The sequence below is a fragment of the Balaenoptera acutorostrata genome, chromosome 12 (assembly GCF_949987535.1).
Source record: "Balaenoptera acutorostrata chromosome 12, mBalAcu1.1, whole genome shotgun sequence".
In the NCBI taxonomy this organism is placed as follows: domain Eukaryota; kingdom Metazoa; phylum Chordata; class Mammalia; order Artiodactyla; family Balaenopteridae; genus Balaenoptera; species Balaenoptera acutorostrata.
This window is the reverse complement of record NC_080075.1, coordinates 14,719,895-14,841,790: the sequence shown is the minus strand read 5'-3', so window position 1 is coordinate 14,841,790 and position 121,896 is coordinate 14,719,895. Positions and strand designations below refer to the sequence as shown.

The 121,896-nt window shown below is 46.4% G+C and overlaps 1 protein-coding gene across 5 annotated transcripts; it reads right to left on the bottom strand.

The window, feature by feature from the left end:
- Positions 1-384: 384 nt before the first annotated feature.
- On the bottom strand, positions 385-111,896 carry REEP1 (receptor accessory protein 1). Of its 5 annotated transcripts, XM_057558434.1 has the most exons (10): positions 111,775-111,896; positions 58,503-58,575; positions 46,494-46,570; positions 36,290-36,410; positions 33,668-33,781; positions 22,858-22,908; positions 16,454-16,631; positions 11,817-11,852; positions 5,493-5,644; positions 385-3,474 (listed from the first exon to the last, which is right to left on the bottom strand). In XM_057558434.1, exons 1-10 carry the CDS (start codon positions 111,804-111,806, stop codon positions 3,403-3,405), a joined length of 906 nt encoding a protein of 301 aa, XP_057414417.1. In that variant the 5' UTR covers positions 111,807-111,896; the 3' UTR covers positions 385-3,402. The 5 variants fall into 5 exon arrangements, with proteins under 5 accessions (XP_057414417.1, XP_057414418.1, XP_057414419.1 ...); XM_057558435.1 differs by lacking the exon at positions 11,817-11,852; XM_057558436.1 differs by lacking the exon at positions 22,858-22,908.
- Between the last annotated feature and the right edge of the window lie 10,000 nt (positions 111,897-121,896).

The following is a 121,896-nucleotide window of genomic DNA, read 5'->3' as shown; positions in this document are numbered from 1 at the left end:
CTGCATCCCTTCCCCCACATTTGCAGATGAGGACACAGGTTCCTAGAAGAAAAGCGACAGACCAAAGGTCTGTTTGCAGAATTAAAACTGCCTTGCAGATGAACTACCCTGTTTTCACAGCTACCTAGTTTCCACTGGTGACCTTTAAAAATGTAAAACAAACATAGTACCAGATTTATATTTATGTGATCAACTGGTTTTCAAAGCACAGAGATCAGTTAATTTTTTTCTCTTTGCGACAATTCTATGCAGTAGGCACGGAGCCAAGTCACCAGGCACCAGGCCAGTTAGTGGCTGAGTACTCAGCTTCTAATCCTTGCTGACGAATACATTTTTTTTTTTAAGTATTTTCTCTTTCCTCATAAGCCCAACATTACAAAGATGTCTTTTAAAAGAAAAATGTTAAGACTTTATTCAAGATATATATCAGGCATTATAACAAAACAGCAGAACTTCAACCTTTGGAATACTGTAATTTTACATCCCTTTGATGCACAGTTCAGTATACTATTTGATTACAGATCGTTCTATGGGGATTACAGCAATAAACTAAGGGCAAGTGTACACGGTCACAGTCCAGAATGCCAGCTCTCAGTGTGTGCCGTTTGTGAATGAAGCACACATCCTTTACCATTTCCAATACTGTGCAAGGTGAACAACTAGGAAGGTACTCGGTGGTGGTCGTGGTTGATAAGCACTATTATCACAGACACATGGACAGTATACTACAGAGAACACACACTTCAGAGGCCAGCGAAGTGAGCAAGCTATTCACACAAAGCCAGGAGGGATTATGCCTAACTCTCCAGTTTATAAATACAATACCACGTCTCATCTTCTCAGAAACAGAACAGGTGCTCAATAGCAAAGAACCGAAAATTACTACATGAAAAGTACAGACTTTCCAGCTAGCATTTTGTAAACAGCCTGCGTCTGTAAATCAGCCAATGAAAAACATTCAGTTTTATCCTCTAGACAGAACTCCACATCACTACGTGTACACTTTGAGGCATTCACATTTTACGTCAGTCCACACAAATATACAGCTTGTTGGATAAGTAAACATGTTTTGCCAGAAATATGACAGCTGCTCTCAGTTGTACAGTGAGTGTTTTTAAGAGAGAATCCAACTCCCTAAACAACACTTGAAGGAAAAATAGTTACATTAAGACAGCAGTTTGGATACCTTTATATTTTTCAAATCTTAAATGAGAAATAATACAGCATGTCTGAGAGTAGAGTGATTCAAACTTGTTTTTGGCATAGTTGAGTGCAAACTTCAAAGCCCATACTTGTTAAAACTCTCCATTGTAAAATGGTGAAAATATAGTTTGTTCACAATAGGATTTTAATCTCTGCTGCTAAAGGCATTTATTATTTTGGCAAAAAAAAAATTGCTAAAAAGCTGCTTAATAAGTTAAGCTTTTTTTGCTTTTGTTTCTGATAATTCTGGGTACTCCCAATGACAGGTAAATACATTTTAAAGCATATATTTTCCCTCTGTCTGAAACTATTCAGTGAGCTTGAAGAAAACAGGTTTTCTGTCTTCCCTAAGGGGTTTAGGTATTGGTGGGTATGGGGCACAGACAATGAACAGACAGCCTCTGTTTGCCCTCTGAACCACAAATTTGCTTTTAGGTTTATTTTCCTAAATCCTTTTGTAAATTACAAAGTCACCTTCAGAGGCATTGTGGGGAAAAGGGATTTAAATATGCACATCTGGTAACAATCAACTTCAAGTAAAACCCTCTCCGTGGTGGCTAAGATCCAACCAATGTGTCACCAGCAAAGACTGATGTATGTTTGCGTAGCTCAGTCTTTAACTGGGCCTGTTTATAGCTGATTGACAGTAGGTTCTATGCGGTACCTAACACTCTCTAGTGTTCAGGGCCTATCTATGAACAAACACAATCCAAGTATTATAAGTAACTGGGTTGTGACCACTGCATGCATCACACTGAAAGGAAACACCAACTCTAAGCGTAAGTATATGAGTCCTACATTTAGGCTCAGCTCTACCAGGGGAGAGCAGCTGCCTCAGACCAAAATGCTATTTAAACCAGATTCTTCTTTTCAGATAAAATTCTCAATCTAAGCAGGGAGTCCCCTCAGACAGTGATTTGTTCTCTTCCTAAGCGATGCGGGCTTGTACGAAGTGTGAGTGCCCACGAGCGTGCGACATCTCTCTCGTTCACATTCTGCACAGGCCAGGAAGGGAACAGAGGGCATGAGCCAGAGCTGCCCCTGAGCTGAGGAGCAAGTCACATCCATGAAGATCTCAACCTCTGAAACCTTTCTAGAACCCGGCGTTTGGATTGTTACCCAGGTGTCTCAGGTGTACTTCACCGCGTATCTGAAGCAAAGCATGATTCTAGGGTTGCTTTTGTTTGGGTGGATGGGTTGGTTTTCGCTTAGTGTTTCCTAAAACAAGGCGCTCCCATTGTAGGCTCCTCTACCTGGGGAGATCAGTCACAGCACTGGGTACTATTGTGGAGACACAGTCATCGTCAAGCACTTTTGAACCACTCAAAATGATTCCTTACAACAGCTCTGCAAGTCTACATGCCCGAGAGAAGTTTTACCAAGGGCGAGGCTCCTGCCTAAGACAATGATAAACCCCCTGTCAGGATTCAGAAGCTCCTAATCCTGGATCCATGGGACAGACAAGCTTCCTGTGACTTTTCTCTTATTCTAGGCTGTTCCCCTGACTTCGTTACACTCACACCTGTCACTAAAATGTTGCCTCTCTCCATTCTAAACTTCTCTGGTCTGTTGACTAACTGTCTGAAGAATATGGACCATCGCCCTGCAGGAAAAGGGATGTTGTACTCGAGTTGTATTTGGAAGCTTCATAAGCACATCTGAGACATTCTCTAGAATCAAAATAATTTTTTACACTTCTGCTGTTGCAGTTTTCTTACACATCAGAACCTCTGGCAGCCCTTGCAAGTCCACTACATTAAGCCAAAAGCCGTAAATATGTACATCGTAGTCCAAAGTACTAGTACCAAGAACAAAAAAAAGTTAAAAAGAAAACTGCTTTCTTTGCATATACAGGACTAAAAACGAAGTATGCAACCAAGAAATTACAAATGTGCATCCCAGCAGTGGGGGTGATTCTCTCCTATTTCTAAAACACTGCTGTCTGTACGCCGGTCCAGTTGTGGAAAACTGCTGACCCCCGGCACACTACCTTTCCCTTTAGCCTCTCCCCAGCAAAAGAAAGAAAAGGAGGGGGGAAGAGAAACTCTTAAAAGTGGAACAGGGGAGAGAGGGAAGGCCACGTCCGAGGCTGCACGCTCAGTACACCAGCTTGCGGGTTTCTGTGTTATTAGTGAATAAATAGCTCTTTAAGGCAGAGAAGAAACATTCTGTGGATCCAGCGCTGTTGGCTCATCTCACTCACGTGGTTTCAGTGGCCGAGGATGAGGTACTTTTCTTCCTGAAGCGAGATCGAAGGATTCTAGGCGGTGCCTGGTAGAGGAAACAGAAAAAGGACCCCTCAGTTTGGCATAGCATGGAAGCTTTCGAGGACAGCACCCGGCTGGGTTTGTGTTGAGACTCCAGCTCCTCTGGTCAAACGCACGCGTGTGTGAAGAGGCTAGTGCGGCTGGGGGCCCACTCGGAGTGTCCACAGTAGGAATCGGGGTCACAGCCCAAGCATCCCCGTGAAGCTGAGCCATGAGGAGCCCGGCGCCTCCCTCTTCATGTTCTCCTACGTCCCTGGATCTCCCAAGCGAATGGCTACACAGAAGGATGACGCATCTTGTTCGTGCCTTGAGAGCAAAGTGATCTTACCAAGTGACTCAGCAGAAAGACCGCCCCATCTCTCCCCTTGGGAACCAGCCTCGTGTTCCTTGGTACCCGCTTAAAATTTCCATCACCAAATTTCCAGTCCTCTTTCTGGAGGTGAAATCCCTTCATGCACAGCAGACCATACAACAGAGGAAACACTGCTTTTAAGTATGAAGGGTTCCACCTCATCTTCCCTACAGATGACTATCAAGGGACCCCTCCTTCCATGGGACACACAAATCACAGGGGAAGTTACTATCACAATAAAAGAAAAGGGAAATATCTTCTAGCGTAGCACTCAAGGGGGTTCACAACTGGCCCCAACTCTCTGTACTCAGCTTCTTTTTCTACACTGCCCTTTCATACCTCCATCCCTTCTGACCAGAGGTCCTTCCTCCCTTCTCTGTCCAAAGTCACTCCTGAGCCCCACCCACATGGCCCACTCACAGCCAGGATCAGCTCCTTGGTTCTCACATTGTTTAGCACGTGACAGGGCATCAGAGGACTCTGCGCCCACGGGGGGAGCGTGCCTGCTCTGTGCACTGTGTCCCCTGCCACACTGTGACTTCCTGGGAGCAGGGCCGAGTTCACCACCGTTTCCCAGCAAGGAGCTTGGTGCCCAGCGGGCACACGGAAGGGAGGCGGAAGAGACAGAAGCAGGAACGGAAGGCTCTGGCCTTCCACATCCTGAGTCCTCACGCTACACCTTTGCGACTAGGAAATGTTTACCAGCCACCTCTGGACACAGTAAGAAGAGAATCGGTGAAACCTCTGTTTTAGGGATCTGCCTCAAGCAGTTTAACCATAAACAGTAAAGCAGCTTGCGCAGCTGTACAAAAACAAACGCAAAAAGGCACAAAGCCTCAGGACCTAGAATGGTTCTGGCACCTTCTCTGCCCTCCGGGAAGGAGGTCAGCCTTTCCATGTACTGCCTCACCTGAGTCTCACAAGGGTCTCTGCTCTGTGGGCAGGGGGACTCCCAACTTGCCTCAGATGGACTCTCAGGCCGCAGTGTTCAGCAGAAGGGGAAGGAGGGGAGATGTGATGGGACAGAGAGGAAGACTCTGGGGTCCCCCGATTCTGCGGGCCCTGCACCCGAGCCCAAGGCTGGTGACCCTGCACAGAGCAAGGCCCTGAGGCTCTAGGCTTGGCCCTCCTGCTGCCAAAACTCCATCTGCATCTACAACTGGCAAGAGTACACAGATCAAGTGTATTGTTTTGGTCATTTTGAAGGGCTGTGCCCCTTCTGTAACATTTTATGAACATCTGTGTTGTACCAGGCACTACGCTGTGTCATGGAGATACAGGGATGAACACGCTTTATTTATAAAGACTTGTCATATAACACATTCTGAGTTTTTCTTCCTCCAAAACGCTCATTTGGTTGCTTTTCATTCACACATCACCTTAGGTTGGTAGTTGGGTTTTTATGTTTGTTTTTTTTTTAATCTCTAGGCACTATCTCACCTCTCCTATTTCCAAATAAAAGTAGTAGGGTCTTTTTTACCCCTTGGCAAGTAGCTGGACGCTACCTAGTGGCTTGTCCTGCCTGTTTGATGGAGGGAGGTCTCCCCACCCCAGGCACTCAGGAGATGTTGGGTGCCCCAAGAGATGCTGCTCCCAGGAGCCCCAGTTCTCCAGGGCAGAGCCCTTTGTGCAAACACACGCTCCACCCCGCAGCCCCCAACACCGTGTACCTCCACGGGGAACTCCGTCCTTCGAGGTGCTTTATACTTGTATATGAAATCCAGCAGGTCTTCCTCCTCCTCATCGGAAAACGCCAATGGGTTTTGGACCTGGTGAGGCTCCCACGCCTTCACACCACCCTCATTCACATCCCCCTCAACCACTGAATGTCCATTTACAATCTATGCAGAGGAGACAAAGTACAGCGAGGTGGGATCAGTGTAGAAAGGAGCGAAGAAGGGCACGCAAGGTCAAAGTTAGGCACACAGCACGGCAAGCCAGGCCGGTTAGGAGAGCCGAGGCCCCGGTATCCTCCAGCGGTACTGCAGAGGATCCAGGATCATTGCAACTGTGAGACTGGTCAGGCGCTGTGCATGGGAAGGAGCACAGGCTTCAGAATCTACTGATAAGCTACCAGGGGAGGTGCGGACAGCACTGCCTTAACTGAGACATGTTTAACCCTGCAGCTTAGAGCTGTGAGGCCATACCAGAAGAATGCTCCAGGGAAGAATCTCTAGAAAAGATGGTGGCAGTGACCTCTGGAGAGGAATAGCACAGTTTTCTATAATACAAACCAGCAATGCTGACAGTGCCTTAAGTACACTTGCACATTCAGCTCCAAGGATTCTTTAAGAGACAGGATGTAAAATGCCAGGAAGCCTTCAAAGAGAACCTTAAGCAAAGCTATGTAGATTTTTCATTTCAAAGGCCAAGTCCTAGAGAAGCAAAGGAGCCTAGTGGAAGGAGAATCTAGCAGCAGTCTTCCCCTCAGAAACGACAGCAGGATTCCTGTTTTGGTCTGCCGTGACTAATCCACAGGGAAAGCACCAGAATGGATTCGTGTCACTGCACGGTATTTCTGCAATGTTCAATGCTGAGCATATTCCATGTCATCTGGCCATGTGGTCCTATCTCAGTCGAGATATAAAATGCTTCCTGCCCATACCCAGTTTATCTGACACCCAGAGACACATCTTTCTAGGCTTCGTATATTGTTTTTACCTAGAATCACAGAATGCACAGCCAGGGGACCCTCAGATCACCTGGTCCAACCACCCCGAGGCCTGCAGATAAAAACCAGAGCTCTTTCTGGGACACCCTGCTACTTCTCCCAAAAACATTTTCAGCCACCAAACGTGTTCTCTCTATCAAAAGGGGAATAACGGCACCCGGTGTGGGCTTAGTAAAACTAACAGCAGAAGCCTCATCTTGAGCCGCTTTCCCGGTCATTGCTGCTATACTCCCAACAGCCGGCAGGAGGCAGCACGAGAGCAGGGCTGTCTTAACCACGGATTTCAAAGCTGAATTGTAGGCTGGGAGCAACCTGCTCAGACAGCACCTGAGTAAGAGCCAAGCCCGAGATCATTAAACTTCCTTTGCGTTTTTTGCTCCAGTGCATCCCCCAGCCTGTCTCCTCCGGGTTTAGGTTCCCTCTGGTCCCTTCCCCTGGCCAAATCAGCTGCATCCTTAGGACCGAGGAACATGAAGGCTGGCAACTCCAGGGAGCCCTCCCTGAATGCTCCGGTCCTGCCTGCCTCTCTACTCCCAGCGGGGCTTGGAATGTGTACCACATGGCTTGTGCCTCGCACCCTGGTTCTCCTGTCCGTCAGTCTCACTGCCTCAGCCCCACAGAAAGCATCCTGAGCTATGGCTGATCCTCCTCGGCTCCTCTGAGCACCTGACCCCGGGGTTGCACCCACAGTGGCTGCTCGCCCACTAACCGAGGTGGAGACCTGACATCATCTCAGAGGGCTTGGCTCTTGTCCCAGATCAGAACTCGACACCTATCACAAGGACATTCCTTCTGGACACCTGACAGGAGGAAAAAGAGACAGGCCAGCCCAGGCCTGAAAGCTCTCAGACGAGGCCAGAAACTGCAGAAACAGCCTGGCCAGCTCCGTCCGCCCCAGCACAGAACCCCACATCCTGAGAACGAGCTAGGGGACTGGTGTGAGTCTGTGCCTCTGCACACGTGGTTCCCTCTAAATCCAGGGCCAGGGCTTTCTCTGTACCGATCACTCTGGGGTTCGGAGGGCAGCTCAGAGTCACCAAAAAATCCTCAGGCATCGAACAATTCAGCCTGCTCACAGGGTCTGGAGTCACTGAGACTGAGCAATGAACTCACACATTACCGTAATAATAACAGTAATAATAATAACAACAACAACGACTATCTCAGGACTGAAACAAAAATGGCTTTGAGTTTGTTCTCCACTGCATCCTTGAGCATGGACTAAGGGGTAGAAAAGAAGCGACCCTCTGGCCCACTAGGAGTGATGGATCAAGGGGAACCCAGATATCCAGGCAGGAATAGAAAACAATCATTCAACCTCAGCAGAGGTAGGGAGCAAAGGAAGTTAGTGTGGGCAGCTTGGGGGCTGGAAGTAGCTTCGGATGGAAGCCACAGAGAGAACCTGCCAAAAAGAGAAGAATCCTACTGGTCACTGTGTTCAGGGAGGGGTTTTGCCAAGAATGTTGTTTGTAATGTTCTGCCTGACTCTCGGGACCCGTGAGAATAACCACTGTGGACAAGCTGAGCCTCTGAGCCTCTGGTTGGCTACCGTGTTGTGACGCTGAATCTCTTAACTGCGTTTCCCTCTTTGCACTGGCTGCCAGGAAGCCCAGCATCTTGGACAGTCTGTGACTTTGTGACATGCACTTAAACTTTTCTTCTCACTCCGACTCCATCCTACCTGCCTATTCCCTTTCTCTCAAGCTTCATTTTTCTTAGTTGGTTCAATGTATCATCTGTATTTCCACAACCAGACTTAAATCCTTTGTGGAACAGGGAGGAGTATAAATGAAGATATAAACCCCACAGAACCTGGTCCCACCAAGATGGGCACCAGGACGAAGATGAGTGGCTGGGCAGAAAATTCGATGGTGGGCCTCCTCAGCACTCCTCTCCCTGTAGATCCAAATAGAATTGGTGACTGAATAGGTTCTCACCCAAAAGGGTACTGCTGCCCACATCTTAATACTCGGATGGCTCCTGAAGACAACCTGTATGAGGAGCATCTCATGCAAGGTCATGGCCACAACCACCTCCAAATCTCAAGGAACGGCAGCCAAGGCCTTGAGCCCGCAGAGCTGACCATGGTGCCCGAGGCTGCGCGGCCTCTAGGAAAGGACAGGGGTCAGCAGGGGAGTGAGTGTGTGGCCTTGACTGACGTTCTGTATTAGCAAACGTGTCTACAGCAGGCTAGGAAGCAGCTGCACCTCTTCCCTCCGTGGAGAGGCCAGGGAGGGAGAAACTCCCAGCCCTCCAAGGCCGAGCTGATCCTTCTGCAGGAGCCCCGGGCCTCCCCGTCCCACCAGTGCAGCAAACACCCCGGGTTAGCAAACACTCCCCCGCGGCACACGTTAGTGGGAGCCATTAATGAAAGTCAGCAAAGGCATCTGGAGGAGGGCACGCCCATCTGGAACACTCACATCAGCGTCCCCGACAGCCACCGAGGAGAGAGAAGAGAATATTCTGTTAGGGAAGGACCTCTGGGGATGAGACTCACACACACGTGTGAGCGTTCGTGCACACACACAGGTATACACACACGGACACACGCTCACTCTCTGCCCGCGCTCCAAACCTCTGACGACTCCGGCTGCTGAGGAAAGAAACTGCCCCGGGGCCACCCTCAAGAAAGATGCAGTTCTCTCTTTCTTTTAATAGAGAGGATAAAAAGAGATGACTCTGCTTTTTATATGTCCCATGCACTTGATTTTTTTTTTAAAAAGGAAAAAAAACCCCACCTCTATGACTAATTTCAAGCAGTAATAGAATTCAGTTTTCAGCTCTATAGAACATCAAGGCAGGTAGAGAGAAAAGAGGGGAGAAAGGGCGGTAGGTAAGAGCGGGAGAGAGAGAGAATAACAGAAGCACAAAAAGAGAGACAGATGTGCAGGAGACAACAGGAAACGATTAACAGATGGGCAGGAATGGAGCAGAACGCTCTCCTGGGGCGTGAGACGCACAGATGGAAATCATTTCGGGGGACCAGGAGGGCCCCTCTGACCAAAGCGTCTGTGACCCCCTGAAATCCTCTCTCCCAGCATCACTGCCCCAGCCCCGGCTGTGAGACCAACCTCCCCCGACAGCATCTGCTGACACTTCACACTCAGCACCCTTCACCCGCAGAAAACGGGTCAGAGCTGGAAGGGCCCCAGGGGCATCGAGCTCAAACCGCCCCCCCACCCCTTTACAGAGTAGGAGACTGAGGCCTGGAGAGCCAAGGGGTTTTCCCACCATCACAGAGGGAAATGGTGTGGACAAATCACTAACTGCTTCCTCACAAGAAGACCTTAGGGAGACGGGGAAGAACTCCAGGGCCCTGGGTGTCAAGAGGGCCCAGAAAGGCAGGGCTGGGGCAAAGGCTCCCAGATCACAACTCTGAGCAGGGCCACCCCAGCCGGAGGCCTCCACCGAGCCCCACCTGCTGTCCGGTCCCCAAGAAGCCCCCATCCCCGCAGCTCCCAGGAAGACCGAACTCTACTCAGTTCCCACAATCAGCTGTAATTCTATTTAAACGTACTGGAAAGGCAGCCTCTGATTATGAAACCACCAGGTGTCATGGGGAGGGCGAGGGCTTCCCCAAGCAGAGGGCAGCACAGAGCAGGCCCACGAGGCAAGAACGGCGGAGAAGGCAGCTCTCCTCTCCCTGGTCCCCCAAGTGACAAGGTCCCGGAAGGAGAGGCTTTCTGAATGGCTCATGGAATTTACAAACTCAAAATTGTAAAGGGTGACTAGATAGAAATAACCATAATTGCCTGGGACACTGTGGTTGTTTCCCACGAACTAGTACGTCCAGCAGGCCCGAGTCTTGGCCGCTAGTGCTGGAAACAGCTGCGTGCAGCCCCTCCGTTTCTTTTATCCTTGCTGAGCATATATACACTCCTGTGTTCCAGCACGATGCTGGTCTCCGCAGCCCTGCTCAGGACTCCTTGGACCATCTGTCCTCATTAGGTTTATGGCCTCCAAAACCCCCATGTCTTCTACAGACCTTTGAAAACCTTAGCATTGAGAAGTCTTAAAACTGAAGAAATAAAGGGAAAACAGGACCCTTCTCAGAACGCAGCTCCACGTCCTCCTGCCCTCCACCGATATGGGAGGCACGAGCCACGTCTCAGTGGCACCGGGGCTGGGGGCACAGGCAACAAGGGTGCCAGGCGTGCTTCTCTCCTCCCCTCACACCAGCCAACAGCTGCAGGCCAGGGGCGGCCCCTCTCGCCTTCTAAGCCAAAGGCAGCTCCTTCATCGGGCGGGGGGGGAGCAAAGGGGGCTGGGTTAGCCCAGCACCGTCTCTGGTCCCTCGCGTGTCTAGTTAAGGTCAGGGAAAGCGCAGGAGCAGGTCGGGAGAGAACAATGCGGCTAAGCCATCACCCACACCCAGGGAGGGTGGCAGCGGGGGCCTGCCCGGGGTGGGGAGAGCCCAGGCCCCTCCCCTCCCTGAGGTCTCCTGGCTGTTAACAGTAATCATCATCACCATCCTTCAAAAAGTCCTTTCACAGACATTTTCACAGCAGCACAGTGAACTGGGAAAGCGGGGATCTTTATCTCTATTTGAAGCAAATCAAGGCTTTGAGTGGTTAGGTGATTGGCACATAGTTACACAGCTGGTAAGTGGCAAAGCAGGACCAGGGCTCCCTTGGCTGCACAAGGACCGAAACCCGTACGGCTGCATCACTTCAGAGGAGCTGGGTAAGTGCCTGTGTCATCATCACCCAGAGCACAAGGAACTATGACCCTGGGATGGTTTTCAAATAGCTCCACACATTCTTTGACGCTCCTCCCTTCAAGAGGTGGAGATGAATTCCCCTCCCCTTGAGTGTGGGCTGGACTTAATGACTCACTTCCAGCCAGCAGAATAAGGCAGAAGTGGTGGTGTGTGACTTCTGGCCAGGTCCTGAAAGGTACTGTGGCTTCCTGCTTGCCCTCTCTCTCCTGCATCACTCACTCTGGGTGAAGCCAGCTGCCATGTTGTAAGGATGCTCAAGCAGCCCCAGAGAGGCCCATGTGGTGAGGATCTGAGGCCTCCAGGCAACAGTCACAGGACAGCCATCTTCAGTCAAGCCTTCACATGGCTGCAGCCCTGGCCGACATCCTGACCAGAACTCTTGAGAGTCCCTGAGCCAGACCACCCAGTGAAGCCACTCCCAAACGTCTAGCCTGGCTTCGCTGTAAATTAATCCATGTTTGCTGTTTTAAGGAGTTAACCTCCTGACTCCACCCCCAGACCCTGCAGCTGAAAGGGAGCCCCCAGGTCTGACACCAGCTCATGGTTAGAGCCTCCTCCCGAGGCGAGTCCCTCACGCTGCAGAGATGCTGGCTGTCTACTCACCTTTCCGGGTCCTGCAGGTGAAGCAGCAGGTACACACTGTGGGGATGGGGCACCATCAGTGATAGCCCCCAGTTGACAGGAACCAGCCCCAGGCAAACCGGGAGGTCCCAGGGAGGTGTGGGGATCCCAGTGTGTTCAATACAGGGGTCCCAGGAATGTGGGTCTCTGTAGAGACACCGAGGTGGGGGAGGGGATCATTCCGGATCCAGCTTCCTCTCGGGTGCTAGAAAATGACCTTGCCTGGCCCACAGAGGTCAGTCCTTGTGTCCCGCAGCCCAAGGGAAGGCAGGGGACGACGTCCAAGTTTCCTCTGAGAAATAACTCCAACTGTGCCTGCCCAGACGCCCCTCCCCTCTCTGTCTCCCAGTTCAGAATGACCTGCAGGAAACTGACCGCTGAACCCTCAAAGTGCTCCAACGGCTAACTGGCTGCTACCTTACACAGTCTATTGGTTTTGGTGCACATCTGGGCCTTGGTATACAGTAGGTGCTCACTAAATACAAGCTGTCTCCAAGTTCATGGAAGGCAAGGATCATTTTTTCAACTCCCTTGTACCCTTCCCGGGGTTCCGTGCCAGACTTTCCATAAATGGCGTCTGACAAAATGCCTCCCAGTCCATTCTGCAGGGTGGGCGATGCAAACCGCATAGTGTTATTTTACACCAGTGGGCCTATATTTTTATTTTACATAAATTGTTATATAATATCTTATTCCGTTTTGTACTTTTTTCACTAGGCCTCGTGTTTTCAAACTCTCCCTGTATGTACATTGAAACTGTTGCTTCCAACGCAGCACACAACTCCACCGGGTGCAGCTACCGCGTCTTGCCCATCCTCTCCCAGCCTGCCTGCAACAGGTGCCACCCGCCAGGACTTGCAAATAACCTTGACAGCTCTCCTCACAAGCCTAAGATGTAGGCTGGATAGGGATTCTTGTGCCTTTTCTCCAGAGGAAACCTGAAGCGAATTGAGCTCGTTTTCTGTGCCAAGGTCAAATCCTCTGATAGCAGCCGCCTGGGGTATCATTCTGAGGAAGGTTCTGAGGCTGAACCTAGGCCCAGAGGGAACAAGTGTGGTGACTGCTTGGTGACGTCTGCCTCGCTGTGTTGCATTTACCGTCTCTGCACAGGCCCAGGGTCACTCAGCCAGGATGGAAGCCCAGACTGGGGCCGTTTCCCCGACCCAACCATGCCTGGCATCCGAGGCTGGGCGCTGGGAGGGCACACAAAGCTGGGCCTCCTTTGGCTGACTTCCTCCCAGACACCCGGACCCTCCACTCTGGGGTTACGACAGCCCCAGAGCCTCTGATCTGGGTGCTTTTGCCCCACGCCCAGACCCTGGGCCATCTTTCAGTGGTCTTTCTTTCTGAGATGACTTTTATTTTAGGCCCAGAACAGCCAGGGCGAGGGCCAATGGTCCCTACCCTCCCTGCTAGGTCAGCACCTCCCTTGCCGGCCCCCTGAAATCACAGGCGCCACGGCCAAGGGCAGGCAGTGAGGAGAGCAGGTCGTGTGGCAGCACAGCAGGCTCTCTGGTTCTCTGCAAACTCCACCTGCTTGGCCTGCACACCTGCAACCAGAGCACTGCCCCTGCCCCCCGGGGCATGGCAGAGGACGGAGGGCGGCAGGGTCAGAACCAAACAAATCAGCCCAAATCCACTTCCATCTAGTGATTGTCTGGGAAGATGTTCAAAGCCCAGGGGATGCCTCCCATCGCCTTTTTTTTTTTTCCATATTGAAGTATAGTTGACTGACAATATTATATTAGTTTCAGGTGTACAGGTGCAGTAATTCAATATTTTTATAGATCATACTCTGTATACAGATACTATAAATAATAATGGCTATACTCCTGTGCTGTGCATTGCATCCTTGTAGCCTATCTATTTGATATCTGGTAGTTTGTAGCTCTTAATCCTCTCCACCCATTTTACCCCTCCCCGACACCACTCTCCCCTCTGGCAACCACCGGTCTGTTCTCAGTATCTCTGAGTCTGTTTCTGTTTTGTTATATTCATTTGTTTGTTTCATTTTTTAGATTCCACATATAAATGAAAACATATAGTATTTGTCTTTCTCTGTCTGACTTATTTCACTAAGCATAATTACCCTCAGGTCCATCCATGCTGTCACAAATGGCAAAATTTCATTCCTTTTTATGGCTGAGTAATATCCATCACCTTTTCGATCCTACCAAACCTCTCTCTTTCCTAGTTCTGAAGCTGCCACGAATAATCCACCAAGGGGAGGTGTAGGCAGGAGGCCTGGATTCCAGTCCTGTGTGGCCTTGGCACAGTGTGTGACCTCTCTTGAGCCTACTTCCTCTGCTTCGTTCACCTCTATAATGACAATATAGACTCTAAGAGGGAAAGGGACTGTAGGGCCAGCTAGGCCCACTTCCTAGCCAAAGCAGGAATCCCTCCCTAGAGCTTTGGTGTATGACTATTTGACTTTGGTTTGGGCCCTTCCAATGTCAGGAATCTCACTACCTCACAAGGCAGCCCATTTCTGTCCTGGATACTTTCATATTATAAAGTGCTTTCGTAGGTGAGTTAGATATCAACAAGAAGAACAATAATAGCAGCAGCTACTACCTAGAGTGCCAGGCATGACCCTAAGCACCTTTACATGGATTATTTTGGTTGAATCCTCACAACAACCCTACAAATGGGGCTTGTCATTCCCTGTGTTCAGATAAAGAATCTGCGGTGCAGACAGGATAAACAGCTTGCCCAGGCCACAAAGCTAGTAAGTGGCTACCCCCTTGGAACTTTACCCCACTGGTTCTAGCTCTGCCCACTGAGCCTCACGGAACTGGGGCCCTTTTTCTTCCAATGACAGCTTTCACTTGAGGCTTTGTAGCCGGTAAGCTGACCGAGGGTGGAGGCGATATCTAATTGCATTTCACGTCCCTATTTCTGCGACAGTGCCCAGGAGGTCAGAAGCTGTAGATGCTCAAGGAAACCTGATGGCCAGCAGGTGAGTGGAGAGAAGGCACTGGCCTAGGAGTCAGGGGGCCACAGGAGAATGCCACCAGCGGGCGACCCTGGTGACAGCTCCCTTCCCTGGGCCTTTGTCTCTTCATTGGTAAAATCAGAGGATCAAACTGAGTGATCCCCAAGGTCCCCTCCTGTCTGGCCTTTTGGGATTCCACACTAAATTCCCCTGGCACAGGGACAGGGTCCCCCTACCTGAGGTGGACCTCACCCCCATGGCCAAGCCTCCACCTCCCCAACCCTGCTAGGGTTAAAATCTCTCCCTTCCAACAGAAGAGCCACATTCTTCAATCCTGGGGCCGGGGGTAGAGAGGCCCCTCCTGAGAGGGTTGGAATCTGGCAGACGCTGGGCCGGGCCCTGAGCCGTTCTCCTTCCCCTGGAGGGGAGCATGGGTTGTCATTCCCAGGGCAGCGGTGAGGCGCCCTCTTTCCCATCCATGTCTTAGACCCTCAAGTCAGGTGGGGCCTGGAAGCACCCCAGGCGCAGGACTGAGGTGGCCCTGTAGGCTGCACCTCACAGCACACAGCGTAGGTCTAGGTGGCCTGGATGTCCCTGTTTATACATTTACGGGCAGGCTAGCCACCTGCACAGGTCACAGCCAGAGATTCCAACAGTGGCCCAGTTTCAGCCCCCAGGCTCAGTTTCCCACCAAGGTGGAGGGGCGGAGGGGATGATCCAGAACGATCCCCTGCAGCTCTCCCCATCACCCTTCTGCTGGCAGCAGCAGTGCTCAGCTCCTGAGAGCCAAGGCCCCGTAACCTCCCCAGGGAACAGTCTGGGAAACCCTGAGTCCTGGTCCAACTCCCCAGCCCTCTAATCCCTGCCCCTACCTTCCACAAGCCCAAAACCCACTGAGGGATCAGACGTCAGTGGGTCCCAAATGTGGCTGCAACCTCGACAGCATCACGTACCAGGGTCTCACCCTAGACCTACTGACTCCCCTGGCGAGGGCAGGGGGTGGGCACCAGGACTCTGCACTTTTAAACAAAGTTCCAGGTCAATCCTGGCCCAGGTACCCCTCTACCAGGGGTAGACATCGAGGTAGAGGTGTGGTTTCCGTAAAGCCCTGGTCTCCACAGGAATTAGACCCCAGAGCTAGTGCGGCCTTTGCATGTGGTGGCCGAGGTTATGCATGGGGCATGGGGGCTCAGGGAGGGGAGGAGGTGGTAGAGTGAGAGAGAGGACAGGAAATACCACGCAGGGAAAAGGGATACCGTGCCGTAAGCCCTGGCTGGGTGGGAGGAGACGCTCAGGGGCTCACGGACAGGTAAGCCCTCCTGGGAGTGCGGGGTCAGAGAAGAAGAACACAGAGAAAGCTGCCTTGGCCCAGGTCCAGCTGGGCCTGTCGCCTCTAGGCTTGGTGCAGGTACTACTACGCAACCCCCCCCAAACCCCCCAGATAATCAGATGGAGGAGATGGGGCCCTTTGGTGCACCTAACCCTGCCCCCCATCAGAGTCCCCGAGGCCAGCCCTCTGTCCTGGCCCAAGCGGTGCTCTGCCCCTTGGCTGGCCTGGCACGGTCTGATGGACGTCTGTATGGGTGGCGAGTCCTTGGGGCAAGGGCCCTAGGGGGGCCTGGGTCTCTCTCCACGAAAGCAAGGCCTACGAGGTGGAGAAGAGGGGAAGGGAAGTGACACCTACCTGAGCTGCCAGCGCTCTCAGAAGCACTCCTGGACATCTTAGGCTGGCCATGCTTGCTGCTGGCCCGCCCGGGCCCCGGTGGCGGGGAGCCTGAGGGAGCAGGGGCGCTGTCTCCCCTGATGGTGGAGAGGTCCTGCATGCTGAAGCTCCGGAGTCTCTCTGATAAGGCACCCTGTCCCTGGACACAACACAGGACGGGGCACACGTCAGAGGCCTGCCCCACAGACCAGGGCAGCCGTGGCGGACGAACGCAACCGAGGCCAAGAGGGGGCTCCGACAGTCAGCAAGGTGGAGGCCAGTCCTCTGGAATACTCTGCAGAGGGCCAGCTACCTGGTGTACTTGCAGGGAACACTGAGGGGGTCCAGGCCCAGAATGTTCTAGGGCCTCCTGTGGGCTCAGGAATTGTTCTTCTGTCTCCAGTCTCCTTCCTCTCCTTCAGACGCCCCCCACGATAAGCCAGAACCTCAGCCAGACTCAGGGCCAAGGAAACGACTGCTGCCTTCGGTTCCTACTCTCCAGGGCTTGTCTGCGGCTTCTCAGGCTTTACATAAATAAAAATCCTTATAGAGCTACATTTTGCTCAGTTCCCAGGACACAAGAATCTGGCTGGAATATCAGAACTTAATAAGCTATGTGCTCAGTCCTTACTCTTTTCAAAGGAAATAAAATGCAGACAGTATTTTTTAAATGTATGACAACAGCCATTTCTTTTATCTGTTCACATGACTGACTGTTCATCAGTCACACTGACTGCCACTGTCACATTTGAGCTTCATAAAATACCCAAAGGTAATGAATCAGGAAGGAAAAAGATGATATTAAAAAAAACCACACACGCGACCAAACTCTGTTGACTGTAACCATTTCTTATTCTGAAGGAGCCACAGAAGCTGTCTCAGGGGGAAACTATTCTTTTGTTTAGGAAAGCAAGATCAATCCATTATACTTATGCAAGGGAAGGGCCTCGCTGTCTGGATGAGAGAATCTGTCAAAGTGAAAGGATTATCAGGAAGGCACAGGGATGAGAGCATTGCTTTAGGTGTGCCTCAGGGGCTGGAGGGGGAGACTCGTGTTTGGGGGAGAAGGAAACCTGAGGGCAGAGGGGCTGGTAAGGAGACACTGAGCTGGGATTTGGAGCAAGAGGTGACAGACAAGTAACCACTAGGCAAATTGATAAACTGGGGTATCTTCAGAAACACTCGTGGGCATGCAGACTTCCCATAGGTACATGGGATGCATGGATGGGGGGGTGGAGGTATTTTATTTGAATAATGAAGGAAAGAGTAGTCCTAGAGGGCTAGAGGACGTGGGGACCACAGGCACCGCAGATAGAAAAGAACCAACAAATCAGCACAAAATCAGCAAGAGCAGCTAACAAGGGCTCTGGGCTGGGGGGTGGGATTGATGAAACCAACAAGGGTCATGACAGCATTAGTAAGAGGCTTTCAGAGATGGCAGAAGGGTTTGGAGATTTTTTTTCACTTTACTTAAATAGTAATGAAAATGAGCCAACAAAGCACAGTAATTCACTGAAGTAACTTTAGCAAAAGAGTCAGTTAGCTAAAGGAGCAAACGCAGAATGAGTTCATTAGAGGCAATGGGGAAAACAAAGGAGCTTGCAGACAGTTTTAGAAAAAATGTCAGAATGAAACAAAGATGCATTAAAATATGAAAATGATAAGCTCTCAACCTACCAAAGATACTTAAAAAACCATGTCTCCAGGAAACTAACAACAGCAGAAAGAAAACTATTTAAATAATCAAATATATATACAGAACTTCCCTGGTGGCACAGTGGTTAAGAATCCACCTGCCAATACAGGGGACATGGGTTCGACTCCTGGTCCAGGAAGATCCCACATGTCGCGGAGCAACTAAGCCTGTGAGCCACAACTACTGAGCCCACACGCCACAACTACTGAAGCCTGTGCACCCTAGAGCCCACGTGCCGCAACTACTGAGCCTGCATGCTGCAACAACTGAAGCCCGTGTGCCTAGAGCCCGTGCTCAGCAACAAACAAGGGGAGCTGCCGCAATGAGAAGCCCGTGTACCGCAACTAAGAGTAGCCCCTGCTCACTGCAACTAGAGAAAGCCCACGTGCAGCAACGAAGACCCAACGCAGCCAAAAATAAAAATAAATTTAAAAATAAATAAATAAAATAAAATAAAATATATGTATATACAACTAGAATCCTAAATCCAGGCAAAGGGGTGTTTGGAGGGCATTATGTGAGAAAGGCAGAAATCTCCCTGGTTGCCTCAGATACAGCTTCTGAACAACGGTGGGCAAGGGGTTTGAGGCTTCACCTTCTAGACATAACCGCTGGATGGTCTTTGCCAAGAAAATGAGGGGGGAGACCAGCTCCCCAGTATAATCGCCTCCAAATCCATCAGCCAATGACCCATGATTATTCTACTCAGAAACATTCAAGATGACATCTAGGAACTTCCCTAGTGGTCCAGTGATTAAGACTCCGTGCTTCCACTACAGGGGGCATGGGTTCAATCCCTGGTCGGGGAACTAAGATCCCACATGCTGTGTGGGGCAGCCAAAAAAAAAAAAAAAAAAAAGATCACTTCTGGGCAAAAAAACTAGGAGGGCCTTCATGATTCTAAGTCCAAATAAATGGTGGCAGACTAACTCCTTCCCTGGGTCTGCCAGCTCTTACAAAGGCTCAGCAATGTATCTGAGGAAAAGAGGCAGCAGGCATCACACAGGTCCGTGACCATTTCAGCAAAGCACTCAATTCCAGTCCCAGAAGCCAGCCGGCCTGTTTCAGTATCACTGGTATCATGAAGACTGGAAGTGGCAGAGGTTAGGAAAGAAAAGGAGATAATAATAGCTCAGTATCGACTGAGTCCTGTCTCAGAAGAAACCACGGCAGCATGGATACAGGCTCTTGAAAACAAATTAGCCCGTACCCATCAAAACAATCTGAGATGGTTCAGATCAATACAGCCCTTTCATCTGTGAACCTCTCAGCCCTGCTCAGTCTCTACAGCAAACCTCATCTCCATTCACTTTCCACAAACCTTATTCCACCGGCCAATTCAGCTCTGCTCTGAGAATCTTCATTTTGTTATTCTGGGAACAGCCAAGAGTGGTTCTCTGGTATTCTGCAAAATTGGGTTCCTTATTTTTTGGAAAATAAATTTGGACTCCCTAAATTTGGAAAAGCTTAAAAACATATTCTATAACTCAATGAGCCACATATTAAAAGCTTTGAGAAGTCGTAGTGTTTTGGGTTGTTTGACTCAGCATATCCCAAATGTATTTGACCACAGTGGGATAGACTGTTAGTTGACCATCCAAAAGTCATTCCCAATTCCATTCTCGAAATGGTGAGAAAAAAAACAGATTTCCCAAACTCCCTCCTAGCTATTATGCACGGCCATGTGATGCAGTTCTGGCCAATGGGAGGTAAGGGGAAACCTGCTAAGGGATTTCTGGGAAAGATATTTTCTCTCTCTCACATGCAGAAGGAGAAAGGCCTGACCCTGCTCCCTGCTTTCTGCCTTTGAGTGTGGGAACTGCCACCTTGTGACAAGGAGACTCACAGAGACATCCACCCGGAGCCTTGGCATCACTAAGTCACTGGAATACTGACAGTGCCCATTTACTCCTAGACTTCTTGTGAATAATTCTCATCAATTACAAGACATACATTTTTTCACCTCTGAAAACTAGGGAGGGTCTTACAATTGCTGTTGCCTTGTCCTTGTTGGCACTGCCTACACATGAATGCACTTGGTTGTTATTCCCAAAGGCATGACCAGACGATGGAAACTCCTGACTGTTCACTGTTAACAAACCATTTAAGACCCCACTGGGACTTCCCTGGTGGCGCAGTGGTTAAGACTCCGCCCTTCCAATGCAGGGGGCTCGGGTTCAATCCCTGGTCAGGGAACTAAGATCCCACATGCCGTGCGGTGCAGCCAAAAGATAAAAAAAAAAAAAGACCCACTTGAAGAAGGAATCTGAGTCTAGGTTGCCTAAAACACCTTCCACTGACACCTTCAAGTAAGATGAAGAAAGTGGCAACATCAGAACTGGCAGAATGGGTATCAGCAGCATGGATGAAAATCTCAGAGACAAAAGCTCTGCATCACCAACGCTCTAGAAAGCACAGAGAGCAATGTGGTCTCCTCATAAACGGATACTGATGAACGGAGTTGAAAAGTGATTCAGAAGAATCAGATTCTGAAAGTGAAGGTTAGAAAGACTTCAATCAATTTATGGTGCCTATATCCTTTATTGCATGTACAAAAGTGACACACAGAAAAATCTATGTCTAAAGACTCCAAAAGAGTCTTCTTAATAAGTAGAAGTAGATGGGACTTCCCTGGTGGTCCAGTGGTTAAGAATCTACCTTCCAATGCAGGGGATACGAATTTGATCCCTGGTTGGGGAACTAAGATCCCACATGCCACGGGGCAACTGAGCCCATGGGCACTCTAGAGCCCAGCCTCATGGGACCAGAAAGGAACACATCCACAGCCTTCCATGAAAACTAATCTCCTACTTGTATTGTCATACTTTGACCTCTTTATTCCCCACAGTATTATGAGCATGGTCTACCCAGTTTTGTTGTGGCTGCTTGTTTACATGTTGTTTGTTTTAAAAGACTCACCTTGCTTTTTTCTGGGCACGTCAACAACATATGGCCCAGGGGCTCTCTCAGCTGGGCTCCTAGAGCCCCAGAAATCCCACAGAAGTATCTTGGGGGCAAGGGAGGGGAATCTATTCCTGATTACTTTAATCTTTTCTTTTTCCTGGCTAAAACTCTTAGAAAATTGGACTTTAAGAAGTAAACTGTGGGAACTTCCCTGGTGGCACAGTGGTTAAGAATCCACCTGCCAATGCAGGGGACACGGGTTTGAGCCCTGGTCCGGGAAGATCCCACATGCCACAGAGCAACTAAGCCCATGCACCACTACTGAGCCTGCGCTCCAGTGCCTGCATGCCGCAACTACTGAGCCCACGTGCTGCAACTACTGAAGCCCATGCACTTAGAGCCCGTGCTCCGCAACAAGAGAAGCCACCACAATGAGAAGCCCGCGCACCGCAACGAAGAGTAGCCCCCGCTCACCGCAACCAGCGAAAGCTTGCGTGCAGGAACAAAGACCCAACACAGCCAAAAATAAATAAATAAAAGTAAATTAAAAAAAAAAGTAAACTGTGTCACTGAATTTTCTATTAATCTGAGATCTTTTCTGTATTTCAATTTTAATTTTATTGATGTAGTCTTTCATTTGTATTTAATTACTACACTTTTCTAATTTTATAGATGGATCCAAGATATAAACCTTAGGGACTCATATGTACTTTTTTTTTTTCATATGTACTTTTATGTACATATTTATATGTATATGTACTGTAAATATTTTTTTTTATTTTCACAATTAATTTTTATTGGAGTACAGTTGATTTGCAACGCTGTGAATCTGAGAACTTTTAACTCCTAATCCTTCCCCCAATTTGTAAGGAATAAGAAATCCATGTAGCTAACACACAGCAACTTTTCTACATTTTGATGCTTTTCTTAGTCAGAGGAGGGAGTGTATTCCTGGGAAAACCCAGACCTTTAAAAAGCTGATATTCTAAGTAAGACAATTTACCACCAACAGAATACCTGCCATTAGGGCCCACAGAACCCCGATTCAACAGTTACTAAGTTTGGTTGCAAGCCCTTGACGAGGTCCTCTTTTCCAGAGGGACACACAGGGGAAGGGACACCAGTGACAGGGACACAAGTGACAGGAGGGAGCTCCAGCAGAGCACAAAGTTTAGCCCACCTCACATGGTCTCTGCTGCCTTCAACTGATAACAATGAGAATGAAGACAAAAGTGTGAGTCAGGCAATTGATAACAAAGCCGCCAGCATAACCACATTTCCCACTGGCGATTCAAATATTTGAAAAAAAAAAAGTACTTCCTTCTAAATTCCCACCGGGTTCCCACCTCGCTAACACAGTTAACCTCTACAGCTATACATGCTCCACATCAAGGCCAAGCAGGCTCCTTCTCAACATGCTGGAGGAAGGCAAGGGCCTCGTTTGTGACACAGAATTGGATTAACAAACAAAAGAGAGAGAAAGGATCCTTCCCACCATAGCATCAATCGTCAAATTCAATTCATTCTCCAGGCATGAAACAAACACACCAAAAAACCAAATAAGTTAATTGCATGTTAGATGCCACCAAATCAACACAATAAGAGGCTCTGGGAGGAGGCTGGCTGGGCCTCGGCTCTGGGATTAACGCACATGTACACACACGGCTGTCGGGAGGAGAGACACCTGGCTCCGATCCAGACCATGGGCTGGTGGGCACAGGTGGCTGCTGGCCTCCCTCCCCGAAGGGATCAGTTTGGAGTTAGTCACATCTCTCAGCAGGGTTACCTGCCCTTCTCTGAGGTCCAAAGAGGAGACAAAAGGAAAGAATCCAACCACCTGATAAAGGGGAAAAGAAAAAAAAAAAAAAGCCATGGGCACCAAACCGACAAAATGGGTTGAAGGGCGCCATGATGCCCTGGCCTCCTACAAGTCACTCATTCGCTCACTCACTTCTTCACTCCTTCATTCGCAGCCAACGCTGATGGAGTGTTCCTGAAGCTCTGAGTGAAGCCCCGCAGGGGAAACAAACATGAATAGGAAACATGACACGGTTCCTGCTCCCAAGGTTCTCACAGTCTGGCTGAGGCATCGAGACACAAACGCGTACAAGACAGCAAATGACAGGCGACAAAACACGCGACAGAAGTTCAGGCAACAGAGACAGAGCACTGTTGGCTAGAATACCCGGGGAGGCCTCGTCCAAGAGCTCAGACTTGAGCGAGGCAAGGGCTGCACCATCAGAAAGAGAGGGAAGGACATTGTGGCCAGAGAGTGGTTGGAGCCAAGGTGTGAGAGTGGAAAACCTGGGTGCAATTGGGAAACTGAGATTGAACCAGTCTGAGGAGAAGAGGCTCGGGTGCTGGTGAGGAGTGGGAGATCAGTCTGGAAAAACTATTTTGCCTCAACTTGGACTTCGATGAGAGCTCCACTGAAGGTTTCTGAGTAGTGAGCAAAGTGAAGACAGTGGGATTTTAGAGTCATGAGAACATTCTGGACACACTGCGTGGCACACATGGAGAACGGCCCCTGGTATCTGCTCTGCCTTCCTTCCTCAGGTTGGAGCTGGGCACGTGGATGTCTGCAATAAAGACTGGAAGTGCCCTTAATGGGAGATGAAGTGCAAAAATGAACATTAACTGGTGAGGGAAGGCCGGGTGGGAACACTGGCCAACACCTGAGGCCAGGCTGGATCTGAGGTGCTGACAGCAGCTGCCGAGGACATGAGGACCTGGATCTGGGAAGTGACACAGGGCTGTGCAGCACAATGACAGCACACAGATGAGCAGAGTCCCTGTAAAGCAGAGCAGGGCCTGGTCATCTGAGTCAGGCCAGCACCCAGGTGATGGGGTTCGGGGGTCACTGGGAAGGACTCCACACGCAGCAGCTGTCCAGCCCTCATGTGTAGAAGGCCGCCAGTGAGACGCAGCTGGAAGCTCTGCTTGGTCCACGCTTCCTCCTTGGAGAGGCCAGGCCCTGAGGGGAGGTTAAAGTGGTGGCAGATCTCTCTTCAAGGAGCAGGAGTGGGGTAGGGGACCCAAAGGTGGGGCATCCACAAGACAAATTTGCTCAGTGAAAAGTGGAGCTACATTTACAACTTCCCACTTTATCACAGTGATGACGCTTTGTGTGTTTATTTGTTTTGCTTTTCAATATCCTAATTTCTTTTTTCTTTTTATTGAAGTACAGTTGATTTACAATGTTATATTAGGACACAGTGATAAAGCTTTAAAGAAACTATCTTTAGTCTCTTAAGGTAACTTGCGACCCACCACCTGCATTTAAGCGTGGCCCCAGCCTTGCCTCAAGGCAAAGTGGGAGCCTGCCTTGGGGGCAGTTGCTGGCTGTCTTTTGCATATGAATGTACCTTCTTAACTCCTAGAGGTGTCCCAGATAAAACGGTCAGAAGAGCAGGCAGACCACCTTAAAAGCACCCTGGGCTGTGACTGGCTCTAGAATTCTCAGTGGCAGACAGGCATCCCTCAGGCTCTCAGCCGTGGGGCCTCAGGGCCTGGGGGTGTGATCCAAGCAGAATGTGGTCAGGAATTGTCAGTTCAGTGTGTGTGGAGGGGAGGGGGCCATGGGGGTGTCTGGAGTGATGCAGGAACACAGGACTGGGAACTGGAGTATCCCTCTCAGCCCAGCTCAGCATCTAACAGCAGCACGACCTTGGGCAGCATCTAACAGCAGCATGACCTTGGGCAGCATCTAACAGCAGCACGACCTTGGGCAGCATCTAACAGCAGCATGACCTTGGGCAGCATCTAACAGCAGCATGACCTTGGGCAGCATCTAACAGCAGCATGACCTTGGGCAGCCGCTCAGCACTGGGGTCTCAGTGTCCTCCCCTGTGAAGTAAGTGCACCTAAGGCTCCTTCCTGTTTGTTCTCTCTCTCTCTCTCTCTCTCTCTCTCTCTCTCTCTCTCTCTCTCTCTCTCTCGGTGGGGACTGGGGCAGGGGCTCACGTGTTATATAGACGCTGCCACTCAGACACTGCTCACCTCAAGGCGTTACAGGAGGCGGAAGTCGGGCCCAAGCCCAGGGTGGGAGAGTGGCTTGCCCAGGGCCACACAGCACAGGCAAGGTGGACAGGGACGGACAAGGGCACAGGCAACACCCCAACTGTGCCCAAGCTACCGCACCACAGAGAAAAGACGGGAAGAGATCCACAAGCAGGAGACAGCCTCGTCTCCACAAGAGTCTGGATTGTAAACAACTTCCCAATGCCAGCATCGGACTTGTTTCTCTTATTCGTTCAACAGTGAGTGAAGATCATGATCAACCTTAGAGAGCAAACTGACACAGGAGAAGTGACTAACAGGTAGCCTCAGCATGAGCTCTGCCTCCTGGGAAGTCTCTATGGACATCGACTCATGACTATTTTGTGGCAAAAACCATTATCGTGCCCATTTTGCAGGTGAAGAGACTGAGGCTCATAGAGGTGCAACAGCAAGTGGGGGAGCTGGATTTTTTTTTTTTTTTTTTTTGGCCAGGCCGCGTGGCATGTGGGATCTTAATTCCCTGACCAGGGATCGAACCTGCACCCCCTTCATTGGAAGCACAGAATCTTAACCACTGGACCGCCAGGGAAGTCCTGGAGCTGGGATTTTTTTAACCTGGGTCTGCATATTTCCAAAGCTCATACTTGTTGCTAAGCATTGCTCTCCTGGCTGTGACAGCTAAAAATATGAACAGCCATCCTTCATTCCTTTACCATTTACTGTGCACCTAGTAGGGGTGCAGATAAGACATGGCTATAAATGACTACAAGAGGGCCACTGGGGTGAGAGACCAGTTCCACCAGGAATCTAAGGAGGCTGCTGTGACGGAGGTGGCTCTTGACCTTGAAGGGCGGACAGGATTTCAAACAGGTGGGAACAGGGGCAGATGAACTAGCATCAGTAGAGGCAGGAAAGAGAAAATTCTAGAAACAGCAGAGTTGCTATTTCTAGAACAGCACTGAAGGTGGCGCTGTAAGTACAGTATACAAGAACCAGAAAGGTCAGGAGAGACTAGACAGGAAGGCTGGGATCAGGGCCAAATGCACAGGCCTCAAACAGGAAGGGAGAGTGGCAGTGACCCCTTGAGTGGCTACTGCAATAGTCCAAGCTAGAAGGGAGGGTGCCTGGAAGAGGGCCTGGAAGGAAGGAAGGAAGGGGTATCAAACGGGCAGGACTTGAAGAGTCAATCGGAGGAAGGAGGAGCATCAAAGATGACTGAGATTTGGAGCTTGGGGTCCAGAGAGGATGGTGATTTTGTCATCATCAGAAATTTGGGACACAAGAGGAGGGACAGATTTGGAGTTAGAGAGATGCTGACTGAAGGTACCAGAAGACAGGGAGATGTTCAGAGAGCCAGAAATGCTGGACTTGAGACCTGGGAGAGGAGAAGATCTGGGAACCAGGAGCATCAGGTGCTGACAGCTGAAGGTGAGGGAAAGGATGAGGTGGCTCTGGGATGGAGAGGAGAGCAAGGCGTGGCCCTGGAGAATTCTCCCCAACACTGAGGGAGTGAGGGGAGGAGGGAGGGAGAGACAGGAGACAGGATTCAGGGAGGAGGAGGTGACCGAGAAGGAAGGTGCATCGCCACAGCCAAGAAATAGCTCTTCCCACTCATGTTGATCCTAAAAGTGCTTTCTCAGACCTCCTAGGTTCAACCAGCCTCTTCTCAGAGGTCAGGCAGGCAGGTGGGCTTCCCTCTTTCCACTGGGACCCTCGATGCATCCAGTTACATATGATCTCCACAGGCAAACTTGGAACAGAGATTGGGCAAGTAATATCAGACCAGCAACTCCACGTGAGTGCCAGCCCTTCTGCTGACTTGTGAGACTGAGTCTCTTGCTTGTTTTAATCCACCTCACCATCTATGGAGTGGAGTAAGGTGAGGTAACATTCCAAGTAGAAACATCGGGACGAAGACAGGGTGTTGAGTAGCAAAGGCAAGAGTGGCAGAACCACAGTGGACAAGGCTTGCTTGGTGCTGCTTCAGGTTGTTTCGGAAATAAGCTCCAGTGCAAGCTGATTTGTCTGGGAGGGAAGTATTCCCTACCCTCTACCTAAATTTTTTCAGCAGGTTGTCCATAACAGTGTATGTAATCTTGGTGCTTAAATGGTTGCCATGGTGAACTCCAAATATTAATTTTATGTCACACAGTTCTTGGCTAAAACAGAAGAAAGAGGGTTAACTTGACATAAGCTAGCGCAGAGGCTGGGAAATGTTCCTCTGAGGGGTGAAGGGACAAGCATGAAACTTCCTGGAGTCCTCAGCCACTTAGATTCAGTAGACACAAGTGTGCGAAGCCAGACAAGGGAGACGCAGGGACCCAGAAGGGACAGCAGTCTTCTCTTCTGCCTTGGAAATACATTCAAAGCATGAGTGGATACAGGGAGGTTTTATAAAAAGAAAATTAACACCTGCCCTCTGATTAATCGTAAACAGGTAGTTTTTGCTTTTGTCTTTTGTGGGGTTTTTTTGGCAAGAAAAAAAATAAAGGCAAAGGCAAACAACTCCAGTCTGTTCAGAAGCCCCAAATCACGAGGCTTATGAACTTTCCAGAATGAGCTTCTGGTTCCAAGAATAAAGTTCCATGTCGTTTGAAAGCAGTATTTTTATTCAAGCAAGAAGTTTAGATAAAGCAGTGATGGATAAAAAATAAGGATCAGAGGGAGAGGACATTTTTAAAAACTATTTATGCTGAACTGTTTAAAGAGTTTGTTTTTAAAGCAAAATTGAGTGGGAATTTTTTTTTTTTTAATGAGTGGGTAAACACTATAATTTATCTCTCTGTGATTGTGCCTAGATGTTCAGATGCTAGGGCTATAACCAAGGCTTGGCTATACCCTGGTGGCCACTGACCATAACTGCAGGCAAAGTACCTGAGCTTTGGCTGGCAAGTCAGCAAAGTGGAGGTCATGGTGTGAAAGCAGAGCTGGACCAGGAGAGAAGACAAAGAAACGAAAGATCCACCATGGGCAATGCTGTAGGCTGAGTCTCCATCTCCCTGTTTACCTCGTGAACCTCATATACAGAGGCCCCAAAGGGCTGAGTGGGTAAGGGAGGGGCCCTTGTCAAAGCAGAGCACTGCAGGCAAGAAGATGGAAATAAGGCAAAGGAGAACCCAAGAGGCTAAACAGAGGGCTTGGGACAGTGTTGCCCAAGGGAACTTTCTGCAATGGTGGGAACGTTCTATCCCTGTGTCAGCCACAAGCCACACTGGCTGCTGAGGACTTGAAAGGGGGTGAGTAAAGACTGAGGAATTGAATATTAAAATTTACTTAATTTCAATTAATGTAAATTTAAATAGCCACACATGGCAAGTGGCTATCATTTTGGGCAGAGCAGGATTGGAGGCATCAAAAAGTTTATTCTTCAGATCAACCAACGAGGTTTAATGAGTGCAAAACACCAGACAAGTTAGCAAAGTTTGGTTTTTGGTTTTGGTTTTTTTCTAAGCAAGAGACAAAGGAAAAGAATCCAAAGTCACTCATGGCCAGAAGCTCACAATCTAACAGGAAATACTAGATTCTAGGGGGGAAAAAACCCACACGCAATCTGGGGAAGAAGCATCCCTAATTCACAGAATGCCAGCTTTACTTAGACCAGCTGTCTTAAACAGGTGACTTTAATAACACTATTGGCAGCAGTGGAACTGTTCTAGGGATAGGATCTCCAGAGAAAGTAAAAGGGCATTATTTTTCAAGTTATGAGACAGGTAAAAAGCAAGATTGGTTTACCAGGCCTGAGAAGTGGGCAGGTGGAAGAGACCTAGGATATGGTTCAAATGTCAAGGGGAATAAGGTGGCCTGGATACCTCACAGTTTTTTGGGGTTTTTTTGAAGATTATTTTGATGTGGACCATTTTGCAAGTCTTTATTGAATTTATTACAATATTGCTTCTGTTTCTTTCTTTTTTTTTATGTTTTGATTTTTTTTGGCCACGAGGCATATGGGATCTTAGTTCCCCGACCAGGGATCGAACCCACACCCCCTGCGTTGGAAGGCGTAGTCTTAACCACTTGACCGCCAGGGAAGTCAGTTTTAAAACTACCTGACAGTTTTAAAACTCCTGATCAATTGGTTTTTCTCACTATTGTTTCTCTTCCCGTGAGAATGTGTTTTGCTTAACTAATGAGTTTCTAGAGCATTATTTTTAAAAAGAGAGAGATTTCCAATTCTAGTCTTAAAAAGACATGGGCTCAATTTTCCCTCTGGGTGGAATTACTGGCTGGGAAACAGCTAATATCTAAGCTCAGAGCCAGCCAAGAGACTAGGGACACTTAGAAAGAAGGTACTAGCGAAGTGTGTCCCTAGGAAGGAGAGCTTTTGCTGAAAGAAAAAATGCATTACTACTTCCCGGGGACAAGAATTAGACCTCGGGGAAAACTGGGGGGGTGGGCTGGGGGTTAATAGGCCTGGGGAGAAATTTCCAACGTGTAATTTTGTTTGTTTGTTTTAGCTTTTCTATTCTAAGATAAAACATTAGCATTAATAACAACTTATATCTGTACAGTGATTTGGTTTACAAAGCTTCTTCACACTTCATGATGATCCAAAAACCCTGCAAACATTCATTTTTTTAGAGAAAGGGCTCAGGGCTGAAAGTTATAAGGAAAAAAAGAATTAACTAAAAGTGTAGGCAGAAGATCTCTCATTCTTCTGGTTAAGTTCTGCAGTTTCCTCCTGGGGAGCCATCAAAGGATGGAAAGTAGAGCAGATGAGGAAGGAGTGACCCCCCTCATCCGGTCACCTGGTCCCAGCCTCCCTTCAATCTGTCTGAACTCAGAGAGAGGCTCTCAGTCGCCTCACCCTCTCTCCTGCAACTGTTTGGCTAAATGCAGGGGATATTTACAGTGAGAACAGATTTGTAGGTTGAGGGTGTTTTCTGGGAGGAGACAGGCAGGGTCCAAGAGATGTAAAATGGAACCATGAGTAGGGCGACCATAAATCCCAGTTTGCTTGGAACAGACCTAGTTTCTACCTGTTGTCCCAGCATAATAATTACAGCACCGTTTCACTCTCAGATGTGTCCTGTTTGAACATTATATGGTCACCCTAGCCACTGTGACCGGGCAGAGTGTCTTTTTTTCACAAAACTGCTTTGATTGTTCCCCTGGGGTAATCGACAAGGTTGTTCTGGACTCAGCTTTCTCATTCTCAAGGTTAATGCTTCTAAGGAGCTAAATCTGCATCCCAGGAATTTTAAAGAAGTTAACTGTTTTAACCCTAATCGTCTGTGGTGTATGGTTCTGGATGGGCCCTCAGGCAGTGACCTGTAAAGAGTTGGCTGTTTATTTTATTTATTTATTTTTAAAAATATATTTATTTATTTTGTTTATTTATTTTTGGCTGTGTTGGGTCTTTGTTGCTGCACACAGGCTTTCTCTAGTTGCGGTGAGCGGGGACTTCTCTTCGTTGCGGTGCAAGGGCTTCTCATCGAGCTGGCTTCTCTTTGTTGGGGAGCAAGGGCTCTAGGCGCAGGAGCTTCAGTAGTTGTGGCACACAGGCTCAGTACTTGTGGCTTGCTGGCTCTAGAGCGCAGGCTCAGTAGTTGTGGCGCACAGGCTTAGTTGCTCCGCGGCATGTGGGATCTTCCTGGACCAGGGCTCGAACCTGTGTCCCCTGCATTGGCAGGGGGATTCTTAACCACTGAGCCACCAGGGAAGTCTGAGTTGGCTGTTTAAAAATCATCTGGGGAACTTGTTAAAAATAGAGATTCAAGGGCTCACTGCCTGAGATTCTGATTCAGTATATCTGAGAATCTGTTTAAAAATGAAAAACAAAGCTTCCCAGGTGGTTTGGATACTAAAGCCAGATTTGAACCCAGTGATGACTTATCATCCTTTGGCCGCGGCCTGGAGTGGTCCATTGTTACTATAGAAACCACTGATCTATCCCTCAGCCAGGTTGAATTTTACTTCTTTTTCTTTTCTTTTTTTTTTTTTAAAGTACACATCTGTTTCAAAAACAGAGGGTGTCGGGAACCAGTTGCAAGCTAACACAGTTCTTGCAGCTTAAAGCATGGCAAAGTCCTGCTTAATTCTTGACAGGACCCGAAAGAGTTATTAGAGAAGATATGAGTCTTGGCCCGTGAGGTTGCTTGCGGTTTCTCTAACTATAGTTTGTCCTTGGCATGTTTCGGTAATCACAGTCTGTTCTCACGCATGTTTATATTCTGGTTCGCAGAATGTTTTGTACTATAACTTCAACATTAAGGAAATACTGTCCGATGATTCTGTCTTGTGATTTTACCAAAAACATGTATTGCCTACTGCAATCTATAAAAAGAGTTTTGATGGGAAATAAAGTGTGTGTGTGCTTGTACACCACCCTCCTGACCCCGTCTCTTCTTAATCCCCTCACCTGCTCTCAGGACTTGTTCCTCAGTCTAACAGCGACTGACAAGAGGGCATTATTTTGGGGAAAGAAGAGTGTTTTCTCTCTCAAGATATTTAGAGAGGAAATGCAAATTCCCCACAAGGCAGAAAATTTTCTTGTCTGAAACCAAATTCAGCAGGAAGCAGGCGTTCCTCACTACTTTAGCCCAACTAGAAAGAACTAATGAGCAGTTATTTTCTGAGGCAAGTTTCAGACTAGAGCTTCCTTCAGGTTAGTTGTAAGGTGCCCGGCTGGAGGCCTAGGCTCACGGGCTTCCCTGGTGGTCAGAGGGACTGGCAGTGACTGGCCAAGACGGTATCGAGACTCAGGAGGCTCCAGCTTGAGGCAGACCTGGAAAAGGACGGCCCTACAGAATTACCATAAGAATATAATTTACACACACGGCTGAGTGGCCTGGTGACCCGTACTGAGCCACCCTGATAAATATACCACATTGATGTTCCACAACTGAGCTGAGAAAAGAGCAGTAACCTATCTTCCTTCAGTTGCAGAAGCAAAGAAGATGGGGTGGAGAGAGGGCCTGGGAGGCTTCTGTAGCTTTATGTGGCAAAGTTAGCCTGATGAATACAGAATTTAGCAATTCTGAGTTCTCTTTTCTTTCAGCTTAAACACAAAAGCCTAAAACAATTGCATCTCAAACAGAAGGATCTTGGAATTCACTGCTCTTTGTAAATCCTGATACATCTCCTCCAGATACCAAAGCGGAATTTCCCCTCCAATGATACTCATTGGGATTCATTGCTTTGCCAGCTACTGTTGTACCTAAGGTGGACAGGGACCCTCCAGGTACAGCGGAACACTTCACTATGGTTCTGTGTTACAGAAGCACCTGATCCTTCTCTGAAATAGGAATCACTCCCCTTTGGTTCTCCTGTCTCCCCGCCAGCCTTTGTCTGCAGAACTCCTTGACTTTATGTGGAAGGTGCTTTTCAAACTCCCAGCCCTGTGTGCTAAGTTTTTCTCCCAGAAATGCTCCTAAAGTGCCTCTCCCTGGTTCAGGACCCAGAAAACCCAGCTCAGTCCCCTGACCCAACTGGCTATCAACACCCTCCATCCGGGTGGGAGGGAAGGAGATGCAAGAGGGAAGAGATATGGGAACATATGTATATGTATAACTGATTCACTTTGTTATAAAGCAGAAACTAACACACCACTGTAAAGCAATTATACTCCAATAAAGATGTTAAAAAAAACCCAAAAAAACCAAACAAACAAAAAAAACACCCTCCATCCCACCATCCACCGGGAGCCCATGGATCATGAAAATCTGTATTAATCGTCCTCTTCCAAACCCTTTCACAGCTCTACCCTCTCTTTCCCCCAAACCCTCACATCGCCACCCAGGACTCATAGCTTCCCTTTGCTAATACAGCTCACCTCCCAACCATCGTATCTCTCCAGACATAAGCATAACTGCCTTTCCTCCACCGTCAGCCAACTGTAGACCCCTACTCTACCTTTGGATTTGGAGGAAAGTGTTGTCACCAGGAAACACTAGGGCAACCTGCTGAATTTGCTCTGAGAGTAAACATCTACCAATTTAATTTTTCAGGGCTGAGCACATAACGAGAAGCTGACAAAACGACAAGGAGAATGTGATGGGAGAGGAAGCTGGGAAGGAACATGGAGGGCCTTTGAACAGGGCTGGGTGGAAAAAAGAAGGAAGTAATTGCTTATATCACAATATCCCACAAGACCAGTATTTATTTCAAACCTCCTCTACCTCTAGTCACTGCTGCTACACATATCATTGTCCTCCACGTTTGAACCACTCAATTTATTCTAGGACCCTGGGTTCCTTCCCCTGGATCTGTGGGGCCACGTGAGCATGGAGTGCACCCACTCACTCAGGTAATAAGTCTCTGCACCTGTCTATTTAGGTGACTCTCCCAGTGCACCCTAGGAAATTGCAGAGAAGAGCTCCCTCCCCTCCCCTTCTCTCTTCTCTGCATCCAAGGATTACACTCCAAGTACTTTAGAGGTTCTTAACATGAGACCCACAGATGAGCTTCAGGGGCTCTGGGAACCTCTCAATATTGCATAAATCATTTGTGTGTGTGGGTGTGCAGTTTTCTGGGGGCAAGATTCACCCTTTTTCTCCTCAGATTTTCAATGGGACCCCAAAAAGGATGAGGAACCTGATTGGTCCTTAGCCTGTCTCTGGGCAAGTTACAGCCATGGTGGTCAAGTCCCAGCATGGTACCTTGGAAGCAGCCATCACCGCCGCCGTGGCCGCCACGTTCAAGCCTCGCTTCCCAAAGTGCACAAGGGCGTCATAACTTCGGTCTTTTGCTTGGACCAGGCAATCATCGATTTCCTGTCAAAGGAAAACAGAGGCACACTGAGTTGGAAAGCTCAAATAAATCTCTGTTCTTTCTCCCTTCTCCTGAGCGCTGAGCTTGGGGTCTTGCCCTATCACTGATTCTCTCTGGTATTGCCATTAACTGGCTGTCAGACCCGGGCAAGTACTTAGCCTCTATTCACGGTTCTGTCTTCTGAAAAATGAGGACCCTGGCGGCACCTGACTTGTGGAGCAAGGTGAGGATTACATGCGATCATTCCAGGAAAGCACCTGATACGGTGGCTGGTTTCAGTAACCAAGAACCATTGTCATCTTCCTTATCTCAAGGAGGTCAGGCCCCGGCAGCTCTGAAATTCTATTATTCCATAGCTATTTCATACAATATCCAAATCCCTCCCCATGTATATATCGATGGGAGGGATTAGGACGTAGAAAGAAATAGGTGTTATTTTTGTTGATAGAGAAGATCATTTTACAGATAACAAAATAAAAGCAGAAATTAGAAGTCATCTAGCATCATACCACAAGGTAAAGGTGAGGTGGGAAAGAGGATTGACATCTACTTCAGGGACCAAGACCAAGTAAGATATTGGTTTAGTTCAAATTTGAATCAACGCTGGCTCATTCTTTTTGTTTGTTTGGTTTGGGTTGGGTTGTTGTTGTCACTGTTTTAAGAAAACAGCTGTTGTGTAATCACAGGAGCTCATTGCAGAGTTCAGTCAATGACACTTGGCCTCCATTTCATTTGAAGTTCAGCACATCGGTGCACTTCCTTCGCTTTGAGGTATGCAGGTGGGCAGTCAACCCCCTGCCTTGTCCTTGTTTAAGCTTCTTCAGGAAGTCACAACACTAAGTTTCCATTGTGACCCCTGGCTGACTCCAGAAGTGATTCTTGGCAGCTCTTAAGGGTCAGTCACCTTCACTTCAATGGAAATTACATTGGCAGCTTCAGGGTAAGTCCAGTGTTTGGAGAAAGGGAAGTAGGAAGAATAGAGATTTGATAACCAGGTCAAGACAGGGATTACCATTCCTCAAAATCCACCCTCTGAGACAGGAAGTGTGTCCTAGTTCCTAAACGGATTCTCAGAAACGTCTACAGTAGGCTGCTCATCCTACCAATATACTCAAAGGCTTCCCCTGGAAGTCCAAAGTATCCAACTTTCAGAAGCAATAGAAATGAATATATCAAGCTACCAACAGTGCTCCTAATTCACACTGTAGAATCCTACCACACAATCAGTTTAGAAAGTCATATACTATCATTAATGAATTATACAATGTTGGACCCAGTAATCCCACTCCTGAGAATTTATTCTAAGATAAGAAGTCAACAGAAGGAACTATATACTATGTGTGGTGACTGTCGTGGGTCATTAGGAAGACCAAGTGAAAAAGGATGATATGCCATGGTGTCTAAGATCTCAGAAGATAAATATTGCATCTGCTCAGCTTTTTTGTTGTTGCTTTTTGATTTGGAGTGGTTTTTTGTTTTTTTTTTTTAATGTACGCTTAAAATTTTATTTTAAAGAAACGTTTCACAGACTGGATTGAACTGAAAAAAGGAGCTACCAAACAAATTAATAAGACAGAGGTCATGTTTATTTTAGTGGTCTCGGCATCTACTATTGTATGAAATCTTAAGAAAACAATGGAACAATCCATTGAAAGCAAATCCGGCAAATTAGGTTCAGTGGAGATGTTAAACAAAAAATAATTTTATAGACAGTGACATTATCTTATAAGTAGCTTAAATTTCTTTTCAAGAGGTGTAAGTTGTAATTCCTCCTTGAATCCTTAGTTATTGTTGACCCCTTCCTGCAGTTTCTCCCTATCTTATTTTTTCCATCTCTGACAATAGACAAACCTACATTTTCATTTCAAGGATGTATGTGAAGTACTTTGAAGCGAAGCAAACACAAAAGATAAACAGCATGAAACAAATTATTATGACTATTCTCATTAATACTTATTGACTGATAATTACTAAAGTAGCAGGTATTTCATTGGTAGCATACATTTTATCATTGAACAATAAAGCAAACGTACTAGAAATTTATTATATTCCAGTCTCTGTTAGCAGCTATCTGGGTACAAGTTCAAATCATTTAATCTCTCTAGGCTTCAACTTTCCTGTTTATGTTAAGTTTTTGAAGTATTTTAATAGTCTATGTAAAAATCCTATCTGCAAAAGGATAGGGGCTGAGCCTGATAAAAGGAAGGAAATTCAGTTTGGGGAGTTGAATTATGAGTGAACCTTTTCTGTTTTTTATTTCAATGTATGGAAATGTTTTACAATAAATAATGATGAATAATATCCTTTTGAGAATTTCACCACTATTTCTAAACAGGTCATAAAAATAGACTTAAAAAAGAAAGATTAGAAGGAACAAATGTTGGAGGGGGAAAATAAGAGTCAATTGAGAGTCTCCTGCAATAAAACAATCTGCCTTTTTTTTTTTTTAATCACTTTTTAAAATTTTTTCACTCGCTGGAAGGAGGGCAAGGCAGAGCAACATAAATTACCTTTTCTTTTGAAGACAGCGTGGGATGTACAAACTTCCTATAGAGGAGGCTGGAGCCTTTTGTGTAGGGAGACAGCAGCCAGGCTACAAATGCTATTTTCAGTTCATAATAGAATGGAAACCTGGAGAGAGATGAGAAAATACACATTCCATTAGGTTCTCGGCAACTCCGCCCTGAGCCTTTGAAACATGAGATCTGGGGGCATAGACACCTCTCCTGCCTGCACACGGCCGCCTGGCCCCCAGATTCCCATGAAGGTGTATGCACACACAAGCACATCCAAGGCACAAGCCCAAGGCCTCTTGAAAGCCAGTTCATTTTTTTCTTTTTTTTTTTTCTCTTTGTCCATACGGCTCAGCTTGTGGGATCTTAGTTCCCCAACTAAGGGATTGAACCTGGACCCTCAACAGTGAAAGCACTGAGTCCTAACCACTGGACAGCCAGGGAATTCCCAAAGCCGGTTCGTGTTTTCTTTTGCTGTCAAGCAAGCCAGGGACCTGGGGTCTCTCCAGCAATCACCCTATGACCGTGCTTGATAGCAGCTGCAGCTTCCTTCCGAGCTCTGCTCATTTCAGTTGGAGCCAGGGCTCCTGCAGGCCCAGATGCCACAACCAGCCGTGCCCAGTTTCCCTGTCGTTCACTCTTCACTGGAGGCCAAGAAGGATTTTCAGTAGGGCGGAGCTGACAAAGAATCGCCAGACTAAGAATGAAAGCCTCCCCTCCTTGGCTATCTTCTTAGTCCCCAAAGAGGCAGGGATGGGAGCCCAACTCTTGCCAGGAAAGAGGACGTCACTCACCCTGCTCAAATCAACAGCAGGCTGGAGGGGAGGAGGGGAGGGATCAATTAGGAGTTTGGGGTTAATATATACACACTACTATATATAAAATAGATACCAACAATGACCTACTGTATAACACAGGGAACTATACTTAACATTTTGTAATAACCCGTAAGAGAAAAGAATCTGAAAAAATATATATATATATAACTGAATCACTTTGCTTACACCTGAAACAAACACATCATTGTAAATCAACTATACTTCAATTTAAAAAATTAAATTTAATTAAAAAAACCAACAGCAGGCAAAAAGGTCTTGATCTTTTTGGTGCGAAAAGAAAGAAGAGTTCAGGGGCTTCCCTGGTGGCGCGGTGGTTGAGAGTCTGCCTGCCAATGCAGGGGACATGGGTTCGAGCCCTGGTCTGGGAGGATCCCACATGCCGCGGAGCAACTAGGCCCGTGAGCCACAACTACTGAGCCTGTGCATCTGGAGCCTGTGCTCCGCAACAAGAGAGGCCGCGACAATGAGAGGCCCGCGCACCGCGATGAAGAGTGGCCCCCACTCGCCGCAACTGGAGAAAGCCCTCGCACAGAAACGAAGACCCAACACAGCCAAAAATAAATAATAAATAAATAAAAATTAAAAACAAAAAAAGAAAGAAGAGTTCAGGGTACAGATAACATACGATTCTGAAGTTTAAAGTCCTGCATGCCATTCGTTTATGCATCCCATAAACACCCGGCACCCATACGTGGCAGCTGGTGCTGAGCACCAAGGAGACAATGGGGAGCAAAGAAGGCCTGACCCCTGCTCTCTTGGAGCTTCCAGTCTAGCGGGAAACATAGACAAGCTTCTGGCGTCCTTGGAACTGGTAGTCCAGTCAAGGAAACAGAGATTGCTCAAAGTATCACAATTAATATAGGATAGCAACCTGAGACAAGTGCCATCACGGGCCTCTGCTAACCCATGTGGTGCCTCTGCACGTGTGAGGAAAAGCCAAGTCCTTCAGCTGGATGCAGTCCTGAGAGCACATGGCTTGCAAACAGGGCTTCATCCGAATTTCAGCTCCACTCGCCTCCTTGGCCAGATATCTTGTGCTATGAACAACCTGTGCAACCATACTTGGCAGGCCGGATGTGTATTAACCATATTTTTAAACTTTCTGTACTCTGATGCTTTGACATCTTGGGACCTTGCTGACTCTGGAGAGACTGCCTCTCCCATGGAAACCACAATACAGTCTCTTGCCCACACTTCCTGCCTCTGCTTCCTGATCAGCCCCGTGCTTCCCCATGTGGCTCTGCGCAGCGGGCTGTACCTCTAGGGATCTGTGAATATAACGAACTTATTCCTTCATGATAGTCCTGTGCCTGCATGTCTTACCAGACCTGAAAACAAAGTCTGGGTACCATCAAAACAGATGCGATGAGGGAAAGTGACACCTGGGCTAGTCTGAGGAATCAGAAAAGTAAACCCCTCTCAGGCATCCTTCCTGATAAGAGAGCCAAAACAAAGAGCAATTTCTAGCAAGTCACTTCAGAGCCCTTTAACTCTCATGTCACTCCAATCAGCGGCTCCACCCCCTCCTCCTTTCCTCATCCTAGTTCACTGCCCTCTGCTTCTGGCAGGCCCTTCCTGAACATTCCCTTAGCAACTAAAGGACACTTTCATGTCAAGATTGTTTAATGTTTCACAGCCAGAAAAGGGAAGGAGCTGAAGGAAGAGAGGTGTGATTCTCCCATAATTGAACACTCTGGTGATGAACAATGAAGGAAGTTTTGTCTGGAAAACAAGTATCTGTCAGCCCCGAGGGACAAATGAACCTGCAAAGCTCAGGCATCAACCCAAGATTCACGGATAATCCCAGGGGGTTCTGTCGCACTGCTGCTCTTTTGTTTATTATGTAAAAGATGGGTTTTTAAAAAAAATAGGTCATGCGTGCACATAGTTTAAAAAATTCTAGAAGTCCCAAAGCGTATATAGCAGAGTCTCCTTCCCATCCTGGATGCTTTTCCAAAAGCATTAACATCACCGGTTTCTTGTGCATCCTTCCAGAAGTGGACCAGGGCTAAGACATACAATTGTGTGGGTATATATGACTCCCGTAATGTCCCCCATGCTCACCTAGTGGCATTCTCTGCACCCCTCCTACACCTTGCTTCCCCCGACCGCACACACGCGATTAACAGTACACTTTGGGGATTTTTTTTTTTTTTGGCTGCGCCGCGTGGCTTGCGGGATCTTAGTTCCCCAACTGGGGATCGAACCCGGGCCCTGGCAGTGAAAGCGCGGAGTCCTAACCACTGGACCGCCAGGGAATTCCCCAGGCCTCACCCTTCTTTTTTTTTTTTTTTTGAATTTTTGAATTTTATTTCATTTATTTTTTTATACAGCAGGTTCTTATTAGTCACTCTTCTTAATGGCTGTGTATGGGGGCATGAGCATCTACCCAGACCCCCATGAATGGATATTTACAAAGGTTACACTCTTTGGCTACTACAACAGAGCTGCAGTGACTCTCCTGGAGCATGCTTCTTTACGTACCTCTGCTAACGTGCCTTTAGGAAAATGCCCAGAGGTGGAATTTCTGCGGGCATCTGATTTGCAGATAGAGGTTGTACTTCTGTGCAAACATAGGTACAAGAGTCTGATTCCCCACAGTCACACCCCCACAGTGTAGGACCAACCATAAGAGCCTGCCCCAGGCTGGGCGGGGGTGTGGTGGGGGGTGAACATCAGATCCTGAGCAATCCTTCTGGGCTGCCAGAGACCCTTTATTCTCTGGCCAGCCTGCTACTGAAACTCCTGTTCTTCAGGATCTTTCCCAGGTGCCCCATCCATGCTGACGCAGCCTTTGAAAACCTTCCTGCCTCCTAACCTTCTGGCTTCACCTCCCAAACCTTCTCTTGTCAGGCTGGCAAAGCATCTCCAATGACCAATTGGGGTAGCAGACTTCACTTGGTGGTCCCCTGGCATCTCTAGACCAGGACACAGAGGGCTCCTCTGTCTTCCCCTGTCCACTTTGAGTGATGGAGCTTCCTTTGAAGTGAAATCAACCAGTTGTAGAAGAATCACAATGGAATGGGTTTGTTCCTTGGGCAGAAAGCTGACATGAATATCCAGAGAAGAAAAAAGGAAGAGGTTACAGCCTGCTAATTCTCAACCTTTCCAGGGCTTTGGTTAAAAGTAGGCTCCTTTAGAGTCTTTTCTTAGTAGCAAAACTCGAATCTCAAGACTGCCTCCTACTGTTAGCAATCACTACGTTTTCTTTCAATTTCTCTCCTCAAGCTTTTTTTCTGCCCCGGTTTCTACTCAAAGATAACCACTAGCTTATTGATTGATTCATTCAATTGAATGAATTGGGAAAATTCTATTGAAAAGCTGTGAGGTGAAAGGTCTGTGCTGAGCAGTTCAGGGAAGCCAAAGGGAAAGGTCTGTGCTAAGCAGTTCAGGGAAACCAAAGCTAGGTTAGGCATGTCCTCGCCCTTAGGGGTTTATCACCTAGCAGGAGAGCGGAAACCAACAGGTGACCCCATAATGTGCAATGTGATACGGAACAATGTCTTAGTGAGGATCAAGAGCCTTGCTTCTCTCCAAATCTCCATCCGCCGCTCACAAACATCCACTTCATAATTCTTACTGTGTACCTGGCATCAGCTCAACCTTGGTAGGCCCAAAGCAAATCTCTCAGAAGTCTCTACACATTACCCTCTGGTGGGTGAGGGCCCTCTCCCCTTTGCAGATTCAAGTGAGGAAATGACCTTAGGGCTGAGTGGGCCTCAAGTTTTAGTCTAAGTTGCCAGTGACTGTCGGTAAGGCATGCGGGCCACCTGAGAAGGTCCCTGGGGATGCCAGCTGCCCTGTGGTATCAAAAGAAGCTGAGAGCTCCTGCTGAAATCTAAAGCCTCACGCCACAGAACATAAGTGGGAAAACTCCCTACCTCTCTAGTGTGGAACGAGATATCCTGGGTAGGAGTAAAGGCTGTGTATCTTAGCCAGGACAGGAAAGGAAGGGAAGAGCGTGGACGGAGGGAGGCTAGACAGACAGACAGACAGACACACACACACACACACACACTACAGCGGAAAAAAGAATCCTGCCCCTAAGTCACCAACATAGAAGAATAGAAGACAAGAAGAGGCACCTACTTCACAGCAGAAGAAAAGTACGAGATGGGAGGAGAGAGAGATGTACTCCACACCTGTGCCTCACTGGGACTGGCAACGCCCCAAGGTGAGCTTCCTTCCCAGAAGGCTGCTTAGAGGTGCTGACTCTGACTAAACCACCTAGCACCCACACGAAATTGCACACAGTAGGTTCTACAAATATATAGAGATGGTGGAGACACCTCCTCGACCAGCCTCCCTGGGAGCTGCCTCCCCTCCCCCGGTCCTAGACATAGTCAAGCAGGTCCCCAGTGGCCTTGTTTGTACTAAGTGACCTCTAGGTCACAGCTGACCTAAGCTGGGCCAATCAGATTGTCCACCCTTGGAGAGTGACATTTGGAACTGGGAGGCCCTCAGCATGGGCATAACCAGTGCTGAGGGGAGTGACGGGCAGCTGAGGGACAGAAGGAAAGTCCCTGAGCTTCAGAGCTCCCCGAGGTGGCCGGCTTCTCTCCTTCCAGTTCTTAGTTGTTCAGCTTTCCTTCCATTCCATGATTTACTCCAGGATCTACCAACAAAGTCTCACTGTTTTCTCTTCTTTTCCTTAAGTTAATTAGAGGTGGTCTCTGTTGCTTGCTAGAATGGATCCGGGGCCTCAATAACCCGTGGCCCATGGGCCAAATCCATGGTGACAACCTATGTTAGTAAATGAAGTTTTACTGGAATACAGCCATGCCCACTCATTTACATACTGTCTACGGCTGCTTTCGTGCTACAATGGTAGAGTTGAGCACTTGTGAGAAAGATCGTATGGCTCTCAAAACCTAAACTATTTCCTATCTGGACCTCTACAGAAAGAGTTTGCTGATGCCTGGGTTAAAAGTCTCAGCCTCCCACCTCAAGACCCAGTGTTTCGAACGCTGAAGTGCACGTTATGTCTACTGCCTCTGGAATCATCACACCAGGACCAGGCTCTTGCCATGCATCACAAGAGCCTCCAGGTTGGGCTACTCAGATTCTGTGTTTCCCAGAGGTCTTGGGGTATCTTGACTCTAGCAACACAATCACCACCAACCAAGTCAACTCCCAGCCATTGTAACGCCATCCCAGCCTTCATTCAAGAAGTGAAGGACCCTGCACATTCCGTAAGGATAAGCCCTTGAACTGCCCTGACCTTGAGGACGTGTTTGAGAAGAAAAGGCCAGATGCAACCATCACATCCAAGGCATACGCAGAGCACTGGGGTGCATGGGGCAGGTGTAGTCTCTCTATCCTCCCAATGTAACACCTTCACACTTGAAGGGGTAAGGGTTTTCGAAGAGGGTTGGGCAAGTGACAAAACTGTCAAAAACACATACAATTAATGTGTATAGGAAATTTCTGGAAGAAAACACAACTAACTTTTTTTTTTTGGCCTTGCAGCTTGCGAGATCTTAGTTCCCCGACCAGGGATTGAACCCACACCCTCAGCAGTGAGAGCGCAGAGCCCAAACTACTGGAGCACCAGGGAATTCCCAAAACACAACTAACTTTTTAAAATGTATTTATTTTTGGCTGCATTGGGTCATCGTCACTGCGTACAGGCTTTCTCTAGCTGTGGCGAGCGGGGGCTACTCTTTGTTGTGGTGCACGGGCTTCTCATTGCGGTGGCTTCTCTTGTTGCGAAGCACGGGCTCTAGGCATGCGGGCTCAGTAGTTGTGGTTCGCAGGCTCTAGAGCACAGGCTCAGAAGTTGTAGTGCACAAGCTTAGTTGCTCCACGGCATGTGGGATCTTCCCAGACCAGGGATCGAACCCCTGTCCCCTCCAGTGGCAGGTGGATTCTTAACCACTGCGCCACCCAGGAAGTCCCGAAAACACAACTAACTTTTAACAGTGGTACTTCTGGGGAGGGAGCTGAGGGCCTGTGGGAGGAGGGACTTACTTTTTAGTGTATTGTTTCAACTTTATTTTGTCATGTGTATGTAGTATTTTATAGTTTTTAAAAAATTAAATGAAATCACTTACACAAATTGTGAAAAAAGCCACCATCTTATCTCTTCTGTGACCATACACAATTGCTGTCTTCATCTACATAGAAAGTTTTTAAAAGTTACCAATGAAGAGGGAACTGCCCTGGTGGAGGGGTGGAGAGAGCAGGATGGGGATGAGTGAAGAGTGAGGGGAAGAGTATACACGTGAGGGGTGATCTCCAGTCCTGGAAGTAAACAAAAGTTAAAGATGCTTCTAGGAAGCCAGAAGGTGCAGGACTACCCAGCCCCCCTTTCAATTATAAACAGAGCTTAGAGCAGCTGAGTTGGTGTCCATTCCCTGAAAGGGAAAGAGGGCCCTGTGTCTGATGGGTCTATCCCGTGTCCATTCCCAGGGCGAGAGGGAGGATGGAGAGGAAGGACTCTCCTAGAAGGAGACCATGATCTGTAATACCTGGAGGCTGGCAGGAAAAGAGAAAGCAGGCTGAGGGCGTGTCCAGGCTGTGAGCTGAGGCAGGCAGGAAAGGGCCCCAACGAACCATTCCCTGCAGAAGCAGAGCCCACGGTGCCAGGAGAGAGGCAAGGGACCCTCACTTTCCACCCACAAACTGCCTGGACAGCGCCAGTTCAGAGGGACCAATGAGGGACCAGATGAGGCCTCCACATGGGTCAGGAAGAGAGGGGGATTCTACCCATACCTGTACACATGCTCCAAATACCCTAGTTATCAGATGCCTTCCTGTGGCATGCAGCACATGACCTTGATCCTATGGTCTTCCTCCCCATGTTACCCACAAATATGTTACCTTATGTAGCAAAGGGATTCTACGGATGTAATTAGGGTAATTAATCAGCTGATTTTAAGATAGGGAGATTATACTTGATTACTGAGGTGGGTCTAATCTAATTACCTGAGACTTTAAAAGCAAATGCAGAGATCTTTCTCGGGCTGGTAACAGAAGAAGATGGAGATGACACGCCACTGTTGGCTTGAAGATGACAGGGTGGCACACATCAAGGAAATGGGGACCTCAGTCCTACAGCCACAAGGAACTGAATTCTGCCAACTACCTGAATGAGCCTGGAAGTGGAATCTCCCCAGAGCCTCCAGATAAGAGCCTAGGCTGACCCACACCCTGGTTTTGGCCTTGTGGGCTCCTCAGCAGAGTTCTCAGTTGACTCCACCTGGACTTCTAACTCACAGAAACTGTGAAATAATAAATTTGTATTGTTTTAAGCTGCTAAATTTGTGGTAATCTGTTACTGCAGCAACAGAAAAGTAATACACTGGGACCTCCCTGGTGGTCCAGTGGTTAAGAATCTACCTTCCAATGCAGGGGACGTGGGTTCGATCCCTGGTCGGGGAATTAAGATTCCACATGCCGAGGGGCAACTAAGCCCGCACACCACAACTGCTGAGCCCACGCGTCACAAACTACAGAGACCACACACCACAACTAGAGAGAAGCCCACACACCGCAGCGAAAGATCCCACATGCCACAGTGAAGATCCCGCAACCAAGACCCGACGCAGCCAAAAATAAATAAATAAATAAACAAAAATTTAATTAAAAAAAAAGAAAAGTCATACATCTCCCAAAATCAAAATCAAATCAATCCCAGAGACAGTTGTTGAGCACTTATTAGGCACGAGACTAAAATTCCAGGGCCATGGGTAAAACATATTCCAGCTACCAGGGAACAGCATATCCATCATCAGGCAGGATTTCCACTCAGGAAAGAGCAGCAAGGCTGAAATGCCAGAACCCCCCCGGGAAAGAGCTCATGAGACTAATGCTCTCTCCGCTGTGTTCATGATAAGGGACAGGAGGACAGCAGGAGGCCACCTGGCACCAGACAGAAGGAGGGCATCATTAAGAAGGCTGCACGACATGAAGTGCTGGCCACGCTCTTTAATCGACTATACAATCCTCACTGGGTCTGGCCTGTTCTCCTCATCTCTGCGGGACAGACAGGAACCTCCCCACTGCAGCTCTGCACAAAATGAGGTCCACCTCCTAGTGCCAGCCTCTGAGGTCCGGGGAAGACAAAAAAATGGCTCAGCAGAGTTCCGTCTCCAGTCCTGGAGACTCAGCCCCGTCTTCAGTCTGTTGTTTATCTGGGCACAGGACAGGGCAGAATGGCACAAGCATATTGAATTAGGTACTCCAGTTTCCTTCCTTCCAGCTTAAGGCCATAATAGCTGAGACATCTATCTCTCCCAGTAGAGATGAAAGCCAGGCTCCTTCGGGGGAAAAACTACACACTGAGGTCATTAAGGCCACTGACCCAAGACAGGATTCAGTGAAGTAGTGTTCAGAGAAGTGGAGGTCTTTGATCTAGGACATCCCAGAGGGTAAGTCCAGGCTAATCCTTTTTGGGGTAAGAACTTTTTTTTTTCCCAAAATGGAAATATCTTTATTATTTTCCCTGATGAAACCTGATCATGGTAAAACATTCATACAACACAGCAAATGTGAAACTGACCCCATGATCCCAAGTTGCAGAAATAACCTTTGCTAACCGACAAGTATTTTCCACACTATTTTTAGTACACATTCACATGTGCACAAACTCAGACCCTTTAGATACAAACAGGATACTGTATATTATTCACAGCCTCTTTCAGCTAAGACACAATATATGAATACAAACACCTAGCTTATGACTTTCACTTGGTCCATTGATGTAATAGCTGCATTGTTCATGAGAGAGAAAAAGCTGTCCATCGAAAGGGGACTGATTAAATAAATTATGATCCATCTATACCATGAAATTCCATGTGGCCTTTAAAAAAGTAGGTAGATCTATTTATGCTTACTTCAAAGTATTTCAAAAATAAATTTAAGAAACAAAGAGAGAACTGTTAGGTATACTACAGTACTATTGTTTTTAAAAAAAGGAAAGTATGTGTATATATGTGTATGTACACACACGCATACATTTTTTACAAGTATATACAATTGTGAAAAGCAGTAATGGTGAGAGTGCATGGTGTAGGGGAGAAACTTAGTTTTATTGCACACATTTGTGTACTGTTTTTCTCCTTTTTATTTTTTTTAACATATGAATGCTTCTTTACCAACTCCATTAATTGAGGAATTGTGTTTATCTTGCCCATCATTATATCATTGTAAGAACAATACCTGCTCTTATATGGTCATTCAATAAATATTTACTTGAAGAACAATTTTACAGACTAATTGATTTGAAATGTTCCAGTTAGCATTCCTGCACCTGCTTCTCTGTGCTGATAAGGTTTGAGACTGCTTTCAGACCTTCCCACCTCTCTCCTGACACTTGGCAACATCTTTCCTGGAAAAGTCCCAATTCCTGGAGTACTTACCAACAAAGGAAGATGTCGGTGAAAGTCTCTGCTGTGGTGAAAAGTGCAAATATAATCCAGTACATCATCCATTTGACCTGTTGAAAGAGAAAGCAACAAAGCTAGCAGAAAAGGTCAAGGATGAATGGCTGCCAACTTGAAGAGAACAGGCCCCGACAGTGGATGCTGAGATGTGTCCAGGCAGAGGAGCCTGCATTGGTAATCCCTTTTCCTATCTTTCCCCAGGTTGGTCCAGTTCTACTCCAGACCTTGGGGCTGGGGGCAAACAGGCTGTTTCCACAACTGACCCAGGCTCAAGCTCTAAGTAGACTTTAGGTGGCCTTCAATAGCCCTCAGGTGAGCCAGGAAGACCTGAAGACCAGCAGTGACTCGGATTTCAGTCAGGTCATTTGCCCAGGACTAACACCAAGTGAATAAAGTTTTCAAGCCTCCACAGACACACACCCTGGAATAAACTTTAACCTGGCCAGACTCTCTGATATGGAATGATGGTAATCCTCACTGGTCATTTAAAAACCCTTCCAGGGACTTCCCTGGCGGTCCAGTGGTTAGGACTCCATGCTTCCACTGCAGGGGGCGTGGGTTCAATCCCTGGTCGGGGAACTAAGATCCCACATGCCATGGTGTGGCAAAAAAACAAAAACAAAAACAAACAAAAAAACCCCTTCCATGTGGGAAAGCCCCATAGTCCCTCCCAGAAACTGAATCTTTTCTTTTAATCTCCCCCATGTGACCATCCTTTTCCATTTCTACTGTCTCTCTTCCCCAATTGAGGCCTTGGTCCCCTCTCTGCTGAACTACTGCAGGGGTCTCCTGACTGCTTCCCTGTCTCATGGTTTTTCCCTCACCAATCCATTCTACAAACTATCCCCATACTAATCTCCCCAAAAGCATGAACTCAACCTATTAATCCTCCATTTAAAATCTTCTAGCCTGCAGCATAAAGTCCAAATTCCTTGGTCTGCTCCTTCTGGCTTTTGGAAATGGTGGGGTAGTTTGTATTGGACTAATCCTCTTGCCAATAACAATAATAAACTCTGAACAAAATATTTTATTTTATTGATTGATTGATTGATTGCCTGCCGCTCCACGCCACACGGCTTATAGGATCTTACTTTCCCAACCAGGGGTCGAACCCGCACCCTCAGCAGTGAAAGTGCAGAGTCCTAACCACTGGGTCGCCAGGGAATTCCCTGAACAAAATATTTTATTTTATTTTATTTATTTATTTATTTTTTATTAACCATTCATTCAGTCATTCATTTATTTATCTTTAAGTCTATAAAGGTGTTTCCCGCTAAAGGCAGACAGTGAATATTTTATTTGAATCTTGCAGTTTCCATCAGACCTTTTAACCCTTCATTCTCCAGCTCAGCCCGAGTGCCCCGCGCCAGGCGATCCTCGGCACGAAGGCTGGGACTGTATTAAGTCTCCCTCTTGGAGCTGTTTGTTGACCACATTCACTGAACAAAATATTTTAAAACAACTGTTTGAAGGCTAGAAAAGCTATCAAAAGCTGGCAGAAACTGGAAAGGATCCAACTCTTGAAATAAGGGGACCACACCAGAGTAAATCCATGTTGATGCAGTTAAGGAAACTCCCTAGCTGGCAAATCATGGGGCAGATAAAACTCCAGAAGAAACCCATAGTCTTATTTGCCTGAGGAAGTGGAAAATAGAGTCTGAGACTGCCAATGATGCTGGAAACTGAAAAGGAAAAATCCCCAGTAAGAGGGAAGCCATAAGGGGGTAGGCCCGCAAATCCACATATAAATTCCTTTCAATTTCTTGGCTGGCTCCTGAACTGCACAGAATCAGGTAATATTCCAAGGTGACTGAGTAAAATACAGCTGGAAAACTGAGAGTTGAGCAGAAATTCAGTTTCTGCCCACTGGAGGAGAAATAGAGCTTGGAGTTCAAGTTCTGCCAAATTAGAGGAGCTTGGTAAACATTTGGGAATTTCCAGTGAAACACCTAAAAGGCCATACCTTAGGAATAAAAATTATACCCTAGGACTAAGAGATTAGCTCTAGGACTAAGAGCAAAACTGAAATACACCTGCCCCAATAAAACGTAAAACCTAGCTGCCACAAGGTCAAGATGATCTGTCAGAATTTAACTGCCTGTGAGAACAAAAATTAACGTTCTTCACAAGAAGGCAATGCAGACCTAGAGTTCCTATGATGTATTATACATAACAGTCCAATAAACAAGAAAAGCTATATATATGAAGAAACAGGAAAACATACTCCATGGTTAAGAGAAAAATCGGTCAACAGAAACAGATCCATATTTGACCTAGATTTTATAATTAGCAAAGACTTTAAAAAGTATAAATGTGTGTTGAGACAACTAGATATTCACATGTGAAAGAATGAAGATGGACTTCTACCTCACACCACATACAAAAAATGAACTTAAAATGGATTAGAGACCTAAATGTAAGAACTCTTACAAGAAAACACAGGAGTAAATTTTTGTGACCTTGGATTAAACAATGTTTTCTTAGATGTGACATCAAACACACAAGCAATGAAGGAAGAAAACAGATAAATTAGACTTTGTCAAAATTTAAAACTTTTGTACTTCAAAGGATGCCATCAAGAAAGTGAAAAGACAACCCACGAAATGGGAAAAAATATTTGCAAATCAATATCTGATACGGTATTTGTGTCCAAATAATAAAGAACTCATACAACTCAATAATAAAAAGACAAAACCCAACTTAAAATGTGCCAAGGGCCCATATCTTTTAGAAAATGAATCAATAATTAATAAATCCAATACCCATTTATGATAAATGGTACAGGTACTTTGAAAGTACCTGTTTATTCTGATGTTTTTCTTCCTGCATTGTAAGTTCCCTGAGAGTAGAGACCAGTTCTTCTTGCACATCATTATATCTTTTGTACCCAAAACAGTTCTTGGCACATAGTAGGTTCTAGGTGAATATGTTTTAAATGCCTGGATTAGAATGTTGGGTCTTGTGAATGGAAAAGAAAGAACGGTCTCGAAAAGGTTGAGATGGAATATACTTTGGAAAATACTGGTCTAGGTGGCTTTTTGAGAAGACAAAATTAGATAGCTTGCAAAGCAACAGATGCTCCCCATGAGATGGATGGCTAGGTATACACAGGATGAAAGGGTCCTGGTGAAGCCAGGGCATGAGTGACTGATAGTTATGGAGCTTCTCACACTAGCAAGAAAGTAAAGAAAGAGCCAATTTAGGGAGAAGAAGCTAAGCTCCATGAGGCAGAGGACAGTCTGAGGGTCCCGGAGGACATCCAAGAAGAATGCCCAACAGGCCTCTGGAAAGGCAAAACTACATTTCAGGATGGGGGTTGGGGCTGAAGACAAAGGTAAGGGAGCCAAGGCAGAGAGGAGGCTGGAAGTGTTATAGCCTAAAAGAAGTTTCCATCATGTACTCCTCCACGTTAAAACACTTTCATGCAGAAGGAAGGGTCTGAGAATGACTCACTGAGCTTAACAAGGTAAATGAAATACTGGTGACTCATTCATGGAAACCATAAATAAATTACCTGGAAATGGTTTTCCCCACTAGGCCTCAGAGAAACCAAATGTAAGTTATTTTTCCAAGATTTTAAATAGAACTTGCCAGGTTTGAGGGATTCTACCCAAAATTCCCTGCAAGATGAGGGGGAGCTTGGGTGGGCCGGCATACAAAAAAGAGACAGAAAGTTATTGCTGATTTGCGAGGTTATCACTGGGGGCAACTCTGGAGGGGACAGTTGACAGCATAACTGGGAACTCCCTCTGGACTGGTCAAGCACAGGCATGAGAAGACAGGAGAGCAGTGGTAACCCTAGGCCATAATAAAGGGTGGGAAGCAGAGCTTGTTGACCTTCCATGAGCCACAGAGGGGGGCTGAGACCCCACAGCCCATCAGACCCTGCTCCCAGGGCTCCTGGGAGCCTGCAAAAGGCCTCCCCCATGAGTCGTGGAGACAGCAAACTCAGCCACCTCTTAGCCTCGCCTCACCTTTAGCCTCCCCGACGCAGTCACACTAATATTTCTTGAGCCTCTCACACTCCCTCCTGCATCCGGGCCCTGCTTCAGCCTCACGGGGAATTCCCTATGCCAAATGACTGAGGAAGGACAAATGTGAGCCTGGTTGACAGATGAGTCTGCACGATCTGCTGGCACGAGCTCACAGTGGACAGCTGTATAGTCAGGGGTGACCTGCAGAGAGTGGGGAAGGAAATTCCCTGCAGGCAGAACTTTGAGCAGCACAGTCAGCCTGGAAGGAGAAATGTCCGGAGCTAATACATTTATACTGTCACCAGGTTTATTAACTGTGTTTTCTTATTTTCTGTAGTCTTGATGCTGTGACATCTGGGGTCCTGCTGACTGGAGAGAGACTGCCCCCTCTAGGACTAGCTAATTCTTGAGACATTCTTGCCCCAGAGCAAACATGCAAACTGAGCGATCCAGGATCCACACTCCAAACTACCTCCTTTATGGAGCTCTCGTAGGTTGAGCCAATACTTCCCAGCCCTAATCATCCCAGGACCTGGTACCAGATAACTAGAGGCAGGCCCCACACCCCAGAGCCTGCTGAAATTATTCCAACGAGCCAGTTCTAAGCTTGCTTACTCTGCCTTGCCTTGCCTTTTCCACAGAAACCATGATAAAGGTCATTGCCCACATTTTCCCCTCACTTTCCCTCTAACCCCTCACTGACCCTGGTGCTCCTCCATGTGGCCCTGCATGGTGTGCTGTGCCCCCTACTTCCAGGGAACTGTGAGTAAAACCTTCTTCCTCCATGAGCCATTTCTGTGTCTGCATGCCTTACCATACCTGATTAAAACAAATCTGGGATACATTTTAAAACACCAGGTAAGAATTTGGATAGATAATGAGGTACTTGGAAGGGACAAGACTGAGCGATTGGTGTTGAGGTGGTTTGGAAATTATATGAATGGGCCCCCAGAATGCAAATATTTGTGGTTCTTGCTAATGCTCACCAAAAGGTCCTGATGGCAGAGGAGGCTCTTGGTAATCAGGTGGATGAGATGACCAGCCCTATGGATGTCTATGAGCCTTTTACCTCAGCATGATATTGCATGTTCAATGGACTCATGGACCAGTGGTCATGTAGACAGAGGGAACACATGGACTCAGTAATGTTCATCCCTCTCACCAAGGGCGACCTGGCCATGACCCTGCTCAGACACCAAGTTGCCAGCAGTAGTGACTACGTATCTCTAGGACAGTACCATATCTTAAGGCACCAGCCAGCATCCTGGGAGCACGCTCATCATAACAAGCCCCTTCCTTCATAGAAAGGGCAGCATAGACTCTTTTCTGGAATATTCATTTAGTGGGTATGTGGACTTGCTTTTCCCACTGCCATGTTTCTGGCAGCCATAGAGCAAGCTGTGGACTCAGTGAGTGCCCTTTTGATTTTGATGTATCCCAACATTGCTTCTGACCAAGGGCTCTCTTTTACAGCAAAAGAAATATGACAATAGGCTGATGTTTTGGGGAATCACTGATCTAATCATGTACCCCAATGCCCTGAGGCAGCTGGCCTTATACAATGCTACAAGAGCTTTGGAGAGTTCCAGAAAAGAACCAGGTGGGAGTCAGCATTCTGTGAGGTGATATGCTGCCCTAGAGGATGCAGTTTCCTCTCCGAACTAGTGACCAACACAAGGTACTGCATCTTAGCCAGAATCTAAAGGTTCAGGGACCAAGGAAATGAGGGTGGTGTTTCTCATGATTAAGCCTAATGCTAGCTCCTTGTAACTCAAAGTGTGGTTCATGGGCTGACACCACTGGAAACTCCTAGGAGCTTGTAGAATCTCAGGCCCTACTCCAGAGCTAATGGATCAGAATCTGCATTTTAATAAAACTCTCTATTTATTCATATGCATGTTAAAGTTTGAGAATCACTGGTCTAACCCACTCACAACACTTCTGCGTCTCATCCTCAAACCTCTGAGCTCTGCTTTTTTTTTTTTTTTAATTTTATTTATTTATGGCTGTGTCGGGTCTTCGTTTCTGTGCTAGGGCTTTCTCCAGCTGCGGCAAGCGGGGGCCACTCTTCATCGCGGTGCGCGGGCCTCTCACTATCGCGGCCTCTCTTGTTGCGGAGCACAGGCTCCAGACGCGCAGGCTCAGCAGTTGTGGCTCACGGGCCCAGTTGCCCCGCGGCATGTGGGATCCTCCCAGACCAGGGCTCGAACCCGTATTCCCTGCATTGGCAGGCAGACTCTCAACCACTGCGCCACCAGGGAAGCCCCTGAGCTCTGCTTTTTAATAACTTTAGTACTCGAAAGATGGATGCTTCCATGAGGGATATAAAATGGTTCTGATGAAGTGGAAGCAGAGACTAGAAGGTCACCTGGCTATTTCAAGACCACCATGCCACTAGGAAATAGATAATAAAGGGACTTATGGGCTTTCATGGGGTGACTGATCCTGCTTATCAAGGGGAACTAGAGTTGCTACTATACAATGTGGCAGGAAGGAGGGTGGATGGAATTTAAGGGTCCTCTAGGGGATCCCCTAGTATTGTCTTATTTAGAGGTAAAGTCAATGGATCACTACTACAACCCTACAGAGGTAAGACTACTAAGGCCTCAGATTCCTCAGGAATGAAGATTTAGGCCACATGCTTGGAGAAGAAACCACACTGAAGGCACCGGGGAGCACTGGATGGATGGTGGAAGAGGGAAGTAATAGGAAACGTTGCGAAAGACTTTGGAATGGGTGTCCCGTGGAATGCTAGGTGCTGTCCAGAGCAGCCTTCCGAGTTATCTTAATTCTGCAGGTGTCTTGTTTTACAATGTCTTTGAGCTATTTCGCAACTTTGTAAGTTTCAGAAAACTGATTACAATGCAAATAATTTAGTCTATAGACGTGCCAAAGCATTTTGTCCAGTGGAGGTACAATTGGGTCCAATGGCCCTACTTCCCAAGAAATCAGTTGAATATCTATGAACAAATTCATTTAGTCATTCCTCAATGCTTCTATATATCTGTTCTTTGGAGTCTCCTTTGAACTGTTTTTTAACACCTTACTGGTTCTCTCATTACTTAATGAGTTAAGTAAAATTTTCAACATGTGTTAATTTTATATTTGTACAAGAATCATCATTTTACCCTTTTAAAAATCATCTTTTAACAAAAGACATAAATACCAACTATGAACTCATGACCACTTGCCTAAATAAGGACTGTGCCTTCTATCCATTTTCTTCCTTTCTGTGTTATGTTAAATTTTATGTTAAATATTTTAACTAATTTTATTTTTATTTATTCTCCTTCTCCCCCTAATATAGTATATAGGGTGTATCAGTGATGGTTCACTTGATAATTTAATTTTTAGAGTGTTGAATATAAGGTTAGATCCTGTCAGAGCCGGAGGATACTGGATCTGGAGCTGGACTCAGATGAAGAATTGGATTTAGCAAGCATCAATAAATGAGTGGTAGAGAATTCTTGTTGGAAGGTTTCTTTTCTTTTTCTGTTTGGCTGAGTTGGGTCTTCGTTGCTGCACGCGTGCTTTCACTAGTTGCGGCAAGTGGGGGCTACTCTTCTTTGCGGTGCGTGGGCTTCTCATTGCGGTGGCTTCTCTTGTTGCGGAGCATGGGCTCTAGGCACGTTGGCTTCAGTAGTTGTGGCTCGCGGGCTCTAGAGCACAGGCTCAGTAGTTGTGGCGCACGGGCTTAGTTGCTCTGCGGCATGTGGGATCTTCCCGGACCAGGGCTCGAACCCGTGTCCCCTGCATTGGCAGGCGGATTCTTAACCACTGTGCCACCAGGGAAGTCCCTGGAAGGTTTTTTTAAAAGCCAAAACCTGGGTAAAAAAGTGGATGTGGATGTTGTGCAGCCCAAGAAGTAACTGTAATATAGATCATTATACTATATATTTTCATATATATAATATACAGGCATACCTCGTTTTACTGTGCTTTTTTTAATGCACTTTGCAGATATTGTGGTTTTTTTTTTTTTTTTTTTTTACAATTGAAGGTTTGTGGTTAAGCAAGTCTATTGGTGCCATTTTCCCCAAAGCATTATCTTTTAATAAAGGTGTGTATCGTGTTTGTTTAGACATAATGCTACTGCACAATTAACAGACTACAGCATAATGTAAAGACAACTTTTATACGCAGTAGGAAACCAAAAAGTTTGTGCGACTCGCTTTTTGGTGATACTCATTTTATTGTTGTGGTCTGAAACCAAACGTGTAGTATCTCTGAGGGCGTGTGTGTGTGCGTGTGTGTGTGTGTGCGCGCGTGTGTATGTATTTTTTTTAAACTACCAGCATCCAAAGTCTTCTCATTTGGAGGGTGTCTCCCAGCATGCAGGTCTTTATGGGAGGCAAGGCCTATTATCCAGGCTTGGAAAAAATCAAATGCCCCTATCCAGGGTTTTGAATCTTCATGAAATGTTCCAAAGCCATGGGCAGCTGGCAGCCAGTTCCATGGTGGTGACCTGGGCAGCAGCTTCCTAACCAGACCCTTTCTGAAGTATAAGCTTGGCTGTCACCCAGCCTTCTCAGATCTTCCCCAATTTCTGAGTATTTTTTCCACAGGCTTCTAGTTAATCCTACAAAGTCCCATAAATTCCTTTCTGTATAAGTTTTTGTCTCAAAACCTTGACTAGTGCAGTAAGTTTGGAAAGACATAAAAAGCTATGAACGTCAAGAGCGGTGTTTCTCAAATTGAGGATCTTGTTAAAAATGCCGATTTTTCTTCAGGAGGTCTGGGTAGGGCTTGAAACTCTGCATTTCTAACTAGCTCCTGGGTGATGTCGATAACACCAGTCCACAGACCACACTTTGGGTGTTGAGAACAACAGCACTGAACGTGGGACTTCCCTGGTGGTCCAGTGGTAAAGAATCCGCCTTCCAATGCAGGGGATGCAGGTTCGATCCCTGGTCAGAGAACTAAGATCCCACATGCTGAAGGGCAACTAAGCCCGTGTGCCACAACTACTGAGCCTGCACACCTCAACTAGAGAGCCCATGTGCCACAAACTACAGAGCCCATGTGCTCTGGAGCCCTCGCGCCACAACTAGAGAGAAGCCCGCCCACCGCAACAAAAAAAATCCCACGTGCCGCAACTAAGACCCAACACAGCCAAAAAAATAAAGAAAATAAAGAAATATTAAAAAAAAAAAAAGAAGCATTGAATGCTTGTAGAGAAGTGGCTGGAAAGTAGGGAGAGCAAGATCAAGAAGGTTCAACACTGTCTAATGGAGTTTGGACTTCATCCTGCAGGTAATAAGCAGCCATGAAAGGATCCAGGGGGAGTAAAATGAATAGATTTCCATTTTTCAAAGGCTTGTAGAAGTGATGTAGACAACAGAGCATGAGATGAGGTACAGGAGGTGGAGGAACCAGTTAGCGGTATGGCAGGCAGAATAACAGCCCCTGCCCCCAAAACGTCCTCGTCCTAATCCCCAGAACCTGTGAGTATATTACATTATAAGACAAATGGGACTTTGCAGTCATTAAGTTAAGGACTTTCAGATGGGAAGATTATCCTGGATTATCCAGGCAGACCCAATGTATTCACATGATCCTTACAAGTGGAGAACCTTTCCTGGTTGCCGTCAGAGGGAGACAGGATTACGGAAGAACGGTGGGAGACGCAATGCTGCTGGTTCTGAAGATGGAGAAGGAGGCTCGAGCCAAGGAATGCAGGTGGCCTCCAGGAACTGGAAAAGGCAAGGAAATGGACTCTCCCCTACAGCCTCCAGAAGGAGGCTTGATTTCAACCCAGTGAGACCCATCCAAATTCTGACCTCCAGAACTGTGCGATAATACATTTGTGGGTTGTTTTTTTTGTTTTTTTTTGTTTTTTGGCTGCACCGTGCAGCTTGTGGGATCTTAGATCCCCGACCAGGGATCAAACCTGTGCCTTCTGCAGTGGAAGCCTGGAGTTCTAACCACTGGACCACCAGGGAAGTCCCGCATTTGTGTTCTTTTAAGCCACTAAATTCATGGTAATTTGTTACCGTGGCAATAAAAAAATCGAATACAGGAGGCCACTGTGACATTCCAGGGAACGATGATGAGAGCCTCATTGAAGAGAGAGGTAGCACAGAAGGAGAGACCTGGTTTGAAAGATTATAAAGAGGATAGAGAGGAAGGGTCATAGTCACCACCTGGGTGTCTGGGTGGGGATGGGTGGTGAGGAAGGGCCAGGAGTTAAAGGAAGTTTCCAGGTTTCTCTCTTGGACAAATGGGTCTGTTGGTCAAAAGGAGGGAAAGAAGTGAGTGTGAATGCGTGTGGGAGAAAGCACGTGAGTGTGCACGCAAGTGTGTGAGTTGAGCGCATGTGAAAAAGCGCAGGAAAAGGAGGCAGGTCTCCCTTAATACCACTGGGCGCCTTGCTTCCAGTTCCATTTTTACCAAGAAACTGTCTAATCTTAGCTCTCAAGCCTTCCCTCCTGGGAAAAGCACGTGCTCACCGCCAGCACAAACAGTTGCTCTGCTTGTCAGTTATATTTTTCAGTTTAAATTAATGATTGCCGTTCTAGTCATAAACCAGGCTCCTGTGAGTTTAGATACAGCAAAACAATTCACCAGGGTTTGCTCTCTCCCGGATGAGCGGACAGCGTTGAGTTTCTACCCCTGCAAATCGGAGGATCAGACCTTGAACTGCGGTGACCCCTGCTTTGCTTCCTTTCCTGGCACAGCGCCCCCCGTCCCCAGGCTGGAAGCAGTCGGGGAAAGGGTGACCTGGAGGAGGCTGCCCAGGGCTTTCCCCTGGGCGGAGTCCATGAGGAATCATGAGGTTCTGTGCTTGCAACTTAACAGCTATTTATAGTTCACACTCTGAGATTCCTTCACAGACACATGCTGGGGACCCAGCCTCCACAGGAGAACACGCCCCGTCTGGATCCCCTGCTTCGTAGCAAATGCAAGCCAGGCAAGCAGTTCTAGGAAACTCAGAGAGTGGGTGTAGGCAGCTCTGGTTGAGCTGATCTGGAGGTGGCTGGTTTCATCCGAAAGACATCCTGGGAAAGCTGAGAACTTCCAAACCTGCTTTGAATGATTTCTTTGCCTGTGCCTAACTTGCCAAGTGAGCTCTTCTGAGTAAAAGCAGAGCAAAGACCCTTTGTCCCTCACAACACTAGGCGCTAGGATTGTTGATTTCCACCCACTGCTCAGATAAGGAAACCGAGGCTCTTGGAAGTTAAGATTCTTGTCAAGCATTGTGTCAATCAGACGTCAGAGCCAGGACTTGACTTCAGTCTCTTGATGACAAAATCTATATCTTTCGTACTTCGACCTGGGATACTGTCCTCCCTGGGGAGGGACACTCCTCCCTCCCCAGCCACCCTCCACAGGTCTTCATCAATCAATGTGTGGTCTGAAGGTTCTCCTGCCCAGAGGTGCCCAGCACATTTAGGGCTGTGACTGGGGCACCCAAATCACCCAACAGTAATACAATCCTCCCACCAGTAAGTACTCCTAATCCCCTGCCCGTGTGTTCAGCCCTCTGCGAGGTGCAGTGGGAAACAGTCATAGGACGATGGTAACTCCTGCCCTCTAAAAGCTTACAAAGCAACAGGGCTTAAACAGTGCGGTGTTCAAATCACAGAACCGGCACGGGGATTAGAATTGCTAGGCAGGGTCTGCTGGACTTTAGGACCTGTGCTCCTGCCCCCAATGCCAGACTGTCTCCCAGAAATGCTGCTTTCCAGTCCAGACAAGGAAACTGAGGCTCAGAGAGATGAAGTCACTCTTCCAAGGCCATAGAGTGGCCTGTGGCCACTGGGGGCCTCCAATTCCAGGTGCCATTTCCTCTTGCCAGGCCTCCCCGCTCTGCTCACTTCCACACTCTAGTTCTAAAGAGGAGGTCTAGCCGGGAGAGGACTCCTGTGTCACACTCAGCAGGTCGCCGTACTGCCCTGCTCCCAGTACCCACCAAAGAGGGCATCTGCGCCCCGCCCCTGCACTTCATGCCCAGCTTCCCCCATCTAACCCCATCACCACCACCACCCCGCCCCCCAAAAGTGCTACTTACATATTCTTTAATGTCCTTCGATTTCACAGCCTTGTAGGAAGAATATGCAGGGTAAAGGGTGCCAAATATTAGCCTGGAGGGGAGAGAGAGGGGAAAAAAAGAGAAATGTGATTTTCATTCATCCTATTTGATGGAAAATGTCATCTTTGATGCAAGAAGCATCCTCCAAGCTACAGAAAATGCTGCTGTGAGGCTTGATTAATTTTTCTGAATGCCCTGGGAAATGTCCCATGGCTGGGACATGCTTAGGAACCTCTATGTCCTGTTACAGCTCCACACCCACCTCCTTCAGTCTGTCATTTGGCAACACAGCAGGGTGGTTTGAGGTCATGAAGCCAAAAATGGGGCCATCGTCTGGAAAGGCCGAAATTATATCTGGGGAGCAAGATAAGACAGCTAAGGGGACAAACGAGTAGTCTGAAAGGAAGCAAGAAATTTAAGAAAGAGAGGGATGGCCACAGTGCCAAAGACACAGGCCGCTTGGGGAAGCCCACTGGATTCCGTCAGAAGCCAGCTCAGAGAGGGGGGGGGTCTCCCCAACACCCCCATGCTGTCCCACCCCCTAAGCAGTATTCTCAGATACCAGGGAGAGTCTTCCTTCCTCTGTGAGCCTTTCCTGACCTCAGCACCCCCTGAAGATGAGGTTCCTCTCCTGTTCTTCACTGCCACTCACTGGACAGTCCCCTTTCTCAGCCCTTATCCATACCACGTGCAATGGTTTATTCAATGTCTGTCTCTCCCACAAGACTTTTAAGTTCCACAAAGTCGAGGATGGTGTCTATCTCGCTCACGTAACCACACCCCCTGGGTCTGGTAAGTGCTCAGTAAATATATGTTCACTCTGGGAAGTTTCAGAGAGTGGTGAAGCAAAGGCCAGAGCCATCCAGGGGACACTCGTGACCTTGGGACTGAGGTCTCAGCAGCAAAGGGATGCCAGACAGCAGTGGTCTGATTCAGCAAAGCCTCGGGCACAACTCCGCAGGCTCCAGAGAAATAAACACACCGTCCTTTGGCACAGATGTCCTGCTTATTAGCCACATCTGCCAGGGTGGTGTCCAGCCCCTGCCCTGAGGCAGCGTGTGAGCAGCAGAAGAGACAGGTGGAAAATGCATCTCGACCCAGTGGCCCACGGATCTGCTCCTCCGTGAACCCCAGTGGCCAACAACATCTCCTGAGCGGTCACGGAGGTGGGAAGCATGGGCACCCAGGCAAGGGAGGTCAGTGCTCCGTCCGTCTGCTGGACTTGCGTGTGAAGTGGCTGCCAGCATCCCCCCACCTGGTTCCCTTTTGACAGCACAGGGACAGCAAGACGAATTTGCTTTCCAGTCTCTAAAAGCTCTGAAACACAGACATGGAAGGGAGCAGACTCAGTATTTCACTGCCCAGGGGAGGGAGAATGGGATGAAAATGGCAAGCTCTTCTAAATCTATTTTGGAGAGAAGAAGTAACAAATGAAGCAGGTCCAAGCCAAAGGGGCTTGGGACTTATGTCCATTCAGACTGAGTCCCCCTGACAAGGCCCTTCTCCTTCCTGGCCTCCCAGACCCCCCTCCCTTAGCTCCGGACCCTAAGGCCAGCAGCTGTCCCCCAGTGAGCCGGGCTCGCAAGCTCACAATCTGTGACTTCCTGCTGTCTCGCTCTTCTGCCTGAATTTTAGTGCATGATCTTCCCACAACCCTTTTTTTTCCCCCCTGAAAAAGTCTCACTAATCCTTTAAGACCCATCTCAAAAGAGCCACTTCTGTGAGTCTTTGATCACATGTCCCTCAGAATTTTCTTGACACTTGTTAAGTCTATTACAGTCCTTATGTAGTAGTTTTAATTTTTTAAAAAATTAAAAATAATGATATTACTATCACTGAGTACTCACTAATGCCAGGCACTGCTCTACAGCCTGTATCTTCTCTCAATTCTCTCAACGCCCATACGGGATAAGAATTCTTACTACTCCATTTCACAGACTAGGGACTAGGCACTGAGGCCCAAAGAGACACAATAGCCAGGAGCCGAGCTGGGATGTGACCTGGGTAGGTAGCCTGACGACAGGCTTACTGTCTTCTCCCAGGGCTGCCTGGGCTGGTTGAGTCAGACCATCCAGGCCTGGGTCATTAGTGGGGTCCCTAGCACCTCACACAGCCCTTGCCCAAGTGGGTGCCGGACAAATGTCTGATGGGTGAATAAATGTCAAACAATTGCAATCTCTCTCCAAGGAACCAGCCCACTTGAGAGATTCACGTAACTCTCTCTACAAGGTCAAGAGGAAAGCGGTAGAATTCTTAGAAAGATCTAATGCTGCTTAAGAGCTCAAGGTCGGCTCAAGAGTGGGAAGGGAAGGCTTGAGTGCCATTCTTTTTTTTTTTTTTAATTTTACTTATTTATGTATGTATGTATGTATGTATGTATGTATGTATGTATGTGTGTATTGGCTGCGTCGGGTCTTCCTTGCTGCACGTGGGCTTTCTCTAGTTGTGGTGAGCGGGGGCTACTCTTCATTGTGGTGCGCAGGCTTCTCATTGCGGTGGCTTCTTTTGTTGCGGAGCACGCGCTCTAGGCGCGCAGGCTTCAGTAGTTGTGGTGTGCGGGCTCAGTAGTTGTGGCTCACGGGCTCTAGAGCGCAGGCTCAGTAGTTGTGGCGCACGGGCTTAGTTGCTCCGTGGCATGTGGGACCTTCCCGGACCAGGGCTCAAACCTGTGTCTCCTGCATTGGCAGGCGGATTCTTAACCACTGCGCCATCAGGGAAGCCCTTGAGTGCCATTCTTTTTTTTTTTTTTTTTTTTTTTTTTAATCTAGACAGTGGCCTATTTTTTTTGTATGGCCGTCGAGCTGAGTTTTTCTATTTTTAAATTGTATTTTTTTAATATATTTATTTATTTATTTATTTATTATTTATTTTTGGTTGCGTTGGGTCTTCATTTCTGTGCGAGGGCTTTCTCTAGTTGTGGCAAGCGGGGGCCACTCTTCATTGCTGTGCGCGGGCCTCTCACTATCGCGGCCTCTCTTGTTGCGGAGCACAGGCTCCAAACGCGCAGGCTCAGTAGTTGTGGCTCACGGGCCTAGTTGCTCCGCGGCATGTGGGATCTTCCCAGACCAGGGCTCGAACCCATGTCTCCTGCATTGGCAGGCGGATTCTTAACCACTGCGCCATCAGGGAAGCCCTTGAGTGCCATTCTTTAGAGGGGAGACGGGGCTCTGTGCTAATACACTCCTCCCAGTTTTCTGTGAACGAAGCCTTGCCCAGTGCCTCAGAGCCGCAGAGCTCTGCACCCATCCTCCCTCTGCCCACTGCCATTTACTGCTACCCAGAAGGCCCCTCCCCAACTTACTGCCTCCATCTGTCTGCCTGCTGCATTCCTCCTATCTTTGCCCTAATTCCTCCTAATGCTCCAAATTAGGGGCCTTCAGCCAGGTTGCCTCTCCTACCTCCTCCACAGCTGCAGTGGAGGGACCAGGAGCCTCATGTGAATTCTACCCTCTAAGGCAGTGGTTCCCAACTGGGGGTGAGTTAGCTGCCTGGGGGACATCTGGGCGACGTCTGGAAAGTGGCTGTCACAGCTGAGAGAAAGCTATTGGTATCTAGTGCGTGGAGACCAGGGACGCTGCTAAACGTGCTACAACATACAGGACAGCCCCAATAAAGCACGACCTAGTCCACAGCATCAGAAGTGCCAAGGCGGAGAAATCCTGGTCTAGGGTGATGTTTCCCGGTCCTTGGGTCCTGGGTCCTTCACCCAACCATCACGGGCAATCTGCCCCAAGAGCTTTTTAAAAGTGCCCAGAGTCCCAGGCAGACAGCAAATGCAGTCCAAAATGGCAAAGACCATACACCTATCCCATTGGCCAATGTCAGGAAAATGCAACTCTGAAGCTACTTATCAACTTCTGACCAAGGAACAGAGAGGTATTGCTCACAGGAATTAACGGTTAACTGTGGCACTAGTCATCGTCACCGAGAAGGACTGCCCACCGTTCCCCGGAGCCTGGAGTGACTGCAGGGGAGCAACTGTTGGCCTAGGGCTCAGCTACAAGCTGTGGTACCACTGTTACCAACTGGGGCCAAGACTTTTGTAAACCATGAAACGACAGTATCTTCCACAGTCTTCTCAGGCATCTTAGTGTTGGGCCAACATTTCCCAATGCCAAATTATCTTGAAAATTAAAAAAAAAATCAATACTAGCAATATTTTTTTCTGAAATTAATTTTTAAACGTAAAACAGCAGGCCTATTTGTACAGTTGTTCATGTTATGATAAAACAAATTGAATTTAAGAAACGGTACACCATAAGAGCAGAAAGTAAGATCCACCCCAGCCTGGAGAGGTCTCTGTAGTGTAGTGAATAGGGTATGGGGCTTCGAGGTTGTCTGACGGACTGAATTCAAATTACGGCTCATGCTATGGCAACATGGTGATTTGGCATAGGTTTTAAGCTCTCTCAATCTCAATTTCTTTATGTGTAAAAAGGGGAAGAACAATGACTATATCATGGTTTGTTGTATGGATTAAATGAGCCTGAAGAAAAAAAAAAAAGAAAAAAAAGAAACGGTACACCACATAGGGGCTTCCAGAATACTGAATTTCTTGACCTGGATGGTAGTTATGCAGAGTTTTGCTTTATAATCACAAATGTATATTAAACTGTACACATATGTTCTATGTACTTTTCTGTATGTACATGTTATATATAATTTTTATTAAATAATGTGCCATATTAAAAAAAAGAATTTTCTAACAAATGCTGGAGAGGGTGTGGAGGAAAGGGAACCCTCTTGCACTGTTGGCGGGAATGTAAACTGGTACAGCCACTATGGAGAACAGTATAGAGCTTCCTCAAAAAACTAAAACTAGAGTTGCCAAATGATCCAACAATCCCACTCCTATGCATATATCCGGACAAAACTATAATTCGAAAAGTTACATGCACCCCTATGTTCATAGCAGCACTACTTACAATAGCCAAGACACGGAAGCAACCTAAATGTCCATTGACAGATGAATGGATAAAGAAGATGTGGTACATATATATGCAATGGAATACTACTCAGCCATAAAAAAGAATGAAATAATGCCACTTGCAGCAACATGGATGGACCTAAAGATTATCATACTAAGTGAAGTAAGTCAGAAAAAGAAAAACAAATACCGTATGATATCACTTGTATGTGGAATCTAAAATATGACACAAATGAACTTATTTACAAAACAGAAACGACTCACAGTCATAGATAACAGACTTGTGGTTGCCAAGGGGGAGAGGAGGTAGGAGAGGGATGGGCTGGGACCTCAGGATTAGTAGACGTAAACTATTATAATATGTATAGAACGGATAAACAACAAGGTCCTACTGCATAGCGCAGGGCACTATATTCAATATCCTGGGATAAACCATAATGGAAAAAAATATGAAAAAGTATATATATATATAATACACATATGTATGTGTCTGAGTCACTTTGCTGTACACCAGAAACTAACACAACATTGTAAATCAACTCTACTTCAATAAAAAATATTAAGGGGCTTCCCTGGTGGCGCAGTGGTTAAGAATCCGCCTGCCAATGCAGGGAACACGGGTTCAAGCTCTGGTCCGGGAAGATCCCACGGAGCAACTAAGCCCGTGCACCACAACTACTGAGCCTGCGCTCTAGAGCCCACGAGCCACAACTACTGAGCCCGTGTGCCACAACTACTGAAGCCCGCTCGCCTAGAGCCCGTGCTCCGCAACAAGAGAAGCCACCGCAGTGAGAAGTCTACACACCGCAACGAAGAGCAACCCCCTCTCGCCGCAACTAGAGAAAGTCCGTGCACAGCAACAAAGACCCAACACAGCCAAAAATAAATAAAATAAATAAATTTATTTAAAAAAAAAAATTTAAAAACTGAATTTTCACAAAAGGTCTTCCAAGTCATGAAGGTACATTGTTTCCTCTGAACATTAAAAGGTATTAAAATTTACATTGATTACATTTTGTGCTTTTTGTTCCTAATAACATAAAAATATAGAATTTCTTTTTTTTTTTTTTTTTTGAAGATGGTAAGGCAGACTTTATTATCGACATAAGTATAGGGATCACTGTAAAGGGATTTTACGGGGGGGTGGGGAGAAAGACCAGGCTCAACTCCAAATACAGCATGGGCCAGGGGGAATTTATAGCCAAGGAGCACGGTGGGGGTCAGTGGATGGAAAATTACTAAGAGGAAACATCAGGGATGAGGGGTATTCTGGCTAAACCAATCTAACAGATTCTTGCTGAAGACAAGCCAGGGTGATCAGACATCACTGGGCGGGGAAGCGGGGTGGAGGACAAAGAACCTCATCAGACATCTTGGGTGATGAGATACGGGCGCAGGGTGGAGGTTCTTGCTAAAACCAGATTTTACAACAAACTACACGGATGGGCCTAGGAGACAGTTCAGGAACCTGACGAAAGTTTGGGCAAGCAAAGAATTTTTGTCAGTCTCCCTTCTTGTTCAAGGAAAGAAAAGACATTCTTCTTTCCTCTGAATAATACAAGTCCATTTCCTCATTCAGTTGTCTTTTGTTCATTACAGACCGGCTGAATAACCTACTGGAACTTGGTAGTAGAGGATATTTGCTGGGTGGTGCTAGCAGTCAGGCATTTAACAAGGGGAGTTGTTATTCCTTTCCAAGTGAACAATATGCTCTTTTCTTTCAGCTTGAATGACAGGATACCTGCTCTAAGTAGGGCCTAGGGGCTTCTCTTCATTCTCTAGTTAATCTCCAAGGAGGTATAATTTCATAAGAAGAGAGATGGGAGGTCTGTTGAAAGCCTGACCGAGCCCCACCTAGGGCTGGGCTCACCAAGCCCAAGGGAAGCAGCCACTGGAAGTGGAGGGTCCCAGAGGGTGAGCCCGCACCTGATTCCATCTCAGCCGAGTCTACAGGTTCCCCTTAACACTCGGTCGCCCCTGCCTCTGCCAGCTCCACCATTTCCCAGCCCTGCTGGGGGGCCCCAGGGCTGGCAGCGATGCTCGCTCAGCATTGATGCAAAAAATATACAATTTCTAATTACTGTCCTCTGTAGGTTTTTTCCTGACAGTTTATGAATCAATTTTGATTTATTTCTATGAGAATTAATTTCCAAGACCATTTTCACTCTCTAACAGAAGGGTACTCCTGGTTCTTGAGCTCCTTTTGGCATTCCAATAAATATGCTACAATTTTTAATATGGCAAAACTTAAAACGTGAGAGATATATTTGAAGTCTCCTATATACTCTTTCCTCATACATTTCTCTCTCTCCTTCCCCCAAACAAGCACCATCTTGAATTTGGTGCTTATCATTCTCACCATGTTTTTATCAACTACATAAGCCATGCCTAAACAACAAAAAAATTATTTATATCTATTTAAACATTATATAAATGGAATCACACTATATGTATTCCACTGAAATATTTTCACTCAAACTTGTTTTTGAAATTTTTTAAAAGATACTTATTTATTTAATTTATTTTTTTGGCTGTGTCAGGTCTTACTTGCAGCACGCAGGATCTTTCATTGTGGCGTGCGGGCTTCTCTCTAGTTGTGGCACATGGGTTTTCTCTCTCTAGTTGTGGCGTGTGGGCTTCTCTCTAGTGTGGCGTGTGGGTTTTTCTTTCTCTAGTTGTGGTGCTCAGGCTCCAGAGCACGTGGGTTCTGTAGTTTGCAGCACACAGGCTCTCTTGTTGAGGCGCGCGAGCTCAGAAGTTGTGGCACGCGGGCTTAGTTGTCCCGTGGTACGTGGGATCTTAGTTTCCCAACAGGGATCGAAACCGCTTCCCCTGCATTGGAAGGCGGATTCTTTACCACTGGACCACCAGAGAAGTCCCTGAAGTTTTCTTGTTTCTTTTTCGGCCACGCTGCGCAGCTTGCAGAATCTTAGTTCCCTGACCACAGATTGAACCCGCACCCTCAGCCATGAAAGCACGGAGTCCTAACCACTGGACCACCAGGGAATTCCCAGTTTTTGAAAATTTTTTTTTAATTAGTCAAGCGTATATGTATATAATTGGAAAATATACAGTTTCCCCTTGAATAAAGTGAAGGTTAGGGATGCCAAACCCCTGCACAGTCAAAAATCCATGTATAAGTTTTGATTCCCCCCAAACTTTACTACGAATAGCCTACTGATGACCAGAAGCCTTACCAATACTGTAAAAAATAAACACATATTTTGTATGTATTATATACTGTATTCTTACAATAAAGTAAGCTAGAGAAAAGAAAATGTTATTAAGATAATTGTAAGGAAGAGAAAATACATTTAGAGTACTGTACTGTGTTTATCAATACCATAAGTTTATGTCATCTGTTTACAAAATGAATCGTCTGTCAGTACCTAAATCAATATTGTCTTATATGATACAAAACACTGTAGATGTTATGTGTATTACTAACACTAGGCATCAAAAATGAAAAGGTAATATGAAAAAGAAATTCATATTTATTTACAGGTATAATGATTTGTACATTGATAATGAAGAAGCAGCAATGTGATTGTTTTATGGTAGCCCAGTGTGATAGATAGAATTGCTTAATGGTGGCCTACCCTATACACTAATGAATGAATTGTTAGAAAGTTGTTATGGCATACAGTATTACATTAATGTGCTTTTTAAAAAAATTTATTTATTTTTGGCTGCATTGGGTCTTTGTTGCTGCACGCGGGCTTTCTCTAGTTGCGTTGAGCCGGGGCTACTCTTCGTTGTGGTGGGCGGGCTTCTCATTGGGGTGGCTTCTCTTGTTGTGGAGCACGGGCTCTAGGCGTGCGGGTTTCAGTATTGTGGCACACAGGCTCAGTAGTTGTGGCTCGTGGGCTCTACACTGCAGGCTCAGTAGTTGTGGTGCATGGGCTTAGTTGCTCCGCGGCATGTGGGATCTTCCCCGACCAGGGATCGAACCCATGTCCCCTGCATTGGCAGGCGTGTTCTCAACCACTGCACCACCAGGGAACTCCAACAGCAATATTCTTAATACAGGATTGGAAACACTGTTACATTAAAAAACCCCACTTATCTGTGATGACAGGGTGATACATAATTTCTCCAATTATGAGAGAGAGAGGCATACTGCATGAAAATGTAATTCTTTGAAAGCAAAGTTATAAAACAGTAAGAAAACTAACACATTATTAATTTATATTAACTATCACACCTTATTTAAGGATAGACTACTATGTACATATATTTTATGCATTCATGACATACCTTTTTGTTAACTTTTTCAATATTACTAAGGCTACATGGTTTGTGAGTTTTTTCAAATTGTTGCAAATCTCCCAAAATTTTCCAATATATTTATTGAAAAAAATTTGCATATAAGTGGACCTGTGCACTTCAAACCCATGTTGTTCAAGTGCCACCTGTAATTCATATTTTTATATTAGACGTGTGTATTATAATTTTTTTTTTTTTTTTACTGAAGGGGTTAACAGTCATAGTTCATTGAACCAGCCTTTCATTAACAGATGTTTAAGTTTTTTTCCTGTAATGATTTTAAAATATGTATACAAATTCTTTTTTTGGGGGGCATTCGTTTTTTCGAAAGGTGAAGCTTAATTTAGGTCCCCTTGAATGTGGGCCAGACTTGGTGATTCACCTCCAAAGAACAGACTAAGGTGTGTGACTTCCGAGACTTATGTCATACAAGACACTGTGGCTTCACCCCTCTCAGATTACGTTCTGTGCAGGACATCAGCTACCGTGTTGCAAGGACACACAATCAGCCCTGGAGAGGAAGTGAATCTCTCATCAAAATCCAGCGCCAACGTGCCTGTCAAGTGAGGGAGCCATCTGGAATGTGGGTCCTTCAGCTCTAGTGAAGCCCTCAGATAACTGCAGCCCCCATATAACTTAACCACAGCCTAATGAAAAAAGCTTGAGCTGAACCATCCTGCTGAAGTTTCCTCAAATTCCTGACCCACAGAAGCCATGTGAGATAATAAATGTTTACTGTAGGTTTAACCAGCTAACTTTTTAGGTATTTTGCTGTGTAGCAATAGATACCTAATATGCTTCTTAGTTTTTATTGTTATAAATATTGCTGTAAAGAAATCTGTGTGTGTGTTTGTGTGTATTTACATATCGGCACTCTCGTATGAATATATTTGTGGGATAAATTTCTGGATATAGAATTATTGAGTCAAGGGGTTTATATCCTAAACATTTTGATACACTTTGACACATTTTCTCCCCCAAAGTGAACAAATTTATGCCTCCTTTTGCCAGTTTTTGAAATTTTGATCCAGGTTGAGACTTGTCTTTCTAGATCATTTCTAACCTCTGTATACTATTTCATTATATGAATATATTACGGTTTATTTATTCATTCTATTGATGCATACTTCCAAGTTGTCACTATTACAGACACGGCTGGAACAAACATTCTTATACACGTCTCCCTGGGCACATGTGAGACTTTCTCTAGGGTTTACACACAGTGTGGAACTGCTGGGTCACAGGGCATAGCATCTTCCTCCAGACAATGCAAAACCACTCCCCAGAGAGGTTGTACCAGTTTTTACTCCTTCCTGCAGTGTAAACGAGTTCTGATGCTCCCCATTCTTGCCAAATTAATATAGTCAGATTTTAAAAATTTTGCCAGTCTGATTGACGTGAAACAGTATACCATGTTTGTTTTAATTTGCATTTCCTCAATTACAAGTGAAGTTGATCAACATTTTATGCCTTTTGGCCATTTGGCCCCCTTAACTGAATTATTTATATCCCTTCCGTCTCCCCCCCACCCAATTAGGTTATTCATCTTTTTCTTACTGATTTTTAGGACTTCTTTGTGAATTCTGGGTATAAATTATGCCTTGGACATATGTATTGCAAACATCTTTTCCCAATAAAAAGCTCTTTTAACTTTGCTGTGGTGTCTTCTGTTGTACAGAAGTTTTAAATTTTATATGATAAATGCATCAATCTTTTCCTTTATAGCTTGTTTTTTTAATATCTTGTTGAGGAAATCTGGTCACATACATCTTCTCATAAAAGAGTTTAATGTTTGCTTTTTCACTATTAGGTTTTAATTCATCTGGAACTTATCTTTATGTATGTTATGAGTTAGGGATTCAACTTTATTCTTTTCGGTACAGATCCCAACTGTCCAAATAACATTTACTGAATTCTTTCCTACTGATTTTCAATTCTACCATCACTTGTAACGTTTTCTAACATGTATAGTATTATTTCAGCTCCCCATTCTGTTACCCTGTTCTACTGACTAGCCATGCACCTATACCACAGTGTATTAATTTCCATAGCTTTATAATAAATCCTGATATTCCTAAAACTGTCTTGCTTATTCTTAGCCTTTGTTTTTCTATATGAATTTCATGACAGCTTGTCAAGTTCCATGAAAAACCTTATCTGCATTTTGATTGCGAGTACACTGAAGTTACAGATTTACTTGGGAAGAATCACCATCTTTATCAGGTTTCCTCTTCATGAACACGGTCTCTTCCACTGAGTCCTCTTTAATGTCTTTTCATGATATGTTATAAATTTCTCTATAAATATCTTGGGCATGTTTCACTTTCTTTATTCTTAAGTACCTCAGGGGGGTTTTGGTGGTATTGTGCATTTTTAAAATTAGATTTTCTTGGGACTTCCCTGGTGGTCCAGTGGTTAAGAATCTGCCTTCCAGTGCAGGGGATGTGGGTTTGATCCCTGGTCAGGGAACTAAGATCCCACATGCCATGGGGCAACTAAGCCCGCACGCCGCAAGTACTGAGCCCGTGCGCCACAACGAAAGATCCCACATGCTGCAACTAAGACCTGACGCAGCCATAAATAAATAAATAAATATTAAAAATTAAAAATAAATTTAAAAAATAAATTAGATTTTCTCTTGGTTATTAATGGTATACAAGAATGCTCTTGGTTTTCCATGTTGATCTCAGAACCACCCAACTTGCTGCAATCAAAAGCATCTGGAGTCCCAAATGCATTACACTCCATGAAAGAAGCCAAACCCCAAAGCCAACATGCTGTATGATTCCATTTATATGTTATCCTGAAAAAGGAAAGTTTATAGGGGCCAAAAACAGATCAGCGGTTGCCAGGACTAGAGACGGTGGGAGGGTTGACTACAAAGGAGAGTGAAAGAATTTTGGAAAATTATGGAACTTTCCTGCATCTTGATTATGGTGGCGACTACATAACTGTATGCATTTATCAAAACTCAGAATTCAAGCTCACACTTAAAACACTCATACTGAAAAGGGTAGATTTTTACTAATTACATCTCAATAAGCTTGACCTTAAAAAGAAAAAGCATTTGGAAGAATCCACACTCACGAGTATAAGCGTGTGTGTGTGTGTGTGTGTGTGTGTATAGTTGTCTCCAAAAATGCATAAAGCTGACCAGGCATTTAGCCCCCAAGCTCCGAGACAACTTCCTGATATCAGGGGTCCATGTGTGACAAAACAAGGATTCACAAAAAACATAATACACCTCGTGTTAATACTATAGCTCTGAGAGGACTGTCTTAGATGCATTATGGGCCTGGGTTCTAAATGCAACTGAGCAAGCCTGACCTTTACTGTGCTGCTGTAGGGAGCATCCTTACTCACAGTCGTCATTCAGAAACTTAAGCCGGGCAGCTTCTCAGGCTGGGTGCACAGCTCAAGGTTCCCATGGAACAGCAAGCCACCTAGGCTTTGGAAGCCATGGGTCCCAACCCTTGGGCCTCTGCTTCTGCTTACCCACAGTGACCTTCTAAAAGGCTAGAGGGAGAAAACAGGAAAACAGCAAAACTGGCCCACTGTGCATTTTGGCTCCGTGGAGATTATATTACTATGATTTATAAGCTATTATTTATTTATTGAGTGTTCATTATGTGCCACGAACTGTGCAGACTTCTTTATAAGCATCATCACTTTTCATCTTCATATGGCCCCATGAGACAGAAATTGTTTTCCTCATAATACAGATGAGGAAACTGGAGTTTAGTTAAATCAAATAATTGAGTTTCACAACTGTTCGGGGGAGGGGGTCAGACTCAAACCCAGATCTATCTGACTCTACTGCCCATAACACACTGCCTTCTTGACTTGACCTCAGTGCATGGTTCAGAGCCTGCAGTGGCCCCTGAATGAATGAATGAATGAGGACCAGGAGAGAGGGAGGAAGAATGTTGCCTGCTTCCTTGCCCAAGAGAATTCCACTCTGGCCCTGCATTATATATTCGCTGACACCAGGTGACAGTATAATTACAGGGTTCCAAGCACACAAACTTCACACAAACGAGGTTCTCTCTCCGCCCTAGCTGATCTCAGCAGAACAGAAACAAACCACGTCCTTCTTTCTCACCTTGACACATGATTCTGCTGACCCCTGTCTGTAGACTCTTTCTTTTCAGTGTGTTTCAAGCCCTACTCCTCTCTGCAGACTTGGGACAACGATCACATACAAAACTCCTCCTGGGGGAACCCCCCTCACAAACATCTCATTCACTTATTTGCTCCTTTGATCCACACCACAACCCTCTGAGATAACCGGGGTTCTTTCTGCAGTTAATGAAAAACTGAGGTTCAGAGTGGTTCAGGGACCTGCCAAAGGCCCCTTCCCTATCCAACAAGACTCAAACCCAGGCCTCCTGCCCTCAAGTCCAGGACCATTCTACAGCCCACATCGCCCTAGCACAGAGAGGGGTTTATTGCTTATGTAGGGCTGTGTGTAATGTGTGTGTGGCAAAAATCCGAATTTGAAATTCGGATTTACTCCCAAATCCAATTTAGAAAAGCACAAAACAGAACAAACATGCTGCAAATTTTCAGTTCATGCTGTGAAGCGTTAAACTCTCAAATCCATTTTAGAAAAGCACAAAACAGAACATGTTGCAAATTTTCAATTCATGCCGTTAAGCGTTAAACTCTGCAATCCAACACACTTATATCCTGCTCAAGTATCAGTTTGAATATTTTTTTTAAATCTAAATTGTAGAGATTTCTATTCTTAAGAAATCCAGAGGCTGAGCTTAGGCATTGGACCTGAGTCTGAATCCAGCTCCATCACTGACTACCTATGGGACTGTGAGTGTTTATTAACTCCTCTGAACCAGTTTCCTTGAGTATAGAAAAGAAAAACACCTACATTCAACAGCCACTGCACACATTAAACAAGGAGACTATAGGTAAGGATTTAACATCCCAGAGACACTGTAGAGGAATGACAAATCCTAGTTCCCTTTCCTTCTACAGAAATAGTCACTGCGAATGCCAATTCTTTTAGGCACAAAACAGCTTTCATCTGATCATTAAGTATTTGTTGAGCATCTACTATGTGCCCCAGGCCCTCTGGTAGGGAAGGCAGCCCGCAAACAGGTAATTATACAAATAACTGATTAATGACAACTAATGTGCTGAGTCTTGCTGAATGTGTTTTGAAGGCAAGAACAGATTTGCTTTACAATGACTGTCCCGTGGCCACCCATCTGCCAGCCTGTGTTGCCTCCCAGGATCTGAGAACCAGACACCTCAGCCAGAGGGTCCCCTGGTAAAGGGTTATGGCTTTCTCCTCCTGGTGGACTTTCTCTAAAGCCCCCTGCAAGGAATATACTTGGTGAGAGGAAAGGACTGATGGGCCTTCCTGTCTGTACCATGAAAGGGGAGGTGGGGTAATAAGCCTGAGGGGTGCTTTGAGCTGGATTTGGGGTGGTAGCTGTGGAGTACCTGTGGGATTTTCTGGGGACTTGTCTGCTCAGCTCATGCCCCTCCCGGCTCCCACGTGGCAGATGCTGGTGTTACCCTGCCCAGCTTGGAGGTCTACACAAGGTGCACGCGCCCATCTGAGGAAGGTGTCAAAGGGCTCCAGGGAAGGGAGGGGAACAGGACAAACCTTTACTGATGCCCACCAGGTGCTGCACCAGGCACTGATCCCCACAGCAGTCAGGTGAAGTCGAGACTACTATACCCTTTTTCCACAGGCGGTACCTGGGACTTAAGAGGTTACATTCATTCATTCAACAGATATTCATTCAGTACACACTCTGTGCCAAATTCTGAGTCTAACACAAGGTCACACAGCTGCTAAGTGGGTAAGCTGGATTCAAAGAGTCTTCATGGCTTCAAACCCTTTGCTCTTTCCAATCCAAGTGATACCTCAAGAAGGCAAGAGATTTTACCCTCCTCAGGGTGATCACAAAGTGGTTGGAGTGCCAGGTGTAGCAGAATAAGACAGTTAGCAGGGCAAAGCTGTGTGTACTAAATATTGAAGGAAAAGCCTATGATGATGGGCCCAAGAGCCTCCTTCATTAGACTGTGAGCTCTCTGAGGGCAGGGACTGGGCCTTCGCCATCTCAGCATCTCCAGCACTGGGCACAGAGTGGGTGAAACACGCAACAACATGGGTGAAATTCAAATGCATTATGCTAAGTGAAAGAAGCCAGACTCAAAAGGCTACCTGCTGCTTGACTCCATTTATGTGACATTCTGAAAAAGACAAAACTATGAGATAGAAACAGATGCATTGCCAGAGGCTGGGGTTGGGGGGAGAAGTTGACTTCAAAGGGGCATGGGGAGATTTTTGGACGTGATGGAACTGTCCTATATTTATACTGTGATAAAGTTTACATAATTTCTTTTTTTTTTTTAGTTGTAGCATGAGGACTTCTTAGTTGCAGCATGCTGACTTTTAGTTGCGGCACGCATGCGGGTTCTAGTTCCCTGACCAGGGATCGAACCTGGGCCCCTTGCATTGGGAGCGTGGAGTCTTACCCACTGGACCACCAGGGAAGTCCCATGGTTACATGATTGTATGCATTTGTCAAAGCTCATAGAACTACACGATAAAAAGGGTAAACGTCACTGTATACAAATTATACTCTAATTTTTTTTAATGGGGAAAAAAGAGAAAAAGAGAATGAACATAAAAAGCAGAAGTAGGTTTACAGTGAAGCTAATGAAGCTTAAGCTTCAAGACCCTCAACTGCATGGGTCCTGGAAGGGGTCCTAGCAACGTGCTCATCAAATTTTTTATGACTTTTTCAGAGAAAGCACCTTCCCTCCATTGTAAAGGCTTCAGGCTCCATGAAACCTAGATCCACTCCTGAATAAAAGTACAAGAACAGATCAAAAAAAAAGAAGACGGGTGGGCTCCCAAGAAGTTGGACTCAAGTGGGACCCTAGAGAAAGGCAAGACCTGGTTCCGGCAGAGAGAGAGGTAGGGAAGACCACCCATGGGGCAGAACCAGCATAGACACAAGTGCAGGGGTTTCCCAAGGTTCCCCATGGCCACACGGGCACCAGGAACCTGGAGGTCCTACACTTACGTTCACCACCCAAGTGCACGTGTCATGGTGTGATCTCCTCAGCCACGCCAAGCCATTCAAGGCAGGTAGACAGTTGTGACCTAACAGGATGTGACAATTCTAGATGCTGGTGAGCTGGTGTAACAAGCTTTTATCATTCTTCTGGCTCCCCACACAGCAATGACCCCCACCACCTAGTGGAGGGAAGCTTTCACATTATATACCTGAAACTGAAAATGGTTGATGTTCACTTTTCTAGTCTCCCTTGCAGCAGGGATGTGGGTCTGTGGTAGACACACCTGCCCAGGTATGAACCCAGGTCCTTCCAACCCTCTCACTCAGCTATACTGAGGTGGCACCCTTCATCCTGACAATCCTGTGATACTACGTGAACAAATACAGCCAAATGAGGCTGGTCTTGTGGGTGGAGTTACTGATTTCTTTATGGTTAAAGTCAGCCAAGTTAACTGAATAGAACGCAGCTCAGATTTTAAAATGGTTCTGTCTCTATGTATATGTATATATACACATATACATATATACATATGTACACATATACACATATACACATATGTGTACATATGTATATATGTATATGTGTATATATATACCTTAAAATCTAATTATATATGTTAGATAAAAAAGTTCTGGAGATTGATTGCACAACAACATGAATATACTCAAGATTACTGAACTTAAAACAACTTAAAAATGGTTAAGATGGTAAATTTTGTTATGTGTTTTTTATCACAATTAAAATAAATAAATGTATGATGTTTATGAATCCCCCCCAAAAAAATCTTTACACACTTGAAAATCTTATAAAAACAGAATATACTGAGTATAGGCCATTGGCTCATTTAATCCATAAATGGTTCATTCTAACAAATTTAGAAGAAAACAAAATTTATAATTTTTCAAGTTACATCTGTTCTGCTTCATGGTACAATGCTATTTATTGAATTTCCTGAAATTGTCAAACAAAATAAAATTTACCAATTTTAGAAGGCACTGTAAACCCATCTCAATTCATTATAAAGGATATAATGACATTTAAGATGAATGAAAATTAGCAAGCAATGCAAATATGTATTTTTGAAATGGTTCTGGTTGTAGAGGGGGAAAAAAGCCTGTATATTACATTCTAGCCAGAAGTTTCACTATTAAGTATGTTCCTGCTATTGATACCTTAATATATATATATATATATATATATATATATATATATATATGGTTTTTTGTTTTGTGGTTTTTTAAAAATTTTTATTTATTTATTTATTTATGGCTGTGTTGGGTCTTCGTTTCTGTGCTAGGGCTTTCTCCAGTTGCGGCAAGCGGGGGCCACTCTTCATCGCGGTGCGCGGGCCTCTCACTATCACGGCCTCTCTTGGTGCGGAGCACAGGCTCCAGACGCACAGGCTCAATAATTTTGGCTCATGGGCCCAGTTGCTCCGCAGCATGTGGGATCTTCCCAGACCAAGGCTCGAACCCGTGTCCCCTGCATTGGCAGGCAGACTCTCAACCACTGCGCCACCAGGGAAGCCCTATATATGGTTTTTTTAATACCTTGATTTGCTCCAGAAAAGATCTGAGGTGACTTGGTTATAAACTGTGTGGCTCATAAGAAATTACCACGATTCCAGGTCACTGGGCTTGTCAGCAGGAAGGATCGAGCTGCTAACAAAATCACTGTTGTCATCTCACCCAAAGTGGGAGGAGCCAGAGGAAGGCAAATCACATCCAGGCCTGACTCACCTGCTCATGGAAGAACGGAGATTGTCTGCAGCAGGGATGTTTGGCCGGTGCCCAGAATACTACCTCCCTAATGAGACCACAGAAGTCCGAGAAAAGGAAACAAAGTGGAAAACAGCCAGGTTTCCTCCAGTGAGTGCAATTTAAATTTTGAGAGGAGGCTCTCCAGCACATGTCTCAATGGTGAGGGAGTTATGTTAATTATGAGGGACAGTTAGGGCACAAGGCAGCTCCTGAGCTGGCCAGCCTAGGGAAGCCTGGGGCAGCGAGGCAGCAACCCCGGTCATCGGGAACACCTGTCCTACGGCTGATGTAAGTCAGCCCACGGCTCCCCTGGGAGAAGGCCAGCGAGTGCCTTGCCGAGGGGCCGTGCTGGCTGCACAACTCCTGGGGACCCAGCCGTCAAGTGCAAATGGGCCCTGAGAGAGGAAGGTGAGACCCTGGTGTGGGTAACAACATTTTAGTTTTGATGCTTGGAAAGGTAATCCTTGGTACTGCTCTAAAAGGTGTGGTGGAATACTGCTTAAGAGTTAAGAAGTTGAAATACACTAAAGAGTTTGCTTTGTTTAGAAAAGACAGCTAATTCCTCTCAACTACACAGAATGAGAATTACTTCTGAACATCTGTCCCATTTGCTTTTGCAGATCTGAAGAGAATGGATAAAACTAGGTCACGAAGGAGAGAAAAAGTCCAACACAAAATAGCAGAAAGAGCTGGCTTTGAGGATGGTGATATAAGAAATTTTGTTCGATTCAGAATGAAAACAATACGCTTTCTTTCCATTTGTTGTGAGCCCCAAATGGCCATGATCACAGAGCAGGCATAAGGGGAAGTCCTGGTGAGGGATGGCCTGTTATCCAGGGAATCAACACCAAGAAGGACTGCTTCACATTTTGGAAAAAAGTTAACATCACATAATAAGCAGTGTCAATTACTGAGCATGGCTCTAAGGAAGTAGGCATGATTCTAATCTCCATTTCTCACACTGAATATGAGGATCAGAGAATTTAAGTAATCAGGCCAAGGTCACACAGCGAGTCCATGTCAGGGCTGAAACTAGAACGTGAGATTACAAAGTCGCGGTGCTAAACTGACATCCTGACTTTTTTGACAGCACAAAATCAGTAAAATATTTTGATCACATATTACCTGTATGATGACGAATCCTCAGGCTTTGCTGAGGAAATCTTTTTAAGTCATCATGAGGGCTGGTTTGTCTAAAATGAGAATATCTAATACATAAGCCCACTTCCCAAGGCTCTTGCAAACGGTAACACGACTTGGGTTCTGCTGAAAGCAAAGGGAAGCGTGAGGGACCGTGTGGATCCCACCACGTTGTGGGTCTGCCCCTCCTCCTCAGGATCCCCACCCTCTATCCCGGGGAGTGTGTACCACACGCCCTTCTGACACGCAGACCCAGTGCCTGCTCCGTGCCCAGCACTGCGCTGCAAACCACCCACCCGATCTCCTCCCGTGCTCATGACATCCGGAGGCTTTTCCTGTCCACGGAGCTGGTCAGCGCCTGTGAACGGGGGATGTGGCCTGGCTGTAAAGTTGCTTGAACCCTTATCTGCCCATGGAAGGGGTGACAACCTTGGAGGCTTTGGGGCTCAGGGACCTCAGTGCTGGTCTGTGCTGTACCACTCACCGGACGACGGTCCTTGGACAAGCACCCAGGAGACTCACTGGTTTTATCGCCTCTGCACAACAGGTGTCCCCACAGGGGCTGGTGGTTCAGTTAAATGGTATGATACACGAGAAAATACTTTGAAAAGAAACGCTGCACAGATCTGTGAAAGGGAGCTCTGTGCAGGGGACCGTGGTGTCCCCCTACCAGGAGGGGTAAAGCAGGAGCCACTGTGGGAGTTATCCAGCCGTCCTGGGTGGGGCTGGGTCAAGCCCTTGTGCCTGTAAGACCCAGGAATGCCCCACGGCTGGGAGACCAAGGACAGCACTGCCTGCAAGCCCCTCCCTGGGGCCTGGGTGGGGAAGTGGACACTAACATTTCCGACACGTATTTTTTTGGGAGGCGTGGGGAGAAAAGCCCCCTACCCTGACCTGTTGCTTCGTTCTGGCTGTGTGACACCAGGGAAATGCCTCTTCCCAGAAGGTACTGGGGGTCTCAGAGGACACCTGAGGTCCAGCCTGCGTCCCTCCCAAAATAGAGAGGGAACACGATGGACTACTTCACACCACTCCCTCTCCCTGTGTGCATTTGACCAAGAAGGCTTCACTATAAATGGTACAGGTTGGCCCAAACTTCAGCACAAGTAGGATCTTACCTCGCACCCCTGCCCTGACTGGTCTATGGAGAAATGTGCCTGGACTGAGGCGTCCCTGGAGGTATCCCTGGGGGATAGTCTATCCTGGGAGGTATAACTAAAGGAACCGGAAGCCTCTGATGTAGTGTGGGGTAGTTCTACGGCTCCTTTGCCATGGCAGCAGGTAGAGCAGGCAAGTTGCTTTTGAGGGTAGGTTGGTTAGCTGGTTGGTTGGTTGGTTGGTTTGGGGAGCAGTGGAATCCTAGCAACAGGAGGGGTTTGGAGCACACAGCGCCGGGTTAAGGTGTCTGGTCCGGGGCAAGATCCGTAACAGCCAGCGCCCAGGACGACATCTCTGGGCGCCTGTGGGCTGAAGTGGGGTGCAGCACAGGGGAAGGGCTCCCAGCTGGGCTTCAGGAACCACGGTTCTAGGCTCGGCTCTGATCCCAACCAGAGGGGTGATCTTGGGCCATCATACCATCTCTCCCCGGACCTCGGTCTCCTCATTCGTCCATTCAGAAATCACTGACCTACTGACCTGGTACCTATTGTATGACCTGGTACAGCAGGTGTCCAGCACTGCTCTGCTGCTGACGAGCCAGCAGTGAACAGATGGGGAGAGCACCCTGTTGAGTTCTGGGGCACCCCCTCCCCCAGCTCAGGCACTCTTTCACCCCATGACTGCAGGCTGACCCAGCTCCAGCCCCGGCCTCTGCTCGGCCGCTTGCACCTTGTGGACACCGCTGAGCATGAACTGTCCCCTTGTCACCACCCCCCGCTCCACTCTGCATCCTGAGATAGAGTGAGGATGTCAGCAAACACCCAAACGGCGGTGATAAGCAAACAAGCAAAGCTGCTACAAGGCCATCAGGACAGAGGTGGACAGTCATCCCTCGCCGTGGTGGATTCCTGGAAATTGCCGCGGGAAGTAAAGTGGTCAAAAGGGGATCGTGTTTTTGCTGTATCCCTTTGTCACCAGCAGATGGGAATCATGGGTCAGCAAGGCAGAGTGCTGACACAGCTTTCCTTCGGATGCATGGAAAACAAAGAATGGACGGACTGGGGTGGAAAACAGGAAAATACAGCTGCATTTTAGTCTGTGGATGTGCAGGTGAGCAAGCGATGAGGCAAAGCTGGGCTGACAAGAAATGACACCTTTCTTGATGGGGCGATTCCACTGCTCCAAAAACTGCCATGGCTCCCTACTGCCCACGGGAAACTGCTTGCCTTGGCATTGAGGGCCTCTACCATCCAGCCAGGCCCACCCCACCAGCCTCACGCGCCTCTGCTAACTCCTGTGCACACATCATGCGTTTCTGCCACTGTGCTCCGCCATCATTCTCTTTGCCTGGAAGGTTCTTCCCCATCTCTGTCTGCCAAAATCCTTTGCATCGCATTAGACACCTTGGCACTATTGACATTTGGAGCCAGGTAATTCTTTGTTCGGGGCGGGGGGCTGTCCTGGGCATTGAAGGATGTTCAGCAGTATCCCTGGGCTCTACCCACTAGATGCCAGTAGCATTCCCTCCATCCCAGGTGTGACAATCAAAAACATCTCTAGATACTGCCAAAGGTACCCTGGGGGCAAAAGAGCCCCTGGTTGAGAACCACCATTTTACACCCAGATCCAGTGTTACTCTTTTCATGAAACCCTTCACTGAGCTTCTTAGAAGGAGGGTGATATCATATATGTGTGCCTTCCACACCCTTTGTAATATTCTATTAGCATTTAACATAGCCTCCTTTTAGCTTGATTTATGTGTGCTTATATCACCCCTCCTTATTAGGCCATAAATTCCCTGAGAGCAAAGACCACCTTTTGTTCATCTTCTACAAGCCATTCGATACCTATTGGCCTAGTGAAACTCATCCACTGGGTTTAACTTGCTTACTGTTAACACAAACATAACTTGTTTACATTACTTGTTTACATTTATTGTAGAAAAAATAATTAAGACAGAAAAGAATAAAACAGGGACTTCCCTGGCGGCCCAGTGGTTAAGACTCTGAGCTTCCACTGCAGGGAGCACAGGTTCGATCCCTGGTCAGGGAACTAAGATCCCGCAAAAAAAAAAAAAAAAAATCAAAATCACCCAGAATCCCACCATCCAGCAATAACGGTAGTTAAAAAACTGCTATACTGAATATGTCCCTCCATTACTAGTATACCAGTAAAATACTGGTACATGTCCCTCCAATCTTTTCTATGCAAGAAGAGTCCAGGGGAAGTATCTGCAGCAGAGGCAGCATTTCACAGCCAGACTGTCATGGCCACAAGGGGCCCTTAAGGTCACATGGTCCACCCCCAGCAGACACTTGGACCTCCTAGGATGCTACTCCTGACTCTGTTTGAACGCCTGCATGTGTGGGAACTTGCAATCACCCAAAGCAGTCTGGTCTACCTTGGACCCCTCTAAGGAGCTCTTTCTTCTGCTGACCTGAAACCTGTCACCTGGGAGCTTCTATTCCTCGGTCCAGTCCAAATTCTACCTCTTTAGCCCAACTGATCTACTCACTCAGTTTTCCACTGACAGGGTACCGATCCAGCCCTCCTTCCTCCCCTCTGAGAATATCCCCTCTCAAACACTGGGGTGGGCCCCAGCAGCCAGGTTCATACTACACCACCTCCCTCTGACCCTGAACAGGCAGGGTCTAGCTCCCAGGGTTTGGCACCAGGACTGAGAAACGTTGAGTTAGCAGTTTCTGCTGGATACTTAGACTAAAGAGATACAAACTCAGGAGTGGGGACTGTCATTGTAGGTGCCCATGTTTGGCCCTATATGGATGAAAAGTAGAAACCTGGAGAGAGAGACAGAGTCAGAGAGAGAGCAGCACAGATGTACACACAGACACATACACACGCAGAGAAAATGAAGCAGATGTGGCCAGAGAAGCAGAGATGTGAGACCAGGGTCTGGGGGAGGGGGAGGAAGTGAGAACAGCAGGCTTCCCAACAGCATCCAGCCCAGGTGCTTGGACCCTATAGAGTCCAGCTGCAACTCCCTGCCTCTTTACAATGAATTCCCCTTTTTGGATCATGCTAAGTCCAGTTGGTTTTTATTATTTATTTATTTTTTAAAACATTATTTATTTATTTATTTATTTATTTATATTTTGTGGCTGTGTTGGGTCTTAGTTGCGGCATGTGGGATCTTTTGTTGCGGCGCGTGGGCTTCTCTCTAGTTGTGGCATGGGCTCAGTAGTTGTGGCCCGAGGGCTTAGTTGTCCCGCAGCATGTGGGATCTTAGTTCCCCGACCAGGGATCGATCCCGCACCTCCTGCGTTGGAAGGCAGATTCTTAACCACTGGACCACCAGGGAAGTCCCCCAGTTGGTTTTTACCTATCCTGGTTCATGCAAAAACAAAAACAAAAAAACAGAAAGGGAAAGCAGCCTTGACTAAGACACAGCCTCTGACAACTGATGCCTGAAAGCTCAGGTCCCCTTAACCTTCTTCTCTCCAACATGAACTCACGTCCACTGGGGCTGACGGAGGCCTCCCTGGTGGTAGATTATGCATCCATGTGCACAAAGCCCTTCACACCTCAGTACCACCAACAAACCCAATTATGATGGTACCAAAAGGTGAGGCTTTAGTTTCTGAGCTGAGAGAGCCAGAAATCCAGTCGAGCAGTACCTACCCAAAGTGTATGTTTGTGTAAGAATTCACATCACCCCAACTAAACACCAGCACCCACAGTGAGGGTCTAAGGCCAGAGGAGCTGGGAGCTGTCCAACTTCTCCATCTGGTTCCCTTTGAAGCCGCATTGAAGCACCTCGCAGAGCAGACCTCAGCCCCAGCAGAAAGCACAACAGACTTTCCTAGCAGCGCAAAGCCCTGTCCTTCCCAGGAGCAGATAATGGCAGCTGGCTTACAGCGCCCTTTCTTCCAGCCCTTGCCAGAGCCAGGAGAAAAACCACCCCCGAATACCGAGAAGGGCAGGGGCTCTGGAGAAGACACACAGATTCTCATCTCATCTCTACCACTTACTGGCTTTATGACTCTGACTAAGTTATTTAACTTCTCTAAGTTTCAGTTCCCTCATCTACAAAAATAAGAAATCACAACAGTTCCCATTGCAAGGATTAAATGAAATGAGAATTTTAAAGGGACCAGAGTATTAAAACAAGAGAGTTTTAATACTCACCAGGTGTTAGCTTCCCATCTCCCTCCTTGTTCATACTAAATGGTTTAATTAATTTTTTTCAGTTTACTAAGTGACAATATAATGTCAGTTTAAAAACATAATCTATGAGAGATCATCCTCATACGGAAAATAAAAACTTGATTAGGACTCATTTTATTTTTTAAGTGTCCTCGAAATGGCACCAATTCGTCAGCAAAAATAAGCAATACGAGCAGAGTATACTTAATGCTTCAACAGATGTACACGGGCAAGAGGCTGCAAGTTCAGTTTCCAGGCAGGTCCGATTTCCTATCAGGCAAATGAATGACTTCTTGGAACCCACCTTTGCTCCTGGGCTTAACAGGCCAGGAGGCCCCATGCGGATGAATGCATAGTAGTAGAGACCTCCCCACACCGTGATGGCAACAAACGCTTCATACTCACTCCATTTCCCTTTAATGTCCAGTAGGCTTTATAAAGCCGACAGGCTTCCTGAAGCTTGAGTTCCTCACTAATGGATGTGTGGCCAATGCACTGCTGCCTGGAGCCCCCTAACCACAGGTCAGCAAGCAGCTTCTTTCGCTGCTTCGGAAAGCTGTGCAGGAGGCTCTCGAGTCTTGGAAAGGGCAGCTGTGCTGATAGCGCTGGCCCTTGTCACTGAGGGCCAAAGTCCAGGCCGCGGGCTGCAGAGCAACAGGCTTTTCTCCATGCAGGGGGCTCCTAACACAGGAAAAGTTGCCACTCTCTCCAGATGGAAGGCATAGCCAATTAAGAGGCTATCAGTGCTTCATTTTTTTGCCTCTGTCTTCTTTAAGAATTTACAAACCCAATCATCAAAAACTGCAGATGGGAGTAGAGATTGGTACAATCTTTCTGGGAGGCAAGTTGCCCTTATCTCTCAATTCTTTACAGCTTTGCTACCCTCTGATCTAGTAATTGTACTCCTGGGAATCCATCCAAAAGAAATCATCAGCGGCAAACAAAGATTAAGGCACAAATACACTCCATGGCTTTTGATTATATAAGAAATTGAAAATAATGTAGATGTCCAACAATTTAAAAAAAGGAATGGACTGTACAATTTTAAAAGGTCACCAAAATCCCGTTTAGAAATCTTTTGGGCACAAGGATATATTAATATATTAATGTTATGGGAAAGGAAGATACACAGTATAACTCCAACCACACAATATTTCTGTATTCAAAAAGTCCTAAGGATTCCTCCAGATGCACCTCTGTAATGGAATTCTGAGTGGTGTTAAACTGTCTTCTTTATCCTTTCCTTTTCTCCCTCATCCTATTGCCCAGAGTAGCATTTGATCCTTTATCCATCACTGTCATGATATAAAGATGAGTGGGACAGTCCCAGACATCACCAAGTTCAAGTCTAGCTGGATGACACTCAATCAGATCATCACACCCACAACTGCGCTCTGTGATCTGAGGCTGGGCCACTAAATTAGCAGAAGATGCTCCAGGAGATGTTAAAAGATGAGTAGGGGGTTGGTAAATTGGAGAGGAAGGAGGGGACATCCCAGGAGGGGAGAAAACATGAGCAAACCCCAGAAACAGGAGTGAGCATTGTGGGTTTGGGGCTACAAGGTGCTCAGTGCAACTGGGACCAGGCTAGCTGGGCACAGGCTGGGAGGGAGCTGTCACTCCCCAAAGCACCTTCTTCCAGGGTCACTCCAAAGGCTGAGGGGAGGAGGGAAAACTAAAGAGGAAAGCGGCAAGGCGCGTGACTGAAAATATGAAGTAGGATGAACTCTACCGCCTCACACAGTGCTTGGCACCCAGAAGGTATGAATAAATGAGTGAATGAATGAATGAATGGCTCAGGGGCAGAGAGGAGGTTAAAGAAGCAATTTACAACCAAGACTGTTAGGAAACCAGTGAGTCGGCATTCCCCCTCTTTGGAAAGTGGGTAAAAGATCCATTCATACATTCGCCCTGTGGTCTCCCAGGACCCAAATAAATATTCCAGTAGAACAAAGGAACAATTCCTGTAAAACCATTAGCAACCAAGCCTTAGATCTCATGGGAAAGAAAGATGCATGTACCCAAATTCACCACAGCATCAACCAGATGAAGGTGAATCTACTCTGGCCAAGAGGAAGAAACACAGAAGCCACTGCAATGCCCCTCTCTCCCCTCTGAGCCCAGGACCCATCCTTCAGGCTTGGAAGCCCAAACTCTGTGGTTTCATGCGTAATCACAGACTCTCAGGGGGAGCGGCTTTAAAGGCTACTGTCCCACCCCCAAAAGGAAAAACCGCACCGTGTCAATCCCTCTGCACCAGCAAGCTCCTCCCCTCCGCCTGCCTCGGCCAACAAGGGTTCCTAATAATTAGTGGGCACAAACCCGGAACGGGGCCCTGCAACGTTGCGGGACTGCTCCGTTAAGAAGTTCATTATGAAAGGAAACAAAAGCCATTTTCCGCCCACGGATCACACCAGTAACGATGAAAACAGGGAGCTCCGGAACAGACACTGGCTCAGCCGCGCCGCGCGTTCGCCTCTCTCGTAAGGACCACCCACCCTCCCGGTACGTACCAAGGACCCTGCCTCCAGCCAGAACTGATTCAACCAGCGCTGGCTCCCAGCTGGGCCTCTCAGATTTCCTCCCCAGGAATTTAGAATCAGAGCTGAGAGGTCTGCGGGTTACTGAACATGAGGACTGTAAACTAGCAGCTCTGGGGTGGCCATGTCTGGCCAGATGCTCACCAGAGCAGAAACGGATATCTGCAGAGACAAAAAGAAGGATGGAACACAGAGAAGCAGAGACAATATTTCATGCCAAGAGAGACAGACGTGCTGTATAAGGGCAGAGCTGAGTCTCCTTTTTTAGCTCATCATTGTTACCTAAAACAGGCACATAGTAAGGAGGTGGATAGATGCTGGTTCAGTGAATTAAGAGAGAGGCAGAGACACAGGGAGCAGCTCTCGGGGTTCTCTCCATGCTCAGCTCCTGGTCTGGACTCTCGCACCTCATATTCCAGGAGCTGCCCCAGCATCCTTCCCATAAATGTCCTCTCTTGCTTAAGCAGATCTAAAGCAGATTTCTGTTACTTGCAACCAAAGAGTCTCACTGAGACACCCCAAGACTGCCTGGGACCCCTGCCCCCTTCGTCCTGCAGATCATCCCTTACACTCCTGTGTGCACAGATCCAGCAAGCCCAGTGTCCACACCAGCCCCGCCACTCCCCTCCCTAGCCTCCTCCTCCTCCCCCAATCTCCAACAGCCCGTCAGCATTTCCTCTTGGATCAAATACCCTCACTCAAACCCAATTTCCCTACGTCAGTGGCTCTTAAACGTGAGGGTGCATCAGAATTCCTCAGTGGGCTTGTTAAAGCACAGATTGCTGGGCCATCCCCAGAGCGTCTGAGTCTGTAGGTCTGAGGTAGGGCCCAAGTCTGCCTTTCTAGCAAGTTCCCAGGTAGTGCTGCTGCTGGTCCGGGGAACACACTGTGAAGACCACTGCCCTGTTTCCATCTGAGATACCACCACCTGCCCTGTTCAGATAACCTCCTTCTCTCCCTTGGAAGCCACATCTCAGGCCTTTTCCTCTGTAGTGACTCTTCTACTCAGCCCTTTCTTATTCGTCTCATGACACTGGCCCTTCTCATTTCACTCCTGGAGGACTGTGAGAACCTTCTGACCTGCTTCCCTTCCCTTTGCCCCCAAAATGGTCCACCTTGCACATCATGGCCAGATCCATCCTCAGGACACTCTCCTGCCATAACCTCTGGCTATTATGAATAAAGCTGCTATGAACATCTGAGTAAAGCCTTTGTGTGGACATATGTTTTCATATCTCTTGGGTAAATACTTAGGAGTGAAACTGCTGTGATAGATGATAAGTATGTTTAACTTAATAAGGAACTGCCAAACTGTTTTCTAAAGTGTCCGAACCATTTTGCATTCCCTCCCTGCTCAGAACCTCTCAATGACTCCATACAGAGTAGTAACCTTTTTCCAGAATCCTGGGCTCAGCTTTCCAGGATCCTGCAATCTGGCCCAGCTTGCCGATCCAGCCAAACCCAACACACCACATGCGTTCTCACGTGGCCCTCATCATGTTCACCCTGCGTCCCGTTCCCTCTAAATCAAGTCCCACCTCTTCTGTGAGACTTTTCCCACCCACCCTCATCTAAAAAGCACAGAGGGCTCTCTTCCTGAAACACAGAATAGACAAAAACAGTCAAGTAAAGACAATCTAGTTCCTCATTTTCCCTCCCACCTTTGCTTGAAAAAGTGTGATCATAATAAAATATTCCCAGTTGGTCTGCATTGTTACCTAGTCTTTATCCATTCATCAAAAAAAAAAAGGACTGATGGATTTTTATGTAAAACAATCTACAGTTTCAATTCTAAAAAAAAAAAAAAATCTACAGTACCACATTGGCAACATTTTTCCATACATTAGAGACAAACAGTTACTATAACTTTATCAAATGAAGGAAGAAAATGCATGTCCCTCCCTCTTGCTAAGGGTCATGTGATCTTCTACAAACCGACGGCTAGGAGTTCTCCTAACAGACCTCAAAGAACACTAATAGAAACAGCTATTTGTTCTTACTTGTGTTACTTATTCAGAGCCTAGGGCTGAGAACCGTACAACAAAATTCTGATAGGGCCTCTCTCACTGCCGGTTAGCATGGGAATCAGCACTCCCTGTGTGAAAGCCATTCGATGACACATATCAAAAGTCTTTCAAAGACTCACACCTGTTTATCCATAATTCCACTAGTATAAGGAAAAGATCTGAAAAACAAAGGCAAACTATACCATTCCCTACAGTCAAACACACATACAGGCGCACACGCGCGCGCGCGCACACACACACACACACACACACACACACACAAAATCAGAAACAAATGAAATGTCTCACAGAGGCACGGCTCTCACATTCATGTATCTATTTCTTGTCATTCATGCCAAAAAGGATGTACTATACAATTAACTGTGCTCAACTTACTAGAATGGATACAGCCATTAAAAATGATATTTACAAAATGTCTTAAACAGCACAGAACTGTTTAGAGCATCATGTTTAGGGGGAAAGTAGAATACAAAATTGCTACTATGTATAATCACAATTACATATTTTTACAAATTAAGTTCACAAGTGGAAAACTACCAGAGAGATTCTCTACAATGTTATCGGCAGTTGTGGTGGGATGGTAGAAACAGTAATAACTTTTCCTTTCTATTGTTAGGTGTTTCCAATTAATGATGAGCTCATTTTTAAAAAATATATCTTAAAATAAATATAGAAACCAAACCGGGCACGGGTGTCAGGTGTTCCCTATCATATAGCTCGGAGAAAATCACCTGTTCTTGATAGAAACGTGTATCCGATTACAAGAACAAAAGGCAGACAAATGCAGAGAACGCAGGACAGACTGGGCAGACCTTTGTTTTCAGCCAGTGCAGGCTGCTAAGAATCTCTTAGATGCAAGATTCAAAGGCAAACAATGCAAGTGGTGACAGCCCTGCTACTCAATTTGACAGGATTACAGAAAAAAGGGGAAAACACATGTGATGTTGGAAAGGCACTTTCAAGTATGACCAAACACAGATCGTGGTGTTTTAAACGGTTGGCCATAGAGGAATAACATTTCTCCTCATGGTTCCAGAACCTCCCGGGTCTGCTTAACAAGTTCACCCTGCTAGCCTGGAAGGGCGGGACTGCAGACAGCTGGTCTGAGGACCTGAACTGCAGCCTGAGCTCTGTCACTCACCAATGCAGCCCTCGGCTCTTGTTGTCCTCATCTGTAAAATGGGAGGGTCTTGGTAGAGATTCTTTCGGTTGTAAGTAACAGAAACTGACAAAGCTGGAGTAAGCAACAAAGGGAATTTGTGGGGAGGACACTGGGGTAGAGCCAGAACTCCAGGGCAGCTGGGCTTTGTTAGTGTCTAGAACCAGGGACTGAAGAGCCTGGGAAACCATGCAGTGTTTCTGGCACCTCTGTGTTTTCTGAACGTCTCCTGTCACTCTTCCTTCCTTGCTGGCCCACCTTCCACATGCTCTTCATGGCAGAACACAGCCTGCACACCTCCTCACACTTACTTATTATGGCTCCTGCCTCTTGAATAACTGGTGTTTTAGCTCAGGCTACCGTAACAACATACTACAGACTGAGGGCTGAAACCACAGAAATTTATTCTGGAATTTTCTGGTTCTGGAGGCTCAAAGTCCAAGATCAGGGTACTGGCATGGCTGAGTTCTGGTGAGGACTTACGGGTGTCCAAGTTTCTCTCTGTGTCCTCCCATGGCAGAGACAGAGAAAGACAGAGGCAGAGAGAGACAGAGAGAGAGAGAGGAGAGACAGGGCTCTCTGGTGTCTCTTCTTACAAGGTCACTAATCCCATCATGGGGGCTCCACCCTTGTGACCTCATCTAAACCTAATTATCTCCCAAAGGTCCCACCTCCAAATACCTTCCCCATTGGAGGTTAAGGCTTCAACATATAAATTGGGGGGAAACACAATCCAGTCCATGGCAGCTGGCTACCTCTGAATCTCACTTCCATGTTGCCAAGAGAGGGAAAACAGAATTGGTTCAGTCTGAGTCAGGTGTCCACCTCTGATCCAATCAGCCATAGCCAGGTGGAGAGGACAGGTCATCCAGCACAAACCTGGCTGCCCAGAGCCTCTCCTGATCTCCAGGCCTGTCTGTACCTTGTCACCTGAATGAAAAGCCATAGGGCAGCAAGTCAAGAAGTATTCCTCTTGGTCAATATTGCCCACAAAACTCAACACTCATGGAGGATAAAGGTCATTTCTCTCTTACCCACCACCACCTCTTCATGCCCGTAACAGAAGCAGGGACACAGACGATGTTCAATGCCTGGATGTTGTTTTTTTGGATAAACGCAGCTACACTTACTGAGAGAAGGATAAAGAGTCTGTGCTCCAAAGCTATACACAGACATATCATCACCTTCTCGGAGCCAGAGTATGCTTTCCACCCTAAAGGTCAAGAAGATTTCCCTTCTAGTCAACCTTTCTTCTTTTTAATCTTTCCCAGACAAAGAAAATGATCACCTATCATTGCATGGAAACTCCTCTATATGTATGTTGAGTAACAGCAATGTATAAAGTGTATAGAGCAGAAAAGGGAGCAAAAGACAGACTGTCTACCTTCAAGGACTGAGACCTGAGCCCAAGAGACAAGCCATCAACACTGGCAAAATAAAAAAAAAAAAAAAAATTTTGAGTTAAGAAATAAGAAAACACGTGAGATGTCTCAGGACAGCTGGGAAGGATATTGCCCAACGACTGGTGCTAGCGAGCTGAACGTGCTTTGAGGTTGCAGGACAGAGAACCCACTTTAGTTTAGAATGGTCCAGGAAGAAAAAGTAGGCATTAAAGATGGGTGGGATATAGCTTGGTGGTGGTGGGGGGCAGGGGTATGGCCTTCAGGAGTGCGGTAGCAGTGACTCAAGTCAAAGCATGGAAAACACTTGACATGTGTAGGGATGGTCATGGGGAACAGTGAAAAATAAGGTCGTTTAGAAGTACTGATACATTATGGAGGGCCCTGAACATCAGTGCAAAATTCTAGACTGGATTATGGAATGACTGTGAGCACTGGAAACAGACAAGCACCTGGAGCCTGCACAGGTCCTCTGGACAACCATGCCGGGCAGCCCTTGCTGCTTCTTATGACAGAGAGACCAGCAGGGGACTATAGGTTTTTCAAGGTGCTGCTATAACCAAGTCCCATAAACTCGATGGCTTAAAATAACAGAAATTTATTCTCTCACAGCTCTGAAGGCTAGAAGTCTGAAATCAAGGTATCAGCAGGGCCACGCTCCCTCCAAAGGCTCGAAGGGAAAATCTTTCGTTGTCTTTTCCTAGTTTCTAGTGGTTGCCAGCAATTCTTGGTGTTCCTTGGACTGCAGAGGCATCGCTCCAAAATGCCTCAATTGTCACATGGTATTCTTCCTGCATGTCTCAGTCTGTGTCCAAACTTCCTTCTTCTTATAAGGACACCAGTCACTGGATTAGAGCCAACCCCAAGCCAGTGTGAACTCATCCTAACTTGATTACATTTGCAAAGACTCTATTCCCAAATAAAGTCACATTCTGAGGTCTTGGGTGGACATGAACCTTGGGGGACACTATTCGTGTCAGTGCAGACACCGAGTAACTCTCACCCTTATGTGCTGGTTCCAGAAGCTAACAGCCATGTAAGCAACTGTTCCCTGACCCTGCATTGGAAGTGACTGGATGCTCTGCTGTGACAGATGTCACCAAAGGAGGAGTCCCCTCGTCAGGACAAGATAAAGCTAGATGACTTCCAAAAATCCTTCCGATTATACACATGTGGGGTTCAAGGTCCTGTCAATTATTTCTGTTCTACTGATTTACCAATTCAGTCCTCTCTTTCCATCCCCACTGCCAAGACTCTGGTTCAACCCTTATTGCTTCAAACTTGACATCGATATAACTGTTTTCACATCACTCCCCCCTTATAAAAACCTTCACTGGCTCACTCCTGCCTCAAAGCAAAGTCCTGTACTTTGACCTCAAACCGACCTTTCCCACCTGAACTCCCCAGACATCATGACGTGAATTCTCAACTCAAACCAGTCTGGTCCTTCAAACACAACTGGCACATTCTCACCCCTACACCTTACCCGATATCAGCTGGCATGGGCCTCCCTCCCTGCAGAAGGGAATCCAAACTGCATTTGGAAGACCATTCATTCCTCTTTCACAGTACTGGGGACCAGCCAGCCCAGCGCACAGTACTTTGGAATCTCCGTGAGTTTTAGTGCACCCTTACTCTCTCACTGCCTTCCACTGCTTTCTTTTTTTAATAAATTTATTTGTTTTATTTATTTATTTTTGACTGTGTTGAGTCTTCATTGCTGCGCGCGGCTTTCTCTAGTTGCAGAGAGCAGGGTCTGCTCTTCGTTGCAGTACACGGGCTCTAGGCGCGTGGGCTTCAGTAGTTGTGGCTCGCGGGCTCTAGAGCGCAGGCTCAGTAGTTGTAGCGCACGGGCTCAGTTGCTCTGCGGCATGTGGGATCTTCCCTGACCAGGGCTTGAACCCATGTCCCCTGCATTGGCAGGCGGATTCTTAACCACTGGGCCAACAGCGAAGCCCCCGGCCTTCCACCGTTAATGATCATTTCCGACAAAGGGGGTGCAGCAACACTGAAGCAAAGACAAAGCAAATGCTGTGAAATCAGACAGATCCAATGGATCTAACAATTAAGAACTGGGCAAATTCCTTAACCTTTCTAAACCGCAGACTGCTCATCTGTAAAATGGAAATAATACTACGTACCTATCCCATCAGACTACTGTCAAGATTAAGTCAAATAATGTACGCACACTGCCAATGCAACATCTGACATGGAGTATAAATATGTGCCAATAAAAGTACTCACTTGTATGACAGTAAAATGGACCCAAGTTTTGCCTTTAGGTCTGGGAACAAAGCGCAGATCTGTGACCCTCCAGCACCGAGCAGCACACTGTCAACGACTACTCAGATGACATACGTAGCAGGACCCCTGTGAGCATTTGGCTACCCACCCCCCACTTCATTTTATGAATGGGGAGACTGGTACGTGTGGGTGGAGGCAGCTCCTGAGGGTCCTGCCTTTTCCTTCCTGGGTCTCCTGTCCTCAACAGCTACTCACCATAAACATCACAGACCCTGCAGGGCCCCTGAGACTCCGGAGAGAGGCTGAGAGGCTGTGAGAAGGTCTACCTTGCTCAGAACAGCTGGCACTCCTAGGAGATGTAAATGGTGGGACGGTGTGAACAACCAGGGAACCTGCATGCCAGGAGGTTCAGCCCGACCCCACTCGATTTTACAGAGAGGAAGAGGAGCTCTGAGAGAGAAGCCCAAGGTCACACAGCCCATCAGGGGTGGAGCTGGGGCCAGAATCTACACCCCCAAGGCCCACCCAGTCCTGGGCCAGGTGGCACTGCTGGCAGCACCATGTTTCTCTGGGTCCAGCTCCACCACTAACTTGCTGGGGAACCTGGGGCAGGCTACCTACCCCCTACCTGGGGCTTCAGCTTTATCATTTGGGAAAGAAGTAGTAATGCCCGCCTTGTATGACTGCTGTGTTAATAACATCACGGAGCCTTACACGAGAAGTGCCGTGACGGCGAAGACTCCGTTTCGCCTCAGTGGTGGCCCAGCACGCAGCCCCCAGTAGCGTCGCACTAGATACGAGATGACTGAGTGAACTTGCTGAATGAATGAATGAGGAACAGGGTGGCACGATATCTGCCACATATTGGGTACTCAGTCAAGTGTTTTCCATTATTGTGGGTACTAATCCTTGGTGGATATTTGCCTTCATCTTGATACAGGATGCAGAGGCTCTCTGGGTCCTCTCCGCAGCCCCATGTAGCCCCTGTGCTTCGGAGAAGCTGACCATATCCCCAGATCCAGGGTGGGTCTTGGCTGGTGTAAGTCATTCTACACATCCCATCCCCCTGCCATAGGGATTGGCTCACGGACAGGTGTGTGACTAAAATCAGGAGAGCAAGATGCTTGCTAGGAACTTCTGGGAAAGAAGCCTTCTTGTGTCCCATAGAAGATGCTCTCTTTTTTGGAGAGACGCCCTTTTCCTGCTAGACGCCAATGAGGAATTCACCCCCCCAGAAGCTGCTGGCAATCATCTTGTGTCCACAAGGGGAGCCAGCCTTAACATGAGTGCAGGGGAGAGACCAAGAGAACCTGCTGGACTGGTGCTGATTCTGGGTCACTGCCATTCTAGACTTTTAAGTTATGTGAACCAGCATGAGTTGTATTTTTTTTCTTGGAACCAAAAGAATTCTAACTGCTATACCTTTGAACCTCAAAAATGAAGAATCAAAAGGAGACCATTATTTCCAATAGTATCAGACAAGAGACTCTGACTTACTCTGCCATTGACAACAACTAAAAATTCTAGATTTAAAGAAATTGTAAATTTTTTTACTAAGTGGTCAAGTTTGGTATCACCAATCATGGGACAGCCTGACATTCTGTCCTCTTGACAGAAGGCAGTGGGAGGTGCACCTCATCATCTACACAATGTAGACACAATGACCTGAGTCTAATCATGAGGACAAGTCTGACAAGTCCAGAACGTCTACATCACAGTCGGCCTAGACTCTTCATAAAGCTGGGGGGCGGGGGGTGCAGGTGCTGTTCTACGTTGATCAAAAGATGCAACAGCCAGATTCAATGTATGAACTTTGACTGGATCCAAATAGAAACAAGAAAAAATAAATAAAGGATTTTTGTTTAATTGGGGTTAATTTGAGTACAGACCACATGAAGCTGTGACTGGATGAAGTTGTGGAATGAGAGTTGATTTTCTTAGGTATGGAAATGATTGTTGATTGTACAGAACAGTGAATGGTTCCCAAAGCAAGATCCACAGACTCCTGGGAGACACCAAAACCCTTTCCAGGGGTTGCTGGGACCCTGTCAGAGGGTTCATGAGGTTGAAACAATTTTAATAATAATACTAAAACATATGCCTTTTTCACTGTGTTGAACTTGCACTGATGGTGTAAGAACAATAAGGGGTAAAACCGCTGCCTTGGCACGAATCAAGGCAATGGCACTAAACTTTACCAGTAGTCATTGTATTCTTCACCGTGATGCAGTAGGGAAAAAAAAAAAAAATGCCTGTTTCATTTAAGAATGTCATTGATGATATAGCAGAAATCATCAATTTTATTAAATCTTGACGCTGGAGTACAGGTGTTTTTAATATCTTGTGATGAAATGGGAAGCATGCATTAAGTACTGCTGCATACCAAGTATGATGATTGTCTTGAGGAAAAACCCTTGGGTCGATTATCCACTGTTTTTCAGGGAACAATACAGTTACTTGAATGACTGACAAACAATGGTTATTCAGAGTTGGGTATCTGGCAAGCATGTTTTAGGAAATGGATGAAATGAGCCCATTACTTCAAGAAAAACCAATAGTGTTTGTTGCCAATGATAATATTCAATTTCAAGCTAAAACTAGAATTTTGGAAAATTTTTATCCACTACCATGAAACTGACAGTGTCCCAACACTTAAAAAACTTTCCTGATGGGATTGATGGTGATATTAATGAATGTGAATTTTTGATATTGTATAATAAAATGTGTCAGCATTTAGAAGATCTGCATTTCACTTGGTAAACCAATAGTTTCTAAATGATCAAAGTGTGATGTTACAAATTATGCATGGATAAAAGATCCATGAATTTAAACTATGTGGAAGGAACGGAAGCCATAAAATATGACCAGTTTTGAAACAGAACTAAATAGAATTTCTAAAATAGAATAATTGAAATTTTAACATCAATGAATATGTTCAGCAGCTGATTAGAGACTGCTAAGGAGACAGACATGAAGAAAATTATTAATAAAGCAGCAGAGACAAAAAAAGGAATCGGAAATAAGAAATGAAGAGATACGGAAGACAGAGTAAGAACACCTAACATATATCTAATGAGAGTACCAGAAAAAGAGGAAAAAAGGAATGGAGTGCAAAAGCAGTGTTGTTAACTATCAATAAATTTGAAAAATTACTAAGATGAATGAACTCTTAAGCTAATATTAACTCAAGAAAATAGAGAAAATCTATAATCATTAAAGAAATCGAATAGATAGGTTAAATTTTTCTCACAGAAAAAACACCTGTCCCTGATAGTTTTACTGGTAAGGTCATGTATTTTACACGCAAGAAAGAAATCCAATCTTACACAAACTATTCCAGGGTATAAAAAAGAGGATATATCCGCCCTCAACGTGGTTTATGAGGCTAGTATAATCTTTATACCCAAACCAGACAAGATAGCACAGCTAATATCACTCACAAACATAGCTTTAAAAAAGAAAAAAGACTAAACTAAATATTAACAAACTGAATCTTAGGTTGTTCTAACAACAACAACAAAAACACAACTTTATAAGCAAATTTTGTTTATCCAGGAAGGTAAAATTGTTTAATGGCAAAACTAATTAATACAATTTGCCACTTAACAAATTAAAGGCCAAAAAAAAAACCCCATTATCATCTCAATGGAAGCATTAGCTAAAATACAGTATCATTCATTACAAAAACTCTCAACAAACTAGGACGAGAAGAAAACTTAGTGATAAAGTATATTTCTGAAAACCCTACAGTAAGCACAATACTTTATGGGAAAATGTTGAAGCATTCCTTTTTAAACCAGGAAAAGACAAGAAGATCTGCCTTCACCTCTTTTAGTCATCTTGTACTAGAGATCTTAACCAGGACAGTAAGAGGAAGGGAAAAAAAGGAATTACTGGAAAGACACAACACTGTGCTATTCTCAGATGGCATGACTCTATCTGCAAAGCCCAAAAGAATCTATAGTGTGCCAAGGATGCATTGTTCTAACAAACAGTTGGGAGACGAAAATTTTAATAAGATACCAAATACACTGGCATCAACGAACATCAAGTAACTGGGAATAAATCTAACAAATGATGCACAAGACATTTACAGTAAAAATTATAAAATTATATTGAAAATCATTAAAGAAGATCTAAATTAATATAGATAGATGCCATGTATATGTATACATATATGTATATGGATTGGAACAGTCAATATCTTAAGAACATCAGTGTTATTCCAATCAGACTCCCAACAGATTTTTGAGTGAGTGAGTGTGTGTGTGTGTGTGTGTGTCTGTGTTGTAATACATAATTCTAGATAATTCTAAACATGTATATGGAAGAGAACGGGCTAAGGCACTTTTGAAGGTGGGGGGACTTGCCAGGCCAGATTCCAAGAATTTTCATAAGGTTATGGTAATTAAAACAGTGGTACTGGTACAGGGCCAGAAAAACTGTTCAATGGAACAGCATAAAGAGCCCAGAATAGACTTACACATCCAGGGAAACTTAATTTATGACAGGGCTGGACATTGCAGATGTAAAGAGAAAGGACATACTTTATAATAAACAGTGCTAGGACAATTGGTTTTCCTTATGGAAAAAAAATTCTGGAGTCCTACTCCACATCATACACCAAAATCATCTCAAAATGGATTAAGAAATTAAATGTGAATGAAAAAAACTATAAAACTGCTAGCTAGGAGCAATATAGGAGAATAGCTTCATGATTTCAGAACACCTTCATGATTAGGTAAGGTTTTCCTAGGACACAAAAAGTATAAACTATAAATGAAAAAAACTGATAAATCCATTGCACTAATATTAAGAACTTCTGTTTATCAAAACACACCATAAAGAAAATGAAAAAATAAACCAGGGACTGGGAGAAAACACGTGTAATGCATAGTGACAGAGGATTAGCATCTAAAGTATTTAAAGAACTCCTACAAATCAGTAAGATAAGGACAAGAGAAAAATTGGCAAGACTTGAACAGGTTCTTCACAGGAGAGAGAACATGAATGGGCAATAAACATATGAAAAGATGCTCAATCTCATTAGTATTCAGGGAAATGCAAATTAAAACTATAATGAGATTCCATTCTGTACCCACCAGACTGGCAAAACGTCTCAAGTGTGACAATAGCAAGTGATGGTAAAGACACGGTACAACTGAAATTGTATATGTTGCTGGAGAAAAACGATTTTGGATAGCAATTTATTTATTTATTATTTTTAAAATTTATTTATTTATTTATTTATTCATCTTGGGCTGTGTTGGGTCTTTGCTGCTGCGCATGGGCCCTCTCCAGCTGCGGCAAGCGGGGGCTACCCCTCGCTGCGGCGTGCAGGCCTCAGCAGTTGTGGCACTCAGGCTCAGTAGTTGTGGCGCACGGGCCCAGCCGTCCCACGGCATGTGGGATCCTCCCGGACCAGGGCTCGAACCCGTGTCCCCTGCATTGGCAGGCGGATTCTCAACCACTGCGCCACCAGGGAAGTCCCTGGATAGCAATTTCTGATGAACAAAATGTGGAGGGGACTTGGCAGGCCAGATATCAAGAATTTTCGTAAAAGTTATGGTAATTAAGACAGTGTGGTCCTGGTGCAGGGTCAGACAAATTGATTAATGTGACAGAATAAAGAGCACAGAAACAGACCCACACATCTATGAAACTTAATTTATGTTACTTGGTCAAGTGAAAGATGCATATACCCTATGCCTCAGCCATTCCATTCCTAAAGAAATTTGTGCACCAGTGCGCCAGGAATCACATATAAGAATGTTCATTGCGGAAGTCTTTTCTTTTCAAGAGCAAGAGAAAAACAAAAATTAGAAAGAACCCAAATGTCTGTAAACAGTGGTATATTGATACAATGAAGGTAATGTTCTATTTCTTAAACTGGTTGGTGAGTAAAGGAGTATTCATTGTATTATTATCCATTACTGTATGCCCTAACCACTTCTTTGTAATCTTTTCTATTGATGCAATAATTAATTTTTACAAATCAAGGAGAGTCTGGAAATGGAGACAAAATAAGATGTTAGAACACCAGAGTGTTTTTTTTTTTTGGCCGCACCGGATCAAACCTGCACCCTCGGCAGTGAAAGCAAGGAGTCCTAACCACTGGACCGCCAGGGAATTCCCCCAGAGTGTTCTTTCTTTAGGCTCTTCTTAACTCCCCTCAGCTTGGTGGCAGCAGGGCCAACAGCCATGGGTTTAGTGGGCTGAATAATGGTCCCCAAAGATGTCCAGGTCCTAATCCCCAGAATCTATGAATATTACCTGATATAGCAAAGGAGACTTTGCAGATGTGATTAAATTAAGGATTTTGAGATGGGAAGATTATCCTGGATTATCTAGGTGGCCCTAAATGTAATCACAAATGTCCTTCTAAGAGAGAGGTAGAGGAAGACATAAAGACAGAAGAGAAGGCAATGTGACCATGGAAGCACAGACTGGAGAGATGTGGCCATAAGCCAACAGACACTCCAGAAGCAAAACATGGATTCTCCACAGAGCTTCCAGTATGCAACACTTCTGCTAACACCTTGGCTTCAGCCCCCAAAAACTCATTTCAGACTTCAGGCCTCCAGATCTGTAAGAGACTAAATTTCTGTTTTAAGCCACTAACTGTGTGGTTCTCTCTTCCAGCAGCAACAGTAGACTAATACAGTGGATAAGGATGTTCAACTTTACCCACCTCTTTGTCCCTGATTGTATTCACGCAGCACATCCTCTCCTCTGCCTCCTCTTCTTTCTCAACATTGGCTGCCATGGTGTCTCCCAGGCAGAGATACAGCAGTGGTTTAATCTCCTTTCATACATCAGATGTACCACTTCCCCTGTGAAAGGGCTCCTCCCTACAATTTCCAACCAAAGCCAGAAAAGTCGTTCACACACACCCACAAAATAACCACCCAACGGAAAGAACTCTGGCCAGGCAGGAAGGACACTGGAATCCAAGTCCAAGTTCCCCACTGACTGGCTATGTGAACTCAGAAACTTCTCAAAGATGCAACTGGAATTCATTCATCTTTCTATCCCTGGTGCCCAGTGTATGCTTGGCACAAAGCAAATGGTCAATAAATGGGCAGTTAATCAATGAATGAATCAATCAAGCAATGAATCAATCAATCTCGAACAAGGATAGAAGGCTTACCCACTGAAAAACAGAATCTTTCCAACAACTCTTCTCTCCCTTCCTCCACTATAATAAGGGAAAAGATTAAAATCCTAGAGTTTCAGAGTTGAAAGGTCTTAGGGTTGGAAGCCAGGGGCTCATTGCCTCACTTTAGCACCAATGACTAGAAAACTCTTCCTTCTATCATGACAAGAATTTGTCTTCTAATCGCCCACTGGTCCTAGTCCAAGCCTCTAACCACATAAAACAAACCTCTTTCTTCCACATCAAAACACTTTCAGAAATTGGAGACTTGGCCTCAAGTCCTGGCCTAGCCGATCACGTTACTGACCTTGATGAATGACCTAAAACTAAACCCTCATGTCCCATCTTCCTTGTCTGTCAACAAGAGCCTGAAATCACTAAGAGCCCCTCTAGCTCCAAGAAGCAGGGTGGAAAACATCACCCCCTTGGTGTTCAATCCCTCATCATTTCAAACTCTCCATTGAGTTTTAAATTTTAATACTTTATTTTTTACTTTTAGAATTGCTTCTTTTCCCATGGGTCCATTCCTCTCCCTGCTCCAGCCCGGCATCTGCTATTTTCTTCTACGTTCTTTACTTTTTCATTTTAGAAAGATTTATTCTAAGGTCTCTAAGCATTAATAGTTACTTTATATAAATAACACACAATTAATATAGGTATGCTATTTACTTATTTATTTCTGGAGGGCTAATCCTGCCTTGTAGTGTTTGTTAACTCCTGCTTAGGAGGGCAGTTTGTAAATTTGGAGTATGAATTCATGTGCTTTGGGGCTAATTCTGTATGATGTGTATTGAGAGCTCTTAGAGAGACTGTATTAATTTCTGTCAGATGTCCCAGGAGTAATGCTGGCCCAAGACCAATGTTTATGTTAATCTCTCAGCTAAGGGTACGCAGACCGTGCAGAATGTGTTAAACCCCAAATCCAGATGAGGACAGGTCCACAGATGGTTTCAAATTCCCAAGGGAGATTTTCCCTCCACCAAGAACCCTGGGCAAGACAGACAAGCTTCACTGTCACCTCTCAGTGATTGGGGGTCTATGCTTTTACTCAGGATTATGCTGCAGAATCGCCCTTCAAGTCTGAACTTTATGCCAGCATTCAGCTCTGACTTAATACCCCCACAGACTCAAGGCCCCTCTTTTCTTTTTTTTTTAAATGTAGATTTTATTTATTTATTTATTTTTGGCTGCGTTGGGTCTTCGTTGCTGCGCGCGGGCTTTCTCTAGTTGCGGTGAGCAGGGGCTACTCTTTGTTGCGGTGCGCGGGCTTCTCATTGCGGTGGCTTCTCTTGTCGCAGAGCACGGGCTCTAGGCGCGCGGGCTTCAGTAGTTGTGGCTCGAGGGCTTCAGTAGTTGTGGCTCCCGGGCTCTAGAGCCCAGGCTCAGTAGTTGTGGCGCACGGGCTTAGTTGCTCCACGGCATGTGGGATCTTCCTGGACCAGGGATCGAACCCACATCCCCTGCATTGGCAGGCGGATTCTTTTTTTTTTTTTTTTTTTAATAAATTTATTTATTTTATTTATTTATTTTTGGCTGCATTGCGTCTTCCTTGCTTCACATGGGCTTTATCTAATTGTGGCGAGCGGGGCCTACTCTTCGCTGCAGTGCATGGGCTTCTCATTGAGGTGGCTTCTCTTGTTGCAGAGCATGGACTCTAGGCACGCGGGCTCAGTAGTTGTGGCGCACAGGCCTAGCCGCTCCGTGGCATGTGGGATCTTCCTGGACCAGGGCTCGAACCCGTGTCCCCTGCATTGGCAGGCGGATTCCCAACCACTGAGCCACCAGGGAAGCCCAGCAGGCGGATTCTTAACCACTGTGCCACCAGGGAAGTCCAAGGCCCCTCTTTTCTCTATTGAGATATTAAAACCAAGTTAGGCCAGTCCTCCTATGCGGTATATTAAAGATGGCTGTGAACCGTTTGCTACCCCACTCATGGACAGGTAGTCTAATCCCCCTTTCTTCAAATCTAGGATGGCCTTAGTGACCTACTGTTTGGCCAATAGAATGCAGCAGAAGTATCATCCTGGGACTTCTGAGACCAGCTCATAAAAAGTCTTGCAGTTTCTACTGATGCTTCTTGGATACCCATTCTTGCAGCTCTGAGCTACCATGTAAGAAACTTGACTATCCTGAGGCCTCCATGCTGGAGAAATCACATAGAAAGACCACATGAAGAGGCCTTGCAACACACAAAAAGAAAGAGACAGCCAGAGCTTCCCTGGTGGCGCAGTGGTTAAGAATCCGCCTGCTAATGCAGGGGACACGGGTTCGAGCCCTGGTCCGGGAAGATCCCACATGCCACGGAGCAGCTAAGCCCGTGCGCCACAACTACTGAGCCTGGGCTCTAGAGCCCGCGAGCCACAACTACTGAGCCCACATGCCACAACTACTGAAGCCTGCGTGCCTAGAACCTGTGCTCCGCAATAAGAGAAGCCACCGCAATGAGAAGCCAGCACACCGCAACGAAGAGTAGCCCCCGCTCGCCGCAACTAGAGAAAGCCCGCGCACAGCAACAAAGACCCAACACAGCCAAAAATAAATAAATTAAAATAAATAAATTAAAAAAAAAAAAAGGAAGAGACAGCCAGTCTGCCACTGCCATTTGCATCATCCCAGTTGAGACCCAGACATCATGGAGCAGAAATGAGTTTTGTGTTCAGTGTCCTGTCCAACTTCCTGACCACAGAGCCAGGAGAGACGATAACAAAACGGTTGTTGTTTTAAGCTAAATCTCAGGGTAGCCTGTCGTGCAGCTGCTACAGTACTGGTTTACAGCCTTGCAAAATGATTCCCTCTCTGTTTTGTCTCCTGGCAAATTTACTTACTTAAAAGCTCTGCTATACTTTTAGGGGATCGCTGTTATATTTCATGAAAAATTTTTAGAAGAATGTTCAATTCAGTTTTATTAGGGAGGGGTTTCAGACTATATAGTTTTCTATATTGCCAGAAATAGAAATCAAATCTTTCACTTTACAGATGAGAAAATTGAGGCTTAGAGAGGTTAGGTTACTTGCCATGGTCACAAATCAAGGTTCTACAAACCTGGGTTTAAGAAAGGATCTTCTAACCCCAGAGGGAATACAAAGTCATCATTCGTATACATTTTAAACATGTTCTATGAGCTTAGAACTGCTGGGAAAAACGGCTGTGAACAAGATAAAAGTCTCAAAAGTCATGGAGATCAAATCCTAGTGGAGAGACAGACCAGAAACAAGCCAGCAAAAGAATTAGAAGCATAGTTTCAGGGAGGGACAAAAGCACAGAGGTGTGGGTGGGGTGTATCTTGGAGAAGGTGGTCAAAAGAGGCCTCTCCTGAATAGGTGACACGTAAGCAGAGACCTAAATGGAAAGAGGGAAAGGGCCATGCACGATCCAGGGCACCGTGTTCAGGGCAGAGGGAACAGCAAGTGCAAAGGCCCCTGGGTGGGACAAGCTTGTTGCCTTCTAGGAATAGTGAGGATGATGGAACTGAGCGAGTGAGGGGGGAACAGTACAAGGTGAGCTCAGGGCAGCGGGCAGGCGCCAGGCCTTGCTGAGTCTTGTTGACGATGGTAAGGAGTCTGAATTTTATTCTTAGTGTGATGGGAGTTCTTCAGACAGTTTTTAAACAGCAGGGGAAAGCTAAGACCTACTTTATGGGTTTTTTTTTGAAATTTTTTTCCTTCATTGTATTTAATTAATTAATTAATTTATTGAAATGTAGTTGATTTACAATGTTGTGTTACTTTCTGGCGTACAGCAAAGTGATTCAGTTATATATATATATATTCTTTTTCATATTCTTTTCCATTACGGTTTATTACAGGATATTGAATATAGTTCCCTGTGCTATACAGTAGGTCCTTATTGTTTATCCATTTTATATTTAGTAGTTTGTATGTTAGCCCCAAACTCCTAACTTATCCGTCCCCCACCCCCTTTCCCCTTTGGTAACCATAAGTTTGTGTTCTATGTAAGACCTATCTCACATTTTTTTTTTTTTTCTTTTTTTGGACACGCCATGCAGCTTGCAGGATCTTAGTTCCCGACCTGGACCTGAACCCAGGCCCACAGCAGTGAAAGCGCCGAGTCCTAACCACTGGACCACCCGGGAATTCCCCTATCTTACATTTTAAACAACGTAGACATTGGAGAGATGGGAGCAGAAGCAGGGAAAACAATTAGGAGGGTTTTGAAATGGTCCAGGAGAGCAATAATTTGGGGTTGGAACAGGGTGGTGGCAGTGGAGGTGGGAGTTGGTCGGGCAGGGAGGGTTTGAAGGTAGGGCTGAGAGGACTCACTGACACTACTGGATTCCACAGCACACAGGGTCTGGCATGAAGCATTTACAGAGCCCACTGGGTCCTGTGACTTCCTCAGGAGGGACATCTAGGGACCAGTGGTTCTTGGCCTCATGGGCTCATGAGAAGAAGTCCTTTCATGTTCCTGTAAACCCACTGTGAGTCCCCGGCATGAGTCAACAGTGTTTCACCAGCTTCTTTCTCACGGTGGGTTGTAACCCACCCTCCTGAATAGCATGATCTGCTCACCGCAATATTCCGTCTGACAGGCATTGTCCTGGCGGTTTAAACCCCAGCTGCAGCAAAACTAAATTTTACATAGATCACAATTCGGCAGCCCACTTGTGAAAGGTTCGTAGTTGAGTGCTGGGTTGGTGGAATCCAGTCAGGCTATTCAGAACTCATACAAAGTCAGGGGTGGGACCTCTCAGAATCAGAGGGATGAACCACAATCCAGCACAAATGGATGCCTTGGGATTGAATTCCCATTTACAGCCAATAGTGGGAACATTAGGCAAGTCCATTTCTGTTCATTTCACCGGGGAGATGATGACACCCTGAATCCTGACTCAGTGCTTCTCAAGTTTCATGGGGATCTTGACAAAATGCAGATTCACCAGGCCTCGGGTGGGGCCCCGGATTCTGCATTCCTAACTAGCTCCCGGTGATGCTGATGTTGTTGGTGCACAGACCACTCTTTGAATAGAGAGGTCCTGACTCATTCATGAGCCAACATACACTCATCGGGCACTTACTACCCATGAAGAGCTGAGAGGGAGACTAAGAAACAGATGTGGGAGGTAAATGCACAAACCACCACATCACAAGGTACAAAGTGACAATGCCACACTGGGGACCCAGGAACAGAAATCTTTCTTCAGTTAGGGGACCCGAGGGATGTTTCCTGGAGGAAGGTAGATGGAGGCAAACGTGGAGAGTGTAATGACAATCGTAGGGCACCTTCAAGGTCTTTATCCATGGAATAGCATCAGTTCTCTACAATTGCTGATTTCTCCTCAAAATTAAGACTTCCTTTTAAAACTCAAAAACAAGATAAAGAACAGAGGTCAAAAGGAGAGTGAGAGATTTTTCTAATATGAAGAGGTAAAGGAATGTGTTAGGACTGTCCCAGTTGCAAGAAGAAGAAAAAAAAAAAACAACCCATCTTACACCAACTTCAACAAAAAAGAACATTTATAGGTTTGCGAAGCTGGTTAGGATTCATTCATTCAACATATATGGTGGTCACTGGGGCTGTTCACAGATGTTTAATAACACTGTAATTCTCCACCCACTTGAATTCAGGTTTGGTTATATGATTTTCTTTGGCTGATGAAATGTGAGCGGAAGTGACACGCGTCACTTCCGGTTAGAGGTACTTAAGAGCTGGTGCATGACTCTCCATTTCTCTTTCCCTACCCCAGCGAGCCCTGGTGCCTTGTGCTGCAATGAGAGCGCCCTGAGACAGAGAAGCCTCAGTCAGCCTGAGCCTCTGGTGATGACAATGAGCAGGTTGCCTCTGCCAACCCACAGGGCACAGGCAGCATAAAGCAAGAAATCAACCTCGGTTGTCTCCAGCCACCGGGATGTGAGAGCTGTTACTGCAGCATGGCCCAATCCATCCTCACCACGACAATAAATGCTTAATTAATACAAGCGCTATTCCAGGCCTTCATTCTAGGCTATGGGACAGATCAAGGCCTTAAACGAGGAGCGGCAGGAACCGGGGCCTGAGTCACCAGAGTCAAGACTCTGGAGCTAGCTTCCTGCTCTCCGTGCCTGTATCTCATCTCTGTTCACCTCTGCTTTGCCATAATTCGCCCCTTTGGCCACCATGCTTTCTCCATGTGCCAGGCAGCCACCAGCAGCCCCACCTTCACATCGTTCCAGCTCTGGGTCCCATAGGCAAGGCTCTTCTCTCCCAGCTTCAAATCATGACGCCCTGGGGAAGGATCTAGGGGTTCCGTTTGGGCCACAGACCCGCCTCTGGACCAATCTCTGTGCCCAAGGAAATGTGTCGTTAGGCCTGAGTCCCTGCCCACCTCCATGGTTGAGTGGAGGGAGACAGGATGGGGTATGTGACCAGAGGGGAATGGGAAATGCGTTTTGAAGCCCAGAGTACCATCCACAGACCCCTAAAGGAGGTGGAAAGGATGTGAATGCACAAGTACGTGAGAGCAGCCAAGGCAGAATGTAACTGAGCTGCGACTGGTGAAGGGCAAAGGAGAAAGGGAAAATGTGGCATATGTGTGATCACCCTAAGAGGAAAGAAGCAGACTGGAGAGCCACTGGCTGGACAGCTCCCTGTGCTGGCATCAAGGAGGTACCTACGGCCTAGAACTGCCAGGTGACTGACAAAGCCTGGTGGGGGCAGGATGTCAGGAGGGGATGTTAACTCAGGTAAAGAATGCTCCTCCTGTTTCCTAATTCAGGGAAGCTTGTTAAAACTCTGACAGTGGGACAGACCTTCTGTGATCAGGAACAGGCCAAGTGTGGGAGAGCAAATACTTTAAACTTTTAATTTTTTTTTTTTTGGCCACACCATGCGGTATGTGGGATCTTAGTTCCCCGACCAGGGATTGAACCAGCACCCCCTAAAGCGGAAGCACGAAGTCTTAAACACTGGACCACCAGGGAAGTCCTGGGAGAGCAAATACTGAGCCAACATGTGTGCCCCCGTTACCATCCTCCCTGCATGAATAATTCAGGGGTCTCCTTCCCCACTGAACCCAACTCAGCTTCATACCCCATCTCAAGACAGGTCCCAGGCAGCCTCCAGTCAATTATAAGAGATAAAACCTACTAGCCATCCTGGTCTAGGTACACATGCCATGCTTGAGGGCCTATAATACCAGATTAACTGTCAAGATTCCTTCAGACACCCCTACTGCGTGCCAGATACTTGGTCCTTTATATTTACTTTTTCTCTAAAATCAAAGGAAAGGCCCTGGGTGCGACTAAAACAACCCAGAGGGAAAACAGTGTGCTTCTATGTGAAGATGGATGAGATCTGAAAGTTCAGAACAAACCATATGCATGTTAACTATCCATCTTCCAATCCATCAGGGCCTTCCCAAGGCCCTGAAGTGAGAGGAAAACACTCTCATGGCCCAAATGCAAACCCCCTCCTGTTGGTTCTCGGAAGAATTCCCACAGACACCAAGAATCCTGGTAACCAGTTGGGCATGTGCACAGTTCATTGTTGGCAATAAAACTGCAAAGGTAACATACACTCTGACTACTGCACGGCCAAGTCTACCCCATCCCCAAGCCTCTTGAAATCCCTTGGAAAATACACACACACACACACACACACACACACACACACACACACACGACACACATACACAATACAAAATGGCAGCCTCACTAGGTGGCTACTGAGGGTCTGACCCCCCTTCTCTCATTCTTCCCAGGGCTCTTCCTCCCCCCAAACAATATACACTCCAAAGAGGATAGCTCGCTTTAGACGGAAGAGGAAAACTGAGCCATTAATAACCAGGTGAGACCCTCACTTGTCAGCTACCTTCAAATAAGACACAGCAGGAAGAAGTGCACAAAAGCTACTTCCCAGCAGGCAGGCAGGATTAATAAACAAAGACCAGGGCAGCAGAAGAGCAGCAAAATCTAGGCCGATGTTTTTCACTTCCTTGAGGATACTGCCCCTGTTTATAAATAAACACAGTGCATGTAGGCCAGTTGGGGGACGTGAAGGAAAGGAAGGGGCCCAGAGAAGCACTGGCTCTTGGAACTATTAAGACCTCCAAGATGATGCTGGCCAATAACATTATATCATAGACCGGGAGCAGGGCCCCAGCGCAGGTGCGAGTTGCCCTTAGGATTCTGCAGGCGGGTCAGACCAGCACTTAGACTAGAACCCAACATCTTTCCTCTCACAATTCAACTGAAACAGTCACCCAACTCCTACCCTGTACCGCACCCAGTGCCAGGAAAGAAATCATCAACTAACCTGAACCCTCCATTAACAGGATCATTTTTCTGCATTCCACTTTTTAAAGCAGGCCCCAAAGAAAGGCAAGTTTATGTTTAAGAGTGTATGGTTTTTTTCTTTTTTCCATTTGTGTTGCAACAGTTGAGGAACATCTTGAGGACAACCCACATTCCTTCCAGGCTTCTCTATATGTCCATCCCTGACCCAGGGCACAGAGACTTCATGCTCTAAACAGTCCTAGGACTTAGCTAGATCTTCAGCTATCAACTCAAGACTGTTTTAAACATCAGACTCTACTTTCTAAAAACTAACATTTTTTTAAAGATGTGCAACGTGGAAAAATGGCATTTTTCGGCATAGCTATTGGTTATTTATGAATTAGGACTCTCTTTTTCCCCATGCAGTGAGTTGGAGCTTTGGTCTACTAACCCAGTAAGTGGTGGGAAGCTCTGGATCCATTTAGCCAACATCCTGGGCCTCAGCCAAAATTCTGTCCAGAGACAAAGAGGCAAAACCTGCTCCTTGGAATAAATGTTTCAAGATAGTGCATTCTCCCAAGAAGGCACAGAGCAACCTCTGTGTGCCCGCTCCAATGCAGTCTGAAATGCTTTCACACCTAGGCCTTGAGTTGTTTGGAAAGAAAACAAAGTATTTTAAAGGAGGCGAGCAGACCAGTCCTAAATGAGCTCCCATGTTCCCTGCAGATATCAGCCAGGTTTTAACAAGACCAACCTTGCTACTGCACTAATATTTCTTCCTTAATTCTTCCTAAGCTAAGCCAAGGGAGTTAGGAGGAAGACAGCTGGCAAGAGAGCAGCGTCTCAAATTGGTTCCCATTCCAAGAGCTTTGCCCAGTGGGGACAAGCCTGTCCCGACGCCCACTAACCTCTGTCCCCAGGGGATAACACTGACCAGCTCCCCTGCTTATCCTAGGGCCTCTGATCTCACTCAACACAACTAACCTTTACTGAGTGCACTTGAGGTGCCAGGTACTTTCAAAAAAGAGCCTTGGGAGGGGGCGAGAGGTGGGAGGGGGGAAAAGAACTAGCACCACTGCCCTAAAAACGCTCACAGCCCACGGCAACACAGACAGCCACCATCAGAGCTGGCTGTCCCCAGACACCATCAGCTTGTCTTGACGCCTCTGGTTGGAAGGAAGACGCTCCCTCCGCATCCTCAGAGCACAGTGAGAGGTCTTCCTTAAATGTTCTTTGATGTGACAGAGGCTTACGAAACCATGAAAAGATTGCTTGTAGGAAAAGGGACCTGTGGACAAAATCATAGGACGCCATACTAGAGGTCTTGGAAGCTTGAAAGAGATCAGTTTAGGTCAAGGACAGGCAGAGGTGGAAAGGGCACTGACCCAAAAATCCAGAGCCTGTGTTCTTCACCAGCTCACCGCGTGTCCTTGGGCAAAGCACACTCCCTCTACAGTTTTACAGATGAGGGGAGGACTGGCTCAGTGGCTTTTATTAGCAGTAAATCCCATATGGTTTCCAAATTATATTTTATATAGAACCCCAGGATATAAAACAAAGAAAAGGAATCAGGACTGGGAGCCCAGAGCCCACCCACTCAGGCTGAGTGGCCTTCGGGGAAGCCAGTTGGAAAACTGCAGGAATAATGTCTGAAAGCCCCTTCCAGAGCTCTTACACCCTCTCTCGGAAGACAGGAGGGAACGCTCATTGACTGAATGTCCTCTGGGGTACTTGGCAATTTAGAAATCATGTATCATCGAAATCTTTGCAACAGTAAAGTGAGATTAACTAGTGCTTGTGAACTAGGATCGCCTGTGATCTGAGTTGTGAACTGGGATCTGTTGGCAAGAGGCAGAAGTGGGATTCGAATCAAGGGTTTTCTGACTCCAAACATGGCATTTCTACTCTTTGCTAAGAGGTTTGTGGAAATTTGGGCTGAATCGATAATTTTCTCGAATGGTAAATATAAACATATGTGCATATATGCCTAGGGAAACACAGCTTGACGAATATACTTCTCAAAATTTTCATTAGCTATCTCTGTATGGGAACAATGTGGATGATTTTCCATCTATTGATCTACATTTTCTAATTTTCCTATAATGAACAGGTATGATTTACGCAAAACAGGTGCTGCTTATTAAAATGGTTTTAACAACTCACAACTGACACATCCATGTTGGGTTTCTCTACAGAATTAGGGGTTGAAGGGATAGGTCATATCTCTGACCTTTTGGAGTTGACAGTGGGAATAACAACCCCACACCTCACAAATTTTCCCTTGGAGCACAGGGTCCTGGGCTGACCTGAGGGGCAGTTCTCATGGTCATTTAAATTCTCTGACATGAAATTCTTCACTTCTGGGAGTGTGGTTGTTTTAGAAAGTAACTGCTAGTCCTTGAGACCCCACCCAAACACGTTTCTCCCCTTCAGCCCTCTTAGCTGTCTAGTATACAGGGGGTGGGTGCTAATAAAATTAAAGATGGTGACATGGACCCCAGACCAGAAACCCTGGCTCCTCAGTGTTCCAGCCTCAGGCCAGGAGCACCTATAGGGAGTGAGTCCTCCAGCCTGGCCAACTCAACTCTCTGACCCACCCTGAGCCCCACCCCCACAGAAGCCACCTGCAAATCTGACGATCACGGCACTACTTCAGGAGAAAAAAAATACCACCCGGAAGGCAAGACAGGCCTTGATCAGGCATGAGTGGCAGGCACCCAGCACTGCCAGCCACTTCCCTGGGTTATTCATGCCAGCTCTGCCCGGAGGAATCTTCCAAACATTTAACATGCTTCCTCTAGATACAGCACAAATCCCCAGCAGGTGGCAACAGCTGTGGAGAGGCCCACAAGGAATGAATGACTTGGGGGCCGAGAGGGACATACACTGGCCTTGGGAAGAAAGCCCATAATGGTGGCCAGGAGACAATGCTGAGAATGGCTTCAGAAGGCTACCCTGACCGGCTTCTTTGAAAATCAGGAAAGAAGGGTAGGAGATGGGAGGTGTTCCCAAACGTGGGGAGTGATGGTGCACAATCAACCAGAGTCGGGAGCCCCTCTTTCTCAGACAAAGAAAAAGCCGGAATGGCAGGACCGGCTCCCACTCCCCAGAACAATTTCACCCCGGCTCCCCAAGCAGGTGGCAAATCTGTCCTGACTCAGGCAAGGATGGTTAGGAAAGAAGGGGAACTGGAATAGACGGCCATGTCTACCTCCAAAGGAGAACAAATCCACGAGGGAAGGAGCTCTTCAAAGGTCCACTCGGTTCTGGGGCTTGACAGAGCAAAACGCCCCCGCGCCCACCCGCAATGGCTTCACACAGGCCTCACCCCAGATGACTCTGCGCTCTCCCGCAAGGCCTGGCAGGTGTCATCGCCACCGTCAGTGTGGCCATCTGTCACTCGGAAATTTCCCGTGAATTCCCGGAGAAGCCCATCTCTATCTCTCCTTCAAACCCCCCGCCCAAGGAATCAGACAAGGGGACGCGGGGCGGCTACCCCAAGATTCGGATCTGTCCTCCTCCGTCCCACTTGCCTTGGCCGCTGTCAATTTGAGAACCCTAAAAAGGAGGAGTATTTTTCAACCCTCTTAGGAGCCCTGCCTCCAGCTCTCCGCCCTTCTCCGCGCCGATCCCTCCAGGCAGCGCCCCAGGCTCTTCTGGGCTCTGTCATTTTCACCTGACAAAAGCGTGGCGGCGGGGCGCGGCAACGGGCGACCCCAGGCCAACATTTCTTCCCAAGGAGAGGGACACGTGTCCCCGCGGCGCACTCACTCGGGGCCTCGACCAAGCCCACCAAGCGGGGGAACAAAGCGGCCGGGCGCGGCTCGACGCGGACCCCAGCGAAGCCCCGTGCGCCCCAGCCCTCGCGGCCCCGCCCGCCGGGCCCCCGCGCCCGGGCCGGGCCCCGCAGGGCAGCAGCCGCGTTCTGTGCCGCCCGCTCGCCCGCGACCTCGGCAGCTACTGTACCTGCTAAATTTAGCGGCCGCCGGGTATTAATAGCCGGAACGACCGGAGCGGGCGCTGCAGGGGCACGCGCAGCCCGGGGGCCGGGGGCCGGAGAAGGAGGGGAAGGAAGGAAGGGACGCGAGGAAGAAGGCCACTTACACCACCAGCCTGGAGATGATCCATGCCACCATGGCGGGGGGCGGGCGGGCGCGGCCCGGCGGCGCGGCGCGTCTCGGTTGCTGGCGGCTGCGGCGCTCCGGGCACGTCTGTCCGCGCACGGCCGCCGCCGCCAGACTGAACGCGCCCGCCGCCCTGCCCGGCGCTGGCGCGTCGGCGCAGCCGCGGCACGTTCCGGCGGCGGCGGCTGCCCCAGCCCCCCGGGGCACGGCGGGCCCGCGGCGATTGGGCGGCGAGCCGGTCGGGCACCAGCGGGACCCGCCCCGCCCCGCTGGCCCCGGGCCCCAGGCTGAATTCGGGAGGTTCCCCTGCGCGCCCCGGTGCCCCCGCCGCTCACAGGGGACCCTGAGGTGGTCCAGTTGGCAGGGCAGAGACCCGGGGGCCGCCCCACCCTCTGTGCTCCAGTGGGGAAACTGAGGCCTGGATCTTGGGAATCTGTCTCCACCTGTTCTGATTGAGATACAGTCATCCCTCGCTCGGATAGGGATACTGCGCTAGCCTCATAAGGGACTTCACTGTGTCCAGATCTGACCCCTCCAGTTGTCCCCCACAAGGCATTATCTGCATAAGAAACAAATCTGGGCCTGTGTCTCCCCTAGTTAAAATTCTAAAGAGTCCCTACAAGATCTTGTCCCTGCCTGCAAACTCATTGCCACCACCATGCCCCAGATATCCCTCTAGCCCTTTTCACTTAAGGAATTTTGGACTTGGACAAGTGCTGTTCGCTCTCCCCTGTTCATACACTCCATGCCTCAGATAAAGTTTATTGCCTAAGGAAAGCCCTTTCTAGATGGCTGCTCAGTATTTCTGTATCAAAGTGACTCAGGGGTATGATCTGGCTGGGAGGAAGCTAGAAGCTGGGATTGCCTAGTGCCAGTGCCCTGCGGAGCCATTTTGGAGCCTTAGGCAAAAGGGAAGATGTGCATCGTATGCCCGTTTTTAATGTGTTTTTTAAAATATTGCATTGAATGTGATTTATCCTGATTACGGCATTTTGTGGCACTCCCTTACATTTTGCCACTGAGGAGAGTGCCTCACTCTCCACACCCTAATCCTGGCCCTTATTATATAAGTGCTGCCTGGTACATTGTTTCCTTGTGCTCTTGAAAAACTTTTGTCCATTGCTCCTGGCCTTGGTTGCTGCCTTCCTCACCGCCTCCATGGTGCCCTCTCAGAGCACTGTCCTCCTTTGCTGATGCTGTGTCATGTATAATTCAATGTCAGCTGCAAGAGGCAATGGAAAGTGCTAGCTCGAAGCCCTCTTTAAAGGAACCCTGCCCAAGACAGCTTCCTAGCACAGGCAAGGAGACCTCAGACCTTGGCGGAAAGAAGCTGGAAATGTACCTTCAGAGGTAGTAGAGAGAGAGTGGGTGTGATACAGGCTGAAGAAAGACCTTGCCCACAATAAAGGGACAGCAGGCAAAACATCCTCTGTGATATGGGGTCTCCAAAGAACCCCTAAAATACCTGTAATACAGTTGTTGTTGTTGTTGTTGTTTTTAATGCTGTTTTGACCCAGTTTTGAGGCCCATCAGGGACCGGTCAGTTCCCCTTCTTAGGCAGCCAAATAAGTCCACACCCCACCACCTGCTTTATCAGGCTCTCACACAGGCCACCATACGCCTGGCTTATCACCCCAGGACCAGGTACCAGATGGCCGGGGACAGCTCCTACGCCCTCGAGCCCACTGAAATTATTCAAATTAGCCAATCCTGAACCTGTTTATCCTGCCTTGCTTTTTCCTTCCCGCAGAAACCACAATTTCCCTCTGTCTGTCTGCCTCGAAAGCCACCCCAGTGTTTACAGTGAGTGGCCCTACATGGCATGCTGTGTTCTGTCCAGGGAACCGTGAGCAAAACAAAACTGTGAAACCTGCTTTCTCTCTCCCGATCCAGCCTCACCATACCTTCCCCAAGGTAATATGGTGAAAACAGTACCCGACAAGAAAAAGCTTAGAATACCTACTAGGCAGATCAGGACAGTACCAAGCAAATAGGACCTTCTTCCATCCCCTCCTCCCAACCCCAGGTCAGAAAATGCTGTTAGTGATGCTGGGTGGGGGGGACTTGGGGGAGGGGGAAACTGTGGTTCAAAGAAAGCCTTTGGGTGGGAAATTAAAGGAGAAACTGGTCATGTGCTAGTTCTGTCCTGGAGATGCCCCCATTCCTACTAATGAAATTCTCGGGTTTGACTATTGCACACAACTGGACATTTTCATGAATGAAATGAGACTGTTCATGGGATTAAAATATCTGGAAGTCTTTCTGTTATCTGAAGAGGACCAGGAAACTAGTGGGACCAACCAGATTTCACTCAAGCGTTGGGGAAAGAACATGTTCAACACTGCAAAGCACTGACGGACACAGAAGGGGAAAGAACAGAGAGAAGAAAGTTGCTTTTCTATTTCATTCTATCTCTTTCAGGGTAACTGTTACACATATTACATCTCTCCATCATAGACCCCTTCCAGTTTGTCCTTGACCCTGGAAAACATCAGGCCAGGGAATGGATACAGCCTTCTAGACAATGCGACTCTTAAAGCCCTATCAGCTGGTTCACTTTAAATTATTTTCACGTGAACTGCTGTTCATGTGGATGCTTATGATCTGTTTTCACCCTGTACCCTTCCCCTTTCTTCTGGGAAGATCTCTCCATTTTGCATTGGGGAATGGTTCTACCCACACTCCAATCTTTTTTTTTTTTTTTTAACTGAAGTATAGTTGATTTATAACGTTGTGTTAATTTTCCAATCTTTTAAGTGTCATTTTCTCACAGGTCCTTACTACCTCGATTGGCCATGGGTGAGCACTGGACATAAGCTAGACCGAAGTTCTCCCCTAGGATTTTTAAAGTTGAAAATAGGAAAAAGACACTTCCACTTTCAACCATTTATACGAAATCCCAGTCAAGACAAAACCTTTTGCTCTACAAATTCTAGCTGCTTGTACCTGAACTATCAATAGTAACAGAAAATATGTCAGTGTTGCCCAGATGCCAGGAATGGGGGAAGGGAATTGACTGCAAAAGGGCAAGAGGGAACTTTTGGGTGATGAAAAAATTCTATATCCTGATTGTGATGGTAATTACCAACCATATACATTTGTCAAAACTCACCAAACTTTACACTTGAAATTGGCGAATTTTATTTTATGTAATTATATCTCAGTAAAGCTAATCTTTAAAATTAGGGAAAAAAGTTTATAATGTGCTATGTGAGGCTCAGTAGTTCTAGGAAACCATGTTTTTTATTAGTCTTTTTCTTATTGATTGATTTAAGATTTTATATATTAAGAAAATAAGTCTTTCAATCCACAATAAAAATGTTTTTTTCCAGTTTGTCGTTTTTTTCCTTCAGACATTGTTCATGGCATTTTTTTCTTTTCAAAATGTTTGGGGCTTCCCTGGTGGCGCAGTGGTTAAGAATCCGCCTGCCAATGCAGGAGACATGGGTTCAAGCCCTGGTCCAGGAAGATCCCACATGCCGCGGAGCAACTAAGCCCGTGCACCACAACTACTGAGCCTGTGCTCTAGAGCACGTGAGCCACAACTACTGAAGCCCACGTGCCACAACTACTGAAGCCTGCACATCTAGAGCCCGAGCTCTGCAACAAGAGAAGCCACCACAATGAGAAGCCCGCGCACCGCAACAAGAGTAGCCCCCGCTCGACACAACTAAAGAAAGCCCGTGTGCAGCAACGAAGACCTAATGCAGCCAAAAATAAATTTAAAAAAAAACTTTTGTAATTTAAAAATATTTTTAATTACAAAAATCTCCCCATGCTTTCTGCTGTTGTGGCTTCAATTTTAATTTCACACCTTTTATCTTACAGTCTGTCTGGAATTTATTTTAGCGTATGAGTTAGCTGATTGTCCTGACACTATTCATTGAATAATCCACCATTTTCTCCCTTAGTTTGAAAGACCATCTCTATGATATACTCTAATTGTTATTATATCAGGGTCTATTTCGGGACTCTGTTCTGTTCTGCCCATTCATTCATGAGTTGCTACCAAACAATTTTAATTAATGTAGCTTTTTATAATATATTTTACTATTTGGTAGGGCTAGTCCCTCCACTTATTTCCTGAATTTTTCTTGTCATTCTTGCCATTTATACTTTCATAAGACTTTAGAGTCGTATTATTCATTTCAAGAACTTCTGGTTTTTATTTTTAATTGTTATGAGGTAAGATTTGTCAATTAATTTAGTGAGAATTTTTTTCATTACAATATCTAGCCTTCCTATTTGAAAGCAAGACGTCCTAGGCACTTCCAATGCTTCATCTGGAAATGAACAAAAATATAAAGTGATCTGATTCATGGCTTGAGGAAAAACTCATTGTATTAGACTGTTATGGACCATATAAATAATTTTTTTACTGTATACAATTTTTTGCCTTAAAGATTGATATTGATATGAAAACTCAGCATAAGGTACAGATAAACCAGAAGTGGTTTACCATGAAAAAAAAAAAAAAACTTGAGTTTTAGGGCCTCTAATTTTTTCCCTTTTAAGACCCTAGGCAGGACCCTAGCAATATAGTCACATGATTACATGTGCAAAAGTAAAATATTTTAATTAAGATCTGTTGGGGTGGCTATTTTTCCCACTCCAACTCTCAATCATACTTCTCCTTGTACTGAGTATTATCCAAGTGGTCAAAAGCATTTTGGGGAGCTGGCTAAAGTGAAATTGAATTGGGAATACATTTTGTTAGGGTTTGGAGATAAAGACTTATGGACTTGCAGTCATTTCCATGTCTAGTTTAAGCTATGGCTACTCTCCACTGGAGGAACGGCTTCCAAGAATCCTCCTACTGTCCTCTGTGCCAACTCACCCAGCTTCAGACACAAGGGTACAGAGCTAAAGATTGGTATGATCATGGTATGAATGTGTCCTACAGCCTTGCCCCTGGAAATGTTTGGATAGTGACAGAGAAATAGGTTTGAAATGTGCAGAGCCAAAAATCTAGTCTGTGACTATTCTTCCAATCATTGGCTGTATAAAATTGTAAGTGGAGGATTCAGTTCTCATCAGGGCCAAGACCAGGAGGCAGAGAGAGCTAGGGGCCTGGGAAGTAGTTTTATAGGAATAGATCAGCTAAGGCAGAAAGCAGGTCCCTGGCCTCTCTTCAAGCAGTTTTGGGCACCTGCAGCTCCTGCACTTGCTAGGTCAGAGGGTATGGTCTGCTGGCTTAAAGGTTCAGGTTGAGAGGCCATGAGCACAGGAGAATGCAGGGAGTCAGGCATTAGCTCAGTACTTTACTGTTTTATAGTGGAAGTGACGCCACATGACTTTCAAGGCCAGGTCACAAAAGACCATGCAGTTTCTGCCTTACGTGCTACTCATTCTTGGAGGACTGAGCCACCAGGCTCATAAAAGAAATGTGACTACACTGAGGCCGTATGTAGGTGTTTTAGTTGACAGTCTCAGCTGAGCCCAGCCTTCAAGTCATCCCAGCCCAGGCACCAGATATGTGAACACAGAAGCCTTCAGATGTCTCTAGCCCATAGTCATTAGAGTCACCCCCAGCCATTGGAGTCTTCCCAGCTGAGTTTCCATATATATTGGAGCAGAGACAAGCTATCCCACCTTGTCCAGTCCAAATTCCTGACCCATAGGATACATAATAAGTGTAACAAAATTGTTGCTGTTTTTTGCCACTAGTTTGCGGTAGTTTGTTACATAGCAATAGACAGATAATCAGAGTGCCAAGTAAAGCTCCAGGTGTAGTAGCAAAGCTGGGATTTGAACTCATCTTTCTGATTCTCCAGACCGTGAACTTTCTACTTCACCAGTGGTTCCTGGGAACCAGTGCCTGGCAATGATAGCATTTTCAGTGAGAAAAATCAAGGTAACATAGTGCATTTTTCATAAAGCTAACATATGCCATTTAAAAGACCGTCTCTTATTCTGAGATTGTCTTTTATACCTTTGGGGTTCTTAATATGTCCTTTCTTTTATGACATAATGGTGATAGCAATGAGTGGTTGTTATTTTACTAATGCCCTTCCTGGCAAAGTAAAAAGCTACCAAACTAATGTCATTCCCTTCAGTTCCTTTTTTTTTTTTTTTAAGCTTCACTGGTATTTGAAATTCAGAAGTCCAGGGGCCATTGCTCTGTTCTATTCCCTGAGTATCATGGATTCAGAGGTGGATACACAGGAAACTTGACATTGTTGTAGGGTTTCGTGTTTTCTTTGGTTGTTTCCTCTTCCCTTATAGGACTAGCACATATGTTGATTTATAATTTATACCCCACCTGTTTCCAAAAAGGATTCAAGACAGCAAGACAGTTATTCCCCTGGCGTACCCCCAGATTCTTATAATGGTTACTGAGTCAGATGGGGCCCTTCCCCGGGTGCCGACAGGATTCAAACAGCAGAAGTGGGTGGATGAGGGATGATCTTGCGCTATCTATTGCAGACAGAGCCGCCACATTGCCATTCGGCAGAGCTCAGCAGGGGAAGGCAGAGATTGAGACCAGGGCCCCTCGGCCCTCGTCCTGGCCCAGCCCCCAACTGTGGGCTGGCAGCGGCAGCTTCTTCTGTTTCCTGGCATGTGGTTTTTCAGACGTCCATCTTTAGGCTGTAAAGCTGTGACTTAGGCAACACCTCTTCCCTTCAGGTGACTGGCTGCTGCTGCCAGCCCTCTTTATAAATGATCACCTGCGGTGGGTCCCAAAACCTTTTGGGGAGGCTAGTGCAGCAGAGGAATTAAAAGTCTGATCTCTGGAGGAAGAGGGCCCAGACTGAACGCTAGTTCTGCCGCTTACTAGGTATGTCATGCCCTTGGGCAAGCTGCCTTACCTTTCTGTGCATCTGTTTCCTCATATGTAAAGTGGGGATAATAATAATAGTACATACTTCATGAGGTGGTTGTGAGAAGTAAGCACTTAAAACACGGTCTGGGGGCTTCCCTAGTGGTGCAGTGGTTGAGAGTCCGCCTGCCAATGCAGGGGACACGGGTTCGAGCCCTGGTCTGGGAAGATCCCACATGCCACGGAGCAACTAAGCCCGTGAGCCACAACTACTGAGCCTGCGCTACTGGAGCCTGTGCTCTGCAACAAGAGAGGCCGCGACAGTGAGAGGCCCGCGCACCGTGATGAAGAGTGGCCCCCGCTCGCCGCAACTAAAGAAAGCCCTCGCACAGAAACGAAGACCCAACACAGCCAAAAATAAATTAATAAATAAATTTATTAAAAAAAAAAAAACCACGGTCTGGGAAAGGCAATTTAAAACCACAGTGAGGAGACTTCCCTGGCGGTCCAGTGGTTAAGACTTCACCTCCAAATGCAGGGGGCGCGGGTTTGATCCCTGGTCAGGGAGATAAGATCCCACATGCCTCGTGACCAAAAAACCAAAACATAATACAGAAGCAATATTGTAACAGATTCAAGAAAGACTTTAAAAATGGTCCACATCGGGCTTCCCTGGTGGCACAGTGGTTAAGAATCCACCTGCCAATGCAGGGGACACGGGCTCGAGCCCTGGTCCGGGAAGATCCCACATGCTGAGAAGCAACTAAGCCCGTATGCCACAACTACTGAGCCTGTGCTCTGGAACCCACGAGCCACAACTTCTGAGCCCGCATGCCGCAACTACTGAAGCCCGCGTGCCTAGAGCCCGTGCTCCACAACAAGAGAAGCCACTGCAATGAGAAGCCCGCACACCGCAACGAAGGGTAGCCCCCGCTCGCCGCAACTAGAGAAAGCCCGCGCACAGCAACAAAGACCCAACGCAGCCAAAAATAAATATAAGTAAATAAATAAATTTTTAAAAAATGGTCCACATCAAAAAAATCTTTAAAAATAAAATAAAATAAAACCACAAAGAGATAGCCCACCTACCCAGGAGAATGACTAAAATTAAAAAGAACAACAATACCAAATGCTGAAAGCAAATACTCAAAAGCAAGTGGAACTATTGTACATTGTTGATGGGAATGAAAAATGACACAACCACTTTGGAAAACATGTTGGTTGTTTATAAAATGCCAAATGTTTTAAAACTTTCATTCATCAAATAAAATACACACATAAAGTGCATAAATATGAGATGATGCATAAGTCTTTACAAAGAAAGAAATATATGTTTACCAAATGGCCCAATATACATTTACCTCCTGGGTATTTTACCTAGGAGAAATAAAAACATATGATCACACAGGCTTGTAAACAAATGTTCACAGTAGCATGATTTGTAAAATTTGGGTTAGTAAACAACCCAAATGGCCATCAACAGGTGAATGGATAAACAAAATGTGGTGTATCCATACAATGAAATACTACTCAATTACAAAAAGGTATGATCTACTGACACATGCAATAACATGGATGAATCTCAAAAAACTTCATGCTGAGAAAAATAAATAAAACCAGCAACAAAAGAATACATACTGTGTTATTCATTTATAGGAAATGCTAGGGAAGACAAATCTAATCTACATTGACAGAAAGCAGATTGATATTTGTGTAGCGTGGAGAGAGAAGATTGACTGGGGGAGAGCACAACAGAAATGTTCTCTCTACATATATTGTGATGCATGTGGCCTAGTATATATATTTTTTAAAACGCAACCAACCATACACTTAAAATGTATGAATTTTATTATATGGAAATTATACCTCAGTAAATCGATTTTTTAAAATCTACCTCTTTGTATATAATATGATGCTCTAGCTGAAACATGGGCTAAGGAAGGGAAGACAGTTGTAAAGTTGGGGAGAGTGAGAACGAGGTAGAACCCATGAGCATGAGCTGAAACCCACAAGATTGGACAGGAAGCCGTGTCCGTCACTCAACACCTCCAGCGCTGATGAAGGGTGTCCTGCAGGAGAAGCTGGCATCCCTTGTCATGGAGCCTAGCACACGCCTGGCTCAGCACTCAGGGAAACTGAAGGAAGAAGCAGGGCATGGTGGAGCACTGCAGGCCTGGATGCTGTCCCAGCCACCAAGGTAAGCAGAGAAGCAACAATGTGCAATAAAAGCAACTGCCCTGACTTTCCATGTGTGAGAAATAATATGGCTGCCGCTTCAGCTCTGCCCTCCAAATCTCACGAAAAGTCTCTGGTGGCCCAATTCAGCAGAAACACACAGGGAAGGAAATTCTAGGAAATGCAGTTCAGGCCGGCCAAATTGACACATTACAAAGCCACCCTAAGTTTGCAGTTTCATGACTTAAAGCTGGTAGGTAGTTATGTGAGTGTTCTTACATTTTTCTCTCTATTTTTTGTATGTCTGAAATATCTGATGATAGTTTAAATGTTCCTCACAGCTGGGGAATTGTAATCATGTTGGTTATACCTGCCCCTGACCTCTACAGCCTATACATTTAGAGTCATAGATGTGGCCACTGAGACTCCAGGCCACCCAGCCAGCAAAGGGCAGTACTGGGACCCAGGACTGCCTTCCATGCTCTTTCCTCTGGATCAGGCTACCTTCAGCGAACATGAGTAACTTAAAAGAGGCGGCTGCTACCGTATACTATCTTTTTACTTAATTTTCTTGTTTGACATCTGTCTCTTGTCACTAAAATGTTAACTCCATGAAAATAAGGGCATTTGTTCATTTTGTTCACTGCTGTATTGTTGAATGAATGAATAAATGTTCTAAGAGAATTATGCTTCTCACATCACACAAGAGCTTTGGATACTTTCTTGTTTAAACCAACAAGACACCCTCCACACACCCCCTCCAGCCTAAGGCTTCTAAAGTAGCAGCTAATATTCCAGAATCATCATGGTCAGCATACAGCATGGACTTACAGCCCATCTTCATTTAAAAAAGAACAAATCCTAAGGAATTCACTGGCTTCGTTGAGAAGGGCCCAACATCCTGAAGACTGAGTCAGCAGGACTGAGTTGTGTGCCTGAATTGTGTGATTCCAGCAGTGCTCAACTATTGAGCATGAAGACCTAGCCCCTGCGACTTCCCACCAGGATGCCCCGGATAGTCTCCTACTGTTTTATGAATCCCGATGCATCAACTAAGAGAGCTAGGTTGTGCCACAGTAACAAACAACCCCAAGCGCTCCATGGCTTATCACACAAAGTTACTTCTCTCTCATGCCACGTGACAATCACAGGTTGGCTACCCTACAA

Excerpts from the sequence above, each read along its gene's own strand:
- REEP1 (XM_057558434.1), bottom strand. The coding sequence starts at position 111,806 with ATGGTGGCATGGATCATCTCCAGGCTGGTGGT. Across the intron at positions 46,571-58,502 it reads CGAAGGACATTAAAGAATAT|GTCAAATGGATGATGTACTG; the intron begins GTAAGTAGCACT and ends CTCTTTCAACAG. Across the intron at positions 33,782-36,289 it reads CGCTGTCTTCAAAAGAAAAG|GAAATCGATGATTGCCTGGT; the intron begins GTAATTTATGTT and ends TTCCTTTGACAG.